The sequence below is a fragment of the Callithrix jacchus genome, chromosome 19, assembly GCF_049354715.1.
Source record: "Callithrix jacchus isolate 240 chromosome 19, calJac240_pri, whole genome shotgun sequence".
NCBI lineage: Eukaryota > Metazoa > Chordata > Mammalia > Primates > Cebidae > Callithrix > Callithrix jacchus.
In genome coordinates, this window is record NC_133520.1 from 3,215,194 (window position 1) to 3,358,783 (window position 143,590).

A 143,590-nucleotide genomic window follows, 5' to 3' on the forward strand; every position below is an offset into this window, starting at 1 on the left:
GAAAACGCATTTTCCCAGCCAAATCCAGGCATTCAAGAAATAGCTGGAAATCTCCGTCTGAAACACAAAAAGAACGTATCTTGCAAACTGCTCTGCTGGGTGTTCGCTCAGCTAAGGGAGTTGAATCCGCCTTCAGAATCAGAGAGTGAGAAGCACGGTTCTTCCAGGAGCTTGGTTTCGTTATACCCGGGTGCATTGGAACAAACGCGGTATTGAGAAATATCTGCTTCTAAAACCAAAACGGAGCTAACTAACAGAACGGTCTTCAATGTGTGCATTCAACTTACGGAGTTAAACTGATGTGTGTTTGCAGGAGTTTGTAAACCCTTTCTGTGAAGAACTGGAAAACGCATTTTCCCAGCCAAATCCAGGCATTCTAGAAATAGCTGGAAATCTCCGTCTAAAACACAAGAAGAACGTATCTTGCAAACTGTTCTGCTGGGTGTTCGCTCAGCTAAGGGAGTTGAATCCGCCTTCAGAATCAGAGAGTGAGAAGCACGGTTCTTCCAGGAGCTGGGTTTCGTAATACCCGGGTGAATTGGAACAAACGCGGTATTGAGAAATATCTGCTTCTAAAACCAAAACGGAGCTACCTAACAGAACGGTCTTCAATGTGTGCCTTCAACTTACGGAGTTAAACTGATGTGTGTTTGCAGGAGTTTCTAAACCCTTTCTGTGAAGAAGTGGAAAACGCATTTTCCCAGCCAAATCCAGGCATTCAAGAAATAGCTGGAAATCTCCGTCTAAAACACAAAAAGAACGTATCTTGCAAACTGCTCTGCTGGGTGTTCGCTCAGCTAAGGGAGTTGAATCCGCCTTCAGAATCAGAGAGTGAGAAGCACGGTTCTTCCAGGAGCTGGGTTTCGTAATACCCGGGTGAATTGGAACAAACGCGGTATTGAGAAATATCTGCTTCTAAAACCAAAACGGAGCTACCTAACAGAACGGTCTTCAATGTGTGCATTCAACTTACGGAGTTAAACTGATGTGTGTTTGCAGGAGTTTCTAAACCCTTTCTGTGAAGAAGTGGAAAACGCATTTTCCCAGCCAAATCCAGGCATTCTAGAAATAGCTGGAAATCTCCGTCTAAAACACAAAAAGAACGTATCTTGCAAACTGCTCTGCTGGCTGTTCGCTCAGCTAAGGGAGTTGAATCCGCCTTCAGAATCAGAGAGTGAGAAGCACGGTTCTTCCAGGAGCTTGGTTTCGTTATACCCGGGTGAATTGGAACAAACGCGGTATTGAGAAATATCTGCTTCTAAAACCAAAACGGAGCTACCTAACAGAACGGTCTTCAATGTGTGCATTCAACTTACGGAGTTAAACTGATGTGTGTTTGCAGGAGTTTCTAAACCCTTTCTGTGAAGAAGTGGAAAACGCATTTTCCCAGCCAAATCCAGGCATTCAAGAAATAGCTGGAAATCTCCGTCTGAAACACAAAAAGAACGTATCTTGCAAACTGCTCTGCTGGGTGTTCGCTCAGCTAAGGGAGTTGAATCCGCCTTCAGAATCAGAGAGTGAGAAGCACGGTTCTTCCAGGAGCTTGGTTTCGTTATACCCGGGTGCATTGGAACAAACGCGGTATTGAGAAATATCTGCTTCTAAAACCAAAACGGAGCTAACTAACAGAACGGTCTTCAATGTGTGCATTCAACTTACGGAGTTAAACTGATGTGTGTTTGCAGGAGTTTCTAAACCCTTTCTGTGAAGAAGTGGAAAACGCATTTTCCCAGCCAAATCAAGGCATTCCAGAAATAGATGGAAATCTCCGTCTAAAACACAAAAAGAACGTATCTTGCAAACTGCTCTGCTGGGTGTTCGCTCAGCTAAGGGAGTTGAATCCGCCTTCAGAATCAGAGAGTGAGAAGCACGGTTCTTCCAAGAGCTGGGTTTCGTTATACCCGGGTGCATTGGAACAAACGCGGTATTGAGAAATATCTTCTTCTAAAACCAAAACGGAGCTACCTAACAGAACGGTCTTCAATGTGTGCATTCAACTTACGGAGTTAAACTGATGTGTGTTTGCAGGAGTTTCTAAACCCTTTCTGTGAAGAAGTGGAAAACGCATTTTCCCAGCCAAATCCAGGCATTCAAGGAATAGCTGGAAATCTCCGTCTAAAACACAAAAAGAACGTATCTTGCAAACTGCTCTGCTGGCTGTTCGCTCAGCTAAGGGAGTTGAATCCGCCTTCAGAATCAGAGAGTGAGAAGCACGGTTCTTCCAGGAGCTTGGTTTCGTTATACCCGGGTGAATTGGAACAAACGCGGTATTGAGAAATATCTGCTTCTAAAACCAAAACGGAGCTACCTAACAGAACGGTCTTCAATGTGTGCATTCAACTTACGGAGTTAAACTGATGTGTGTTTGCAGGAGTTTCTAAACCCTTTCTGTGAAGAAGTGGAAAACGCATTTTCCCAGCCAAATCCAGGCATTCAAGAAATAGCTGGAAATCTCCGTCTGAAACACAAAAAGAACGTATCTTGCAAACTGCTCTGCTGGGTGTTCGCTCAGCTAAGGGAGTTGAATCCGCCTTCAGAATCAGAGAGTGAGAAGCACGGTTCTTCCAGGAGCTTGGTTTCGTTATACCCGGGTGCATTGGAACAAACGCGGTATTGAGAAATATCTGCTTCTAAAACCAAAACGGAGCTAACTAACAGAACGGTCTTCAATGTGTGCATTCAACTTACGGAGTTAAACTGATGTGTGTTTGCAGGAGTTTGTAAACCCTTTCTGTGAAGAACTGGAAAACGCATTTTCCCAGCCAAATCCAGGCATTCTAGAAATAGCTGGAAATCTCCGTCTAAAACACAAAAAGAACGTATCTTGCAAACTGTTCTGCTGGGTGTTCGCTCAGCTAAGGGAGTTGAATCCGCCTTCAGAATCAGAGAGTGAGAAGCACGGTTCTTCCAGGAGCTGGGTTTCGTAATACCCGGGTGAATTGGAACAAACGCGGTATTGAGAAATATCTGCTTCTAAAACCAAAACGGAGCTACCTAACAGAACGGTCTTCAATGTGTGCATTCAACTTACGGAGTTAAACTGATGTGTGTTTGCAGGAGTTTCTAAACCCTTTCTGTGAAGAAGTGGAAAACGCATTTTCCCAGCCAAATCCAGGCATTCAAGAAATAGCTGGAAATCTCCGTCTAAAACACAAAAAGAACGTATCTTGCAAACTGCTCTGCTGGGTGTTCGCTCAGCTAAGGGAGTTGAATCCGCCTTCAGAATCAGAGAGTGAGAAGCACGGTTCTTCCAGGAGCTGGGTTTCGTAATACCCGGGTGAATTGGAACAAACGCGGTATTGAGAAATATCTGCTTCTAAAACCAAAACGGAGCTACCTAACAGAACGGTCTTCAATGTGTGCATTCAACTTACAGAGTTAAACTGATGTGTGTTTGCAGGAGTTTCTAAACCCTTTCTGTGAAGAAGTGGAAAACGCATTTTCCCAGCCAAATCCAGGCATTCTAGAAATAGCTGGAAATCTCCGTCTAAAACACAAAAAGAACGTATCTTGCAAACTGTTCTGCTGGGTGTTCGCTCAGCTAAGGGAGTTGAATCCGCCTTCAGAATCAGAGAGTGAGAAGCACGGTTCTTCCAGGAGCTTGGTTTCGTTATACCCGGGTGAATTGAAACAAACGCGGTATTGAGAAATATCTGCTTCTAAAACCAAAACGGAGCTACCTAACAGAACGGTCTTCAATGTGTGCATTCAACTTACGGAGTTAAACTGATGTGTGTTTGCAGGAGTTTCTAAACCCTTTCTGTGAAGAAGTGCAAAACGCATTTTCCCAGCCAAATCCAGGCATTCAAGAAATAGCTGGAAATCTCCGTCTAAAACACAAAAAGAACGTATCTTGCAAACTGTTCTGCTGGGTGTTCGCTCAGCTAAGGGAGTTGAATCCGCCTTCAGAATCAGAGAGTGAGAAGCACGGTTCTTCCAGGAGCTTGGTTTCGTTATACCCGGGTGAATTGGAACAAACGCGGTATTGAGAAATATCTGCTTCTAAAACCAAAACGGAGCTACCTAACAGAACGGTATTCAATGTGTGCATTCAACTTACGGAGTTAAACTGATGTGTGTTTGCAGGAGTTTCTAAACCCTTTCTGTGAAGAAGTGCAAAACGCATTTTCCCAGCCAAATCCAGGCATTCAAGAAATAGCTGGAAATCTCCGTCTAAAACACAAAAAGAACGTATCTTGCAAACTGCTCTGCTGGCTGTTCGCTCAGCTAAGGGAGTTGAATCCGCCTTCAGAATCAGAGAGTGAGAAGCACGGTTCTTCCAGGAGCTTGGTTTCGTTATACCCGGGTGAATTGGAACAAACGCGGTATTGAGAAATATCTGCTTCTAAAACCAAAACGGAGCTACCTAACAGAACGGTCTTCAATGTGTGCATTCAACTTACGGAGTTAAACTGATGTGTGTTTGCAGGAGTTTCTAAACCCTTTCTGTGAAGAAGTGGAAAACGCATTTTCCCAGCCAAATCCAGGCATTCAAGAAATAGCTGGAAATCTCCGTCTGAAACACAAAAAGAACGTATCTTGCAAACTGCTCTGCTGGGTGTTCGCTCAGCTAAGGGAGTTGAATCCGCCTTCAGAATCAGAGAGTGAGAAGCACGGTTCTTCCAGGAGCTTGGTTTCGTTATACCCGGGTGCATTGGAACAAACGCGGTATTGAGAAATATCTGCTTCTAAAACCAAAACGGAGCTAACTAACAGAACGGTCTTCAATGTGTGCATTCAACTTACGGAGTTAAACTGATGTGTGTTTGCAGGAGTTTCTAAACCCTTTCTGTGAAGAAGTGGAAAACGCATTTTCCCAGCCAAATCAAGGCATTCCAGAAATAGATGGAAATCTCCGTCTAAAACACAAAAAGAACGTATCTTGCAAACTGCTCTGCTGGGTGTTCGCTCAGCTAAGGGAGTTGAATCCGCCTTCAGAATCAGAGAGTGAGAAGCACGGTTCTTCCAAGAGCTGGGTTTCGTTATACCCGGGTGCATTGGAACAAACGCGGTATTGAGAAATATCTTCTTCTAAAACCAAAACGGAGCTACCTAACAGAACGGTCTTCAATGTGTGCATTCAACTTACGGAGTTAAACTGATGTGTGTTTGCAGGAGTTTGTAAACCCTTTCTGTGAAGAACTGGAAAACGCATTTTCCCAGCCAAATCCAGGCATTCTAGAAATAGCTGGAAATCTCCGTCTAAAACACAAGAAGAACGTATCTTGCAAACTGTTCTGCTGAATGTTCGCTCAGCTAAGGGAGTTGAATCCGCCTTCAGAATCAGAGAGTGAGAAGCACGGTTCTTCCAGGAGCTGGGTTTCGTAATACCCGGGTGAATTGGAACAAACGCGGTATTGAGAAATATCTGCTTCTAAAACCAAAACGGAGCTACCTAACAGAACGGTCTTCAATGTGTGCATTCAACTTACGGAGTTAAACTGATGTGTGTTTGCAGGAGTTTCTAAACCCTTTCTGTGAAGAAGTGGAAAACGCATTTTCCCAGCCAAATCCAGGCATTCAAGAAATAGCTGGAAATCTCCGTCTAAAACACAAAAAGAACGTATCTTGCAAACTGCTCTGCTGGGTGTTCGCTCAGCTAAGGGAGTTGAATCCGCCTTCAGAATCAGAGAGTGAGAAGCACGGTTCTTCCAGGAGCTGGGTTTCGTAATACCCGGGTGAATTGGAACAAACGCGGTATTGAGAAATATCTGCTTCTAAAACCAAAACGGAGCTACCTAACAGAACGGTCTTCAATGTGTGCATTCAACTTACGGAGTTAAACTGATGTGTGTTTGCAGGAGTTTCTAAACCCTTTCTGTGAAGAAGTGGAAAACGCATTTTCCCAGCCAAATCCAGGCATTCTAGAAATAGCTGGAAATCTCCGTCTAAAACACAAAAAGAACGTATCTTGCAAACTGCTCTGCTGGCTGTTCGCTCAGCTAAGGGAGTTGAATCCGCCTTCAGAATCAGAGAGTGAGAAGCACGGTTCTTCCAGGAGCTTGGTTTCGTTATACCCGGGTGAATTGGAACAAACGCGGTATTGAGAAATATCTGCTTCTAAAACCAAAACGGAGCTACCTAACAGAACGGTCTTCAATGTGTGCATTCAACTTACGGAGTTAAACTGATGTGTGTTTGCAGGAGTTTCTAAACCCTTTCTGTGAAGAAGTGGAAAACGCATTTTCCCAGCCAAATCCAGGCATTCAAGAAATAGCTGGAAATCTCCGTCTGAAACACAAAAAGAACGTATCTTGCAAACTGCTCTGCTGGGTGTTCGCTCAGCTAAGGGAGTTGAATCCGCCTTCAGAATCAGAGAGTGAGAAGCACGGTTCTTCCAGGAGCTTGGTTTCGTTATACCCGGGTGCATTGGAACAAACGCGGTATTGAGAAATATCTGCTTCTAAAACCAAAACGGAGCTAACTAACAGAACGGTCTTCAATGTGTGCATTCAACTTACGGAGTTAAACTGATGTGTGTTTGCAGGAGTTTCTAAACCCTTTCTGTGAAGAAGTGGAAAACGCATTTTCCCAGCCAAATCAAGGCATTCCAGAAATAGATGGAAATCTCCGTCTAAAACACAAAAAGAACGTATCTTGCAAACTGCTCTGCTGGGTGTTCGCTCAGCTAAGGGAGTTGAATCCGCCTTCAGAATCAGAGAGTGAGAAGCACGGTTCTTCCAAGAGCTGGGTTTCGTTATACCCGGGTGCATTGGAACAAACGCGGTATTGAGAAATATCTTCTTCTAAAACCAAAACGGAGCTACCTAACAGAACGGTCTTCAATGTGTGCATTCAACTTACGGAGTTAAACTGATGTGTGTTTGCAGGAGTTTCTAAACCCTTTCTGTGAAGAAGTGGAAAACGCATTTTCCCAGCCAAATCCAGGCATTCAAGAAATAGCTGGAAATCTCCGTCTAAAACACAAAAAGAACGTATCTTGCAAACTGCTCTGCTGGCTGTTCGCTCAGCTAAGGGAGTTGAATCCGCCTTCAGAATCAGAGAGTGAGAAGCACGGTTCTTCCAGGAGCTTGGTTTCGTTATACCCGGGTGAATTGGAACAAACGCGGTATTGAGAAATATCTGCTTCTAAAACCAAAACGGAGCTACCTAACAGAACGGTCTTCAATGTGTGCATTCAACTTACGGAGTTAAACTGATGTGTGTTTGCAGGAGTTTCTAAACCCTTTCTGTGAAGAAGTGGAAAACGCATTTTCCCAGCCAAATCCAGGCATTCAAGAAATAGCTGGAAATCTCCGTCTGAAACACAAAAAGAACGTATCTTGCAAACTGCTCTGCTGGGTGTTCGCTCAGCTAAGGGAGTTGAATCCGCCTTCAGAATCAGAGAGTGAGAAGCACGGTTCTTCCAGGAGCTTGGTTTCGTTATACCCGGGTGCATTGGAACAAACGCGGTATTGAGAAATATCTGCTTCTAAAACCAAAACGGAGCTAACTAACAGAACGGTCTTCAATGTGTGCATTCAACTTACGGAGTTAAACTGATGTGTGTTTGCAGGAGTTTGTAAACCCTTTCTGTGAAGAACTGGAAAACGCATTTTCCCAGCCAAATCCAGGCATTCTAGAAATAGCTGGAAATCTCCGTCTAAAACACAAAAAGAACGTATCTTGCAAACTGTTCTGCTGGGTGTTCGCTCAGCTAAGGGAGTTGAATCCGCCTTCAGAATCAGAGAGTGAGAAGCACGGTTCTTCCAGGAGCTGGGTTTCGTAATACCCGGGTGAATTGGAACAAACGCGGTATTGAGAAATATCTGCTTCTAAAACCAAAACGGAGCTACCTAACAGAACGGTCTTCAATGTGTGCATTCAACTTACGGAGTTAAACTGATGTGTGTTTGCAGGAGTTTCTAAACCCTTTCTGTGAAGAAGTGGAAAACGCATTTTCCCAGCCAAATCCAGGCATTCTAGAAATAGCTGGAAATCTCCGTCTAAAACACAAAAAGAACGTATCTTGCAAACTGTTCTGCTGGGTGTTCGCTCAGCTAAGGGAGTTGAATCCGCCTTCAGAATCAGAGAGTGAGAAGCACGGTTCTTCCAGGAGCTTGGTTTCGTTATACCCGGGTGAATTGGAACAAACGCGGTATTGAGAAATATTTGCTTCTAAAACCAAAACGGAGCTACCTAACAGAACGGTCTTCAATGTGTGCATTCAACTTACGGAGTTAAACTGATGTGTGTTTGCAGGAGTTTCTAAACCCTTTCTGTGAAGAAGTGGAAAACGCATTTTCCCAGCCAAATCCAGGCATTCAAGAAATAGCTGGAAATCTCCGTCTAAAACACAAAAAGAACGTATCTTGCAAACTGCTCTGCTGGGTGTTCGCTCAGCTAAGGGAGTTGAATCCGCCTTCAGAATCAGAGAGTGAGAAGCACGGTTCTTCCAGGAGCTGGGTTTCGTAATACCCGGGTGAATTGGAACAAACGCGGTATTGAGAAATATCTGCTTCTAAAACCAAAACGGAGCTACCTAACAGAACGGTCTTCAATGTGTGCATTCAACTTACAGAGTTAAACTGATGTGTGTTTGCAGGAGTTTCTAAACCCTTTCTGTGAAGAAGTGGAAAACGCATTTTCCCAGCCAAATCCAGGCATTCTAGAAATAGCTGGAAATCTCCGTCTAAAACACAAAAAGAACGTATCTTGCAAACTGTTCTGCTGGGTGTTCGCTCAGCTAAGGGAGTTGAATCCGCCTTCAGAATCAGAGAGTGAGAAGCACGGTTCTTCCAGGAGCTTGGTTTCGTTATACCCGGGTGAATTGGAACAAACGCGGTATTGAGAAATATCTGCTTCTAAAACCAAAACGGAGCTACCTAACAGAACGGTCTTCAATGTGTGCATTCAACTTACGGAGTTAAACTGATGTGTGTTTGCAGGAGTTTCTAAACCCTTTCTGTGAAGAAGTGCAAAACGCATTTTCCCAGCCAAATCCAGGCATTCAAGAAATAGCTGGAAATCTCCGTCTAAAACACAAAAAGAACGTATCTTGCAAACTGTTCTGCTGGGTGTTCGCTCAGCTAAGGGAGTTGAATCCGCCTTCAGAATCAGAGAGTGAGAAGCACGGTTCTTCCAGGAGCTTGGTTTCGTTATACCCGGGTGAATTGGAACAAACGCGGTATTGAGAAATATCTGCTTCTAAAACCAAAACGGAGCTACCTAACAGAACGGTATTCAATGTGTGCATTCAACTTACGGAGTTAAACTGATGTGTGTTTGCAGGAGTTTCTAAACCCTTTCTGTGAAGAAGTGCAAAACGCATTTTCCCAGCCAAATCCAGGCATTCAAGAAATAGCTGGAAATCTCCGTCTAAAACACAAAAAGAACGTATCTTGCAAACTGCTCTGCTGGCTGTTCGCTCAGCTAAGGGAGTTGAATCCGCCTTCAGAATCAGAGAGTGAGAAGCACGGTTCTTCCAGGAGCTTGGTTTCGTTATACCCGGGTGAATTGGAACAAACGCGGTATTGAGAAATATCTGCTTCTAAAACCAAAACGGAGCTACCTAACAGAACGGTCTTCAATGTGTGCATTCAACTTACGGAGTTAAACTGATGTGTGTTTGCAGGAGTTTCTAAACCCTTTCTGTGAAGAAGTGGAAAACGCATTTTCCCAGCCAAATCCAGGCATTCAAGAAATAGCTGGAAATCTCCGTCTGAAACACAAAAAGAACGTATCTTGCAAACTGCTCTGCTGGGTGTTCGCTCAGCTAAGGGAGTTGAATCCGCCTTCAGAATCAGAGAGTGAGAAGCACGGTTCTTCCAGGAGCTTGGTTTCGTTATACCCGGGTGCATTGGAACAAACGCGGTATTGAGAAATATCTGCTTCTAAAACCAAAACGGAGCTAACTAACAGAACGGTCTTCAATGTGTGCATTCAACTTACGGAGTTAAACTGATGTGTGTTTGCAGGAGTTTCTAAACCCTTTCTGTGAAGAAGTGGAAAACGCATTTTCCCAGCCAAATCAAGGCATTCCAGAAATAGATGGAAATCTCCGTCTAAAACACAAAAAGAACGTATCTTGCAAACTGCTCTGCTGGGTGTTCGCTCAGCTAAGGGAGTTGAATCCGCCTTCAGAATCAGAGAGTGAGAAGCACGGTTCTTCCAAGAGCTGGGTTTCGTTATACCCGGGTGCATTGGAACAAACGCGGTATTGAGAAATATCTTCTTCTAAAACCAAAACGGAGCTACCTAACAGAACGGTCTTCAATGTGTGCATTCAACTTACGGAGTTAAACTGATGTGTGTTTGCAGGAGTTTCTAAACCCTTTCTGTGAAGAAGTGGAAAACGCATTTTCCCAGCCAAATCAAGGCATTCCAGAAATAGATGGAAATCTCCGTCTAAAACACAAAAAGAACGTATCTTGCAAACTGCTCTGCTGGGTGTTCGCTCAGCTAAGGGAGTTGAATCCGCCTTCAGAATCAGAGAGTGAGAAGCACGGTTCTTCCAAGAGCTGGGTTTCGTTATACCCGGGTGCATTGGAACAAACGCGGTATTGAGAAATATCTTCTTCTAAAACCAAAACGGAGCTACCTAACAGAACGGTCTTCAATGTGTGCATTCAACTTACGGAGTTAAACTGATGTGTGTTTGCAGGAGTTTCTAAACCCTTTCTGTGAAGAAGTGGAAAACGCATTTTCCCAGCCAAATCCAGGCATTCTAGAAATTGCTGGAAATCTCCGTCTAAAACACAAAAAGAACGTATCTTGCAAACTGTTCTGCTGGGTGTTCGCTCAGCTAAGGGAGTTGAATCCGCCTTCAGAATCAGAGAGTGAGAAGCACGGTTCTTCCAGGAGCTTGGTTTCGTTATACCCGGGTGAATTGGAACAAACGCGGTATTGAGAAATATTTGCTTCTAAAACCAAAACGGAGCTACCTAACAGAACGGTCTTCAATGTGTGCATTCAACTTACGGAGTTAAACTGATGTGTGTTTGCAGGAGTTTCTAAACCCTTTCTGTGAAGAAGTGGAAAACGCATTTTCCCAGCCAAATCCAGGCATTCTAGAAATAGCTGGAAATCTCCGTCTAAAACACAAAAAGAACGTATCTTGCAAACTGTTCTGCTGGGTGTTCGCTCAGCTAAGGGAGTTGAATCCGCCTTCAGAATCAGAGAGTGAGAAGCACGGTTCTTCCAGGAGCTGGGTTTCGTAATACCCGGGTGAATTGGAACAAACGCGGTATTGAGAAATATCTGCTTCTAAAACCAAAACGGAGCTACCTAACAGAACGGTCTTCAATGTGTGCATTCAGCTTACGGAGATAAACTGATGTGTGTTTGCAGGAGTTTCTAAACCCTTTCTGTGAAGAAGTGGAAAACGCATTTTCCCAGCCAAATCCAGGCATTCAAGAAATAGCTGGAAATCTCCGTCTAAAACACAAAAAGAACGTATCTTGCAAACTGCTCTGCTGGGTGTTCGCTCAGCTAAGGGAGTTGAATCCGCCTTCAGAATCAGAGAGTGAGAAGCACGGTTCTTCCAGGAGCTGGGTTTCGTAATACCCGGGTGAATTGGAACAAACGCGGTATTGAGAAATATCTGCTTCTAAAACCAAAACGGAGCTACCTAACAGAACGGTCTTCAATGTGTGCATTCAACTTACAGAGTTAAACTGATGTGTGTTTGCAGGAGTTTCTAAACCCTTTCTGTGAAGAAGTGGAAAACGCATTTTCCCAGCCAAATCCAGGCATTCTAGAAATAGCTGGAAATCTCCGTCTAAAACACAAAAAGAACGTATCTTGCAAACTGTTCTGCTGGGTGTTCGCTCAGCTAAGGGAGTTGAATCCGCCTTCAGAATCAGAGAGTGAGAAGCACGGTTCTTCCAGGAGCTTGGTTTCGTTATACCCGGGTGAATTGGAACAAACGCGGTATTGAGAAATATCTGCTTCTAAAACCAAAACGGAGCTACCTAACAGAACGGTCTTCAATGTGTGCATTCAACTTACGGAGTTAAACTGATGTGTGTTTGCAGGAGTTTCTAAACCCTTTCTGTGAAGAAGTGGAAAACGCATTTTCCCAGCCAAATCCAGGCATTCAAGAAATAGCTGGAAATCTCCGTCTAAAACACAAAAAGAACGTATCTTGCAAACTGCTCTGCTGGCTGTTCGCTCAGCTAAGGGAGTTGAATCCGCCTTCAGAATCAGAGAGTGAGAAGCACGGTTCTTCCAGGAGCTTGGTTTCGTTATACCCGGGTGAATTGGAACAAACGCGGTATTGAGAAATATCTGCTTCTAAAACCAAAACGGAGCTACCTAACAGAACGGTCTTCAATGTGTGCATTCAACTTACGGAGTTAAACTGATGTGTGTTTGCAGGAGTTTCTAAACCCTTTCTGTGAAGAAGTGGAAAACGCATTTTCCCAGCCAAATCCAGGCATTCAAGAAATAGCTGGAAATCTCCGTCTGAAACACAAAAAGAACGTATCTTGCAAACTGCTCTGCTGGGTGTTCGCTCAGCTAAGGGAGTTGAATCCGCCTTCAGAATCAGAGAGTGAGAAGCACGGTTCTTCCAGGAGCTTGGTTTCGTTATACCCGGGTGCATTGGAACAAACGCGGTATTGAGAAATATCTGCTTCTAAAACCAAAACGGAGCTAACTAACAGAACGGTCTTCAATGTGTGCCTTCAACTTACGGAGTTAAACTGATGTGTGTTTGCAGGAGTTTCTAAACCCTTTCTGTGAAGAAGTGGAAAACGCATTTTCCCAGCCAAATCAAGGCATTCCAGAAATAGATGGAAATCTCCGTCTAAAACACAAAAAGAACGTATCTTGCAAACTGCTCTGCTGGGTGTTCGCTAAGCTAAGGGAGTTGAATCCGCCTTCAGAATCAGAGAGTGAGAAGCACGGTTCTTCCAAGAGCTGGGTTTCGTTATACCCGGGTGCATTGGAACAAACGCGGTATTGAGAAATATCTTCTTCTAAAACCAAAACGGAGCTACCTAACAGAACGGTCTTCAATGTGTGCATTCATCTTACGGAGTTAAACTGATGTGTGTTTGCAGGAGTTTCTAAACCCTTTCTGTGAAGAAGTGGAAAACGCATTTTCCCAGCCAAATCCAGGCATTCAAGAAATAGCTGGAAATCTCCGTCTAAAACACAAAAAGAACGTATCTTGCAAACTGCTCTGCTGGGTGTTCGCTCAGCTAAGGGAGTTGAATCCGCCTTCAGAATCAGAGAGTGAGAAGCACGGTTCTTCCAGGAGCTGGGTTTCGTAATACCCGGGTGAGCTGGAACAAACGCGGTATTGAGAAATATCTGCTTCTAAAACCAAAACGGAGCTACCTAACAGAACGGTCTTCAATGTGTGCATTCAACTTACGGAGTTAAACTGATGTGTGTTTGCAGGAGTTTCTAAACCCTTTCTGTGAAGAAGTGGAAAACGCATTTTCCCAGCCAAATCCAGGCATTCAAGAAATAGCTGGAAATCTCCGTCTAAAACACAAAAAGAACGTATCTTGCAAACTGCTCTGCTGGGTGTTCGCTCAGCTAAGGGAGTTGAATCCGCCTTCAGAATCAGAGAGTGAGAAGCACGGTTCTTCCAGGAGCTGGGTTTCGTAATACCCGGGTGAATTGGAACAAACGCGGTATTGAGAAATATCTGCTTCTAAAACCAAAACGGAGCTACCTAACAGAACGGTCTTCAATGTGTGCATTCAACTTACAGAGTTAAACTGATGTGTGTTTGCAGGAGTTTCTAAACCCTTTCTGTGAAGAAGTGGAAAACGCATTTTCCCAGCCAAATCCAGGCATTCTAGAAATAGCTGGAAATCTCCGTCTAAAACACAAAAAGAACGTATCTTGCAAACTGTTCTGCTGGGTGTTCGCTCAGCTAAGGGAGTTGAATCCGCCTTCAGAATCAGAGAGTGAGAAGCACGGTTCTTCCAGGAGCTTGGTTTCGTTATACCCGGGTGAATTGGAACAAACGCGGTATTGAGAAATATCTGCTTCTAAAACCAAAACGGAGCTACCTAACAGAACGGTCTTCAATGTGTGCATTCAACTTACGGAGTTAAACTGATGTGTGTTTGCAGGAGTTTCTAAACCCTTTCTGTGAAGAAGTGCAAAACGCATTTTCCCAGCCAAATCCAGGCATTCAAGAAATAGCTGGAAATCTCCGTCTAAAACACAAAAAGAACGTATCTTGCAAACTGTTCTGCTGGGTGTTCGCTCAGCTAAGGGAGTTGAATCCGCCTTCAGAATCAGAGAGTGAGAAGCACGGTTCTTCCAGGAGCTTGGTTTCGTTATACCCGGGTGAATTGGAACAAACGCGGTATTGAGAAATATCTGCTTCTAAAACCAAAACGGAGCTACCTAACAGAACGGTCTTCAAAGTGTGCATTCAACTTACGGAGTTAAACTGATGTGTGTTTGCAGGAGTTTCTAAACCCTTTCTGTGAAGAAGTGGAAAACGCATTTTCCCAGCCAAATCCAGGCATTCAAGAAATAGCTGGAAATCTCCGTCTGAAACACAAAAAGAACGTATCTTGCAAACTGCTCTGCTGGGTGTTCGCTCAGCTAAGGGAGTTGAATCCGCCTTCAGAATCAGACAGTGAGAAGCACGGTTCTTCCAGGAGCTTGGTTTCGTTATACCCGGGTGCATTGGAACAAACGCGGTATTGAGAAATATCTGCTTCTAAAACCAAAACGGAGCTAACTAACAGAACGGTCTTCAATGTGTGCATTCAACTTACGGAGTTAAACTGATGTGTGTTTGCAGGAGTTTCTAAACCCTTTCTGTGAAGAAGTGGAAAACGCATTTTCCCAGCCAAATCAAGGCATTCCAGAAATAGATGGAAATCTCCGTCTAAAACACAAAAAGAACGTATCTTGCAAACTGCTCTGCTGGGTGTTCGCTCAGCTAAGGGAGTTGAATCCGCCTTCAGAATCAGAGAGTGAGAAGCACGGTTCTTCCAAGAGCTGGGTTTCGTTATACCCGGGTGCATTGGAACAAACGCGGTATTGAGAAATATCTTCTTCTAAAACCAAAACGGAGCTACCTAACAGAACGGTCTTCAATGTGTGCATTCATCTTACGGAGTTAAACTGATGTGTGTTTGCAGGAGTTTCTAAACCCTTTCTGTGAAGAAGTGGAAAACGCATTTTCCCAGCCAAATCCAGGCATTCAAGAAATAGCTGGAAATCTCCGTCTAAAACACAAAAAGAACGTATCTTGCAAACTGCTCTGCTGGGTGTTCGCTCAGCTAAGGGAGTTGAATCCGCCTTCAGAATCAGAGAGTGAGAAGCACGGTTCTTCCAGGAGCTGGGTTTCGTAATACCCGGGTGAGCTGGAACAAACGCGGTATTGAGAAATATCTGCTTCTAAAACCAAAACGGAGCTACCTAACAGAACGGTCTTCAATGTGTGCATTCAACTTACGGAGTTAAACTGATGTGTGTTTGCAGGAGTTTCTAAACCCTTTCTGTGAAGAAGTGGAAAACGCATTTTCCCAGCCAAATCCAGGCATTCTAGAAATTGCTGGAAATCTCCGTCTAAAACACAAAAAGAACGTATCTTGCAAACTGTTCTGCTGGGTGTTCGCTCAGCTAAGGGAGTTGAATCCGCCTTCAGAATCAGAGAGTGAGAAGCACGGTTCTTCCAGGAGCTTGGTTTCGTTATACCCGGGTGAATTGGAACAAACGCGGTATTGAGAAATATTTGCTTCTAAAACCAAAACGGAGCTACCTAACAGAACGGTCTTCAATGTGTGCATTCAACTTACGGAGTTAAACTGATGTGTGTTTGCAGGAGTTTCTAAACCCTTTCTGTGAAGAAGTGGAAAACGCATTTTCCCAGCCAAATCCAGGCATTCAAGAAATAGCTGGAAATCTCCGTCTAAAACACAAAAAGAACGTATCTTGCAAACTGCTCTGCTGGGTGTTCGCTCAGCTAAGGGAGTTGAATCCGCCTTCAGAATCAGAGAGTGAGAAGCACGGTTCTTCCAGGAGCTGGGTTTCGTAATACCCGGGTGAATTGGAACAAACGCGGTATTGAGAAATATCTGCTTCTAAAACAAAAACGGAGCTACCTAACAGAACGGTCTTCAATGTGTGCATTCAACTTACAGAGTTAAACTGATGTGTGTTTGCAGGAGTTTCTAAACCCTTTCTGTGAAGAAGTGGAAAACGCATTTTCCCAGCCAAATCCAGGCATTCTAGAAATAGCTGGAAATCTCCGTCTAAAACACAAAAAGAACGTATCTTGCAAACTGTTCTGCTGGGTGTTCGCTCAGCTAAGGGAGTTGAATCCGCCTTCAGAATCAGAGAGTGAGAAGCACGGTTCTTCCAGGAGCTTGGTTTCGTTATACCCGGGTGCATTGGAACAAACGCGGTATTGAGAAATATCTGCTTCTAAAACCAAAACGGAGCTACCTAACAGAACGGTCTTCAATGTGTGCATTCAACTTACGGAGTTAAACTGATGTGTGTTTGCAGGAGTTTCTAAACCCTTTCTGTGAAGAAGTGGAAAACGCATTTTCCCAGCCAAATCCAGGCATTCAAGAAATAGCTGGAAATCTCCGTCTAAAACACAAAAAGAACGTATCTTGCAAACTGTTCTGCTGGGTGCTCGCTCAGCTAAGAAAGTTGAATCCGCCTTCAGAATCAGAGAGTGAGAAGCACGGTTCTTCCAGGAGCTTGGTTTCGTTATACCCGGGTGCATTGGAACAAACGCGGTATTGAGAAATATCTGCTTCTAAAACCAAAACGGAGCTAACTAACAGAACGGTCTTCAATGTGTGCATTCAACTTACGGAGTTAAACTGATGTGTGTTTGCAGGAGTTTGTAAACCCTTTCTGTGAAGAACTGGAAAACGCATTTTCCCAGCCAAATCCAGGCATTCTAGAAATAGCTGGAAATCTCCGTCTAAAACACAAAAAGAACGTATCTTGCAAACTGTTCTGCTGGGTGTTCGCTCAGCTAAGGGAGTTGAATCCGCCTTCAGAATCAGAGAGTGAGAAGCACGGTTCTTCCAGGAGCTGGGTTTCGTAATACCCGGGTGAATTGGAACAAACGCGGTATTGAGAAATATCTGCTTCTAAAACCAAAACGGAGCTACCTAACAGAACGGTCTTCAATGTGTGCATTCAACTTACGGAGTTAAACTGATGTGTGTTTGCAGGAGTTTCTAAACCCTTTCTGTGAAGAAGTGGAAAACGCATTTTCCCAGCCAAATCCAGGCATTCAAGAAATAGCTGGAAATCTCCGTCTAAAACACAAAAAGAACGTATCTTGCAAACTGCTCTGCTGGGTGTTCGCTCAGCTAAGGGAGTTGAATCCGCCTTCAGAATCAGAGAGTGAGAAGCACGGTTCTTCCAGGAGCTGGGTTTCGTTATACCTGGGTGAATTGGAACAAACGCGGTATTGAGAAATATCTGCTTCTAAAACCAAAACGGAGCTACCTAACAGAACGGTCTTCAATGTGTGCATTCAACTTACGGAGTTAAACTGATGTGTGTTTGCAGGAGTTTCTAAACCCTTCCTGTGAAGAAGTGGAAAACGCATTTTCCCAGCCAAATCCAGGCATTCAAGAAATAGCTGGAAATCTCCGTCTAAAACACAAAAAGAACGTATCTTGCAAACTGCTCTGCTGGGTGTTCGCTCAGCTAAGGGAGTTGAATCCGCCTTCAGAATCAGAGAGTGAGAAGCACGGTTCTTCCAGGAGCTGGGTTTCGTAATACCCGGGTGAATTGGAACAAACGCGGTATTGAGAAATATCTGCTTCTAAAACCAAAACGGAGCTACCTAACAGAACGGTCTTCAATGTGTGCATTCAACTTACGGAGTTAAACTGATGTGTGTTTGCAGGAGTTTCTAAACCCTTTCTGTGAAGAAGTGGAAAACGCATTTTGCCAGCCAAATCCAGGCATTCAAGAAATAGCTGGAAATCTCGGTCTAAAACACAAAAAGAACGTATCTTGCAAACTGCTCTGCTGGGTGTTCGCTCAGCTAAGGGAGTTGAATCCGCCTTCAGAATCAGAGAGTGAGAAGCACGGTTCTTCCAGGAGCTGGGTTTCGTTATACCCGGGTGCATTGGAACAAACGCGGTATTGAGAAATATCTGCTTCTAAAACCAAAACGGAGCTACCTAACAGAACGGTCTTCAATGTGTGCCTTCAACTTACGGAGCTAAACTGATGTGTGTTTGCAGGAGTTTCTAAACCCTTTCTGTGAAGAAGTGGAAAACGCATTTTCCCAGCCAAATCCAGGCATTCAAGAAATAGCTGGAAATCTCCGTCTAAAACACAAAAAGAACGTATCTTGCAAACTGCTCTGCTGGGTGTTCGCTCAGCTAAGGGAGTTGAATCCGCCTTCAGAATCAGAGAGTGAGAAGCACGGTTCTTCCAGGAGCTGGGTTTCGTAATACCCGGGTGAACTGGAACAAACGCGGTATTGAGAAATATCTGCTTCTAAAACCAAAACGGAGCTACCTAACAGAACGGTCTTCAATGTGTGCATTCAACTTACGGAGTTAAACTGATTAGTGTTGGCAGGAGTTTCTAAACCCTTTCTGTGAAGAACTGGAAAACGCATTTTCCCAGCCAAATCCAGGCATTCAAGAAATAGCTGGAAATCTCCGTCTGAAACACAAAAAGAACGTATCTTGCAAACTGCTCTGCTGGGTGTTCGCTCAGCTAAGGGAGTTGAATCCGCCTTCAGAATCAGAGAGTGAGAAGCACGGTTCTTCCAGGAGCTTGGTTTCGTTATACCCGGGTGCATTGGAACAAACGCGGTATTGAGAAATATCTGCTTCTAAAACCAAAACGGAGCTAACTAACAGAACGGTCTTCAATGTGTGCATTCAACTTACGGAGTTAAACTGATGTGTGTTTGCAGGAGTTTGTAAACCCTTTCTGTGAAGAACTGGAAAACGCATTTTCCCAGCCAAATCCAGGCATTCTAGAAATAGCTGGAAATCTCCGTCTAAAACACAAAAAGAACGTATCTTGCAAACTGTTCTGCTGGGTGTTCGCTCAGCTAAGGGAGTTGAATCCGCCTTCAGAATCAGAGAGTGAGAAGCACGGTTCTTCCAGGAGCTGGGTTTCGTAATACCCGGGTGAATTGGAACAAACGCGGTATTGAGAAATATCTGCTTCTAAAACCAAAACGGAGCTACCTAACAGAACGGTCTTCAATGTGTGCATTCAACTTACGGAGTTAAACTGATGTGTGTTTGCAGGAGTTTCTAAACCCTTTCTGTGAAGAAGTGGAAAACGCATTTTCCCAGCCAAATCCAGGCATTCAAGAAATAGCTGGAAATCTCCGTCTGAAACACAAAAAGAACGTATCTTGCAAACTGCTCTGCTGGGTGTTCGCTCAGCTAAGGGAGTTGAATCCGCCTTCAGAATCAGAGAGTGAGAAGCACGGTTCTTCCAGGAGCTTGGTTTCGTTATACCCGGGTGCATTGGAACAAACGCGGTATTGAGAAATATCTGCTTCTAAAACCAAAACGGAGCTAACTAACAGAACGGTCTTCAATGTGTGCATTCAACTTACGGAGTTAAACTGATGTGTGTTTGCAGGAGTTTGTAAACCCTTTCTGTGAAGAACTGGAAAACGCATTTTCCCAGCCAAATCCAGGCATTCTAGAAATAGCTGGAAATCTCCGTCTAAAACACAAAAAGAACGTATCTTGCAAACTGTTCTGCTGGGTGTTCGCTCAGCTAAGGGAGTTGAATCCGCCTTCAGAATCAGAGAGTGAGAAGCACGGTTCTTCCAGGAGCTGGGTTTCGTAATACCCGGGTGAATTGGAACAAACGCGGTATTGAGAAATATCTGCTTCTAAAACCAAAACGGAGCTACCTAACAGAACGGTCTTCAATGTGTGCATTCAACTTACGGAGTTAAACTGATGTGTGTTTGCAGGAGTTTCTAAACCCTTTCTGTGAAGAAGTGGAAAACGCATTTTCCCAGCCAAATCCAGGCATTCAAGAAATAGCTGGAAATCTCCGTCTAAAACACAAAAAGAACGTATCTTGCAAACTGCTCTGCTGGGTGTTCGCTCAGCTAAGGGAGTTGAATCCGCCTTCAGAATCAGAGAGTGAGAAGCACGGTTCTTCCAGGAGCTGGGTTTCGTAATACCCGGGTGAACTGGAACAAACGCGGTATTGAGAAATATCTGCTTCTAAAACCAAAACGGAGCTACCTAACAGAACGGTCTTCAATGTGTGCCTTCAACATACGGAGTTAAACTGATGTGTGTTTGCAGGAGTTTCTAAACCCTTTCTGTGAAGAAGTGGAAAACGCATTTTCCCAGCCAAATCCAGGCATTCAAGAAATAGCTGGAAATCTCCGTCTAAAACACAAAAAGAACGTATCTTGCAAACTGCTCTGCTGGGTGTTCGCTCAGCTAAGGGAGTTGAATCCGCCTTCAGAATCAGAGAGTGAGAAGCACGGTTCTTCCAGGAGCTGGGTTTCGTAATACCCGGGTGAACTGGAACAAACGCGGTATTGAGAAATATCTGCTTCTAAAACCAAAACGGAGCTACCTAACAGAACGGTCTTCAATGTGTGCATTCAACTTACGGAGTTAAACTGATGTGTGTTTGCAGGAGTTTCTAAACCCTTTCTGTGAAGAAGTGGAAAACGCATTTTCCCAGCCAAATCCAGGCATTCAAGAAATAGCTGGAAATCTCCGTCTGAAACACAAAAAGAACGTATCTTGCAAACTGCTCTGCTGGGTGTTCGCTCAGCTAAGGGAGTTGAATCCGCCTTCAGAATCAGAGAGTGAGAAGCACGGTTCTTCCAGGAGCTTGGTTTCGTTATACCCGGGTGCATTGGAACAAACGCGGTATTGAGAAATATCTGCTTCTAAAACCAAAACGGAGCTAACTAACAGAACGGTCTTCAATGTGTGCATTCAACTTACGGAGTTAAACTGATGTGTGTTTGCAGGAGTTTGTAAACCCTTTCTGTGAAGAACTGGAAAACGCATTTTCCCAGCCAAATCCAGGCATTCTAGAAATAGCTGGAAATCTCCGTCTAAAACACAAAAGGAACGTATCTTGCAAACTGTTCTGCTGGGTGTTCGCTCAGCTAAGGGAGTTGAATCCGCCTTCAGAATCAGAGAGTGAGAAGCACGGTTCTTCCAGGAGCTGGGTTTCGTAATACCCGGGTGAATTGGAACAAACGCGGTATTGAGAAATATCTGCTTCTAAAACCAAAACGGAGCTACCTAAAAGAACAATCTTCAATGTGTGCATTCAACTTACGGAGTTAAACTGATGTGTGTTTGCAGGAGTTTCTAAACCCTTTCTGTGAAGAAGTGGAAAACGCATTTTCCCAGCCAAATCCAGGCATTCAAGAAATAGCTGGAAATCTCCGTCTAAAACACAAAAAGAACGTATCTTGCAAACTGCTCTGCTGGGTGTTCGCTCAGCTAAGGGAGTTGAATCCGCCTTCAGAATCAGAGAGTGAGAAGCACGGTTCTTCCAGGAGCTGGGTTTCGTTATACCTGGGTGAATTGGAACAAACGCGGTATTGAGAAATATCTGCTTCTAAAACCAAAACGGAGCTACCTAACAGAACGGTCTTCAATGTGTGCATTCAACTTACGGAGTTAAACTGATGTGTGTTTGCAGGAGTTTCTAAACCCTTTCTGTGAAGAAGTGGAAAACGCATTTTCCCAGCCAAATCCAGGCATTCAAGAAATAGCTGGAAATCTCCGTCTAAAACACAAAAAGAACGTATCTTGCAAACTGCTCTGCTGGGTGTTCGCTCAGCTAAGGGAGTTGAATCCGCCTTCAGAATCAGAGAGTGAGAAGCACGGTTCTTCCAGGAGCTTGGTTTTGTTATACCCGGGTGCATTGGAACAAACGCGGTATTGAGAAATATCTGCTTCTAAAACCAAAACGGAGCTAACTAACAGAACGGTCTTCAATGTGTGCATTCAACTTACGGAGTTAAACTGATGTGTGTTTGCAGGAGTTTCTAAACCCTTTCTGTGAAGAACTGGAAAACGCATTTTCCCAGCCAAATCCAGGCATTCTAGAAATAGCTGGAAATCTCCGTCTAAAACACAAAAAGAACGTATCTTGCAAACTGTTCTGCTGGGTGTTCGCTCAGCTAAGGGAGTTGAATCCGCCTTCAGAATCAGAGAGTGAGAAGCACGGTTCTTCCAGGAGCTGGGTTTAGTAATACCCGGGTGAACTGGAACAAACGCGGTATTGAGAAATATCTGCTTCTAAAACCAAAACGGAGCTACCTAACAGAACGGTCTTCAATGTGTGCATTCAACTTACGGAGTTAAACTGATGTGTGTTTGCAGGAGTTTCTAAACCCTTTCTGTGAAGAAGTGGAAAACGCATTTTCCCAGCCAAATCCAGGCATTCAAGAAATAGCTGGAAATCTCCGTCTAAAACACAAAAAGAACGTATCTTGCAAACTGCTCTGCTGGGTGTTCGCTCAGCTAAGGGAGTTGAATCCGCCTTCAGAATCAGAGAGTGAGAAGCACGGTTCTTCCAGGAGCTGGGTTTCGTAATACCCGGGTGAATTGGAACAAACGCGGTATTGAGAAATATCTGCTTCTAAAACCAAAACGGAGCTACCTATCAGAACGGTCTTCAATGTGTGCATTCAACTTACAGAGTTAAACTGATGTGTGTTTGCAGGAGTTTCTAAACCCTTTCTGTGAAGAAGTGGAAAACGCATTTTCCCAGCCAAATCCAGGCATTCTAGAAATTGCTGGAAATCTCCGTCTAAAACACAAAAAGAACGTATCTTGCAAACTGTTCTGCTGGGTGTTCGCTCAGCTAAGGGAGTTGAATCCGCCTTCAGAATCAGAGAGTGAGAAGCACGGTTCTTCCAGGAGCTTGGTTTCGTTATACCCGGGTGAATTGGAACAAACGCGGTATTGAGAAATATCTGCTTCTAAAACCAAAACGGAGCTACCTAACAGAACGGTCTTCAATGTGTGCATTCAACTTACGGAGTTAAACTGATGTGTGTTTGCAGGAGTTTCTAAACCCTTTCTGTGAAGAAGTGCAAAACGCATTTTCCCAGCCAAATCCAGGCATTCAAGAAATAGCTGGAAATCTCCGTCTAAAACACAAAAAGAACGTATCTTGCAAACTGTTCTGCTGGGTGTTCGCTCAGCTAAGGGAGTTGAATCCGCCTTCAGAATCAGAGAGTGAGAAGCACGGTTCTTCCAGGAGCTTGGTTTCGTTATACCCGGGTGAATTGGAACAAACGCGGTATTGAGAAATATCTGCTTCTAAAACCAAAACGGAGCTACCTAACAGAACGGTCTTCAATGTGTGCATTCAACTTACGGAGTTAAACTGATGTGTGTTTGCAGGAGTTTCTAAACCCTTTCTGTGAAGAAGTGGAAAACGCATTTTCCCAGCCAAATCCAGGCATTCAAGAAATAGCTGGAAATCTCCGTCTGAAACACAAAAAGAACGTATCTTGCAAACTGCTCTGCTGGGTGTTCGCTCAGCTAAGGGAGTTGAATCCGCCTTCAGAATCAGAGAGTGAGAAGCACGGTTCTTCCAGGAGCTTGGTTTCGTTATACCCGGGTGCATTGGAACAAACGCGGTATTGAGAAATATCTGCTTCTAAAACCAAAACGGAGCTAACTAACAGAACGGTCTTCAATGTGTGCATTCAACTTACGGAGTTAAACTGATGTGTGTTTGCAGGAGTTTCTAAACCCTTTCTGTGAAGAAGTGGAAAACGCATTTTCCCAGCCAAATCAAGGCATTCCAGAAATAGATGGAAATCTCCGTCTAAAACACAAAAAGAACGTATCTTGCAAACTGCTCTGCTGGGTGTTCGCTCAGCTAAGGGAGTTGAATCCGCCTTCAGAATCAGAGAGTGAGAAGCACGGTTCTTCCAAGAGCTGGGTTTCGTTATACCCGGGTGCATTGGAACAAACGCGGTATTGAGAAATATCTTCTTCTAAAACCAAAACGGAGCTACCTAACAGAACGGTCTTCAATGTGTGCATTCATCTTACGGAGTTAAACTGATGTGTGTTTGCAGGAGTTTCTAAACCCTTTCTGTGAAGAAGTGGAAAACGCATTTTCCCAGCCAAATCCAGGCATTCAAGAAATAGCTGGAAATCTCCGTCTAAAACACAAAAAGAACGTATCTTGCAAACTGCTCTGCTGGGTGTTCGCTCAGCTAAGGGAGTTGAATCCGCCTTCAGAATCAGAGAGTGAGAAGCACGGTTCTTCCAGGAGCTGGGTTTCGTAATACCCGGGTGAGCTGGAACAAACGCGGTATTGAGAAATATCTGCTTCTAAAACCAAAACGGAGCTACCTAACAGAACGGTCTTCAATGTGTGCATTCAACTTACGGAGTTAAACTGATGTGTGTTTGCAGGAGTTTCTAAACCCTTTCTGTGAAGAAGTGGAAAACGCATTTTCCCAGCCAAATCCAGGCATTCTAGAAATTGCTGGAAATCTCCGTCTAAAACACAAAAAGAACGTATCTTGCAAACTGTTCTGCTGGGTGTTCGCTCAGCTAAGGGAGTTGAATCCGCCTTCAGAATCAGAGAGTGAGAAGCACGGTTCTTCCAGGAGCTTGGTTTCGTTATACCCGGGTGAATTGGAACAAACGCGGTATTGAGAAATATTTGCTTCTAAAACCAAAACGGAGCTACCTAACAGAACGGTCTTCAATGTGTGCATTCAACTTACGGAGTTAAACTGATGTGTGTTTGCAGGAGTTTCTAAACCCTTTCTGTGAAGAAGTGGAAAACGCATTTTCCCAGCCAAATCCAGGCATTCAAGAAATAGCTGGAAATCTCCGTCTAAAACACAAAAAGAACGTATCTTGCAAACTGCTCTGCTGGGTGTTCGCTCAGCTAAGGGAGTTGAATCCGCCTTCAGAATCAGAGAGTGAGAAGCACGGTTCTTCCAGGAGCTGGGTTTCGTAATACCCGGGTGAATTGGAACAAACGCGGTATTGAGAAATATCTGCTTCTAAAACAAAAACGGAGCTACCTAACAGAACGGTCTTCAATGTGTGCATTCAACTTACAGAGTTAAACTGATGTGTGTTTGCAGGAGTTTCTAAACCCTTTCTGTGAAGAAGTGGAAAACGCATTTTCCCAGCCAAATCCAGGCATTCTAGAAATAGCTGGAAATCTCCGTCTAAAACACAAAAAGAACGTATCTTGCAAACTGTTCTGCTGGGTGTTCGCTCAGCTAAGGGAGTTGAATCCGCCTTCAGAATCAGAGAGTGAGAAGCACGGTTCTTCCAGGAGCTTGGTTTCGTTATACCCGGGTGCATTGGAACAAACGCGGTATTGAGAAATATCTGCTTCTAAAACCAAAACGGAGCTACCTAACAGAACGGTCTTCAATGTGTGCATTCAACTTACGGAGTTAAACTGATGTGTGTTTGCAGGAGTTTCTAAACCCTTTCTGTGAAGAAGTGGAAAACGCATTTTCCCAGCCAAATCCAGGCATTCAAGAAATAGCTGGAAATCTCCGTCTAAAACACAAAAAGAACGTATCTTGCAAACTGTTCTGCTGGGTGCTCGCTCAGCTAAGAAAGTTGAATCCGCCTTCAGAATCAGAGAGTGAGAAGCACGGTTCTTCCAGGAGCTTGGTTTCGTTATACCCGGGTGCATTGGAACAAACGCGGTATTGAGAAATATCTGCTTCTAAAACCAAAACGGAGCTAACTAACAGAACGGTCTTCAATGTGTGCATTCAACTTACGGAGTTAAACTGATGTGTGTTTGCAGGAGTTTGTAAACCCTTTCTGTGAAGAACTGGAAAACGCATTTTCCCAGCCAAATCCAGGCATTCTAGAAATAGCTGGAAATCTCCGTCTAAAACACAAAAAGAACGTATCTTGCAAACTGTTCTGCTGGGTGTTCGCTCAGCTAAGGGAGTTGAATCCGCCTTCAGAATCAGAGAGTGAGAAGCACGGTTCTTCCAGGAGCTGGGTTTCGTAATACCCGGGTGAATTGGAACAAACGCGGTATTGAGAAATATCTGCTTCTAAAACCAAAACGGAGCTACCTAACAGAACGGTCTTCAATGTGTGCATTCAACTTACGGAGTTAAACTGATGTGTGTTTGCAGGAGTTTCTAAACCCTTTCTGTGAAGAAGTGGAAAACGCATTTTCCCAGCCAAATCCAGGCATTCAAGAAATAGCTGGAAATCTCCGTCTAAAACACAAAAAGAACGTATCTTGCAAACTGCTCTGCTGGGTGTTCGCTCAGCTAAGGGAGTTGAATCCGCCTTCAGAATCAGAGAGTGAGAAGCACGGTTCTTCCAGGAGCTGGGTTTCGTTATACCTGGGTGAATTGGAACAAACGCGGTATTGAGAAATATCTGCTTCTAAAACCAAAACGGAGCTACCTAACAGAACGGTCTTCAATGTGTGCATTCAACTTACGGAGTTAAACTGATGTGTGTTTGCAGGAGTTTCTAAACCCTTCCTGTGAAGAAGTGGAAAACGCATTTTCCCAGCCAAATCCAGGCATTCAAGAAATAGCTGGAAATCTCCGTCTAAAACACAAAAAGAACGTATCTTGCAAACTGCTCTGCTGGGTGTTCGCTCAGCTAAGGGAGTTGAATCCGCCTTCAGAATCAGAGAGTGAGAAGCACGGTTCTTCCAGGAGCTGGGTTTCGTAATACCCGGGTGAATTGGAACAAACGCGGTATTGAGAAATATCTGCTTCTAAAACCAAAACGGAGCTACCTAACAGAACGGTCTTCAATGTGTGCATTCAACTTACGGAGTTAAACTGATGTGTGTTTGCAGGAGTTTCTAAACCCTTTCTGTGAAGAAGTGGAAAACGCATTTTGCCAGCCAAATCCAGGCATTCAAGAAATAGCTGGAAATCTCGGTCTAAAACACAAAAAGAACGTATCTTGCAAACTGCTCTGCTGGGTGTTCGCTCAGCTAAGGGAGTTGAATCCGCCTTCAGAATCATAGAGTGAGAAGCACGGTTCTTCCAGGAGCTGGGTTTCGTTATACCCGGGTGCATTGGAACAAACGCGGTATTGAGAAATATCTGCTTCTAAAACCAAAACGGAGCTACCTAACAGAACGGTCTTCAATGTGTGCCTTCAACTTACGGAGCTAAACTGATGTGTGTTTGCAGGAGTTTCTAAACCCTTTCTGTGAAGAAGTGGAAAACGCATTTTCCCAGCCAAATCCAGGCATTCAAGAAATAGCTGGAAATCTCCGTCTAAAACACAAAAAGAACGTATCTTGCAAACTGCTCTGCTGGGTGTTCGCTCAGCTAAGGGAGTTGAATCCGCCTTCAGAATCAGAGAGTGAGAAGCACGGTTCTTCCAGGAGCTGGGTTTCGTAATACCCGGGTGAACTGGAACAAACGCGGTATTGAGAAATATCTGCTTCTAAAACCAAAACGGAGCTACCTAACAGAACGGTCTTCAATGTGTGCATTCAACTTACGGAGTTAAACTGATTAGTGTTGGCAGGAGTTTCTAAACCCTTTCTGTGAAGAACTGGAAAACGCATTTTCCCAGCCAAATCCAGGCATTCAAGAAATAGCTGGAAATCTCCGTCTGAAACACAAAAAGAACGTATCTTGCAAACTGCTCTGCTGGGTGTTCGCTCAGCTAAGGGAGTTGAATCCGCCTTCAGAATCAGAGAGTGAGAAGCACGGTTCTTCCAGGAGCTTGGTTTCGTTATACCCGGGTGCATTGGAACAAACGCGGTATTGAGAAATATCTGCTTCTAAAACCAAAACGGAGCTAACTAACAGAACGGTCTTCAATGTGTGCATTCAACTTACGGAGTTAAACTGATGTGTGTTTGCAGGAGTTTGTAAACCCTTTCTGTGAAGAACTGGAAAACGCATTTTCCCAGCCAAATCCAGGCATTCTAGAAATAGCTGGAAATCTCCGTCTAAAACACAAAAAGAACGTATCTTGCAAACTGTTCTGCTGGGTGTTCGCTCAGCTAAGGGAGTTGAATCCGCCTTCAGAATCAGAGAGTGAGAAGCACGGTTCTTCCAGGAGCTGGGTTTCGTAATACCCGGGTGAATTGGAACAAACGCGGTATTGAGAAATATCTGCTTCTAAAACCAAAACGGAGCTACCTAACAGAACGGTCTTCAATGTGTGCATTCAACTTACGGAGTTAAACTGATGTGTGTTTGCAGGAGTTTCTAAACCCTTTCTGTGAAGAAGTGGAAAACGCATTTTCCCAGCCAAATCCAGGCATTCAAGAAATAGCTGGAAATCTCCGTCTGAAACACAAAAAGAACGTATCTTGCAAACTGCTCTGCTGGGTGTTCGCTCAGCTAAGGGAGTTGAATCCGCCTTCAGAATCAGAGAGTGAGAAGCACGGTTCTTCCAGGAGCTTGGTTTCGTTATACCCGGGTGCATTGGAACAAACGCGGTATTGAGAAATATCTGCTTCTAAAACCAAAACGGAGCTAACTAACAGAACGGTCTTCAATGTGTGCATTCAACTTACGGAGTTAAACTGATGTGTGTTTGCAGGAGTTTGTAAACCCTTTCTGTGAAGAACTGGAAAACGCATTTTCCCAGCCAAATCCAGGCATTCTAGAAATAGCTGGAAATCTCCGTCTAAAACACAAAAAGAACGTATCTTGCAAACTGTTCTGCTGGGTGTTCGCTCAGCTAAGGGAGTTGAATCCGCCTTCAGAATCAGAGAGTGAGAAGCACGGTTCTTCCAGGAGCTGGGTTTCGTAATACCCGGGTGAATTGGAACAAACGCGGTATTGAGAAATATCTGCTTCTAAAACCAAAACGGAGCTACCTAACAGAACGGTCTTCAATGTGTGCATTCAACTTACGGAGTTAAACTGATGTGTGTTTGCAGGAGTTTCTAAACCCTTTCTGTGAAGAAGTGGAAAACGCATTTTCCCAGCCAAATCCAGGCATTCAAGAAATAGCTGGAAATCTCCGTCTAAAACACAAAAAGAACGTATCTTGCAAACTGCTCTGCTGGGTGTTCGCTCAGCTAAGGGAGTTGAATCCGCCTTCAGAATCAGAGAGTGAGAAGCACGGTTCTTCCAGGAGCTGGGTTTCGTAATACCCGGGTGAACTGGAACAAACGCGGTATTGAGAAATATCTGCTTCTAAAACCAAAACGGAGCTACCTAACAGAACGGTCTTCAATGTGTGCCTTCAACATACGGAGTTAAACTGATGTGTGTTTGCAGGAGTTTCTAAACCCTTTCTGTGAAGAAGTGGAAAACGCATTTTCCCAGCCAAATCCAGGCATTCAAGAAATAGCTGGAAATCTCCGTCTAAAACACAAAAAGAACGTATCTTGCAAACTGCTCTGCTGGGTGTTCGCTCAGCTAAGGGAGTTGAATCCGCCTTCAGAATCAGAGAGTGAGAAGCACGGTTCTTCCAGGAGCTGGGTTTCGTAATACCCGGGTGAACTGGAACAAACGCGGTATTGAGAAATATCTGCTTCTAAAACCAAAACGGAGCTACCTAACAGAACGGTCTTCAATGTGTGCATTCAACTTACGGAGTTAAACTGATGTGTGTTTGCAGGAGTTTCTAAACCCTTTCTGTGAAGAAGTGGAAAACGCATTTTCCCAGCCAAATCCAGGCATTCAAGAAATAGCTGGAAATCTCCGTCTGAAACACAAAAAGAACGTATCTTGCAAACTGCTCTGCTGGGTGTTCGCTCAGCTAAGGGAGTTGAATCCGCCTTCAGAATCAGAGAGTGAGAAGCACGGTTCTTCCAGGAGCTTGGTTTCGTTATACCCGGGTGCATTGGAACAAACGCGGTATTGAGAAATATCTGCTTCTAAAACCAAAACGGAGCTAACTAACAGAACGGTCTTCAATGTGTGCATTCAACTTACGGAGTTAAACTGATGTGTGTTTGCAGGAGTTTGTAAACCCTTTCTGTGAAGAACTGGAAAACGCATTTTCCCAGCCAAATCCAGGCATTCTAGAAATAGCTGGAAATCTCCGTCTAAAACACAAAAGGAACGTATCTTGCAAACTGTTCTGCTGGGTGTTCGCTCAGCTAAGGGAGTTGAATCCGCCTTCAGAATCAGAGAGTGAGAAGCACGGTTCTTCCAGGAGCTGGGTTTCGTAATACCCGGGTGAATTGGAACAAACGCGGTATTGAGAAATATCTGCTTCTAAAACCAAAACGGAGCTACCTAAAAGAACAATCTTCAATGTGTGCATTCAACTTACGGAGTTAAACTGATGTGTGTTTGCAGGAGTTTCTAAACCCTTTCTGTGAAGAAGTGGAAAACGCATTTTCCCAGCCAAATCCAGGCATTCAAGAAATAGCTGGAAATCTCCGTCTAAAACACAAAAAGAACGTATCTTGCAAACTGCTCTGCTGGGTGTTCGCTCAGCTAAGGGAGTTGAATCCGCCTTCAGAATCAGAGAGTGAGAAGCACGGTTCTTCCAGGAGCTGGGTTTCGTTATACCTGGGTGAATTGGAACAAACGCGGTATTGAGAAATATCTGCTTCTAAAACCAAAACGGAGCTACCTAACAGAACGGTCTTCAATGTGTGCATTCAACTTACGGAGTTAAACTGATGTGTGTTTGCAGGAGTTTCTAAACCCTTTCTGTGAAGAAGTGGAAAACGCATTTTCCCAGCCAAATCCAGGCATTCAAGAAATAGCTGGAAATCTCCGTCTAAAACACAAAAAGAACGTATCTTGCAAACTGCTCTGCTGGGTGTTCGCTCAGCTAAGGGAGTTGAATCCGCCTTCAGAATCAGAGAGTGAGAAGCACGGTTCTTCCAGGAGCTTGGTTTTGTTATACCCGGGTGCATTGGAACAAACGCGGTATTGAGAAATATCTGCTTCTAAAACCAAAACGGAGCTAACTAACAGAACGGTCTTCAATGTGTGCATTCAACTTACGGAGTTAAACTGATGTGTGTTTGCAGGAGTTTCTAAACCCTTTCTGTGAAGAACTGGAAAACGCATTTTCCCAGCCAAATCCAGGCATTCTAGAAATAGCTGGAAATCTCCGTCTAAAACACAAAAAGAACGTATCTTGCAAACTGTTCTGCTGGGTGTTCGCTCAGCTAAGGGAGTTGAATCCGCCTTCAGAATCAGAGAGTGAGAAGCACGGTTCTTCCAGGAGCTGGGTTTCGTAATACCCGGGTGAACTGGAACAAACGCGGTATTGAGAAATATCTGCTTCTAAAACCAAAACGGAGCTACCTAACAGAACGGTCTTCAATGTGTGCATTCAACTTACGGAGTTAAACTGATGTGTGTTTGCAGGAGTTTCTAAACCCTTTCTGTGAAGAAGTGGAAAACGCATTTTCCCAGCCAAATCCAGGCATTCAAGAAATAGCTGGAAATCTCCGTCTGAAACACAAAAAGAACGTATCTTGCAAACTGCTCTGCTGGGTGTTCGCTCAGCTAAGGGAGTTGAATCCGCCTTCAGAATCAGAGAGTGAGAAGCACGGTTCTTCCAGGAGCTTGGTTTCGTTATACCCGGGTGCATTGGAACAAACGCGGTATTGAGAAATATCTGCTTCTAAAACCAAAACGGAGCTAACTAACAGAACGGTCTTCAATGTGTGCATTCAACTTACGGAGTTAAACTGATGTGTGTTTGCAGGAGTTTGTAAACCCTTTCTGTGAAGAAGTGGAAAACGCATTTTCCCAGCCAAATCCAGGCATTCTAGAAATAGCTGGAAATCTCCGTCTAAAACACAAAAAGAACGTATCTTGCAAACTGTTCTGCTGGGTGTTCGCTCAGCTAAGGGAGTTGAATCCGCCTTCAGAATCAGAGAGTGAGAAGCACGGTTCTTCCAGGAGCTGGGTTTCGTAATACCCGGGTGAATTGGAACAAACGCGGTATTGAGAAATATCTGCTTCTAAAACCAAAACGGAGCTACCTAACAGAACGGTCTTCAATGTGTGCATTCAACTTACGGAGTTAAACTGATGTGTGTTTGCAGGAGTTTCTAAACCCTTTCTGTGAAGAAGTGGAAAACGCATTTTCCCAGCCAAATCCAGGCATTCAAGAAATAGCTGGAAATCTCCGTCTAAAACACAAAAAGAACGTATCTTGCAAACTGCTCTGCTGGGTGTTCGCTCAGCTAAGGGAGTTGAATCCGCCTTCAGAATCAGAGAGTGAGAAGCACGGTTCTTCCAGGAGCTGGATTTCGTAATACCCGGGTGAATTGGAACAAACGCGGTATTGAGAAATACCTGCTTCTAAAACCAACACGGAGCTACCTAACAGAACGGTCTTCAATGTGTGCATTCAACTTACGGAGTTAAACTGATGTGTGTTTGCAGGAGTTTCTAAACCCTTTCTGTGAAGAAGTGGAAAACGCATTTTCCCAGCCAAATCCAGGCATTCAAGAAATAGCTGGAAATCTCCGTCTGAAACACAAAAAGAACGTATCTTGCAAACTGCTCTGCTGGGTGTTCGCTCAGCTAAGGGAGTTGAATCCGCCTTCAGAATCAGAGAGTGAGAAGCACGGTTCTTCCAGGAGCTTGGTTTCGTTATACTCGGGTGCATTGGAACAAACGCGGTATTGAGAAATATCTGCTTCTAAAACCAAAACGGAACTAACTAACAGAACGGTCTTCAATGTGTGCATTCAACTTACGGAGTTAAACTGATGTGTGTTTGCAGGAGTTTGTAAACCCTTTCTGTGAAGAACTGGAAAACGCATTTTCCCAGCCAAATCCAGGCATTCTAGAAATAGCTGGAAATCTCCGTCTAAAACACAAAAAGAACGTATCTTGCAAACTGTTCTGCTGGGTGTTCGCTCAGCTAAGGGAGTTGAATCCGCCTTCAGAATCAGAGAGTGAGAAGCACGGTTCTTCCAGGAGCTGGGTTTCGTAATACCCGGGTGAATTGGAACAAACGCGGTATTGAGAAATATCTGCTTCTAAAACCAAAACGGAGCTACCTAACAGAACAATCTTCAATGTGTGCATTCAACTTACGGAGTTAAACTGATGTGTGTTTGCAGGAGTTTCTAAACCCTTTCTGTGAAGAAGTGGAAAACGCATTTTCCCAGCCAAATCCAGGCATTCAAGAAATAGCTGGAAATCTCCGTCTAAAACACAAAAAGAACGTATCTTGCAAACTGCTCTGCTGGGTGTTCGCTCAGCTAAGGGAGTTGAATCCGCCTTCAGAATCAGAGAGTGAGAAGCACGGTTCTTCCAGGAGCTGGGTTTCGTTATACCTGGGTGAATTGGAACAAACGCGGTATTGAGAAATATCTGCTTCTAAAACCAAAACGGAGCTACCTAACAGAACGGTCTTCAATGTGTGCATTCAACTTACGGAGTTAAACTGATGTGTGTTTGCAGGAGTTTCTAAACCCTTTCTGTGAAGAAGTGGAAAACGCATTTTCCCAGCCAAATCCAGGCATTCAAGAAATAGCTGGAAATCTCCGTCTAAAACACAAAAAGAACGTATCTTGCAAACTGCTCTGCTGGGTGTTCGCTCAGCTAAGGGAGTTGAATCCGCCTTCAGAATCAGAGAGTGAGAAGCACGGTTCTTCCAGGAGCTTGGTTTTGTTATACCCGGGTGCATTGGAACAAACGCGGTATTGAGAAATATCTGCTTCTAAAACCAAAACGGAGCTAACTAACAGAACGGTCTTCAATGTGTGCATTCAACTTACGGAGTTAAACTGATGTGTGTTTGCAGGAGTTTCTAAACCCTTTCTGTGAAGAACTGGAAAACGCATTTTCCCAGCCAAATCCAGGCATTCTAGAAATAGCTGGAAATCTCCGTCTAAAACACAAAAAGAACGTATCTTGCAAACTGTTCTGCTGGGTGTTCGCTCAGCTAAGGGAGTTGAATCCGCCTTCAGAATCAGAGAGTGAGAAGCACGGTTCTTCCAGGAGCTGGGTTTCGTAATACCCGGGTGAACTGGAACAAACGCGGTATTGAGAAATATCTGCTTCTAAAACCAAAACGGAGCTACCTAACAGAACGGTCTTCAATGTGTGCATTCAACTTACGGAGTTAAACTGATGTGTGTTTGCAGGAGTTTCTAAACCCTTTCTGTGAAGAACTGGAAAACGCATTTTCCCAGCCAAATCCAGGCATTCAAGAAATAGCTGGAAATCTCCGTCTGAAACACAAAAAGAACGTATCTTGCAAACTGCTCTGCTGGGTGTTCGCTCAGCTAAGGGAGTTGAATCCGCCTTCAGAATCAGAGAGTGAGAAGCACGGTTCTTCCAGGAGCTTGGTTTCGTTATACCCGTGTGCATTGGAACAAACGCGGTATTGAGAAATATCTGCTTCTAAAACCAAAACGGAGCTAACTAACAGAACGGTCTTCAATGTGTGCATTCAACTTACGGAGTTAAACTGATGTGTGTTTGCAGGAGTTTGTAAACCCTTTCTGTGAAGAACTGGAAAACGCATTTTCCCAGCCAAATCCAGGCATTCTAGAAATAGCTGGAAATCTCCGTCTAAAACACAAAAAGAACGTATCTTGCAAACTGTTCTGCTGGGTGTTCGCTCAGCTAAGGGAGTTGAATCCGCCTTCAGAATCAGAGAGTGAGAAGCACGGTTCTTCCAGGAGCTGGGTTTCGTAATACCCGGGTGAATTGGAACAAACGCGGTATTGAGAAATATCTGCTTCTAAAACCAAAACGGAGCTACCTAACAGAACGGTCTTCAATGTGTGCATTCAACTTACGGAGTTAAACTGATGTGTGTTTGCAGGAGTTTCTAAACCCTTTCTGTGAAGAAGTGGAAAACGCAATTTCCCAGCCAAATCCAGGCATTCAAGAAATAGCTGGAAATCTCCGTCTGAAACACAAAAAGAACGTATCTTGCAAACTGCTCTGCTGGGTGTTCGCTCAGCTAAGGGAGTTGAATCCGCCTTCAGAATCAGAGAGTGAGAAGCACGGTTCTTCCAGGAGCTTGGTTTCGTTATACCCGGGTGCATTGGAACAAACGCGGTATTGAGAAATATCTGCTTCTAAAACCAAAACGGAGCTAACTAACAGAACGGTCTTCAATGTGTGCATTCAACTTACGGAGTTAAACTGATGTGTGTTTGCAGGAGTTTCTAAACCCTTTCTGTGAAGAAGTGGAAAACGCATTTTCCCAGCCAAATCCAGGCATTCAAGAAATAGCTGGAAATCTCCGTCTGAACACAAAAAGAACGTATCTTGCAAACTGCTCTGCTGGGTGTTCGCTCAGCTAAGGGAGTTGAATCCGCCTTCAGAATCAGAGAGTGAGAAGCACGGTTCTTCCAGGAGCTTGGTTTCGTTATACCCGGGTGCATTGGAACAAACGCGGTATTGAGAAATATCTGCTTCTAAAACCAAAACGGAGCTAACTAACAGAACGGTCTTCAATGTGTGCATTCAACTTACGGAGTTAAACTGATGTGTGTTTGCAGGAGTTTCTAAACCCTTTCTGTGAAGAACTGGAAAACGCATTTTCCCAGCCAAATCCAGGCATTCTAGAAATAGCTGGAAATCTCCGTCTAAAACACAAAAAGAACGTATCTTGCAAACTGCTCTGCTGGGTGTTCGCTCAGCTAAGGGAGTTGAATCCGCCTTCAGAATCAGAGAGTGAGAAGCACGGTTCTTCCAGGAGCTGGGTTTCGTAATACCCGGGTGAATTGGAACAAACGCGGTATTGAGAAATATCTGCTTCTAAAACCAAAACGGAGCTACCTAACAGAACGGTCTTCAATGTGTGCCTTCAACTTACGGAGTTAAACTGATGTGTGTTTGCAGGAGTTTCTAAACCCTTTCTGTGAAGAAGTGGAAAACGCATTTTCCCAGCCAAATTCAGGCATTCAAGAAATAGCTGGAAATCTCCGTCTAAAACACAAAAAGAACGTATCTTGCAAACTGCTCTGCTGGCTGTTCGCTCAGCTAAGGGAGTTGAATCCGCCTTCAGAATCAGAGAGTGAGAAGCACGGTTCTTCCAGGAGCTTGGTTTCGTTATACCCGGGTGAATTGGAACAAACGCGGTATTGAGAAATATCTGCTTCTAAAACCAAAACGGAGCTACCTAACAGAACGGTCTTCAATGTGTGCATTCAACTTACGGAGTTAAACTGATGTGTGTTTGCAGGAGTTTCTAAACCCTTTCTGTGAAGAAGTGGAAAACGCATTTTCCCAGCCAAATCCAGGCATTCAAGAAATAGCTGGAAATCTCCGTCTAAAACACAAAAAGAACGTATCTTGCAAACTGCTCTGCTGGGTGTTCGCTCAGCTAAGGGAGTTGAATCCGCCTTCAGAATCAGAGAGTGAGAAGCACGGTTCTTCCAGGAGCTGGGTTTCGTAATACCCGGGTGAGCTGGAACAAACGCGGTATTGAGAAATATCTGCTTCTAAAACCAAAACGGAGCTACCTAACAGAACGGTCTTCAATGTGTGCATTCAACTTACGGAGTTAAACTGATGTGTGTTTGCAGGAGTTTCTAAACCCTTTCTGTGAAGAAGTGGAAAACGCATTTTCCCAGCCAAATCCAGGCATTCTAGAAATTGCTGGAAATCTCCGTCTAAAACACAAAAAGAACGTATCTTGCAAACTGTTCTGCTGGGTGTTCGCTCAGCTAAGGGAGTTGAATCCGCCTTCAGAATCAGAGAGTGAGAAGCACGGTTCTTCCAGGAGCTTGGTTTCGTTATACCCGGGTGAATTGGAACAAACGCGGTATTGAGAAATATTTGCTTCTAAAACCAAAACGGAGCTACCTAACAGAACGGTCTTCAATGTGTGCATTCAACTTACGGAGTTAAACTGATGTGTGTTTGCAGGAGTTTCTAAACCCTTTCTGTGAAGAAGTGGAAAACGCATTTTCCCAGCCAAATCCAGGCATTCTAGAAATAGCTGGAAATCTCCGTCTAAAACACAAAAAGAACGTATCTTGCAAACTGCTCTGCTGGGTGTTCGCTCAGCTAAGGGAGTTGAATCCGCCTTCAGAATCAGAGAGTGAGAAGCACGGTTCTTCCAGGAGCTGGGTTTCGTTATACCTGGGTGAATTGGAACAAACGCGGTATTGAGAAATATCTGCTTCTAAAACCAAAACGGAGCTACCTAACAGAACGGTCTTCAATGTGTGCATTCAACTTACGGAGTTAAACTGATGTGTGTTTGCAGGAGTTTCTAAACCCTTTCTGTGAAGAAGTGGAAAACGCATTTTCCCAGCCAAATCCAGGCATTCAAGAAATAGCTGGTAATCTCCGTCTAAAACACAAAAAGAACGTATCTTGCAAACTGCTCTGCTGGGTGTTCGCTCAGCTAAGGGAGTTGAATCCGCCTTCAGAATCAGAGAGTGAGAAGCACGGTTCTTCCAGGAGCTGGGTTTCGTTATACCTGGGTGAATTGGAACAAACGCGGTATTGAGAAATATCTGCTTCTAAAACCAAAACGGAGCTACCTAACAGAACGGTCTTCAATGTGTGCATTCAACTTACGGAGTTAAACTGATGTGTGTTTGCAGGAGTTTCTAAACCCTTTCTGTGAAGAAGTGGAAAACGCATTTTCCCAGCCAAATCCAGGCATTCAAGAAATAGCTGGTAATCTCCGTCTAAAACACAAAAAGAACGTATCTTGCAAACTGCTCTGCTGGGTGTTCGCTCAGCTAAGGGAGTTGAATCCGCCTTCAGAATCAGAGAGTGAGAAGCACGGTTCTTCCAGGAGCTTGGTTTCGTTATACCCGGGTGAATTGGAACAAACGCGGTATTGAGAAATATCTGCTTCTAAAACCAAAACGGAGCTACCTAACAGAACGGTCTTCAATGTGTGCATTCAACTTACGGAGTTAAACTGATGTGTGTTTGCAGGAGTTTCTAAACCCTTTCTGTGAAAAAGTTGAAAACGCATTTTCCCAGCCAAATCCAGGCATTCAAGAAATAGCTGGAAATCTCCGTCTAAAACACAAAAAGAACGTATCTTGCAAACTGCTCTGCTGGGTGTTCGCTCAGCTAAGGGAGTTGAATCCGCCTTCAGAATCAGAGAGTGAGAAGCACGGTTCTTCCAGGAGCTGGGTTTCGTTATACCTGGGTGAATCGGAACAAACGCGGTATTGAGAAATATCTGCTTCTAAAACCAAAACGGAGCTACCTAACAGAACGGTCTTCAATGTGTGCATTCAACTTACGGAGTTAAACTGATGTGTGTTTGCAGGAGTTTCTAAACCCTTTCTGTGAAGAAGTGGAAAACGCATTTTCCCAGCCAAATCCAGGCATTCAAGAAATAGCTGGAAATCTCCGTCTGAACACAAAAAGAACGTATCTTGCAAACTGCTCTGCTGGGTGTTCGCTCAGCTAAGGGAGTTGAATCCGCCTTCAGAATCAGAGAGTGAGAAGCACGGTTCTTCCAGGAGCTTGGTTTCGTTATACCCGTGTGCATTGGAACAAACGCGGTATTGAGAAATATCTGCTTCTAAAACCAAAACGGAGCTAACTAACAGAACGGTCTTCAATGTGTGCATTCAACTTACGGAGTTAAACTGATGTGTGTTTGCAGGAGTTTCTAAACCCTTTCTGTGAAGAACTGGAAAACGCATTTTCCCAGCCAAATCCAGGCATTCTAGAAATAGCTGGAAATCTCCGTCTAAAACACAAAAAGAACGTATCTTGCAAACTGCTCTGCTGGGTGTTCGCTCAGCTAAGGGAGTTGAATCCGCCTTCAGAATCAGAGAGTGAGAAGCACGGTTCTTCCAGGAGCTGGGTTTCGTAATACCCGGGTGAATTGGAACAAACGCGGTATTGAGAAATATCTGCTTCTAAAACCAAAACGGAGCTACCTAACAGAACGGTCTTCAATGTGTGCCTTCAACTTACGGAGTTAAACTGATGTGTGTTTGCAGGAGTTTCTAAACCCTTTCTGTGAAAAAGTTGAAAACGCATTTTCCCAGCCAAATCCAGGCATTCAAGAAATAGCTGGAAATCTCCGTCTAAAACACAAAAAGAACGTATCTTGCAAACTGCTCTGCTGGGTGTTCGCTCAGCTAAGGGAGTTGAATCCGCCTTCAGAATCAGAGAGTGAGAAGCACGGTTCTTCCAGGAGCTGGGTTTCGTTATACCTGGGTGAATCGGAACAAACGCGGTATTGAGAAATATCTGCTTCTAAAACCAAAACGGAGCTACCTAACAGAACGGTCTTCAATGTGTGCATTCAACTTACGGAGTTAAACTGATGTGTGTTTGCAGGAGTTTCTAAACCCTTTCTGTGAAGAAGTGGAAAACGCATTTTCCCAGCCAAATCCAGGCATTCAAGAAATAGCTGGAAATCTCCGTCTGAACACAAAAAGAACGTATCTTGCAAACTGCTCTGCTGGGTGTTCGCTCAGCTAAGGGAGTTGAATCCGCCTTCAGAATCAGAGAGTGAGAAGCACGGTTCTTCCAGGAGCTGGGTTTCGTTATACCTGGGTGAATTGGAACAAACGCGGTATTGAGAAATATCTGCTTCTAAAACCAAAACGGAGCTACCTAACAGAACGGTCTTCAATGTGTGCATTCAACTTACGGAGTTAAACTGATGTGTGTTTGCAGGAGTTTCTAAACCCTTTCTGTGAAGAAGTGGAAAACGCATTTTCCCAGCCAAATCCAGGCATTCAAGAAATAGCTGGTAATCTCCGTCTAAAACACAAAAAGAACGTATCTTGCAAACTGCTCTGCTGGGTGTTCGCTCAGCTAAGGGAGTTGAATCCGCCTTCAGAATCAGAGAGTGAGAAGCACGGTTCTTCCAGGAGCTTGGTTTCGTTATACCCGGGTGAATTGGAACAAACGCGGTATTGAGAAATATCTGCTTCTAAAACCAAAACGGAGCTACCTAACAGAACGGTCTTCAATGTGTGCATTCAACTTACGGAGTTAAACTGATGTGTGTTTGCAGGAGTTTCTAAACCCTTTCTGTGAAAAAGTTGAAAACGCATTTTCCCAGCCAAATCCAGGCATTCAAGAAATAGCTGGAAATCTCCGTCTAAAACACAAAAAGAACGTATCTTGCAAACTGCTCTGCTGGGTGTTCGCTCAGCTAAGGGAGTTGAATCCGCCTTCAGAATCAGAGAGTGAGAAGCACGGTTCTTCCAGGAGCTGGGTTTCGTTATACCTGGGTGAATCGGAACAAACGCGGTATTGAGAAATATCTGCTTCTAAAACCAAAACGGAGCTACCTAACAGAACGGTCTTCAATGTGTGCATTCAACTTACGGAGTTAAACTGATGTGTGTTTGCAGGAGTTTCTAAACCCTTTCTGTGAAGAAGTGGAAAACGCATTTTCCCAGCCAAATCCAGGCATTCAAGAAATAGCTGGAAATCTCCGTCTGAACACAAAAAGAACGTATCTTGCAAACTGCTCTGCTGGGTGTTCGCTCAGCTAAGGGAGTTGAATCCGCCTTCAGAATCAGAGAGTGAGAAGCACGGTTCTTCCAGGAGCTTGGTTTCGTTATACCCGGGTGCATTGGAACAAACGCGGTATTGAGAAATATCTGCTTCTAAAACCAAAACGGAGCTAACTAACAGAACGGTCTTCAATGTGTGCATTCAACTTACGGAGTTAAACTGATGTGTGTTTGCAGGAGTTTCTAAACCCTTTCTGTGAAGAACTGGAAAACGCATTTTCCCAGCCAAATCCAGGCATTCTAGAAATAGCTGGAAATCTCCGTCTAAAACACAAAAAGAACGTATCTTGCAAACTGCTCTGCTGGGTGTTCGCTCAGCTAAGGGAGTTGAATCCGCCTTCAGAATCAGAGAGTGAGAAGCACGGTTCTTCCAGGAGCTGGGTTTCGTAATACCCGGGTGAATTGGAACAAACGCGGTATTGAGAAATATCTGCTTCTAAAACCAAAACGGAGCTACCTAACAGAACGGTCTTCAATGTGTGCCTTCAACTTACGGAGTTAAACTGATGTGTGTTTGCAGGAGTTTCTAAACCCTTTCTGTGAAAAAGTTGAAAACGCATTTTCCCAGCCAAATCCAGGCATTCAAGAAATAGCTGGAAATCTCCGTCTAAAACACAAAAAGAACGTATCTTGCAAACTGCTCTGCTGGGTGTTCGCTCAGCTAAGGGAGTTGAATCCGCCTTCAGAATCAGAGAGTGAGAAGCACGGTTCTTCCAGGAGCTGGGTTTCGTTATACCTGGGTGAATCGGAACAAACGCGGTATTGAGAAATATCTGCTTCTAAAACCAAAACGGAGCTACCTAACAGAACGGTCTTCAATGTGTGCATTCAACTTACGGAGTTAAACTGATGTGTGTTTGCAGGAGTTTCTAAACCCTTTCTGTGAAGAAGTGGAAAACGCATTTTCCCAGCCAAATCCAGGCATTCAAGAAATAGCTGGAAATCTCCGTCTGAACACAAAAAGAACGTATCTTGCAAACTGCTCTGCTGGGTGTTCGCTCAGCTAAGGGAGTTGAATCCGCCTTCAGAATCAGAGAGTGAGAAGCACGGTTCTTCCAGGAGCTTGGTTTCGTTATACCCGGGTGCATTGGAACAAACGCGGTATTGAGAAATATCTGCTTCTAAAACCAAAACGGAGCTAACTAACAAAACGGTCTTCAATGTGTGCATTCAACTTACGGAGTTAAACTGATGTGTGTTTGCAGGAGTTTCTAAACCCTTTCTGTGAAGAACTGGAAAACGCATTTTCCCAGCCAAATCCAGGCATTCTAGAAATAGCTGGAAATCTCCGTCTAAAACACAAAAAGAACGTATCTTGCAAACTGCTCTGCTGGCTGTTCGCTCAGCTAAGGGAGTTGAATCCGCCTTCAGAATCAGAGAGTGAGAAGCACGGTTCTTCCAGGAGCTTGGTTTCGTTATACCCGGGTGAATTGGAACAAACGCGGTATTGAGAAATATCTGCTTCTAAAACCAAAACGGAGCTACCTAACAGAACGGTCTTCAATGTGTGCATTCAACTTACGGAGTTAAACTTATGTGTGTTTGCAGGAGTTTCTAAACCCTTTCTGTGAAGAAGTGGAAAACGCATTTTCCCAGCCAAATCCAGGCATTCAAGAAATGGCTGGAAATCTCGGTGTAAAACACAAAAAGAACGTATCTTGCAAACTGCTCTGCTGGCTGTTCGCTCAGCTAAGGGAGTTGAATCCGCCTTCAGAATCAGAGAGTGAGAAGCACGGTTGTTCCAGAAGCTTGGTTTCGTTATACCCGGGTGAATTGGAACAAACGCGGTATTGAGAAATATCTGCTTCTAAAACCAAAACGGAGCTACCTAACAGAACGGTCTTCAATGTGTGCATTCAACTTACGGAGTTAAACTGATGTGTGTTTGCAGGAGTTTCTAAACCCTTTCTGTGAAGAAGTGGAAAACGCATTTTCCCAGCCAAATCCAGGCATTCAAGAAATAGCTGGAAATCTCCGTCTAAAACACAAAACGAACGTATCTTGCAAACTGCTCTGCTGGGTGTTCGCTCAGCTAAGGGAGTTGAATCCGCCTTCAGAATCAGAGAGTGAGAAGCACGGTTCTTCCAGGAGCTGGGTTTCGTTATACCCGGGTGAATTGGAACAAACGCGGTATTGAGAAATATCTGCTTCTTAAACCAAAACGGAGCTACCTAACAGAATGGTCTTCAATGTGTGCATTCAACTTACGGAGTTAAACTGATGTGTGTTTGCAGGAGTTTCTAAACCCTTTCTGTGAAGAAGTGGAAAACGCATTTTCCCAGCCAAATCCAGGCATTCAAGAAATGGCTGGAAATCTCGGTCTAAAACACAAAAAGAACGTATCTTGCAAACTGCACTGCTGGCTGTTCGCTCAGCTAAGGGAGTTGAATCCGCCTTCAGAATCAGAGAGTGAGAAGCACGGTTCTTCCAGAAGCTTGGTTTCGTTATACCCGGGTGAATTGGAACAAACGCGGTATTGAGAAATATCTGCTTCTAAAACCAAAACGGAGCTACCTAACAGAACGGTCTTCAATGTGTGCATTCTACTTACGGAGGTAAACTGATGTGTGTTTGCAGGAGTTTCTAAACCCTTTCTGTGAAGAAGTGGAAAACGCATTTTCCCAGCCAAATTCAGGCATTCAAGAAATAGCTGGAAATCTCCGTCTAAAACACAAAAAGAACGTATCTTGCAAACTGCTCTGCTGGCTGTTCGCTCAGCTAAGGGAGTTGAATCCGCCTTCTGAATCAGAGAGTGAGAAGCACGGTTCTTCCAGGAGCTTGGTTTCGTTATACCCGGGTGAATTGGAACAAACGCGGTATTGAGAAATATCTGCTTCTAAAACCAAAACGGAGCTACCTAACAGAACGGTCTTCAATGTGTGCATTCAACTTACGGAGTTAAACTGATGTGTGTTTGCAGGAGTTTCTAAACCCTTTCTGTGAAGAAGTGGAAAACGCATTTTCCCAGCCAAATCCAGGCATTCAAGAAATGGCTGGAAATCTCGGTCTAAAACACAAAAAGAACGTATCTTGCAAACTGCTCTGCTGGCTGTTCGCTCAGCTAAGGGAGTTGAATCCGCCTTCAGAATCAGAGAGTGAGAAGCACGGTTCTTCCAGAAGCTTGGTTTCGTTATACCCGGGTGAATTGGAACAAACGCGGTATTGAGAAATATCTGCTTCTAAAACCAAAACGGAGCTACCTAACAGAACGGTCTTCAATGTGTGCATTCAACTTACGGAGTTAAACTGATGTGTGTTTGCAGGAGTTTCTAAACCCTTTCTGTGAAGAAGTGGAAAACGCATTTTCCCAGCCAAATCCAGGCATTCAAGAAATAGCTGGAAATCTCCGTCTAAAACACAAAAAGAACGTATCTTGCAAACTGCTCTGCTGGGTGTTCGCTCAGCTAAGGGAGTTGAATCCGCCTTCAGAATCAGAGAGTGAGAAGCACGGTTCTTCCAGGAGCTGGGTTTCGTTATACCCGGGTGAATTGGAACAAACGCGGTATTGAGAAATATCTGCTTCTTAAACCAAAACGGAGCTACCTAACAGAACGGTCTTCAATGTGTGCATTCAACGTACGGAGTTAAACTGATGTGTGTTTGCAGGAGTTTCTAAACCCTTTCTGTGAAGAAGTGGAAAACGCATTTTCCCAGCCAAATCCAGGCATTCAAGAAATAGCTGGAAATCTCCGTCTAAAACACAAAAAGAACGTATCTTGCAAACTGCTCTGCTGGGTGTTCGCTCAGCTAAGGGAGTTGAATCCGCCTTCAGAATCAGAGAGTGAGAAGCACGGTTCTTCCAGGAGCTGGGTTTCGTTATACCAGGGTGAATTGGAACAAACGCGGTATTGAGAAATATCTGCTTCTTAAACCAAAACGGAGCTACCTAACAGAACGGTCTTCAATGTGTGCATTCAACTTACGGAGTTAAACTGATGTGTGTTTGCAGGAGTTTCTAAACCCTTTCTGTGAAGAAGTGGAAAACGCATTTTCCCAGCCAAATCCAGGCATTCAAGAAATAGCTGGAAATCTCCGTCTAAAACACAAAAAGAACGTATCTTGCAAACTGTTCTGCTGGGTGCTCGCTCAGCTAAGGGAGTTGAATCCGCCTTCAGAATCAGAGAGTGAGAAGCACGGTTCTTCCAGGAGCTGGGTTTCATTATACCCGGGTGAATTGGAACAAACGCGGTATTGAGAAATATCTGCTTCTTAAACCAAAACGGAGCTACCTAACAGAACGGTCTTCAATGTGTGCATTCAGCTTACGGAGTTAAACTGATGTGTGTTTGCAGGAGTTTCTAAACCCTTTCTGTGAAGAAGTGGAAAACGCATTTTCCCAGCCAAATCCAGGCATTCAAGAAATAGCTGGAAATCTCCGTCTAAAACACAAAAAGAACGTATCTTGCAAACTGCTCTGCTGGGTGTTCGCTCAGCTAAGGGAGTTGAATCCGCCTTCAGAATCAGAGAGTGAGAAGCACGGTTCTTCCAGCAGCTGGGTTTCGTTATACCCGGGTGAATTGGAACAAACGCGGTATTGAGAAATATCTGCTTCTAAAACCAAAACGGAGCTACCTAACAGAACGGTCTTCAATGTGTGCATTCAACTTACGGAGTTAAACTGATGTGTGTTTGCAGGAGTTTCTAAACCCTTTCTGTGAAGAAGTGGAAAACGCATTTTCCCAGCCAAATCCAGGCATTCAAGAAATAGCTGGAAATCTCCGTCTAAAACACAAAATGAACGTATCTTGCAAACTGTTCTGCTGGGTGCTCGCTCAGCTAAGGGAGTTGAATCCGCCTTCAGAATCAGAGAGTGAGAAGCACGGTTCTTCCAGGAGCTGGGTTTCATTATACCCGGGTGAATTGGAACAAACGAGGTATTGAGAAATATCTGCTTCTTAAACCAAAACGGAGCTACCTAACAGAACGGTCTTCAATGTGTGCATTCAGCTTACGGAGTTAAACTGATGTGTGTTTGCAGGAGTTTCTAAACCCTTTCTGTGAAGAAGTGGAAAACGCATTTTCCCAGCCAAATCCAGGCATTCAAGAAATAGCTGGAAATCTCCGTCTAAAACACAAAAAGAACGTATCTTGCAAACTGCTCTGCTGGGTGTTCGCTCAGCTAAGGGAGTTGAATCCGCCTTCAGAATCAGAGAGTGAGAAGCACGGTTCTTCCAGCAGCTGGGTTTCGTTATACCCGGGTGAATTGGAACAAACGCGGTATTGAGAAATATCTGCTTCTAAAACCAAAACGGAGCTACCTAACAGAACGGTCTTCAATGTGTGCATTCAACTTACGGAGTTAAACTGATGTGTGTTTGCAGGAGTTTCTAAACCCTTTCTGTGAAGAAGTGGAAAACGCATTTTCCCAGCCAAATCCAGGCATTCAAGAAATAGCTGGAAATCTCCGTCTAAAACACAAAAAGAACGTATCTTGCAAACTGTTCTGCTGGGTGCTCGCTCAGCTAAGAAAGTTGAATCCGCCTTCAGAATCAGAGAGTGAGAAGCACGGTTCTTCCAGGAGCTGGGTTTCGTTATACCCGGGTGAATTGGAACAAACGCGGTATTGAGAAATATCTGCTTCTTAAACCAAAACGGAGCTACCTAACAGAACGGTCTTCAATGTGTGCATTCAACTTACGGAGTTAAACTGATGTGTGTTTGCAGGAGTTTCTAAACCCTTTCTGTGAAGAAGTGGAAAACGCATTTTCCCAGCCAAATCCAGGCATTCAAGAAATAGCTGGAAATCTCCGTCTAAAACACAAAAAGAACGTATCTTGCAAACTGCTCTGCTGGGTGTTCGCTCAGCTAAGGGAGTTGAATCCGCCTTCAGAATCAGAGAGTGAGAAGCACGGTTCTTCCAGGAGCTGGGTTTCGTTATACCCGGGTGAATTGGAACAAACGCGGTATTGAGAAATATCTGCTTCTTAAACCAAAACGGAGCTACCTAACAGAACGGTCTTCAATGTGTGCATTCAACTTACGGAGTTAAACTGATGTGTGTTTGCAGGAGTTTCTAAACCCTTTCTGTGAAGAAGTGGAAAACGCATTTTCCCAGCCAAATCCAGGCATTCAAGAAATAGCTGGAAATCTCCGTCTAAAACACAAAAAGAACGTATCTTGCAAACTGCTCTGCTGGGTGTTCGCTCAGCTAAGGGAGTTGAATCCGCCTTCAGAATCAGAGAGTGAGAAGCACGGTTCTTCCAGGAGCTGGGTTTCGTTATACCCGGGTGAATTGGAACAAACGCGGTATTGAGAAATATCTGCTTCTTAAACCAAAACGGAGCTACCTAACAGAACGGTCTTCAATGTGTGCATTCAACTTACGGAGTTAAACTGATGTGTGTTTGCAGGAGTTTCTAAACCCTTTCTGTGAAGAAGTGGAAAACGCATTTTCCCAGCCAAATCCAGGCATTCAAGAAATAGCTGGAAATCTCCGTCTAAAACACAAAAAGAACGTATCTTGCAAACTGCTCTGCTGGGTGTTCGCTCAGCTAAGGGAGTTGAATCCGCCTTCAGAATCAGAGAGTGAGAAGCACGGTTCTTCCAGGAGCTGGGTTTCGTTATACCAGGGTGAATTGGAACAAACGCGGTATTGAGAAATATCTGCTTCTTAAACCAAAACGGAGCTACCTAACAGAACGGTCTTCAATGTGTGCATTCAACTTACGGAGTTAAACTGATGTGTGTTTGCAGGAGTTTCTAAACCCTTTCTGTGAAGAAGTGGAAAACGCATTTTCCCAGCCAAATCCAGGCATTCAAGAAATAGCTGGAAATCTCCGTCTAAAACACAAAAAGAACGTATCTTGCAAACTGTTCTGCTGGGTGCTCGCTCAGCTAAGGGAGTTGAATCCGCCTTCAGAATCAGAGAGTGAGAAGCACGGTTCTTCCAGGAGCTGGGTTTCATTATACCCGTGTGAATTGGAACAAACGCGGTATTGAGAAATATCTTCTTCTTAAACCAAAACGGAGCTACCTAACAGAACGGTCTTCAATGTGTGCATTCAGCTTACGGAGTTAAACTGATGTGTGTTTGCAGGAGTTTCTAAACCCTTTCTGTGAAGAAGTGGAAAACGCATTTTCCCAGCCAAATCCAGGCATTCAAGAAATAGCTGGAAATCTCCGTCTAAAACACAAAAAGAACGTATCTTGCAAACTGCTCTGCTGGGTGTTCGCTCAGCTAAGGGAGTTGAATCCGCCTTCAGAATCAGAGAGTGAGAAGCACGGTTCTTCCAGCAGCTGGGTTTCGTTATACCCGGGTGAATTGGAACAAACGCGGTATTGAGAAATATCTGCTTCTAAAACCAAAACGGAGCTACCTAACAGAACGGTCTTCAATGTGTGCATTCAACTTACGGAGTTAAACTGATGTGTGTTTGCAGGAGTTTCTAAACCCTTTCTGTGAAGAAGTGGAAAACGCATTTTCCCAGCCAAATCCAGGCATTCAAGAAATAGCTGGAAATCTCCGTCTAAAACACAAAAAGAACGTATCTTGCAAACTGCTCTGCTGGGTGTTCGCTCAGCTAAGGGAGTTGAATCCGCCTTCAGAATCAGAGAGTGAGAAGCACGGTTCTTCCAGGAGCTGGGTTTCGTTATACCAGGGTGAATTGGAACAAACGCGGTATTGAGAAATATCTGCTTCTTAAACCAAAACGGAGCTACCTAACAGAACGGTCTTCAATGTGTGCATTCAACTTACGGAGTTAAACTGATGTGTGTTTGCAGGAGTTTCTAAACCCTTTCTGTGAAGAAGTGGAAAACGCATTTTCCCAGCCAAATCCAGGCATTCAAGAAATAGCTGGAAATCTCCGTCTAAAACACAAAAAGAACGTATCTTGCAAACTGTTCTGCTGGGTGCTCGCTCAGCTAAGGGAGTTGAATCCGCCTTCAGAATCAGAGAGTGAGAAGCACGGTTCTTCCAGGAGCTGGGTTTCATTATACCCGGGTGAATTGGAACAAACGCGGTATTGAGAAATATCTGCTTCTTAAACCAAAACGGAGCTACCTAACAGAACGGTCTTCAATGTGTGCATTCAGCTTACAAAGTTAAACTGATGTGTGTTTGCAGGAGTTTCTAAACCCTTTCTGTGAAGAAGTGGAAAACGCATTTTCCCAGCCAAATCCAGGCATTCAAGAAATAGCTGGAAATCTCCGTCTAAAACACAAAAAGAACGTATCTTGCAAACTGCTCTGCTGGCTGTTCGCTCAGCTAAGGGAGTTGAATCCGCCTTCAGAATCAGAGAGTGAGAAGCACGGTTCTTCCAGCAGCTGGGTTTCGTTATACCCGGGTGAATTGGAACAAACGCGGTATTGAGAAATATCTGCTTCTAAAACCAAAACGGAGCTACCTAACAGAACGGTCTTCAATGTGTGCATTCAACTTACGGAGTTAAACTGATGTGTGTTTGCAGGAGTTTCTAAACCCTTTCTGTGAAGAAGTGGAAAACGCATTTTCCCAGCCAAATCCAGGCATTCAAGAAATAGCTGGAAATCTCCGTCTAAAACACAAAAAGAACGTATCTTGCAAACTGCTCTGCTGGGTGTTCGCTCAGCTAAGGGAGTTGAATCCGCCTTCAGAATCAGAGAGTGAGAAGCACGGTTCTTCCAGGAGCTGGGTTTCGTTATACCAGGGTGAATTGAAACAAACGCGGTATTGAGAAATATCTGCTTCTTAAACCAAAACGGAGCTACCTAACAGAACGGTCTTCAATGTGTGCATTCAACTTACGGAGATAAACTGATGTGTGTTTGCAGCAGTTTCTAAACCCTTTCTGTGAAGAAGTGGAAAACGCATTTTCCCAGCCAAATCCAGGCATTCAAGAAATAGCTGGAAATCTCCGTCTAAAACACAAAAAGAACGTATCTTGCAAACTGTTCTGCTGGGTGCTCGCTCAGCTAAGGGAGTTGAATCCGCCTTCAGAATCAGAGAGTGAGAAGCACGGTTCTTCCAGGAGCTGGGTTTCGTTATACCCGGGTGAATTGGAACAAACGCGGTATTGAGAAATATCTGCTTCTAAAACCAAAACGGAGCTACCTAACAGAACGGTCTTCAATGTGTGCATTCAACTTACGGAGTTAAACTGATGTGTGTTTGCAGGAGTTTCTAAACCCTTTCTGTGAAAAGTGGAAAACGCATTTTCCCAGCCAAATCCAGGCATTCAAGAAATAGCTGGAAATCTCCGTCTAAAACACAAAAAGAACGTATCTTGCAAACTGCTCTGCTGGGTGTTCGCTCAGCTAAGGGAGTTGAATCCGCCTTCAGAATCAGAGAGTGAGAAGCACGGTTCTTCCAGGAGCTGGGTTTCGTTATACCAGGGTGAATTGGAACAAACGCGGTATTGAGAAATATCTGCTTCTTAAACCAAAACGGAGCTACCTAACAGAACGGTCTTCAATGTGTGCATTCAACTTACGGAGTTAAACTGATGTGTGTTTGCAGGAGTTTCTAAACCCTTTCTGTGAAGAAGTGGAAAACGCATTTTCCCAGCCAAATCCAGGCATTCAAGAAATAGCTGGAAATCTCCGTCTAAAACACAAAAAGAACGTATCTTGCAAACTGCTCTGCTGGGTGTTCGCTCAGCTAAGGGAGTTGAATCCGCCTTCAGAATCAGAGAGTGAGAAGCACGGTTCTTCCAGGAGCTGGGTTTCGTTTTACCCGGGTGAATTGGAACGAACGCTGTATTGAGAAATATCTGCTTCTAAAACCAAAACGGAGCTACCTAACGGAACGGTCTTCAATGTGTGCATTCAACTTACGGAGTTAAACTGATGTGTGTTTGCAGGAGTTTCTAAACCCTTTCTGTGAAGAAGTGGAAAACGCATTTTCCCAGCCAAACCCAGGCATTCAAGAAATAGCTAAACATCTCCGTCTAAAACACAAAAAGAACGTATCTTGCAAACTGCTCTGCTGGGTGTTCGCTCAGCTAAGGGAGTTGAATCCGCCTTCAGAATCAGAGAGTGAGAAGCACGGTTCTTCCAGGAGCTGGGTTTCGTTATACCCGGGTGAATTGGAACAAACGCGGTATTGAGAAATATCTGCTTCTTAAACCAAAACGGAGCTACCTAACAGAACGGTCTTCAATGTGTGCATTCAACTTACGGAGTTAAACTGATGTGTGTTTGCAGGAGTTTCTAAACCCTTTCTGTGAAGAAGTGGAAAACGCATTTTCCCAGCCAAATCCAGGCATTCAAGAAATAGCTGGAAATCTCCGTCTAAAACACAAAAAGAACGTATCTTGCAAACTGCTCTGCTGGGTGTTCGCTCAGCTAAGGGAGTTGAATCCGCCTTCAGAATCAGAGAGTGAGAAGCACGGTTCTTCCAGGAGCTGGGTTTCGTTATACCCGGGTGAATTGGAACAAACGCGGTATTGAGAAATATCTGCTTCTTAAACCAAAACGGAGCTACCTAACAGAACGGTCTTCAATGTGTGCATTCAACTTACGGAGTTAAACTGATGTGTGTTTGCAGGAGTTTCTAAACCCTTTCTGTGAAGAAGTGGAAAACGCATTTTCCCAGCCAAATCCAGGCATTCAAGAAATAGCTGGAAATCTCCGTCTAAAACACAAAAAGAACGTATCTTGCAAACTGCTCTGCTGGGTGTTCGCTCAGCTAAGGGAGTTGAATCCGCCTTCAGAATCAGAGAGTGAGAAGCACGGTTCTTCCAGGAGCTGGGTTTCGTTATACCAGGGTGAATTGGAACAAACGCGGTATTGAGAAATATCTGCTTCTTAAACCAAAACGGAGCTACCTAACAGAACGGTCTTCAATGTGTGCATTCAACTTACGGAGTTAAACTGATGTGTGTTTGCAGGAGTTTCTAAACCCTTTCTGTGAAGAAGTGGAAAACGCATTTTCCCAGCCAAATCCAGGCATTCAAGAAATAGCTGGAAATCTCCGTCTAAAACACAAAAAGAACGTATCTTGCAAACTGTTCTGCTGGGTGCTCGCTCAGCTAAGGGAGTTGAATCCGCCTTCAGAATCAGAGAGTGAGAAGCACGGTTCTTCCAGGAGCTGGGTTTCATTATACCCGGGTGAATTGGAACAAACGCGGTATTGAGAAATATCTGCTTCTTAAACCAAAACGGAGCTACCTAACAGAACGGTCTTCAATGTGTGCATTCAGCTTACGGAGTTAAACTGATGTGTGTTTGCAGGAGTTTCTAAACCCTTTCTGTGAAGAAGTGGAAAACGCATTTTCCCAGCCAAATCCAGGCATTCAAGAAATAGCTGGAAATCTCCGTCTAAAACACAAAAAGAACGTATCTTGCAAACTGCTCTGCTGGGTGTTCGCTCAGCTAAGGGAGTTGAATCCGCCTTCAGAATCAGAGAGTGAGAAGCACGGTTCTTCCAGCAGCTGGGTTTCGTTATACCCGGGTGAATTGGAACAAACGCGGTATTGAGAAATATCTGCTTCTAAAACCAAAACGGAGCTACCTAACAGAACGGTCTTCAATGTGTGCATTCAACTTACGGAGTTAAACTGATGTGTGTTTGCAGGAGTTTCTAAACCCTTTCTGTGAAGAAGTGGAAAACGCATTTTCCCAGCCAAACCCAGGCATTCAAGAAATAGCTAAAAATCTCCGTCTAAAACACAAAAAGAACGTATCTTGCAAACTGCTCTGCTGGGTGTTCGCTCAGCTAAGGGAGTTGAATCCGCCTTCAGAATCAGAGAGTGAGAAGCACGGTTCTTCCAGGAGCTGGGTTTCGTTATACCAGGGTGAATTGAAACAAACGCGGTATTGAGAAATATCTGCTTCTTAAACCAAAACGGAGCTACCTAACAGAACGGTCTTCAATGTGTGCATTCAACTTACGGAGTTAAACTGATGTGTGTTTGCAGGAGTTTCTAAACCCTTTCTGTGAAGAAGTGGAAAACGCATTTTCCCAGCCAAATCCAGGCATTCAAGAAATAGCTGGAAATCTCCGTCTAAAACACAAAAAGAACGTATCTTGCAAACTGTTCTGCTGGGTGCTCGCTCAGCTAAGAAAGTTGAATCCGCCTTCAGAATCAGAGAGTGAGAAGCACGGTTCTTCCAGGAGCTGGGTTTCGTTATACCCGGGTGAATTGGAACAAACGCGGTATTGAGAAATATCTGCTTCTTAAACCAAAACGGAGCTACCTAACAGAACGGTCTTCAATGTGTGCATTCAACTTACGGAGTTAAACTGATGTGTGTTTGCAGGAGTTTCTAAACCCTTTCTGTGAAGAAGTGGAAAACGCATTTTCCCAGCCAAATCCAGGCATTCAAGAAATAGCTGGAAATCTCCGTCTAAAACACAAAAAGAACGTATCTTGCAAACTGCTCTGCTGGGTGTTCGCTCAGCTAAGGGAGTTGAATCCGCCTTCAGAATCAGAGAGTGAGAAGCACGGTTCTTCCAGGAGCTGGGTTTCGTTATACCCGGGTGAATTGGAACAAACGCGGTATTGAGAAATATCTGCTTCTTAAACCAAAACGGAGCTACCTAACAGAACGGTCTTCAATGTGTGCATTCAACTTACGGAGTTAAACTGATGTGTGTTTGCAGGAGTTTCTAAACCCTTTCTGTGAAGAAGTGGAAAACGCATTTTCCCAGCCAAATCCAGGCATTCAAGAAATAGCTGGAAATCTCCGTCTAAAACACAAAAAGAACGTATCTTGCAAACTGCTCTGCTGGGTGTTCGCTCAGCTAAGGGAGTTGAATCCGCCTTCAGAATCAGAGAGTGAGAAGCACGGTTCTTCCAGGAGCTGGGTTTCGTTATACCCGGGTGAATTGGAACAAACGCGGTATTGAGAAATATCTGCTTCTAAAACCAAAACGGAGCTACCTAACAGAACGGTCTTCAATGTGTGCATTCAACTTACGGAGTTAAACTGATGTGTGTTTGCAGGAGTTTCTAAACCCTTTCTGTGAAGAAGTGGAAAACGCATTTTCCCAGCCAAATCCAGGCATTCAAGAAATAGCTGGAAATCTCCGTCTAAAACACAAAAAGAACGTATCTTGCAAACTGTTCTGCTGGGTGCTCGCTCAGCTAAGGGAGTTGAATCCGCCTTCAGAATCAGAGAGTGAGAAGCACGGTTCTTCCAGGAGCTGGGTTTCGTTATACCCGGGTGAATTGGAACAAACGCGGTATTGAGAAATATCTGCTTCTAAAACCAAAACGGAGCTACCTAACAGAACGGTCTTCAATGTGTGCATTCAACTTACGGAGTTAAACTGATGTGTGTTTGCAGGAGTTTCTAAACCCTTTCTGTGAAAAGTGGAAAACGCATTTTCCCAGCCAAATCCAGGCATTCAAGAAATAGCTGGAAATCTCCGTCTAAAACACAAAAAGAACGTATCTTGCAAACTGCTCTGCTGGGTGTTCGCTCAGCTAAGGGAGTTGAATCAGCCTTCAGAATCAGAGAGTGAGAAGCACGGTTCTTCCAGGAGCTGGGTTTCGTTATACCCGGGTGAATTGGAACAAATGCGGTATTGAGAAATATCTGCTTCTAAAACCAAAACGGAGCTACCTAACAGAACGGTCTTCAATGTGTGCATTCAACTTACGGAGGTAAACTGATGTGTGTTTGCAGGAGTTTCTAAACCCTTTCTGTGAAGAAGTGGAAAACGCATTTTCCCAGCCAAATCCAGGCATTCAAGAAATAGCTGGAAATCTCCGTCTAAAACACAAAAAGAACGTATCTTGCAACCTGCTCTGCTGGGTGTTCGCTCAGCTAAGGGAGTTGAATCCGCCTTCAGAATCAGAGAGTGAGAAGCACGGTTCTTCCAGGAGTTGGGTTTCGTTTTACCCGGGTGAATTGGAACGAACGCGGTATTGAGAAATATCTGCTTCTAAAACCAAAACGGAGCTACCTAACGGAACGGTCTTCAATGTGTGCATTCAACTTACGGAGTTAAACTGATGTGTGTTTGCAGGAGTTTCTAAACCCTTTCTGTGAAGAAGTGGAAAACGCATTTTCCCAGCCAAACCCAGGCATTCAAGAAATAGCTAAAAATCTCCGTCTAAAACACAAAAAGAACGTATCTTGCAAACTGCTCTGCTGGGTGTTCGCTCAGCTAAGGGAGTTGAATCCGCCTTCAGAATCAGAGAGTGAGAAGCACGGTTCTTCCAGGAGCTGGGTTTCGTTATACCAGGGTGAATTGAAACAAACGCGGTATTGAGAAATATCTGCTTCTTAAACCAAAACGGAGCTACCTAACAGAACGGTCTTCAATGTGTGCATTCAACTTACGGAGTTAAACTGATGTGTGTTTTCAGGAGTTTCTAAACCCTTTCTGTGAAGAAGTGGAAAACGCATTTTCCCAGCCAAATCCAGGCATTCAAGAAATAGCTGGAAATCTCCGTCTAAAACACAAAAAGAACGTATCTTGCAAACTGTTCTGCTGGGTGCTCGCTCAGCTAAGAAAGTTGAATCCGCCTTCAGAATCAGAGAGTGAGAAGCACGGTTCTTCCAGGAGCTGGGTTTCGTTATACCCGGGTGAATTGGAACAAACGCGGTATTGAGAAATATCTGCTTCTTAAACCAAAACGGAGCTACCTAACAGAACGGTCTTCAATGTGTGCATTCAACTTACGGAGTTAAACTGATGTGTGTTTGCAGGAGTTTCTAAACCCTTTCTGTGAAGAAGTGGAAAACGCATTTTCCCAGCCAAATCCAGGCATTCAAGAAATAGCTGGAAATCTCCGTCTAAAACACAAAAAGAACGTATCTTGCAAACTGTTCTGCTGGGTGCTCGCTCAGCTAAGGGAGTTGAATCCGCCTTCAGAATCAGAGAGTGAGAAGCACGGTTCTTCCAGGAGCTGGGTTTCGTTATACCCGGGTGAATTGGAACAAACGCGGTATTGAGAAATATCTGCTTCTAAAACCAAAACGGAGCTACCTAACAGAACGGTCTTCAATGTGTGCATTCAACTTACGGAGTTAAACTGATGTGTGTTTGCAGGAGTTTCTAAACCCTTTCTGTGAAAAGTGGAAAACGCATTTTCCCAGCCAAATCCAGGCATTCAAGAAATAGCTGGAAATCTCCGTCTAAAACACAAAAAGAACGTATCTTGCAAACTGCTCTGCTGGGTGTTCGCTCAGCTAAGGGAGTTGAATCAGCCTTCAGAATCAGAGAGTGAGAAGCACGGTTCTTCCAGGAGCTGGGTTTCGTTATACCCGGGTGAATTGGAACAAATGCGGTATTGAGAAATATCTGCTTCTAAAACCAAAACGGAGCTACCTAACAGAACGGTCTTCAATGTGTGCATTCAACTTACGGAGGTTAACTGATGTGTGTTTGCAGGAGTTTCTAAACCCTTTCTGTGAAGAAGTGGAAAACGCATTTTCCCAGCCAAATCCAGGCATTCAAGAAATAGCTGGAAATCTCCGTCTAAAACACAAAAAGAACGTATCTTGCAACCTGCTCTGCTGGGTGTTCGCTCAGCTAAGGGAGTTGAATCCGCCTTCAAAATCAGAGAGTGAGAAGCACGGTTCTTCCAGGAGTTGGGTTTCGTTTTACCCGGGTGAATTGGAACGAACGCGGTATTGAGAAATATCTGCTTCTAAAACCAAAACGGACCTACCTAACGGAACGGTCTTCAATGTGTGCATTCAACTTACGGAGTTAAACTGATGTGTGTTTGCAGGAGTTTCTAAACCCTTTCTGTGAAGAAGTGGAAAACGCATTTTCCCAGCCAAACCCAGGCATTCAAGAAATAGCTAAAAATCTCCGTCTAAAACACAAAAAGAACGTATCTTGCAAACTGCTCTGCTGGGTGTTCGCTCAGCTAAGGGAGTTGAATCCGCCTTCAGAATCAGAGAGTGAGAAGCACGGTTCTTCCAGGAGCTGGGTTTCGTTATACCCGGGTGAATTGGAACAAACGCGGTATTGAGAAATATCTGCTTCTTAAACCAAAACGGAGCTACCTAACAGAACGGTCTTCAATGTGTGCATTCAACTTACGGAGTTAAACTGATGTGTGTTTGCAGGAGTTTCTAAACCCTTTCTGTGAAGAAGTGGAAAACGCATTTTCCCAGCCAAATCCAGGCATTCAAGAAATAGCTGGAAATCTCCGTCTAAAACACAAAAAGAAAGTATCTTGCAAACTGCTCTGCTGGGTGCTCGCTCAGCTAAGGGAGTTGAATCCGCCTTCAGAATCAGAGAGTGAGAAGCACGGTTCTTCCAGGAGCTGGGTTTCGTTATACCCGGGTGAATTGGAACAAACGCGGTATTGAGAAATATCTGCTTCTTAAACCAAAACGGAGCTACCTAACAGAACGGTCTTCAATGTGTGCATTCAACTTACGGAGTTAAACTGAAGTGTGTTTGCAGGAGTTTCTAAACCCTTTCTGTGAAGAAGTGGAAAACGCATTTTCCCAGCCAAATCCAGGCATTCGAGAAATAGCTGGAAATCTCCGTCTAAAACACAAAAAGAACGTATCTTGCAAACTGTTCTGCTGGGTGCTCGCTCAGCTAAGGGAGTTGAATCCGCCTTCAGAATCAGAGAGTGAGAAGCACGGTTCTTCCAGCAGCTGGGTTTCGTTATACCCGGGTGAATTGGAACAAACGCGGTATTGAGAAATATCTGCTTCTAAAACCAAAACGGAGCTACCTAACAGAACGGTCTTCAATGTGTGCATTCAACTTACGGAGTTAAACTGATGTGTGTTTGCAGGAGTTTCTAAACCCTTTCTGTGAAGAAGTGGAAAACGCATTTTCCCAGCCAAATCCAGGCATTCAAGAAATAGCTGGAAATCTCCGTCTAAAACACAAAAAGAACGTATCTTGCAAACTGCTCTGCTGGGTGTTCGCTCAGCTAAGGGAGTTGAATCCGCCTTCAGAATCAGAGAGTGAGAAGCACGGTTCTTCCAGGAGCTGGGTTTCGTTATACCAGGGTGAATTGGAACAAACGCGGTATTGAGAAATATCTGCTTCTTAAACCAAAACGGAGCTACCTAACAGAACGGTCTTCAATGTGTGCATTCAACTTACGGAGTTAAACTGATGTGTGTTTGCAGGAGTTTCTAAACCCTTTCTGTGAAGAAGTGGAAAACGCATTTTCCCAGCCAAATCCAGGCATTCAAGAAATAGCTGGAAATCTCCGTCTAAAACACAAAAAGAACGTATCTTGCAAACTGCTCTGCTGGGTGTTCGCTCAGCTAAGGGAGTTGAATCCGCCTTCAGAATCAGAGAGTGAGAAGCACGGTTCTTCCAGGAGCTGGGTTTCGTTATACCAGGGTGAATTGGAACAAACGCGGTATTGAGAAATATCTGCTTCTTAAACCAAAACGGAGCTACCTAACAGAACGGTCTTCAATGTGTGCATTCAACTTACGGAGTTAAACTGATGTGTGTTTGCAGGAGTTTCTAAACCCTTTCTGTGAAGAAGTGGAAAACGCATTTTCCCAGCCAAATCCAGGCATTCAAGAAATAGCTGGAAATCTCCGTCTAAAACACAAAAAGAACGTATCTTGCAAACTGCTCTGCTGGGTGTTCGCTCAGCTAAGGGAGTTGAATCCGCCTTCAGAATCAGAGAGTGAGAAGCACGGTTCTTCCAGGAGCTGGGTTTCGTTATACCAGGGTGAATTGGAACAAACGCGGTATTGAGAAATATCTGCTTCTTAAACCAAAACGGAGCTACCTAACAGAACGGTCTTCAATGTGTGCATTCAACTTACGGAGTTAAACTGATGTGTGTTTGCAGGAGTTTCTAAACCCTTTCTGTGAAGAAGTGGAAAACGCATTTTCCCAGCCAAATCCAGGCATTCAAGAAATAGCTGGAAATCTCCGTCTAAAACACAAAAAGAAAGTATCTTGCAAACTGCTCTGCTGGGTGCTCGCTCAGCTAAGGGAGTTGAATCCGCCTTCAGAATCAGAGAGTGAGAAGCACGGTTCTTCCAGGAGCTGGGTTTCGTTATACCCGGGTGAATTGGAACAAACGCGGTATTGAGAAATATCTGCTTCTTAAACCAAAACGGAGCTACCTAACAGAACGGTCTTCAATGTGTGCATTCAACTTACGGAGTTAAACTGAAGTGTGTTTGCAGGAGTTTCTAAACCCTTTCTGTGAAGAAGTGGAAAACGCATTTTCCCAGCCAAATCCAGGCATTCGAGAAATAGCTGGAAATCTCCGTCTAAAACACAAAAAGAACGTATCTTGCAAACTGTTCTGCTGGGTGCTCGCTCAGCTAAGGGAGTTGAATCCGCCTTCAGAATCAGAGAGTGAGAAGCACGGTTCTTCCAGCAGCTGGGTTTCGTTATACCCGGGTGAATTGGAACAAACGCGGTATTGAGAAATATCTGCTTCTAAAACCAAAACGGAGCTACCTAACAGAACGGTCTTCAATGTGTGCATTCAACTTACGGAGTTAAACTGATGTGTGTTTGCAGGAGTTTCTAAACCCTTTCTGTGAAGAAGTGGAAAACGCATTTTCCCAGCCAAATCCAGGCATTCAAGAAATAGCTGGAAATCTCCGTCTAAAACACAAAAAGAACGTATCTTGCAAACTGCTCTGCTGGGTGTTCGCTCAGCTAAGGGAGTTGAATCCGCCTTCAGAATCAGAGAGTGAGAAGCACGGTTCTTCCAGGAGCTGGGTTTCGTTATACCAGGGTGAATTGGAACAAACGCGGTATTGAGAAATATCTGCTTCTTAAACCAAAACGGAGCTACCTAACAGAACGGTCTTCAATGTGTGCATTCAACTTACGGAGTTAAACTGATGTGTGTTTGCAGGAGTTTCTAAACCCTTTCTGTGAAGAAGTGGAAAACGCATTTTCCCAGCCAAATCCAGGCATTCAAGAAATAGCTGGAAATCTCCGTCTAAAACACAAAAAGAACGTATCTTGCAAACTGCTCTGCTGGGTGTTCGCTCAGCTAAGGGAGTTGAATCCGCCTTCAGAATCAGAGAGTGAGAAGCACGGTTCTTCCAGGAGCTGGGTTTCGTTATACCAGGGTGAATTGGAACAAACGCGGTATTGAGAAATATCTGCTTCTTAAACCAAAACGGAGCTACCTAACAGAACGGTCTTCAATGTGTGCATTCAACTTACGGAGTTAAACTGATGTGTGTTTGCAGGAGTTTCTAAATTCTTTCTGTGAAGAAGTGGAAAACGCATTTTCCCAGCCAAATCCAGGCATTCAAGAAATAGCTGGAAATCTCCGTCTAAAACACAAAAAGAACGTATCTTGCAAACTGCTCTGCTGGGTGTTCGCTCAGCTAAGGGAGTTGAATCCGCCTTCAGAATCAGAGAGTGAGAAGCACGGTTCTTCCAGGAGCTGGGTTTCGTTATACCAGGGTGAATTGGAACAAACGCGGTATTGAGAAATATCTGCTTCTTAAACCAAAACGGAGCTACCTAACAGAACGGTCTTCAATGTGTGCATTCAACTTACGGAGTTAAACTGATGTGTGTTTGCAGGAGTTTCTAAACCCTTTCTGTGAAGAAGTGGAAAACGCATTTTCCCAGCCAAATCCAGGCATTCAAGAAATAGCTGGAAATCTCCGTCTAAAACACAAAAAGAACGTATCTTGCAAACTGTTCTGCTGGGTGCTCGCTCAGCTAAGGGAGTTGAATCCGCCTTCAGGATCAGAGAGTGAGAAGCACGGTTCTTCCAGGAGCTGGGTTTCGTTATACCCGGGTGAATTGGAACAAACGCGGTATTGAGAAATATCTGCTTCTAAAACCAAAACGGAGCTACCTAACAGAACGGTCTTCAATGTGTGCATTCAACTTACGGAGTTAAACTGATGTGTGTTTGCAGGAGTTTCTAAACCCTTTCTGTGAAGAAGTGGAAAACGCATTTTCCCAGCCAAATCCAGGCATTCAAGAAATAGCTGGAAATCTCCGTCAAAAACACAAAAAGAACGTATCTTGCAAACTGTTCTGCTGGGTGCTCGCTCAGCTAAGGGAGTTGAATCCGCCTTCAGAATCAGAGAGTGAGAAGCACGGTTCTTCCAGGAGCTGGGTTTCGTTATACCCGGGTGAATTGGAACAAACGCGGTATTGAGAAATATCTGCTTCTTAAACCAAAACGGAGCTACCTAACAGAACGGTCTTCAATGTGTGCATTCACCTTACGGAGTTAAACTGATGTGTGTTTGCAGGAGTTTCTAAACCCTTTCTGTGAAGAAGTGGAAAACGCATTTTCCCAGCCAAATCCAGGCATTCAAGAAATAGCTGGAAATCTCCGTCTAAAACACAAACAGAACGTATCTTGCAAACTGTTCTGCTGGGTGCTCGCTCAGCTAAGGGAGTTGAATCCGCCTTCAGAATCAGAGAGTGAGAAGCACGGTTCTTCCAGGAGCTGGGTTTCGTTATACCCGGGTGAATTGGAACAAACGCGGTATTGAGAAATATCTGCTTCTAAAACCAAAACGGAGCTACCTAACAGAACGGTCTTCAATGTGTGCATTCAACTTACGGAGTTAAACTGATGTGTGTTTGCAGGAGTTTCTAAACCCTTTCTGTGAAGAAGTGGAAAACGCATTTTCCCAGCCAAATCCAGGCATTCAAGAAATAGCTGGAAATCTCCGTCTAAAACACAAAAAGAACGTATCTTGCAAACTGCTCTGCTGGGTGTTCGCTCAGCTAAGGGAGTTGAATCCGCCTTCAGAATCAGAGAGTGAGAAGCACGGTTCTTCCAGGAGCTGGGTTTCGTTATACCAGGGTGAATTGGAACAAACGCGGTATTGAGAAATATCTGCTTCTTAAACCAAAACGGAGCTACCTAACAGAACGGTCTTCAATGTGTGCATTCAACTTACGGAGTTAAACTGATGTGTGTTTGCAGGAGTTTCTAAACCCTTTCTGTGAAGAAGTGGAAAACGCATTTTCCCAGCCAAACCAAGGCATTCAAGAAATAGCTAACCATCTCCGTCTAAAACACAAAAAGAACGTATCTTGCAAACTGCTCTGCTGGGTGTTCGCTCAGCTAAGGGAGTTGAATCCGCCTTCAGAATCAGAGAGTGAGAAGCACGGTTCTTCCAGGAGCTTGGTTTCGTTATACCCGGGTGAATTGGAACAAACGCGGTATTGAGAAATATCTGCTTCTAAAACCAAAACGGAGCTACCTAACAGAACGGTCTTCAATGTGTGCATTCAACTTACGGAGTTAAACTGATGTGTGTTTGCAGGAGTTTCTAAACCCTTTCTGTGAAGAAGTGGAAAACGCATTTTCCCAGCCAAATCCAGGCATTCAAGAAATAGCTGGAAATCTCCGTCTAAAACACAAAAAGAACGTATCTTGCAAACTGTTCTGCTGGGTGCTCGCTCAGCTAAGAAAGTTGAATCCGCCTTCAGAATCAGAGAGTGAGAAGCACGGTTCTTCCAGGAGCTGGGTTTCGTTATACCCGGGTGAATTGGAACAAACGCGGTATTGAGAAATATCTGCTTCTTAAACCAAAACGGAGCTACCTAACAGAACGGTCTTCAATGTGTGCATTCAACTTACGGAGTTAAACTGATGTGTGTTTGCAGGAGTTTCTAAACCCTTTCTGTGAAGAAGTGGAAAACGCATTTTCCCAGCCAAATCCAGGCATTCAAGAAATAGCTGGAAATCTCCGTCTAAAACACAAAAAGAACGTATCTTGCAAACTGCTCTGCTGGGTGCTCGCTCAGCTAAGGGAGTTGAATCCGCCTTCAGAATCAGAGAGTGAGAAGCACGGTTCTTCCAGGAGCTGGGTTTCGTTATACCCGGGTGAATTGGAACAAACGCGGTATTGAGAAATATCTGCTTCTTAAACCAAAACGGAGCTACCTAACAGAACGGTCTTCAATGTGTGCATTCAACTTACGGAGTTAAACTGATGTGTGTTTGCAGGAGTTTCTAAACCCTTTCTGTGAAGAAGTGGAAAACGCATTTTCCCAGCCAAATCCAGGCATTCAAGAAATAGCTGGAAATCTCCGTCTAAAACACAAAAAGAACGTATCTTGCAAACTGCTCTGCTGGGTGCTCGCTCAGCTAAGGGAGTTGAATCCGCCTTCAGAATCAGAGAGTGAGAAGCACGGTTCTTCCAGGAGCTGGGTTTCGTTATACCCGGGTGAATTGGAACAAACGCGGTATTGAGAAATATCTGCTTCTTAAACCAAAACGGAGCTACCTAACAGAACGGTCTTCAATGTGTGCATTCAACTTACGGAGTTAAACTGATGTGTGTTTGCAGGAGTTTCTAAACCCTTTCTGTGAAGAAGTGGAAAACGCATTTTCCCAGCCAAATCCAGGCATTCAAGAAATAGCTGGAAATCTCCGTCTAAAACACAAAAAGAACGTATCTTGCAAACTGCTCTGCTGGGTGCTCGCTCAGCTAAGGGAGTTGAATCCGCCTTCAGAATCAGAGAGTGAGAAGCACGGTTCTTCCAGGAGCTGGGTTTCGTTATACCCGGGTGAATTGGAACAAACGCGGTATTGAGAAATATCTGCTTCTTAAACCAAAACGGAGCTACCTAACAGAACGGTCTTCAATGTGTGCATTCAACTTACGGAGTTAAACTGATGTGTGTTTGCAGGAGTTTCTAAACCCTTTCTGTGAAGAAGTGGAAAACGCATTTTCCCAGCCAAATCCAGGCATTCAAGAAATAGCTGGAAATCTCCGTCTAAAACACAAAAAGAACGTATCTTGCAAACTGCTCTGCTGGGTGCTCGCTCAGCTAAGGGAGTTGAATCCGCCTTCAGAATCAGAGAGTGAGAAGCACGGTTCTTCCAGGAGCTGGGTTTCGTTATACCCGGGTGAATTGGAACAAACGCGGTATTGAGAAATATCTGCTTCTTAAACCAAAACGGAGCTACCTAACAGAACGGTCTTCAATGTGTGCATTCAACTTACGGAGTTAAACTGATGTGTGTTTGCAGGAGTTTCTAAACCCTTTCTGTGAAGAAGTGGAAAACGCATTTTCCCAGCCAAATCCAGGCATTCAAGAAATAGCTGGAAATCTCCGTCTAAAACACAAAAAGAACGTATCTTGCAAACTGCTCTGCTGGGTGCTCGCTCAGCTAAGGGAGTTGAATCCGCCTTCAGAATCAGAGAGTGAGAAGCACGGTTCTTCCAGGAGCTGGGTTTCGTTATACCCGGGTGAATTGGAACAAACGCGGTATTGAGAAATATCTGCTTCTTAAACCAAAACGGAGCTACCTAACAGAACGGTCTTCAATGTGTGCATTCAACTTACGGAGTTAAACTGATGTGTGTTTGCAGGAGTTTCTAAACCCTTTCTGTGAAGAAGTGGAAAACGCATTTTCCCAGCCAAATCCAGGCATTCAAGAAATAGCTGGAAATCTCCGTCTAAAACACAAAAAGAACGTATCTTGCAAACTGCTCTGCTGGGTGTTCGCTCAGCTAAGGGAGTTGAATCCGCCTTCAGAATCAGAGAGTGAGAAGCACGGTTCTTCCAGGAGCTGGGTTTCGTTATACCAGGGTGAATTGGAACAAACGCGGTATTGAGAAATATCTGCTTCTTAAACCAAAACGGAGCTACCTAACAGAACGGTCTTCAATGTGTGCATTCAACTTACGGAGTTAAACTGATGTGTGTTTGCAGGAGTTTCTAAACCCTTTCTGTGAAGAAGTGGAAAACGCATTTTCCCAGCCAAATCCAGGCATTCAAGAAATAGCTGGAAATCTCCGTCTAAAACACAAAAAGAACGTATCTTGCAAACTGCTCTGCTGGGTGTTCGCTCAGCTAAGGGAGTTGAATCCGCCTTCAGAATCAGAGAGTGAGAAGCACGGTTCTTCCAGGAGCTGGGTTTCGTTTTACCCGGGTGAATTGGAACGAACGCGGTATTGAGAAATATCTGCTTCTAAAACCAAAACGGAGCTACCTAACGGAACGGTCTTCAATGTGTGCATTCAACTTACGGAGTTAAACTGATGTGTGTTTGCAGGAGTTTCTAAACCCTTTCTGTGAAGAAGTGGAAAACGCATTTTCCCAGCCAAACCCAGGCATTCAAGAAATAGCTGGAAATCTCCGTCTAAAACACAAAAAGAACGTATCTTGCAAACTGTTCTGCTGGGTGCTCGCTCAGCTAAGAAAGTTGAATCCGCCTTCAGAATCAGAGAGTGAGAAGCACGGTTCTTCCAGGAGCTGGGTTTCGTTATACCCGGGTGAATTGGAACAAACGCGGTATTGAGAAATATCTGCTTCTTAAACCAAAACGGAGCTACCTAACAGAACGGTCTTCAATGTGTGCATTCAACTTACGGAGTTAAACTGATGTGTGTTTGCAGGAGTTTCTAAACCCTTTCTGTGAAGAAGTGGAAAACGCATTTTCCCAGCCAAATCCAGGCATTCAAGAAATAGCTGGAAATCTCCGTCTAAAACACAAAAAGAACGTATCTTGCAAACTGTTCTGCTGGGTGCTCGCTCAGCTAAGGGAGTTGAATCCGCCTTCAGAATCAGAGAGTGAGAAGCACGGTTCTTCCAGGAGCTGGGTTTCGTTATACCCGGGTGAATTGGAACAAACGCGGTATTGAGAAATATCTGCTTCTTAAACCAAAACGGAGCTACCTAACAGAACGGTCTTCAATGTGTGCATTCAACTTACGGAGTTAAACTGATGTGTGTTTGCAGGAGTTTCTAAACCCTTTCTGTGAAGAAGTGGAAAACGCATTTTCCCAGCCAAATCCAGGCATTCAAGAAATAGCTGGAAATCTCCGTCTAAAACACAAAAAGAACGTATCTTGCAAACTGCTCTGCTGGGTGTTCGCTCAGCTAAGGGAGTTGAATCCGCCTTCAGAATCAGAGAGTGAGAAGCACGGTTCTTCCAGGAGCTGGGTTTCGTTATACCCGGGTGAATTGGAACAAACGCGGTATTGAGAAATATCTGCTTCTTAAACCAAAACGGAGCTACCTAACAGAACGGTTTTCAATGTGTGCATTCAACTTACGGAGTTAAACTGATGTGTGTTTGCAGGAGTTTCTAAACCCTTTCTGTGAAGAAGTGGAAAACGCATTTTCCCAGCCAAATCCAGGCATTCAAGAAATAGCTGGAAATCTCCGTCTAAAACACAAAAAGAACGTATCTTGCAAACTGCTCTGCTGGGTGCTCGCTCAGCTAAGGGAGTTGAATCCGCCTTCAGAATCAGAGACTGAGAAGCACGGTTCTTCCAGGAGCTGGGTTTCGTTATACCCGGGTGAATTGGAACAAACGCGGTATTGAGAAATATCTGCTTCTTAAACCAAAACGGAGCTACCTAACAGAACGGTCTTCAATGTGTGCATTCAACTTACGGAGTTAAACTGATGTGTGTTTGCAGGAGTTTCTAAACCCTTTCTGTGAAGAAGTGGAAAACGCATTTTCCCAGCCAAATCCAGGCATTCAAGAAATAGCTGGAAATCTCCGTCTAAAACACAAAAAGAACGTATCTTGCAAACTGTTCTGCTGGGTGCTCGCTCAGCTAAGGGAGTTGAATCAGCCTTCAGAATCAGAGAGTGAGAAGCACGGTTCTTCCAGGAGCTGGGTTTCGTTATACCCGGGTGAATTGGAACAAACGCGGTATTGAGAAATATCTGCTTCTTAAACCAAAACGGAGCTACCTAACAGAACGGTCTTCAATGTGTGCATTCAACTTACGGAGTTAAACTGATGTGTGTTTGCAGGAGTTTCTAAACCCTTTCTGTGAAGAAGTGGAAAACGCATTTTCCCAGCCAAATCCAGGCATTCAAGAAATAGCTGGAAATCTCCGTCTAAAACACAAAAAGAACGTATCTTGCAAACTGCTCTGCTGGGTGTTTGCTCAGCTAAGGGAGTTGAATCCGCCTTCAGAATCAGAGAGTGAGAAGCACGGTTCTTCCAGGAGCTGGGTTTCGTTATACCAGGGTGAATTGGAACAAACGCGGTATTGAGAAATATCTGCTTCTTAAATTAAAACGGAGCTACCTAACAGAACGGTCTTCAATGTGTGCATTCAACTTACGGAGTTAAACTGATGTGTGTTTGCAGGAGTTTCTAAACCCTTTCTGTGAAGAAGTGGAAAACGCATTTTCCCAGCCAAACCCAGGCATTCAAGAAATAGCTAAACATCTCCGTCTAAAACACAAAAAGAACGTATCTTGCAAACTGCTCTGCTGGGTGTTCGCTCAGCTAAGGGAGTTGAATCCGCCTTCAGAATCAGAGAGTGAGAAGCACGGTTCTTCCAGGAGCTGGGTTTCGTTATACCCGGGTGAATTGGAACAAACGCGGTATTGAGAAATATCTGCTTCTTAAACCAAAACGGAGCTACCTAACAGAACGGTCTTCAATGTGTGCATTCAACTTACGGAGTTAAACTGATGTGTGTTTGCAGGAGTTTCTAAACCCTTTCTGTGAAGAAGTGGAAAACGCATTTTCCCAGCCAAATCCAGGCATTCAAGAAATAGCTGGAAATCTCCGTCTAAAACACAAAAAGAACGTATCTTGCAAACTGCTCTGCTGGGTGCTCGCTCAGCTAAGGGAGTTGAATCCGCCTTCAGAATCAGAGTGAGAAGCACGGTTCTTCCAGGAGCTGGGTTTCGTTATACCCGGGTGAATTGGAACAAACGCGGTATTGAGAAATATCTGCTTCTTAAACCAAAACGGAGCTACCTAACAGAACGGTCTTCAATGTGTGCATTCAACTTACGGAGTTAAACTGATGTGTGTTTGCAGGAGTTTCTAAACCCTTTCTGTGAAGAAGTGGAAAACGCATTTTCCCAGCCAAATCCAGGCATTCAAGAAATAGCTGGAAATCTCCGTCTAAAACACAAAAAGAACGTATCTTGCAAACTGCTCTGCTGGGTGTTCGCTCAGCTAAGGGAGTTGAATCCGCCTTCAGAATCAGAGAGTGAGAAGCACGGTTCTTCCAGGAGCTGGGTTTCGTTATACCAGGGTGAATTGGAACAAACGCGGTATTGAGAAATATCTGCTTCTTAAACCAAAACGGAGCTACCTAACAGAACGGTCTTCAATGTGTGCATTCAACTTACGGAGTTAAACTGATGTGTGTTTGCAGGAGTTTCTAAACCCTTTCTGTGAAGAAGTGGAAAACGCATTTTCCCAGCCAAATCCAGGCATTCAAGAAATAGCTGGAAATCTCCGTCTAAAACACAAAAAGAACGTATCTTGCAACCTGCTCTGCTGGGTGTTCGCTCAGCTAAGGGAGTTGAATCCGCCTTCAGAATCAGAGAGTGAGAAGCACGGTTCTTCCAGGAGTTGGGTTTCGTTTTACCCGGGTGAATTGGAACGAACGCGGTATTGAGAAATATCTGCTTCTAAAACCAAAACGGAGCTACCTAACGGAACGGTCTTCAATGTGTGCATTCACCTTACGGAGTTAAACTGATGTGTGTTTGCAGGAGTTTCTAAACCCTTTCTGTGAAGAAGTGGAAAACGCATTTTCCCAGCCAAACCCAGGCATTCAAGAAATAGCTAAAAATCTCCGTCTAAAACACAAAAAGAACGTATCTTGCAAACTGCTCTGCTGGGTGTTCGCTCAGCTAAGGGAGTTGAATCCGCCTTCAGAATCAGAGAGTGAGAAGCACGGTTCTTCCAGGAGCTGGGTTTCGTTATACCAGGGTGAATTGAAACAAACGCGGTATTGAGAAATATCTGCTTCTTAAACCAAAACGGAGCTACCTAACAGAACGGTCTTCAATGTGTGCATTCAACTTACGGAGTTAAACTGATGTGTGTTTGCAGGAGTTTCTAAACCCTTTCTGTGAAGAAGTGGAAAACGCATTTTCCCAGCCAAATCCAGGCATTCAAGAAATAGCTGGAAATCTCCGTCTAAAACACAAAAAGAACGTATCTTGCAAACTGTTCTGCTGGGTGCTCGCTCAGCTAAGAAAGTTGAATCCGCCTTCAGAATCAGAGTGAGAAGCACGGTCCTTCCAGGAGCTGGGTTTCGTTATACCCGGGTGAATTGGAACAAACGCGGTATTGAGAAATATCTGCTTCTTAAACCAAAACGGAGCTACCTAACAGAACGGTCTTCAATGTGTGCATTCAACTTACGGAGTTAAACTGATGTGTGTTTGCAGGAGTTTCTAAACCCTTTCTGTGAAGAAGTGGAAAACGCATTTTCCCAGCCAAATCCAGGCATTCAAGAAATAGCTGGAAATCTCCGTCTAAAACACAAAAAGAACGTATCTTGCAAACTGCTCTGCTGGGTGTTCGCTCAGCTAAGGGAGTTGAATCCGCCTTCAGAATCAGAGAGTGAGAAGCACGGTTCTTCCAGGAGCTGGGTTTCGTTATACCCGGGTGAATTGGAACAAACGCGGTATTGAGAAATATCTGCTTCTTAAACCAAAACGGAGCTACCTAACAGAACGGTCTTCAATGTGTGCATTCAACTTACGGAGTTAAACTGATGTGTGTTTGCAGGAGTTTCTAAACCCTTTCTGTGAAGAAGTGGAAAACGCATTTTCCCAGCCAAATCCAGGCATTCAAGAAATAGCTGGAAATCTCCGTCTAAAACACAAAAAGAACGTATCTTGCAAACTGTTCTGCTGGGTGCTCGCTCAGCTAAGAAAGTTGAGTCCGCCTTCAGAATCAGAGAGTGAGAAGCACGGTTCTTCCAGGAGCTGGGTTTCGTTATACCCGGGTGAATTGGAACAAACGCGGTATTGAGAAATATCTGCTTCTTAAACCAAAACGGAGCTACCTAACAGAACGGTCTTCAATGTGTGCATTCAACTTACGGAGTTAAACTGATGTGTGTTTGCAGGAGTTTCTAAACCCTTTCTGTGAAGAAGTGGAAAACGCATTTTCCCAGCCAAATCCAGGCATTCAAGAAATAGCTGGAAATCTCCGTCTAAAACACAAAAAGAACGTATCTTGCAAACTGCTCTGCTGGGTGTTCGCTCAGCTAAGGGAGTTGAATCCGCCTTCAGAATCAGAGAGTGAGAAGCACGGTTCTTCCAGGATCTGGGTTTCGTTATACCAGGGTGAATTGGAACAAACGCGGTATTGAGAAATATCTGCTTCTTAAACCAAAACGGAGCTACCTAACAGAACGGTCTTCAATGTGTGCATTCAACTTACGGAGTTAAACTGATGTGTGTTTGCAGGAGTTTCTAAACCCTTTCTGTGAAGAAGTGGAAAACGCATTTTCCCAGCCAAATCCAGGCATTCAAGAAATAGCTGGAAATCTCCGTCTAAAACACAAAAAGAACGTATCTTGCAACCTGCTCTGCTGGGTGTTCGCTCAGCTAAGGGAGTTGAATCCGCCTTCAGAATCAGAGAGTGAGAAGCACGGTTCTTCCAGGAGTTGGGTTTCGTTTTACCCGGGTGAATTGGAACGAACGCGGTATTGAGAAATATCTGCTTCTAAAACCAAAACGGAGCTACCTAACGGAACGGTCTTCAATGTGTGCATTCAACTTACGGAGTTAAACTGATGTGTGTTTGCAGGAGTTTCTAAACCCTTTCTGTGAAGAACTGGAAAACGCATTTTCCCAGCCAAACCCAGGCATTCAAGAAATAGCTAAAAATCTCCGTCTAAAACACAAAAAGAACGTATCTTGCAAACTGCTCTGCTGGGTGTTCGCTCAGCTAAGGGAGTTGAATCCGCCTTCAGAATCAGAGAGTGAGAAGCACGGTTCTTCCAGGAGCTGGGTTTCGTTATACCAGGGTGAATTGAAACAAACGCGGTATTGAGAAATATCTGCTTCTTAAACCAAAACGGAGCTACCTAACAGAACGGTCTTCAATGTGTGCATTCAACTTACGGAGTTAAACTGATGTGTGTTTGCAGGAGTTTCTAAACCCTTTCTGTGAAGAAGTGGAAAACGCATTTTCCCAGCCAAATCCAGGCATTCAAGAAATAGCTGGAAATCTCCGTCTAAAACACAAAAAGAACGTATCTTGCAAACTGTTCTGCTGGGTGCTCGCTCAGCTAAGAAAGTTGAATCCGCCTTCAGAATCAGAGAGTGAGAAGCACGGTTCTTCCAGGAGCTGGGTTTCGTTATACCCGGGTGAATTGGAACAAACGCGGTATTGAGAAATATCTGCTTCTTAAACCAAAACGGAGCTACCTAACAGAACGGTCTTCAATGTGTGCATTCAACTTACGGAGTTAAACTGATGTGTGTTTGCAGGAGTTTCTAAACCCTTTCTGTGAAGAAGTGGAAAACGCATTTTCCCAGCCAAATCCAGGCATTCAAGAAATAGCTGGAAATCTCCGTCTAAAACACAAAACGAACGTATCTTGCAAACTGCTCTGCTGGGTGTTCGCTCAGCTAAGGGAGTTGAATCCGCCTTCAGAATCAGAGAGTGAGAAGCACGGTTCTTCCAGGAGCTGGGTTTCGTTATACCCGGGTGAATTGGAACAAACGCGGTATTGAGAAATATCTGCTTCTTAAACCAAAACGGAGCTACCTAACAGAACGGTCTTCAATGTGTGCATTCAACTTACGGAGTTAAACTGATGTGTGTTTGCAGGAGTTTCTAAACCCTTTCTGTGAAGAAGTGGAAAACGCATTTTCCCAGCCAAATCCAGGCATTCAAGAAATAGCTGGAAATCTCCGTCTAAAACACAAAAAGAACGTATCTTGCAAACTGCTCTGCTGGGTGTTCGCTCAGCTAAGGGAGTTGAATCCGCCTTCAGAATCAGAGAGTGAGAAGCACGGTTCTTCCAGGAGCTGGGTTTCGTTATACCAGGGTGAATTGGAACAAACGCGGTATTGAGAAATATCTGCTTCTTAAACCAAAACGGAGCTACCTAACAGAACGGTCTTCAATGTGTGCATTCAACTTACGGAGTTAAACTGATGTGTGTTTGCAGGAGTTTCTAAACCCTTTCTGTGAAGAAGTGGAAAACGCATTTTCCCAGCCAAATCCAGGCATTCAAGAAATAGCTGGAAATCTCCGTCTAAAACACAAAAAGAACGTATCTTGCAAACTGCTCTGCTGGGTGCTCGCTCAGCTAAGGGAGTTGAATCCGCCTTCAGAATCAGAGACTGAGAAGCACGGTTCTTCCAGGAGCTGGGTTTCTTTATACCCGGGTGAATTGGAACAAACGCGGTATTGAGAAATATCTGCTTCTTAAACCAAAACGGAGCTACCTAACAGAACGGTCTTCAATGTGTGCATTCAACTTACGGAGTTAAACTGATGTGTGTTTGCAGGAGTTTCTAAACCCTTTCTGTGAAGAAGTGGAAAACGCATTTTCCCAGCCAAATCCAGGCATTCAAGAAATAGCTGGAAATCTCCGTCTAAAACACAAAAAGAACGTATCTTGCAAACTGTTCTGCTGGGTGCTCGCTCAGCTAAGGGAGTTGAATCAGCCTTCAGAATCAGAGAGTGAGAAGCACGGTTCTTCCAGGAGCTGGGTTTCGTTATACCCGGGTGAATTGGAACAAACGCGGTATTGAGAAATATCTGCTTCTTAAACCAAAACGGAGCTACCTAACAGAACGGTCTTCAATGTGTGCATTCAACTTACGGAGTTAAACTGATGTGTGTTTGCAGGAGTTTCTAAACCCTTTCTGTTAAGAAGTGGAAAACGCATTTTCCCAGCCAAATCCAGGCATTCAAGAAATAGCTGGAAATCTCCGTCTAAAACACAAAAAGAACGTATCGTGCAAACTGCTCTGCTGGGTGTTCGCTCAGCTAAGGGAGTTGAATCCGCCTTCAGAATCAAAGAGTGAGAAGCACGGTTCTTCCAGGAGCTGGGTTTCGTTATACCAGGGTGAATTGAAACAAACGCGGTATTGAGAAATATCTGCTTCTAAAACCAAAACGGAGCTACCTAACAGAACGCTCTTCAATGTGTGCATTCAACTTACGGAGTTAAACTGATGTGTGTTTGCAGGAGTTTCTAAACCCTTTCTGTGAAGAAGTGGAAAACGCATTTTCCCAGCCAAATCCAGGCATTCAAGAAATAGCTGGAAATCTCCGTCTAAAACACAAAAAGAACGTATCTTGCAAACTGCTCTGCTGGGTGTTCGCTCAGCTAAGGGAGTTGAATCCGCCTTCAGAATCAGAGAGTGAGAAGCACGGTTCTTCCAGGAGCTGGGTTTCGTTATACCAGGGTGAATTGAAACAAACGCGGTATTGAGAAATATCTGCTTCTTAAACCAAAACGGAGCTACCTAACAGAACGGTCTTCAATGTGTGCATTCAACTTACGGAGATAAACTGATGTGTGTTTGCAGGAGTTTCTAAACCCTTTCTGTGAAGAAGTGGAAAACGCATTTTCCCAGCCAAATCCAGGCATTCAAGAAATAGCTGGAAATCTCCGTCTAAAACACAAAAAGAACGTATCTTGCAAACTGCTCTGCTGGGTGTTCGCTCAGCTAAGGGAGTTGAATCCGCCTTCAGAATCAGAGAGTGAGAAGCACGGTTCTTCCAGGAGCTGGGTTTCGTTATACCCGGGTGAATTGGAACAAACGCGGTATTGAGAAATATCTGCTTCTTAAACCAAAACGGAGCTACCTAACAGAACGGTCTTCAATGTGTGCATTCAACTTACGGAGTTAAACTGATGTGTGTTTGCAGGAGTTTCTAAACCCTTTCTGTGAAGAAGTGGAAAACGCATTTTCCCAGCCAAATCCAGGCATTCAAGAAATAGCTGGAAATCTCCGTCTAAAACACAAAAAGAACGTATCTTGCAAACTGCTCTGCTGGGTGTTCGCTCAGCTAAGGGAGTTGAATCCGCCTTCAGAATCAGAGAGTGAGAAGCACGGTTCTTCCAAGAGCTGGGTTTCGTTATACCCGGGTGCATTGGAACAAACGCGGTATTGAGAAATATCTGCTTCTAAAACCAAAACGGAGCTACCTAACAGAACGGTCTTCAATGTGTGCATTCAACTTACGGAGTTAAACTGATGTGTGTTTGCAGGAGTTTCTAAACCCTTTCTGTGAAGAAGTGGAAAACGCATTTTCCCAGCCAAATCCAGGCATTCAAGAAATAGCTGGAAATCTCCGTCTAAAACACAAAAAGAACGTATCTTGCAAACTGCTCTGCTGGGTGTTCGCTCAGCTAAGGGAGTTGAATCCGCCTTCAGAATCAGAGAGTGAGAAGCACGGTTCTTCCAGGAGCTGGGTTTCGTAATACCCGGGTGAGCTGGAACAAACGCGGTATTGAGAATTATCTGCTTCTAAAACCAAAACGGAGCTACCTAACAGAACGGTCTTCAATGTGTGCATTCAACTTACGGAGTTAAACTGATGTGTGTTTGCAGGAGTTTCTAAACCCTTTCTGTGAAGAAGTTGAAAACGCATTTTCCCAGCCAAATCCAGGCATTCAAGAAATAGCTGGAAATCTCCGTCTAAAACACAAAAAGAACGTATCTTGCAAACTGCTCTGCTGGGTGTTCGCTCAGCTAAGGGAGTTGAATCCGCCTTCAGAATCAGAGAGTGAGAAGCACGGTTCTTCCAGGAGCTGGGTTTCGTTATACCCGGGTGAATTGGAACAAACGCGGTATTGAGAAATATCTGCTTCTAAAACCAAAACGGAGCTACCTAACAGAACGGTCTTCAATGTGTGCATTCAACTTACGGAGTTAAACTGATGTGTGTTTGCAGGAGTTTCTAAACCCTTTCTGTGAAGAAGTGGAAAACGCATTTTCCCAGCCAAATCCAGGCATTCAAGAAATAGCTGGAAATCTCCGTCTAAAACACAAAAAGAACGTATCTTGCAAACTGCTCTGCTGGGTGTTCGCTCAGCTAAGGGAGTTGAATCCGCCTTCAGAATCAGAGAGTGAGAAGCACGGTTCTTCCAGGAGCTGGGTTTCGTTATACCTGGGTGAATTGGAACAAACGCGGTATTGAGAAATATCTGCTTCTAAAACCAAAACGGAGCTACCTAACAGAACGGTCTTCAATGTGTGCATTCAACTTACGGAGTTAAACTGATGTGTGTTTGCAGGAGTTTCTAAACCCTTTCTGTGAAGAAGTGGAAAACGCATTTTCCCAGCCAAATCCAGGCATTCAAGAAATAGCTAAAAATCTCGGTCTAAAACACAAAAAGAACGTATCTTGCAAACTGCTCTGCTGGCTGTTCGCTCAGCTCAGGGAGTTGAATCCGCCTTCAGAATCAGAGAGTGAGAAGCACGGTTCTTCCAGGAGCTTGGTTTCGTTATACCCGGGTGAATTGGAACAAACGCGGTATTGAGAAATATCTGCTTCTAAAACCAAAACGGAGCTACCTAACAGAACGGTCTTCAATGTGTGCATTCAACTTACGGAGTTAAACTGATGTGTGTTTGCAGGAGTTTCTAAACCCTTTCTGTGAAGAAGTGGAAAACGCATTTTCCCAGCCAAATCCAGGCATTCAAGAAATGGCTGGAAATCTCGGTCTAAAACACAAAAAGAACGTATCTTGCAAACTGCTCTGCTGGCTGTTCGCTCAGCTAAAAGAGTTGAATCCGCCTTCAGAATCAGAGAGTGAGAAGCACGGTTCTTCCAGAAGCTTGGTTTCGTTATACCCGGGTGAATTGGAACAAACGCGGTATTGAGAAATATCTGCTTCTAAAACCAAAACGGAGCTACCTAACAGAACGGTCTTCAATGTGTGCATTCAACTTACGGAGTTAAACTGATGTGTGTTTGCAGGAGTTTCTAAACCCTTTCTGTGAAGAAGTGGAAAACGCATTTTCCCAGCCAAATCCAGGCATTCAAGAAATAGCTGGAAATCTCCGTCTAAAACACAAAAAGAACGTATCTTGCAAACTGCTCTGCTGGGTGTTCGCTCAGCTAAGGGAGTTGAATCCGCCTTCAGAATCAGAGAGTGAGAAGCACGGTTCTTCCAGGAGCTGGATTTCGTAATACCCGGGTGAATTGGAACAAACGCGGTATTGAGAAATATCTGCTTCTAAAACCAAAACGGAGCTACCTAACAGAACTGTCTTCAATGTGTGCATTCAACTTACGGAGTTAAACTGATGTGTGTTTGCAGGAGTTTCTAAACCCTTTCTGTGAAGAAGTTGAAAACGCATTTTCCCAGCCAAATCCAGGCATTCAAGAAATAGCTGGAAATCTCCGTCTAAAACACAAAAAGAACGTATCTTGCAAACTGCTCTGCTGGGTGTTCGCTCAGCTAAGGGAGTTGAATCCGCCTCCAGAATCAGAGAGTGAGAAGCACGGTTCTTCCAGGAGCTGGGTTTCGTTATACCTGGGTGAATCGGAACAAACGCGGTATTGAGAAATATCTGCTTCTAAAACCAAAACGGAGCTACCTAACAGAACGGTCTTCAATGTGTGCATTCAACTTACGGAGTTAAACTGATGTGTGTTTGCAGGAGTTTCTAAACCCTTTCTGTGAAGAAGTGGAAAACGCATTTTCCCAGCCAAATCCAGGCATTCAAAAAATAGCTGGAAATCTCCGTCTGAAACACAAAAAGAACGTATCTTGCAAACTGCTCTGCTGGGTGTTCGCTCAGCTAAGAAAGTTGAATCCGCCTTCAGAATCAGAGAGTGAGAAGCACGGTTCTTCCAAGAGCTGGGTTTCGTTATACCCGGGTGCATTGGAACAAACGCGGTATTGAGAAATATCTGCTTCTAAAACCAAAACGGAGCTACCTAACAGAACGGTCTTCAATGTGTGCATTCAACTTACGGAGTTAAACTGATGTGTGTTTGCAGGAGTTTCTAAACCCTTTCTGTGAAGAAGTGGAAAACGCATTTTCCCAGCCAAATCCAGGCATTCAAGAAATAGCTGGAAATCTCCGTCTAAAACACAAAAAGAACGTATCTTGCAAACTGCTCTGCTGGGTGTTCGCTCAGCTAAGGGAGTTGAATCCGCCTTCAGAATCAGAGAGTGAGAAGCACGGTTCTTCCAAGAGCTGGGTTTCGTTATACCCGGGTGCATTGGAACAAACGCGGTATTGAGAAATATCTGCTTCTAAAACCAAAACGGAGCTACCTAACAGAACGGTCTTCAATGTGTGCATTCAACTTACGGAGTTAAACTGATGTGTGTTTGCAGGAGTTTCTAAACCCTTTCTGTGAAGAAGTGGAAAACGCATTTTCCCAGCCAAATCCAGGCATTCAAGAAATAGCTGGAAATCTCCGTCTAAAACACAAAAAGAACGTATCTTGCAAACTGCTCTGCTGGGTGTTCGCTCAGCTAAGGGAGTTGAATCCGCCTTCAGAATCAGAGAGTGAGAAGCACGGTTCTTCCAGGAGCTTGGTTTCGTTATACCCGGGTGAATTGGAACAAACGCGGTATTGAGAAATATCTGCTTCTAAAACCAAAACGGAGCTACCTAACAGAACGGTCTTCAATGTGTGCATTCAGCTTACGGAGTTAAACTGATGTGTGTTTGCAGGAGTTTCTAAACCCTTTCTGTGAAGAAGCGGAAAACGCATTTTCCCAGCAAAATCCAGGCATTCAAGAAATAGCTGGAAATCTCCGTCTAAAACACAAAAAGAACGTATCTTGCAAACTGCTCTGCTGGCTGTTCGCTCAGCTAAGGGAGTTGAATCCGCCTTCAGAATCAGAGAGTGAGAAGCACGGTTCTGCCAAAAGCTGGGTTTCGTTATACCCGGGTGAATTGGAACAAACGCGGTATTGAGAAATATCTGCTTCTAAAACCAAAACGGAGCTACCTAACAGAACGGTCTTCAATGTGTGCATTCAACTTACGGAGTTAAACTGATGTGTGTTTGCAGGAGTTTCTAAACCCTTTCTGTGAAGAAGTGGAAAACGCATCTTCCCAGCCAAATCCAGGCATTCAAGAAATAGCTGGAAATCTCCGTCTAAAACACAAAAAGAACGTATCTTGCAAACTGCTCTGCTGGGTGTTCGCTCAGCTAAGGGAGTTGAATCCGCCTTCAGAATCAGAGAGTGAGAAGCACGGTTCTTCCAGGAGCTGGGTTTCGTAATACCCGGGTGAATTGGAACAAACGCGGTATTGAGAAATATCTGCTTCTAAAACCAAAACGGAGCTACCTAACAGAACGGTCTTCAATGTGTGCATTCAACTTACGGAGTTAAACTGATGTGTGTTTGCAGGAGTTTCTAAACCCTTTCTGTGAAGAACTGGAAAACGCATTTTCCCAGCCAAATCCAGGCATTCTAGTAATAGCTGGAAATCTCCGTCTAAAACACAAAAAGAACGTATCTTGCAAACTGTTCTGCTGGGTGTTCGCTCAGCTAAGGGAGTTGAATCCGCCTTCAGAATCAGAGAGTGAGAAGCACGGTTCTTCCAGGAGCTGGGTTTCGTAATACCCGGGTGAATTGGAACAAACGCGGTATTGAGAAATATCTTCTTCTAAAACCAAAACGGAGCTACCTAACAGAACGGTCTTCAATGTGTGCATTCAACTTACGGAGTTAAACTGATGTGTGTTTGCAGGAGTTTCTAAACCCTTTCTGTGAAGAAGTGGAAAACGCATTTTCCCAGCCAAATCCAGGCATTCAAGAAATAGCTGGAAATCTCCGTCTAAAACACAAAAAGAACGTATCTTGCAAACTGCTCTGCTGGGTGTTCGCTCAGCTAAGGGAGTTGAATCCGCCTTCAGAATCAGAGAGTGAGAAGCACGGTTCTTCCAGGAGCTGGGTTTCGTAATACCCGGGTGAATTGGAACAAACGCGGTATTGAGAAATATCTGCTTCTAAAACCAAAACGGAGCTACCTAACAGAACGGTCTTCAATGTGTGCATTCAACTTACGGAGTTAAACTGATGTGTGTTTGCAGGAGTTTCTAAACCCTTTCTGTGAAGAACTGGAAAACGCATTTTCCCAGCCAAATCCAGGCATTCTAGAAATAGCCGGAAATCTCCGTCTAAAACACAAAAAGAACGTATCTTGCAAACTGTTCTGCTGGGTGTTCGCTCAGCTAAGGGAGTTGAATCCGCCTTCAGAATCAGAGAGTGAGAAGCACGGTTCTTCCAGGAGCTGGGTTTCGTAATACCCGGGTGAATTGGAACAAACGCGGTATTGAGAAATATCTGCTTCTAAAACCAAAACGGAGCTACCTAACAGAACGGTCTTCAATGTGTGCATTCAACTTACGGAGTTAAACTGATGTGTGTTTGCAGGAGTTTCTAAACCCTTTCTGTGAAGAAGTGGAAAACGCATTTTCCCAGCCAAATCCAGGCATTCAAGACATAGCTGGAAATCTCCGTCTAAAACACAAAAAGAACGTATCTTGCAAACTGCTCTGCTGGGTGTTCGCTCAGCTAAGGGAGTTGAATCCGCCTTCAGAATCAGAGAGTGAGAAGCACGGTTCTTCCAGGAGCTGATTTTCGTAATACCCGGGTGAATTGCAACAAACGCGGTATTGAGAAATATCTGCTTCTAAAACCAAAACGGAGCTACCTAACAGAACGGTCTTCAATGTGTGCATTCAACTTATGGAGTTAAACTGATGTGTGTTTGCAGGAGTTTCTAAACCCTTTCTGTGAAGAAGTGGAAAACGCATTTTCCCAGCCAAATCCAGGCATTCAAGAAATAGCTGGAAATCTCCGTCTAAAACACAAAAAGAACGTATCTTGCAAACTGCTCTGCTGGGTGTTCGCTCAGCTAAGGGAGTTGAATCCGCCTTCAGAATCAGAGAGTGAGAAGCACGGTTCTTCCAGGAGCTGGGTTTTGTAATACCCGGGTGAATTGGAACAAACGCGGTATAGAGAAATATCTGCTTCTAAAACCAAAACGGAGCTACCTAACAGAACGGTCTTCAATGTGTGCATTCAACTTACGGAGTTAAACTGATGTGTGTTTGCAGGAGTTTCTAAACCCTTTCTGTGAAGAAGTGGAAAACGCATTTTCCCAGCCAAATCCAGGCATTCAAGAAATAGCTGGAAATCTCCGTCTAAAACACAAAAAGAACGTATCTTGCAAACTGCTCTGCTGGGTGTTCGCTCAGCTAAGGGAGTTGAATCCGCCTTCAGAATCAGAGAGTGAGAAGCACGGTTCTTCCAGGAGCTGGGTTTCGTAATACCCGGGTGAGCTGGAACAAACGCGGTATTGAGAATTATCTGCTTCTAAAACCAAAACGGAGCTACCTAACAGAACGGTCTTCAATGTGTGCATTCAACTTACGGAGTTAAACTGATGTGTGTTTGCAGGAGTTTCTAAACCCTTTCTGTGAAGAAGTGGAAAACGCATTTTCCCAGCCAAATCCAGGCATTCTAGAAATAGCTGGAAATCTCCGTCTAAAACACAAAAAGAACGTATCTTGCAAACTGTTCTGCTGGCTGTTCGCTCAGCTAAGGGAGTTGAATCCGCCTTCAGAATCAGAGAGTGAGAAGCACGGTTCTTCCAGGAGCTGGGTTTCGTAATACCCGGGTGAATTGGAACAAACGCGGTATTGAGAAATATCTGCTTCTAAAACCAAAACGGAGCTACCTAACAGAACGGTCTTCAATGTGTGCCTTCAACTTACGGAGTTAAACTGATGTGTGTTTGCAGGAGTTTCTAAACCCTTTCTGTGAAGAAGTGGAAAACGCATTTTCCCAGCCAAATCCAGGCATTCAAGAAATAGCTGGAAATCTCCGTCTAAAACACAAAAAGAACGTATCTTGCAAACTGCTCTGCTGGGTGTTCGCTCAGCTAAGGGAGTTGAATCCGCCTTCAGAATCAGAGAGTGAGAAGCACGGTTCTTCCAGGAGCTGGGTTTCGTAATACCCGGGTGAATTGGAACAAACGCGGTATTGAGAAATATCTGCTTCTAAAACCAAAACGGAGCTACCTAACAGAACGGTCTTCAATGTGTGCATTCAACTTACGGAGTTAAACTGATGTGTGTTTGCAGGAGTTTCTAAACCCTTTCTGTGAAGAACTGGAAAACGCATTTTCCCAGCCAAATCCAGGCATTCTAGAAATAGCTGGAAATCTCCGTCTAAAACACAAAAAGAACGTATCTTGGAAACTGTTCTGCTGGGTGTTCGCTCAGCTAAGGGAGTTGAATCCGCCTTCAGAATCAGAGAGTGAGAAGCACGGTTCTTTCAGGAGCTGGGTTTCGTAATACCCGGGTGAATTGGAACAAACGCGGTATTGAGAAATATCTGCTTCTAAAACCAAAACGGAGCTACCTAACAGAACGGTCTTCAATGTGTGCATTCAACTTACGGAGTTAAACTGATGTGTGTTTGCAGGAGTTTCTAAACCCTTTCTGTGAAGAAGTGGAAAACGCATTTTCCCAGCCAAATCCAGGCATTCAAGAAATAGCTGGAAATCTCCGTCTAAAACACAAAAAGAACGTATCTTGCAAACTGCTCTGCTGGGTGTTCGCTCAGCTAAGGGAGTTGAATCCGCCTTCAGAATCAGAGAGTGAGAAGCACGGTTCTTCCAGGAGCTGGGTTTCGTAATACCCGGGTGAGCTGGAACAAACGCGGTATTGAGAATTATCTGCTTCTAAAACCAAAACGGAGCTACCTAACAGAACGGTCTTCAATGTGTGCATTCAACTTACGGAGTTAAACTGATGTGTGTTTGCAGGAGTTTCTAAACCCTTTCTGTGAAGAAGTGGAAAACGCATTTTCCCAGCCAAATCCAGGCATTCTAGAAATAGCTGGAAATCTCCGTCTAAAACACAAAAAGAACGTATCTTGCAAACTGTTCTGCTGGCTGTTCGCTCAGCTAAGGGAGTTGAATCCGCCTTCAGAATCAGAGAGTGAGAAGCACGGTTCTTCCAGGAGCTGGGTTTCGTAATACCCGGGTGAATTGGAACAAACGCGGTATTGAGAAATATCTGCTTCTAAAACCAAAACGGAGCTACCTAACAGAACGGTCTTCAATGTGTGCCTTCAACTTACGGAGTTAAACTGATGTGTGTTTGCAGGAGTTTCTAAACCCTTTCTGTGAAGAAGTGGAAAACGCATTTTCCCAGCCAAATCCAGGCATTCAAGAAATAGCTGGAAATCTCCGTCTAAAACACAAAAAGAACGTATCTTGCAAACTGCTCTGCTGGGTGTTCGCTCAGCTAAGGGAGTTGAATCCGCCTTCAGAATCAGAGAGTGAGAAGCACGGTTCTTCCAGGAGCTGGGTTTCGTAATACCCGGGTGAATTGGAACAAACGCGGTATTGAGAAATATCTGCTTCTAAAACCAAAACGGAGCTACCTAACAGAACGGTCTTCAATGTGTGCATTCAACTTACGGAGTTAAACTGATGTGTGTTTGCAGGAGTTTCTAAACCCTTTCTGTGAAGAAGTGGAAAACGCATTTTCCCAGCCAAATCCAGGCATTCAAGAAATAGCTGGAAATCTCCGTCTAAAACACAAAAAGAACGTATCTTGCAAACTGCTCTGCTGGGTGTTCGCTCAGCTAAGGGAGTTGAATCCGCCTTCAGAATCAGAGAGTGAGAAGCACGGTTCTTCCAGGAGCTGGGTTTCGTAATACCCGGGTGAATTGGAACAAACGCGGTATTGAGAAATATCTGCTTCTAAAACCAAAACGGAGCTACCTAACAGAACGGTCTTCAATGTGTGCATTCAACTTACGGAGTTAAACTGATGTGTGTTTGCAGGAGTTTATAAACCCTTTCTGTGAAGAAGTGGAAAACGCATTTTCCCAGCCAAATCCAGGCATTCAAGAAATAGCTGGAAATCTCCGTCTAAAACACAAAAAGAACGTATCTTGCAAACTGCTCTGCTGGGGGTTCGCTCAGCTAAGGGAGTTGAATCCGCCTTCAGAATCAGAGAGTGAGAAGCACGGTTCTTCCAGGAGCTGGGTTTCGTAATACCCGGGTGAATTGGAACAAACGCGGTATTGAGAAATATCTGCTTCTAAAACCAAAACGGAGCTACCTAACAGAACGGTCTTCAATGTGTGCATTCAACTTACGGAGTTAAACTGATGTGTGTTTGCAGGAGTTTCTAAACCCTTTCTGTGAAGAACTGGAAAACGCATTTTCCCAGCCAAATCCAGGCATTCTAGAAATAGCTGGAAATCTCCGTCTAAAACACAAAAAGAACGTATCTTGGAAACTGTTCTGCTGGGTGTTCGCTCAGCTAAGGGAGTTGAATCCGCCTTCAGAATCAGAGAGTGAGAAGCACGGTTCTTCCAGGAGCTGGGTTTCGTAATACCCGGGTGAATTGGAACAAACGCGGTATTGAGAAATATCTGCTTCTAAAACCAAAACGGAGCTACCTAACAGAACGGTCTTCAATGTGTGCATTCAACTTACGGAGTTAAACTGATGTGTGTTTGCAGGAGTTTCTAAACCCTTTCTGTGAAGAACTGGAAAACGCATTTTCCCAGCCAAATCCAGGCATTCTAGAAATAGCTGGAAATCTCCGTCTAAAACACAAAAAGAACGTATCTTGGAAACTGTTCTGCTGGGTGTTCGCTCAGCTAAGGGAGTTGAATCCGCCTTCAGAATCAGAGAGTGAGAAGCACGGTTCTTCCAGGAGCTGGGCTTCGTAATACCCGGGTGAGCTGGAACAAACGCGGTATTGAGAATTATCTGTTTCTAAAACCAAAACGGAGCTACCTAACAGAACGGTCTTCAATGTGTGCATTCAACTTACGGAGTTAAACTGATGTGTGTTTGCAGGAGTTTCTAAACCCTTTCTGTGAAGAAGTGGAAAACGCATTTTCCCAGCCAAATCCAGGCATTCTAGAAATAGCTGGAAATCTCCGTCTAAAACACAAAAAGAACGTATCTTGCAAACTGCTCTGCTGGGTGTTCGCTCAGCTAAGGGAGTTGAATCCGCCTTCAGAATAAGAGAGTGAGAAGCACGGTTCTTCCAGGAGCTTGGTTTCGTTATACCCGGGTGAATTGGAACAAATGCGGTATTGAGAAATATCTGCTTCTAAAACCAAAACGGAGCTACCTAACAGAACGGTCTTCAATGTGTGCATTCAGCTTACGGAGTTAAACTGATGTGTGTTTGCAGGAGTTTCTAAACCCTTTCTGTGAAGAAGCGGAAAACGCATTTTCCCAGCCAAATCCAGGCATTCAAGAAATAGCTGGAAATCTCCGTCTAAAACACAAAAAGAACGTATTTTGCAAACTGCTCTGCTGGCTGTTCGCTCAGCTAAGGGAGTTGAATCCGCCTTCAGAATCAGAGAGTGAGAAGCACGGTTCTTCCAAAAGCTGGGTTTCGTTATACCCGGGTGAATTGGAACAAACGCGGTATTGAGAAATATCTGCATCTAAAACCAAAACGGAGCTACCTAACAGAACGGTCTTCAATGTGTGCATTCAACTTACGGAGTTAAACTGATGTGTGTTTGCAGGAGTTTCTAAACCCTTTCTGTGAAGAAGTGGAAAACGCATTTTCCCAGCCAAATCCAGGCATTCAAGAAATAGCTGGAAATCTCCGTCTAAAACACAAAAAGAACGTATCTTGCAAACTGCTCTGCTGGGTGTTCGCTCAGCTAAGGGAGTTGAATCCGCCTTCAGAATCAGAGAGTGAGAAGCACGGTTCTTCCAGGAGCTGGGTTTCGTAATACCCGGGTGAGCTGGAACAAACGCGGTATTGAGAATTATCTGCTTCTAAAACCAAAACGGAGCTACCTAACAGAACGGTCTTCAATGTGTGCATTCAACTTACGGAGTTAAACTGATGTGTGTTTGCAGGAGTTTCTAAACCCTTTCTGTGAAGAAGTGGAAAACGCATTTTCCCAGCCAAATCCAGGCATTCTAGAAATAGCTGGAAATCTCCGTCTAAAACACAAAAAGAACGTATCTTGCAAACTGTTCTGCTGGCTGTTCGCTCAGCTAAGGGAGTTGAATCCGCCTTCAGAATCAGAGAGTGAGAAGCACGGTTCTTCCAGGAGCTTGGTTTCGTTATACCCGGGTGAATTGGAACAAACGCGGTATTGAGAAATATCTGCTTCTAAAACCAAAACGGAGCTACCTAACAGAACGGTCTTCAATGTGTGCATTCAACTTACGGAGTTAAACTGATGTGTGTTTGCAGGAGTTTCTAAACCCTTTCTGTGAAGAAGTGGAAAACGCATTTTCCCAGCCAAATCCAGGCATTCAAAAAATAGCTGGAAATCTCCGTCTGAAACACAAAACGAACGTATCTTGCAAACTGCTCTGCTGGGTGTTCGCTCAGCTAAGGGAGTTGAATCCGCCTTCAGAATCAGAGAGTGAGAAGCACGGTTCTTCCAAGAGCTGGGTTTCGTTATACCCAAGTGCATTGGAACAAACGCGGTATTGAGAAATATCTGCTTCTAAAACCAAAACGGAGCTACCTAACAGAACGGTCTTCAATGTGTGCATTCAACTTACGGAGTTAAACTGATGTGTGTTTGCAGGAGTTTCTAAACCCTTTCTGTGAAGAAGTGGAAAACGCATTTTCCCAGCCAAATTCAGGCATTCAAGAAATAGCTGGAAATCTCCGTCTAAAACACAAAAAGAACGTATCTTGCAAACTGCTCTGCTGGGTGTTCGCTCAGCTAAGGGAGTTGAATCCGCCTTCAGAATCAGAGAGTGAGAAGCACGGTTCTTCCAGGAGCTGGGCTTCGTAATACCCGGGTGAGCTGGAACAAACGCGGTATTTAGAATTATCTGTTTCTAAAACCAAAACGGAGCTACCTAACAGAACGGTCTTCAATGTGTGCATTCAACTTACGGAGTTAAACTGATGTGTGTTTGCAGGAGTTTCTAAACCCTTTCTGTGAAGAAGTGGAAAACGCATTTTCCCAGCCAAATCCAGGCATTCTAGAAATAGCTGGAAATCTCCGTCTAAAACACAAAAAGAACGTATCTTGCAAACTGCTCTGCTGGGTGTTCGCTCAGCTAAGGGAGTTGAATCCGCCTTCAGAATAAGAGAGTGAGAAGCACGGTTCTTCCAGGAGCTTGGTTTCGTTATACCCGGGTGAATTGGAACAAATGCGGTATTGAGAAATATCTGCTTCTAAAACCAAAACGGAGCTACCTAACAGAACGGTCTTCAATGTGTGCATTCAGCTTACGGAGTTAAACTGATGTGTGTTTGCAGGAGTTTCTAAACCCTTTCTGTGAAGAAGCGGAAAACGCATTTTCCCAGCCAAATCCAGGCATTCAAGAAATAGCTGGAAATCTCCGTCTAAAACACAAAAAGAACGTATTTTGCAAACTGCTCTGCTGGCTGTTCGCTCAGCTAAGGGAGTTGAATCCGCCTTCAGAATCAGAGAGTGAGAAGCACGGTTCTTCCAAAAGCTGGGTTTCGTTATACCCGGGTGAATTGGAACAAACGCGGTATTGAGAAATATCTGCTTCTAAAACCAAAACGGAGCTACCTAACAGAACGGTCTTCAATGTGTGCATTCAACTTACGGAGTTAAACTGATGTGTGTTTGCAGGAGTTTCTAAACCCTTTCTGTGAAGAAGTGGAAAACGCATCTTCCCAGCCAAATCCAGGCATTCAAGAAATAGCTGGAAATCTCCGTCTAAAACACAAAAAGAACGTATCTTGCAAACTGCTCTGCTGGGTGTTCGCTCAGCTACGGGAGTTGAATCCGCCTTCAGAATCAGAGAGTGAGAAGCACGGTTATTCCAGGAGCTGGGTTTCGTAATACCCGGGTGAATTGGAACAAACGCGGTATTGAGAAATATCTGCTTCTAAAACCAAAACGGAGCTACCTAACAGAACGGTCTTCAATGTGTGCATTCAACTTACGGAGTTAAACTGATGTGTGTTTGCAGGAGTTTCTAAACCCTTTCTGTGAAGAACTGGAAAACGCATTTTCCCAGCCAAATCCAGGCATTCTAGAAATAGCTGGAAATCTCCGTCTAAAACACAAAAAGAACGTATCTTGCAAACTGTTCTGCTGGGTGTTCGCTCAGCTAAGGGAGTTGAATCCGCCTTCAGAATCAGAGAGTGAGAAGCACGGTTCTTCCAGGAGCTGGGTTTCGTAATACCCGGGTGAATTGGAACAAACGCGGTATTGAGAAATATCTGCTTCTAAAACCAAAACGGAGCTACCTAACAGAACGGTCTTCAATGTGTGCCTTCAACTTACGGAGTTAAACTGATGTGTGTTTGCAGGAGTTTCTAAACCCTTTCTGTGAAGAAGTGGAAAACGCATTTTCCCAGCCAAATCCAGGCATTCAAGAAATAGCTGGAAATCTCCGTCTAAAACACAAAAAGAACGTATCTTGCAAACTGCTCTGCTGGGTGTTCGCTCAGCTAAGGGAGTTGAATCCGCCTTCAGAATCAGAGAGTGAGAAGCACGGTTCTTCCAGGAGCTGGGTTTCGTAATACCCGGGTGAATTGGAACAAACGCGGTATTGAGAAATATCTGCTTCTAAAACCAAAACGGAGCTACCTAACAGAACGGTCTTCAATGTGTGCATTCAACTTACGGAGTTAAACTGATGTGTGTTTGCAGGAGTTTCTAAACCCTTTCTGTGAAGAACTGGAAAACGCATTTTCCCAGCCAAATCCAGGCATTCTAGAAATAGCTGGAAATCTCCGTCTAAAACACAAAAAGAACGTATCTTGCAAACTGTTCTGCTGGGTGTTCGCTCAGCTAAGGGAGTTGAATCCGCCTTCAGAATCAGAGAGTGAGAAGCACGGTTCTTCCAGGAGCTGGGTTTCGTAATACCCGGGTGAATTGGAACAAACGCGGTATTGAGAAATATCTGCTTCTAAAACCAAAACGGAGCTACCTAACAGAACGGTCTTCAATGTGTGCATTCAACTTACGGAGTTAAACTGATGTGTGTTTGCAGGAGTTTCTAAACCCTTTCTGTGAAGAAGTGGAAAACGCATTTTCCCAGCCAAATCCAGGCATTCAAGAAATAGCTGGAAATCTCCGTCTAAAACACAAAAAGAACGTATTTTGCAAACTGCTCTGCTGGCTGTTCGCTCAGCTAAGGGAGTTGAATCCGCCTTCAGAATCAGAGAGTGAGAAGCACGGTTCTTCCAAAAGCTGGGTTTCGTTATACCCGGGTGAATTGGAACAAACGCGGTATTGAGAAATATCTGCTTCTAAAACCAAAACGGAGCTACCTAACAGAACGGTCTTCAATGTGTGCATTCAACTTACGGAGTTAAACTGATGTGTGTTTGCAGGAGTTTCTAAACCCTTTCTGTGAAGAAGTGGAAAACGCATCTTCCCAGCCAAATCCAGGCATTCAAGAAATAGCTGGAAATCTCCGTCTAAAACACAAAAAGAACGTATCTTGCAAACTGCTCTGCTGGGTGTTCGCTCAGCTACGGGAGTTGAATCCGCCTTCAGAATCAGAGAGTGAGAAGCACGGTTATTCCAGGAGCTGGGTTTCGTAATACCCGGGTGAATTGGAACAAACGCGGTATTGAGAAATATCTGCTTCTAAAACCAAAACGGAGCTACCTAACAGAACGGTCTTCAATGTGTGCATTCAACTTACGGAGTTAAACTGATGTGTGTTTGCAGGAGTTTCTAAACCCTTTCTGTGAAGAACTGGAAAACGCATTTTCCCAGCCAAATCCAGGCATTCTAGAAATAGCTGGAAATCTCCGTCTAAAACACAAAAAGAACGTATCTTGCAAACTGTTCTGCTGGGTGTTCGCTCAGCTAAGGGAGTTGAATCCGCCTTCAGAATCAGAGAGTGAGAAGCACGGTTCTTCCAGGAGCTGGGTTTCGTAATACCCGGGTGAATTGGAACAAACGCGGTATTGAGAAATATCTGCTTCTAAAACCAAAACGGAGCTACCTAACAGAACGGTCTTCAATGTGTGCCTTCAACTTACGGAGTTAAACTGATGTGTGTTTGCAGGAGTTTCTAAACCCTTTCTGTGAAGAAGTGGAAAACGCATTTTCCCAGCCAAATCCAGGCATTCAAGAAATAGCTGGAAATCTCCGTCTAAAACACAAAAAGAACGTATCTTGCAAACTGCTCTGCTGGGTGTTCGCTCAGCTAAGGGAGTTGAATCCGCCTTCAGAATCAGAGAGTGAGAAGCACGGTTCTTCCAGGAGCTGGGTTTCGTAATACCCGGGTGAATTGGAACAAACGCGGTATTGAGAAATATCTGCTTCTAAAACCAAAACGGAGCTACCTAACAGAACGGTCTTCAATGTGTGCATTCAACTTACGGAGTTAAACTGATGTGTGTTTGCAGGAGTTTCTAAACCCTTTCTGTGAAGAACTGGAAAACGCATTTTCCCAGCCAAATCCAGGCATTCTAGAAATAGCTGGAAATCTCCGTCTAAAACACAAAAAGAACGTATCTTGCAAACTGTTCTGCTGGGTGTTCGCTCAGCTAAGGGAGTTGAATCCGCCTTCAGAATCAGAGAGTGAGAAGCACGGTTCTTCCAGGAGCTGGGTTTCGTAATACCCGGGTGAATTGGAACAAACGCGGTATTGAGAAATATCTGCTTCTAAAACCAAAACGGAGCTACCTAACAGAACGGTCTTCAATGTGTGCATTCAACTTACGGAGTTAAACTGATGTGTGTTTGCAGGAGTTTCTAAACCCTTTCTGTGAAGAAGTGGAAAACGCATTTTCCCAGCCAAATCCAGGCATTCAAGAAATAGCTGGAAATCTCCGTCTAAAACACAAAAAGAACGTATCTTGCAAACTGCTCTGCTGGGTGTTCGCTCAGCTAAGGGAGTTGAATCCGCCTTCAGAATCAGAGAGTGAGAAGCACGGTTCTTCCAGGAGCTGGGTTTCGTAATACCCGGGTGAATTGGAACAAACGCGGTATTGAGAAATATCTGCTTCTAAAACCAAAACGGAGCTACCTAACAGAACGGTCTTCAATGTGTGCCTTCAACTTACGGAGTTAAACTGATGTGTGTTTGCAGGAGTTTCTAAACCCTTTCTGTGAAGAAGTGGAAAACGCATTTTCCCAGCCAAATCCAGGCATTCAAGAAATAGCTGGAAATCTCCGTCTAAAACACAAAAAGAACGTATCTTGCAAACTGCTCTGCTGGGTGTTCGCTCAGCTAAGGGAGTTGAATCCGCCTTCAGAATCAGAGAGTGAGAAGCACGGTTCTTCCAGGAGCTGGGTTTCGTAATACCCGGGTGAATTGGAACAAACGCGGTATTGAGAAATATCTGCTTCTAAAACCAAAACGGAGCTACCTAACAGAACGGTCTTCAATGTGTGCATTCAACTTACGGAGTTAAACTGATGTGTGTTTGCAGGAGTTTCTAAACCCTTTCTGTGAAGAACTGGAAAACGCATTTTCCCAGCCAAATCCAGGCATTCTAGAAATAGCTGGAAATCTCCGTCTAAAACACAAAAAGAACGTATCTTGGAAACTGTTCTGCTGGGTGTTCGCTCAGCTAAGGGAGTTGAATCCGCCTTCAGAATCAGAGAGTGAGAAGCACGGTTCTTTCAGGAGCTGGGTTTCGTAATACCCGGGTGAATTGGAACAAACGCGGTATTGAGAAATATCTGCTTCTAAAACCAAAACGGAGCTACCTAACAGAACGGTCTTCAATGTGTGCATTCAACTTACGGAGTTAAACTGATGTGTGTTTGCAGGAGTTTCTAAACCCTTTCTGTGAAGAAGTGGAAAACGCATTTTCCCAGCCAAATCCAGGCATTCAAGAAATAGCTGGAAATCTCCGTCTAAAACACAAAAAGAACGTATCTTGCAAACTGCTCTGCTGGGTGTTCGCTCAGCTAAGGGAGTTGAATCCGCCTTCAGAATCAGAGAGTGAGAAGCACGGTTCTTCCAGGAGCTGGCTTTCGTAATACCCGGGTGAATTGGAACAAACGCGGTATTGAGAAATATCTGCTTCTAAAACCAAAACGGAGCTACCTAACAGAACGGTCTTCAATGTGTGCATTCAACTTACGGAGTTAAACTGATGTGTGTTTGCAGGAGTTTCTAAACCCTTTCTGTGAAGAAGTGGAAAACGCATTTTCCCAGCCAAATCCAGGCATTCAAGAAATAGCTGGAAATCTCCGTCTAAAACACAAAAAGAACGTATCTTGCAAACTGCTCTGCTGGGTGTTCGCTCAGCTAAGGGAGTTGAATCCGCCTTCAGAATCAGAGAGTGAGAAGCACGGTTCTTCCAGGAGCTGGGTTTCGTAATACCCGGGTGAATTGGAACAAACGCGGTATTGAGAAATATCTGCTTCTAAAACCAAAACGGAGCTACCTAACAGAACGGTCTTCAATGTGTGCCTTCAACTTACGGAGTTAAACTGATGTGTGTTTGCAGGAGTTTCTAAACCCTTTCTGTGAAGAAGTGGAAAACGCATTTTCCCAGCCAAATCCAGGCATTCAAGAAATAGCTGGAAATCTCCGTCTAAAACACAAAAAGAACGTATCTTGCAAACTGCTCTGCTGGGGGTTCGCTCAGCTAAGGGAGTTGAATCCGCCTTCAGAATCAGAGAGTGAGAAGCACGGTTCTTCCAGGAGCTGGGTTTCGTAATACCCGGGTGAATTGGAACAAACGCGGTATTGAGAAATATCTGCTTCTAAAACCAAAACGGAGCTACCTAACAGAACGGTCTTCAATGTGTGCATTCAACTTACGGAGTTAAACTGATGTGTGTTTGCAGGAGTTTCTAAACCCTTTCTGTGAAGAACTGGAAAACGCATTTTCCCAGCCAAATCCAGGCATTCTAGAAATAGCTGGAAATCTCCGTCTAAAACACAAAAAGAACGTATCTTGGAAACTGTTCTGCTGGGTGTTCGCTCAGCTAAGGGAGTTGAATCCGCCTTCAGAATCAGAGAGTGAGAAGCACGGTTCTTCCAGGAGCTGGGTTTCGTAATACCCGGGTGAATTGGAACAAACGCGGTATTGAGAAATATCTGCTTCTAAAACCAAAACGGAGCTACCTAACAGAACGGTCTTCAATGTGTGCATTCAACTTACGGAGTTAAACTGATGTGTGTTTGCAGGAGTTTCTAAACCCTTTCTGTGAAGAAGTGGAAAACGCATTTTCCCAGCCAAATTCAGGCATTCAAGAAATAGCTGGAAATCTCCGTCTAAAACACAAAAAGAACGTATCTTGCAAACTGCTCTGCTGGGTGTTCGCTCAGCTAAGGGAGTTGAATCCGCCTTCAGAATCAGAGAGTGAGAAGCACGGTTCTTCCAGGAGCTGGGCTTCGTAATACCCGGGTGAGCTGGAACAAACGCGGTATTGAGAATTATCTGTTTCTAAAACCAAAACGGAGCTACCTAACAGAACGGTCTTCAATGTGTGCATTCAACTTACGGAGTTAAACTGATGTGTGTTTGCAGGAGTTTCTAAACCCTTTCTGTGAAGAAGTGGAAAACGCATTTTCCCAGCCAAATCCAGGCATTCTAGAAATAGCTGGAAATCTCCGTCTAAAACACAAAAAGAACGTATCTTGCAAACTGCTCTGCTGGGTGTTCGCTCAGCTAAGGGAGTTGAATCCGCCTTCAGGATAAGAGAGTGAGAAGCACGGTTCTTCCAGGAGCTTGGTTTCGTTATACCCGGGTGAATTGGAACAAATGCGGTATTGAGAAATATCTGCTTCTAAAACCAAAACGGAGCTACCTAACAGAACGGTCTTCAATGTGTGCATTCAGCTTACGGAGTTAAACTGATGTGTGTTTGCAGGAGTTTCTAAACCCTTTCTGTGAAGAAGCGGAAAACGCATTTTCCCAGCCAAATCCAGGCATTCAAGAAATAGCTGGAAATCTCCGTCTAAAACACAAAAAGAACGTATTTTGCAAACTGCTCTGCTGGCTGTTCGCTCAGCTAAGGGAGTTGAATCCGCCTTCAGAATCAGAGAGTGAGAAGCACGGTTCTTCCAAAAGCTGGGTTTCGTTATACCCGGGTGAATTGGAACAAACGCGGTATTGAGAAATATCTGCTTCTAAAACCAAAACGGAGCTACCTAACAGAACGGTCTTCAATGTGTGCATTCAACTTACGGAGTTAAACTGATGTGTGTTTGCAGGAGTTTCTAAACCCTTTCTGTGAAGAAGTGGAAAACGCATCTTCCCAGCCAAATCCAGGCATTCAAGAAATAGCTGGAAATCTCCGTCTAAAACACAAAAAGAACGTATCTTGCAAACTGCTCTGCTGGGTGTTCGCTCAGCTAAGGGAGTTGAATCCGCCTTCAGAATCAGAGAGTGAGAAGCACGGTTCTTCCAGGAGCTGGGTTTCGTAATACCCGGGTGAATTGGAACAAACGCGGTATTGAGAAATATCTGCTTCTAAAACCAAAACGGAGCTACCTAACAGAACGGTCTTCAATGTGTGCATTCAACTTACGGAGTTAAACTGATGTGTGTTTGCAGGAGTTTCTAAACCCTTTCTGTGAAGAACTGGAAAACGCATTTTCCCAGCCAAATCCAGGCATTCTAGAAATAGCTGGAAATCTCCGTCTAAAACACAAAAAGAACGTATCTTGCAAACTGTTCTGCTGGGTGTTCGCTCAGCTAAGGGAGTTGAATCCGCCTTCAGAATCAGAGAGTGAGAAGCACGGTTCTTCCAGGAGCTGGGTTTCGTAATACCCGGGTGAATTGGAACAAACGCGGTATTGAGAAATATCTGCTTCTAAAACCAAAACGGAGCTACCTAACAGAACGGTCTTCAATGTGTGCCTTCAACTTACGGAGTTAAACTGATGTGTGTTTGCAGGAGTTTCTAAACCCTTTCTGTGAAGAAGTGGAAAACGCATTTTCCCAGCCAAATCCAGGCATTCAAGAAATAGCTGGAAATCTCCGTCTAAAACACAAAAAGAACGTATCTTGCAAACTGCTCTGCTGGGTGTTCGCTCAGCTAAGGGAGTTGAATCCGCCTTCAGAATCAGAGAGTGAGAAGCACGGTTCTTCCAGGAGCTGGGTTTCGTAATACCCGGGTGAATTGGAACAAACGCGGTATTGAGAAATATCTGCTTCTAAAACCAAAACGGAGCTACCTAACAGAACGGTCTTCAATGTGTGCATTCAACTTACGGAGTTAAACTGATGTGTGTTTGCAGGAGTTTCTAAACCCTTTCTGTGAAGAACTGGAAAACGCATTTTCCCAGCCAAATCCAGGCATTCTAGAAATAGCTGGAAATCTCCGTCTAAAACACAAAAAGAACGTATCTTGCAAACTGTTCTGCTGGGTGTTCGCTCAGCTAAGGGAGTTGAATCCGCCTTCAGAATCAGAGAGTGAGAAGCACGGTTCTTCCAGGAGCTGGGTTTCGTAATACCCGGGTGAATTGGAACAAACGCGGTATTGAGAAATATCTGCTTCTAAAACCAAAACGGAGCTACCTAACAGAACGGTCTTCAATGTGTGCCTTCAACTTACGGAGTTAAACTGATGTGTGTTTGCAGGAGTTTCTAAACCCTTTCTGTGAAGAAGTGGAAAACGCATTTTCCCAGCCAAATCCAGGCATTCAAGAAATAGCTGGAAATCTCCGTCTAAAACACAAAAAGAACGTATCTTGCAAACTGCTCTGCTGGGTGTTCGCTCAGCTAAGGGAGTTGAATCCGCCTTCAGAATCAGAGAGTGAGAAGCACGGTTCTTCCAGGAGCTGGGTTTCGTAATACCCGGGTGAATTGGAACAAACGCGGTATTGAGAAATATCTGCTTCTAAAACCAAAACGGAGCTACCTAACAGAACGGTCTTCAATGTGTGCATTCAACTTACGGAGTTAAACTGATGTGTGTTTGCAGGAGTTTCTAAACCCTTTCTGTGAAGAACTGGAAAACGCATTTTCCCAGCCAAATCCAGGCATTCTAGAAATAGCTGGAAATCTCCGTCTAAAACACAAAAAGAACGTATCTTGGAAACTGTTCTGCTGGGTGTTCGCTCAGCTAAGGGAGTTGAATCCGCCTTCAGAATCAGAGAGTGAGAAGCACGGTTCTTTCAGGAGCTGGGTTTCGTAATACCCGGGTGAATTGGAACAAACGCGGTATTGAGAAATATCTGCTTCTAAAACCAAAACGGAGCTACCTAACAGAACGGTCTTCAATGTGTGCATTCAACTTACGGAGTTAAACTGATGTGTGTTTGCAGGAGTTTCTAAACCCTTTCTGTGAAGAAGTGGAAAACGCATTTTCCCAGCCAAATCCAGGCATTCAAGAAATAGCTGGAAATCTCCGTCTAAAACACAAAAAGAACGTATCTTGCAAACTGCTCTGCTGGGTGTTCGCTCAGCTAAGGGAGTTGAATCCGCCTTCAGAATCAGAGAGTGAGAAGCACGGTTCTTCCAGGAGCTGGCTTTCGTAATACCCGGGTGAATTGGAACAAACGCGGTATTGAGAAATATCTGCTTCTAAAACCAAAACGGAGCTACCTAACAGAACGGTCTTCAATGTGTGCATTCAACTTACGGAGTTAAACTGATGTGTGTTTGCAGGAGTTTCTAAACCCTTTCTGTGAAGAAGTGGAAAACGCATTTTCCCAGCCAAATCCAGGCATTCAAGAAATAGCTGGAAATCTCCGTCTAAAACACAAAAAGAACGTATCTTGCAAACTGCTCTGCTGGGTGTTCGCTCAGCTAAGGGAGTTGAATCCGCCTTCAGAATCAGAGAGTGAGAAGCACGGTTCTTCCAGGAGCTGGGTTTCGTAATACCCGGGTGAATTGGAACAAACGCGGTATTGAGAAATATCTGCTTCTAAAACCAAAACGGAGCTACCTAACAGAACGGTCTTCAATGTGTGCCTTCAACTTACGGAGTTAAACTGATGTGTGTTTGCAGGAGTTTCTAAACCCTTTCTGTGAAGAAGTGGAAAACGCATTTTCCCAGCCAAATCCAGGCATTCAAGAAATAGCTGGAAATCTCCGTCTAAAACACAAAAAGAACGTATCTTGCAAACTGCTCTGCTGGGTGTTCGCTCAGCTAAGGGAGTTGAATCCGCCTTCAGAATCAGAGAGTGAGAAGCACGGTTCTTCCAGGAGCTGGGTTTCGTAATACCCGGGTGAATTGGAACAAACGCGGTATTGAGAAATATCTGCTTCTAAAACCAAAACGGAGCTACCTAACAGAACGGTCTTCAATGTGTGCCTTCAACTTACGGAGTTAAACTGATGTGTGTTTGCAGGAGTTTCTAAACCCTTTCTGTGAAGAAGTGGAAAACGCATTTTCCCAGCCAAATCCAGGCATTCAAGAAATAGCTGGAAATCTCCGTCTAAAACACAAAAAGAACGTATCTTGCAAACTGCTCTGCTGGCTGTTCGCTCAGCTAAGGGAGTTGAATCCGCCTTCAGAATCAGAGAGTGAGAAGCACGGTTCTTCCAGGAGCTGGGTTTCGTAATACCCGGGTGAATTGGAACAAACGCGGTATTGAGAAATATCTGCTTCTAAAACCAAAACGGAGCTACCTAACAGAACGGTCTTCAATGTGTGCATTCAACTTACGGAGTTAAACTGATGTGTGTTTGCAGGAGTTTCTAAACCCTTTCTGTGAAGAACTGGAAAACGCATTTTCCCAGCCAAATCCAGGCATTCTAGAAATAGCTGGAAATCTCCGTCTAAAACACAAAAAGAACGTATCTTGGAAACTGTTCTGCTGGGTGTTCGCTCAGCTAAGGGAGTTGAATCCGCCTTCAGAATCAGAGAGTGAGAAGCACGGTTCTTCCAGGAGCTGGGTTTCGTAATACCCGGGTGAATTGGAACAAACGCGGTATTGAGAAATATCTGCTTCTAAAACCAAAACGGAGCTACCTAACAGAACGGTCTTCAATGTGTGCATTCAACTTACGGAGTTAAACTGATGTGTGTTTGCAGGAGTTTCTAAACCCTTTCTGTGAAGAAGTGGAAAACGCATTTTCCCAGCCAAATCCAGGCATTCAAGAAATAGCTGGAAATCTCCGTCTAAAACACAAAAAGAACGTATCTTGCAAACTGCTCTGCTGGGTGTTCGCTCAGCTAAGGGAGTTGAATCCGCCTTCAGAATCAGAGAGTGAGAAGCACGGTTCTTCCAGGAGCTGGGTTTCGTAATACCCGGGTGAATTGGAACAAACGCGGTATTGAGAAATATCTGCTTCTAAAACCAAAACGGAGCTACCTAACAGAACGGTCTTCAATGTGTGCATTCAACTTACGGAGTTAAACTGATGTGTGTTTGCAGGAGTTTCTAAACCCTTTCTGTGAAGAACTGGAAAACGCATTTTCCCAGCCAAATCCAGGCATTCTAGAAATAGCTGGAAATCTCCGTCTAAAACACAAAAAGAACGTATCTTGCAAACTGTTCTGCTGGGTGTTCCCTCAGCTAAGGGAGTTGAATCCGCCTTCAGAATCAGAGAGTGAGAAGCACGGTTCTTCCAGGAGCTGGGTTTCGTAATACCCGGGTGAATTGGAACAAACGCGGTATTGAGAAATATCTGCTTCTAAAACCAAAACGGAGCTACCTAACAGAACGGTCTTCAATGTGTGCATTCAACTTACGGAGTTAAACTGATGTGTGTTTGCAGGAGTTTCTAAACCCTTTCTGTGAAGAAGTGGAAAACGCATTTTCCCAGCCAAATCCAGGCATTCAAGAAATAGCTGGAAATCTCCGTCTAAAACACAAAAAGAACGTATCTTGCAAACTGCTCTGCTGGGTGTTCGCTCAGCTAAGGGAGTTGAATCCGCCTTCAGAATCAGAGAGTGAGAAGCACGGTTCTTCCAGGAGCTGGGTTTCGTAATACCCGGGTGAATTGGAACAAACGCGGTATTGAGAAATATCTGCTTCTAAAACCAAAACGGAGCTACCTAACAGAACGGTCTTCAATGTGTGCCTTCAACTTACGGAGTTAAACTGATGTGTGTTTGCAGGAGTTTCTAAACCCTTTCTGTGAAGAAGTGGAAAACGCATTTTCCCAGCCAAATCCAGGCATTCAAGAAATAGCTGGAAATCTCCGTCTAAAACACAAAAAGAACGTATCTTGCAAACTGCTCTGCTGGGTGTTCGCTCAGCTAAGGGAGTTGAATCCGCCTTCAGAATCAGAGAGTGAGAAGCACGGTTCTTCCAGGAGCTGGGTTTCGTAATACCCGGGTGAATTGGAACAAACGCGGTATTGAGAAATATCTGCTTCTAAAACCAAAACGGAGCTACCTGACAGAACGGTCTTCAATGTGTGCATTGAACTTACGGAGTTAAACTGATGTGTGTTTGCAGGAGTTTCTAAACCCTTTCTGTGAAGAACTGGAAAACGCATTTTCCCAGCCAAATCCAGGCATTCTAGAAATAGCTGGAAATCTCCGTCTAAAACACAAAAAGAACGTATCTTGCAAACTGTTCTGCTGGGTGTTCGCTCAGCTAAGGGAGTTGAATCCGCCTTCAGAATCAGAGAGTGAGAAGCACGGTTCTTCCAGGAGCTGGGTTTCGTAATACCCGGGTGAATTGGAACAAACGCGGTATTGAGAAATATCTGCTTCTAAAACCAAAACGGAGCTACCTAACAGAACGGTCTTCAATGTGTGCATTCAACTTACGGAGTTAAACTGATGTGTGTTTGCAGGAGTTTCTAAACCCTTTCTGTGAAGAAGTGGAAAACGCATTTTCCCAGCCAAATCCAGGCATTCAAGAAATAGCTGGAAATCTCCGTCTAAAACACAAAAAGAACGTATCTTGCAAACTGCTCTGCTGGGTGTTCGCTCAGCTAAGGGAGTTGAATCCGCCTTCAGAATCAGAGAGTGAGAAGCACGGTTCTTCAAGGAGCTGGGTTTCGTAATACCCGGGTGAGCTGGAACAAACGCGGTATTGAGAATTATCTGCTTCTAAAACCAAAACGGAGCTACCTAACAGAACGGTCTTCAATGTGTGCATTCAACTTACGGAGTTAAACTGATGTGTGTTTGCAGGAGTTTCTAAACCCTTTCTGTGAAGAAGTGGAAAACGCATTTTCCCAGCCAAATCCAGGCATTCTAGAAATAGCTGGAAATCTCCGTCTAAAACACAAAAAGAACGTATCTTGCAAACTGTTCTGCTGGGTGTTCGCTCAGCTAAGGGAGTTGAATCCGCCTTCAGAATCAGAGAGTGAGAAGCACGGTTCTTCCAGGAGCTTGGTTTCGTTATACCCGGGTGAATTGGAACAAACGCGGTATTGAGAAATATCTGCTTCTAAAACCAAAACGGAGCTACCTAACAGAACGGTCTTCAATGTGTGCATTCAACTTACGGAGTTAAACTGATGTGTGTTTGCAGGAGTTTCTAAACCCTTTCTGTGAAGAAGTGGAAAACGCATTTTCCCAGCCAAATCCAGGCATTCAAGAAATAGCTGGAAATCTCGGTCTAAAACACAAAAAGAACGTATCTTGCAAACTGCTCTGCTGGCTGTTCGCTCAGCTAAGGGAGTTGAATCCGCCTTCAGAATCAGAGAGTGAGAAGCACGGTTCTTCCAGGAGCTTGGTTTCGTTATACCCGGGTGAATTGGAACAAACGCGGTATTGACAAATATCTGCTTCTAAAACCAAAACGGAGCTAACTAACAGAACGGTCTTCAATGTGTGCATTCAACTTACGGAGTTAAACTGATGTGTGTTTGCAGGAGTTTCTAAACCCTTTCTGTGAAGAACTGGAAAACGCATTTTCCCAGCCAAATCCAGGCATTCTAGAAATAGCTGGAAATCTCCGTCTAAAACACAAAAAGAACGTATCTTGCAAACTGCTCTGCTGGGTGTTCGCTCAGCTAAGGGAGTTGAATCCGCCTTCAGAATCAGAGAGTGAGAAGCACGGTTCTTCCAGGAGCTGGGTTTCGTAATACCCGGGTGAATTGGAACAAACGCGGTATTGAGAAATATCTGCTTCTAAAACCAAAACGGAGCTACCTAACAGAACGGTCTTCAATGTGTGCATTCAACTTACGGAGTTAAACTGATGTGTGTTTGCAGGAGTTTCTAAACCCTTTCTGTGAAGAAGTGGAAAACGCATTTTCCCAGCCAAATCCAGGCATTCAAGAAATAGCTGGAAATCTCCTTCTAAAACACAAAAAGAACGTATCTTGCAAACTGCTCTGCTGGGTGTTCGCTCAGCTAAGGGAGTTGAATCCGCCTTCAGAATCAGAGAGTGAGAAGCACGGTTCTTCCAGGAGCTGGGTTTCGTTATACCCGGGTGCTTTGGAACAAACGCGGTATTGAGAAATATCTGCTTCTAAAACCAAAACGGAGCTACCTAACAGAACGGTCTTCAATGTGTGCCTTCAACTTACGGAGTTAAACTGATGTGTGTTTGCAGGAGTTTCTAAACCCTTTCTGTGAAGAAGTGGAAAACGCAGTTTCCCAGCCAAATCCAGGCATTCAAGAAATAGCTGGAAATCTCCGTCTAAAACACAAAAAGAACGTATCTTGCAAACTGCTCTGCTGGGTGTTCGCTCAGCTAAGGGAGTTGAATCCGCCTTCAGAATCAGAGAGTGAGAAGCACGGTTCTTCCAGGAGCTGGATTTCGTAATACCCGGGTGAATTGGAACAAACGCGGTATTGAGAAATATCTGCTTCTAAAACCAAAACGGAGCTACCTAACAGAACGGTCTTCAATGTGTGCATTCAACTTACGGAGTTAAACTGATGTGTGTTTGCAGGAGTTTCTAAACCCTTTCTGTGAAGAAGTGGAAAACGCATTTTCCCAGCCAAATCCAGGCATTCAAGAAATAGCTGGAAATCTCCGTCTAAAACACAAAAAGAACGTATCTTGCAAACTGCTCTGCTGGGTGTTCGCTCAGCTAAGGGAGTTGAATCCGCCTTCAGAATCAGGGAGTGAGAAGCACGGTTCTTCCAGGAGCTGGGTTTCGTTATACCCGGGTGAATTGGAACAAACGCGGTATTGAGAAATATCTGCTTCTAAAACCAAAACGGAGCTACCTAACAGAACGGTCTTCAATGTGTGCATTCAACTTACGGAGTTAAACTGATGTGTGTTTGCAGGAGTTTCTAAACCCTTTCTGTGAAGAAGTGGAAAACGCATTTTCCCAGCCAAATCCAGGCATTCAAGAAATAGCTGGAAATCTCCGTCTAAAACACAAAAAGAACGTATCTTGCAAACTGCTCTGCTGGGTGTTCGCTCAGCTAAGGGAGTTGAATCCGCCTTCAGAATCAGAGAGTGAGAAGCACGGTTCTTCCAGGAGCTTGGTTTCGTTATACCCGGGTGCATTGGAACAAACGCGGTATTGAGAAATATCTGCTTCTAAAACCAAAACGGAGCTAACTAACAGAACGGTCTTAAATGTGTGCATTCAGCTTACGGAGTTAAACTGATGTGTGTTTGCAGGAGTTTCTAAACCCTTTCTGTGAAGAAGTGGAAAACGCATTTTCCCAGCCAAATCCAGGCATTCAAGAAATAGCTGGAAATCTCCGTCTAAAACACAAAAAGAACGTATCTTGCAAACTGCTCTGCTGGGTGTTCGCTCAGCTAAGGGAGTTGAATCCGCCTTCAGAATCAGAGAGTGAGAAGCACGGTTCTTCCAGGAGCTGGGTTTCGTAATACCCGGGTGAATTGGAACAAACGCGGTATTGAGAAATATCTGCTTCTAAAATTAAAACGGAGCTACCTAACAGAACGGTCTTCAATGTGTGCATTCAACTTACAGAGTTAAACTGATGTGTGTTTGCAGGAGTTTCTAAACCCTTTCTGTGAAGAAGTGGAAAACGCATTTTCCCAGCCAAATCCAGGCATTCTAGAAATAGCTGGAAATCTCCGTCTAAAACACAAAAAGAACGTATCTTGCAAACTGTTCTGCTGGGTGTTCGCTCAGCTAAGGGAGTTGAATCCGCCTTCAGAATCAGAGAGTGAGAAGCACGGTTCTTCCAGGAGCTTGGTTTCGTTATACCCGGGTGAATTGGAACAAACGCGGTATTGAGAAATATCTGCTTCTAAAACCAAAACGGAGCTACCTAACAGAACGGTCTTCAATGTGTGCATTCAACTTACAGAGTTAAACTGATGTGTGTTTGCAGGAGTTTCTAAACCCTTTCTGTGAAGAAGTGGAAAACGCATTTTCCCAGCCAAATCCAGGCATTCAAGAAATAGCTGGAAATCTCCGTCTAAAACACAAAAAGAACGTATCTTGCAAACTGCTCTGCTGGCTGTTCGCTCAGCTAAGGGAGTTGAATCCGCCTTCAGAATCAGAGAGTGAGAAGCACGGTTCTTCCAGGAGCTTGGTTTCGTTATACCCGGGTGAATTGGAACAAACGCGGTATTGAGAAATATCTGCTTCTAAAACCAAAACGGAGCTACCTAACAGAACGGTCTTCAATGTGTGCATTCAACTTACGGAGTTAAACTGATGTGTGTTTGCAGGAGTTTCTAAACCCTTTCTGTGAAGAAGTGGAAAACGCATTTTCCCAGCCAAATCCAGGCATTCAAGAAATAGCTGGAAATCTCGGTCTAAAACACAAAAAGAACGTATCTTGCAAACTGCTCTGCTGGCTGTTCGCTCAGCTAAGGGAGTTGAATCCGCCTTCAGAATCAGAGAGTGAGAAGCACGGTTCTTCCAGAAGCTTGGTTTCGTTATACCCGGGTGAATTGGAACAAACGCGGTATTGAGAAATATCTGCTTCTAAAACCAAAACGGAGCTACCTAACAGAACGGTCTTCAATGTGTGCATTCAACTTAGGGAGTTAAACTGATGTGTGTTTGCAGGAGTTTCTAAACCCTTTCTGTGAAGAAGTGGAAAACGCATTTTCCCAGCCAAATCCAGGCATTCAAGAAATAGCTGGAAATCTCCCTCTAAAACACAATAAGAACGTATCTTGCAAACTGCTCTGCTGGCTGTTCGCTCAGCTAAGGGAGTTGAATCCGCCTTCAGAATCAGAGAGTGAGAAGCACGGTTCTTCCAGGAGCTGGATTTCGTAATAGCCGGGTGAATTGGAACAAACGCGGTATTGAGAAATATCTGCTTCTAAAACCAAAACGGAGCTACCTAACAGAACGGTCTTCAATGTGTGCATTCAACTTACGGAGTTAAACTGATGTGTGTTTGCAGGAGTTTCTAAACCCTTTCTGTGAAGAAGTTGAAAACGCATTTTCCCAGCCAAATCCAGGCATTCAAGAAATAGCTGGAAATCTCCGTCTAAAACACAAAAAGAACGTATCTTGCAAACTGCTCTGCTGGGTGTTCGCTCAGCTAAGGGAGTTGAATCCGCCTTCAGAATCAGAGAGTGAGAAGCACGGTTCTTCCAGGAGCTGGGTTTCGTTATACCTGGGTGAATTGGAACAAACGCGGTATTGAGAAATATCTGCTTCTAAAACCAAAACGGAGCTACCTAACAGAACGGTCTTTAATATGTGCATTCAATTTACGGAGTTAAACTGATGTGTGTTTGCAGGAGTTTCTAAACCCTTTCTGTGAAGAAGTGGAAAACGCATTTTCCCAGCCAAATCCAGGCATTCAAGAAATAGCTGGAAATCTCCGTCTGAAACACAAAAAGAACGTATCTTGCAAACTGCTCTACTGGGTGTTCGCTCAGCTAAGGGAGTTGAATCCGCCTTCAGAATCAGAGAGTGAGAAGCACGGTTCTTCCAGGAGCTTGGTTTCGTTATACCCGGGTGCATTGGAACAAACGCGGTATTGAGAAATATCTGCTTCTAAAACCAAAACGGAGCTACCTAACAGAACGGTCTTCAATGTGTGCATTCAACTTACGGAGTTAAACTGATGTGTGTTTGCAGGAGTTTCTAAACCCTTTCTGTGAAGAAGTGGAAAACGCATTTTCCCAGCCAAATCCAGGCATTCAAGAAATAGCTGGAAATCTCCTTCTAAAACACAAAAAGAACGTATCTTGGAAACTGCTCTGCTGGGTGTTCGCTCAGCTAAGGGAGTTGAATCCGCCTTCAGAATCAGAGAGTGAGAAGCACGGTTCTTCCAGGAGCTGGGTTTCGTTATACCCGGGTGCTTTGGAACAAACGCGGTATTGAGAAATATCTGCTTCTAAAACCAAAACGGAGCTACCTAACAGAACGGTCTTCAATGTGTGCCTTCAACTTACGGAGTTAAACTGATGTGTGTTTGCAGGAGTTTCTAAACCCTTTCTGTGAAGAAGTGGAAAACGCATTTTTCCAGCCAAATCCAGGCATTCAAGAAATAGCTGGAAATCTCCGTCTAAAACACAAAAAGAACGTATCTTGCAAACTGCTCTGCTGGGTGTTCGCTCAGCTAAGGGAGTTGAATCCGCCTTCAGAATCAGAGAGTGAGAAGCACGGTTCTTCCAGGAGCTGGATTTCGTAATACCCGGGTGAATTGGAACAAACGCGGTATTGAGAAATATCTGCTTCTAAAACCAAAACGGAGCTACCTAACAGAACGGTCTTCAATGTGTGCATTCAACTTACGGAGTTAAACTGATGTGTGTTTGCAGGAGTTTCTAAACCCTTTCTGTGAAGAAGTGGAAAACGCATTTTCCCAGCCAAATCCAGGCATTCAAGAAATAGCTGGAAATCTCCGTCTAAAACACAAAAAGAACGTATCTTGCAAACTGCTCTGCTGGGTGTTCGCTCAGCTAAGGGAGTTGAATCCGCCTTCAGAATCAGGGAGTGAGAAGCACGGTTCTTCCAGGAGCTGGGTTTCGTTATAACCGGGTGAATTGGAACAAACGCGGTATTGAGAAATATCTGCTTCTAAAACCAAAACGGAGCTAACTAACAGAACGGTCTTCAATGTGTGCATTCAACTTACGGAGTTAAACTGATGTGTGTTTGCAGGAGTTTCTAAACCCTTTCTGTGAAGAACTGGAAAACGCATTTTCCCAGCCAAATCCAGGCATTCTAGAAATAGCTGGAAATCTCCGTCTAAAACACAAGAAGAACGTATCTTGCAAACTGTTCTGCTGGGTGTTCGCTTAGCTAAGGGAGTTGAATCCGCCTTCAGAATCAGAGAGTGAGAAGCACGGTTCTTCCAGGAGCTGGGTTTCGTAATACCCGGGTGAATTGGAACAAACGCGGTATTGAGAAATATCTGCTTCTAAAACCAAAACGGAGCTACCTAACAGAACGGTCTTCAATGTGTGCATTCAACTTACGGAGTTAAACTGATGTGTGTTTGCAGGAGTTTCTAAACCCTTTCTGTGAAGAAGTGGAAAACGCATTTTCCCAGCCAAATCCAGGCATTCTAGAAATAGCTGGAAATCTCCGTCTAAAACACAAAAAGAACGTATCTTGCAAACTGTTCTGCTGGGTGTTCGCTCAGCTAAGGGAGTTGAATCCGCCTTCAGAATCAGAGAGTGAGAAGCACGGTTCTTCAAGGAGCTTGGTTTCGTTATACCCGGGTGAATTGGAACAAACGCGGTATTGAGAAATATCTGCTTCTAAAACCAAAACGGAGCTACCTAACAGAACGGTCTTCAATGTGTGCCTTCAACTTACGGAGTTAAACTGATGTGTGTTTGCAGGAGTTTCTAAACCCTTTCTGTGAAGAAGTGGAAAACGCATTTTCCCAGCCAAATCCAGGCATTCAAGAAATAGCTGGAAATCTCGGTCTAAAACACAAAAAGAACGTATCTTGCAAACTGCTCTGCTGGGTGTTCGCTCAGCTAAGGGAGTTGAATCCGCCTTCAGAATCAGAGAGTGAGAAGCACGGTTCTTCCAGGAGCTTGGTTTCGTTATACCCGGGTGAATTGGAACAAACGCGGTATTGAGAAATATCTGCTTCTAAAACCAAAACGGAGCTACCTAACAGAACGGTCTTCAATGTGTGCATTCAACTTACGGAGTTAAACTGATGTGTGTTTGCAGGAGTTTCTAAACCCTTTCTGTGAAGAAGTGGAAAACGCATTTTCCCAGCCAAATCCAGGCATTCAAGAAATAGCTGGAAATCTCCGTCTAAAACACAAAAAGAACGTATCTTGCAAACTGCTCTGCTGGGTGTTCGCTCAGCTAAGGGAGTTGAATCCGCCTTCAGAATCAGAGAGTGAGAAGCACGGTTCTTCCAGGAGCTGGGTTTCGTTATACCTGGGTGAATTGGAACAAACGCGGTATTGAGAAATATCTGCTTCTAAAACCAAAACGGAGCTAACTAACAGAACGGTCTTCAATGTGTGCATTCAGCTTACGGAGTTAAACTGATGTGTGTTTGCAGGAGTTTCTAAACCCTTTCTGTGAAGAAGTGGAAAACGCATTTTCCCAGCCAAATCCAGGCATTCAAGAAATAGCTGGAAATCTCCGTCTAAAACACAAAAAGAACGTATCTTGCAAACTGCTCTGCTGGGTGTTCGCTCAGCTAAGGGAGTTGAATCCGCCTTCAGAATCAGAGAGTGAGAAGCACGGTTCTTCCAGGAGCTGGGTTTCGTAATACCCGGGTGAATTGGAACAAACGCGGTATTGAGAAATATCTGCTTCTAAAATTAAAACGGAGCTACCTAACAGAACGGTCTTCAATGTGTGCATTCAACTTACGGAGTTAAACTGATGTGTGTTTGCAGGAGTTTCTAAACCCTTTCTGTGAAGAAGTGGAAAACGCATTTTCCCAGCCAAATCCAGGCATTCAAGAAATAGCTGGAAATCTCCGTCTAAAACACAAAAAGAACGTATCTTGCAAACTGCTCTGCTGGGTGTTCGCTCAGCTAAGGGAGTTGAATCCGCCTTCAGAATCAGAGAGTGAGAAGCACGGTTCTTTCAGGAGCTGGGTTTCGTTATACCTGGGTGAATTGGAACAAACGCGGTATTGAGAAATATCTGCTTCTAAAACCAAAACGGAGCTAACTAACAGAACGGTCTTCAATGTGTGCATTCAGCTTACGGAGTTAAACTGATGTGTGTTTGCAGGAGTTTCTAAACCCTTTCTGTGAAGAAGTGGAAAACGCATTTTCCCAGCCAAATCCAGGCATTCAAGAAATAGCTGGAAATCTCCTTCTAAAACACAAAAAGAACGTATCTTGCAAACTGCTCTGCTGGGTGTTCGCTCAGCTAAGGGAGTTGAATCCGCCTTCAGAATCAGAGAGTGAGAAGCACGGTTCTTCCAGGAGCTGGGTTTCGTTATACCCGGGTGCTATGGAACAAACGCGGTATTGAGAAATATCTGCTTCTAAAACCAAAACGGAGCTACCTAACAGAACGGTCTTCAATGTGTGCCTTCAACTTACGGAGTTAAACTGATGTGTGTTTGCAGGAGTTTCTAAACCCTTTCTGTGAAGAAGTGGAAAACGCAGTTTCCCAGCCAAATCCAGGCATTCAAGAAATAGCTGGAAATCTCCGTCTAAAACACAAAAAGAACGTATCTTGCAAACTGCTCTGCTGGGTGTTCGCTCAGCTAAGGGAGTTGAATCCGCCTTCAGAATCAGAGAGTGAGAAGCACGGTTCTTCCAGGAGCTGGATTTCGTAATACCCGGGTGAATTGGAACAAACGCGGTATTGAGAAATATCTGCTTCTAAAACCAAAACGGAGCTACCTAACAGAACGGTCTTCAATGTGTGCATTCAACTTACGGAGTTAAACTGATGTGTGTTTGCAGGAGTTTCTAAACCCTTTCTGTGAAGAAGTGGAAAACGCATTTTCCCAGCCAAATCCAGGCATTCAAGAAATAGCTGGAAATCTCCGTCTAAAACACAAAAAGAACGTATCTTGCAAACTGCTCTGCTGGGTGTTCGCTCAGCTAAGGGAGTTGAATCCGCCTTCAGAATCAGGGAGTGAGAAGCACGGTTCTTCCAGGAGCTGGGTTTCGTTATACCCGGGTGAATTGGAACAAACGCGGTATTGAGAAATATCTGCTTCTAAAACCAAAACGGAGCTACCTAACAGAACGGTCTTCAATGTGTGCATTCAACTTACGGAGTTAAACTGATGTGTGTTTGCAGGAGTTTCTAAACCCTTTCTGTGAAGAAGTGGAAAACGCATTTTCCCAGCCAAATCCAGGCATTCAAGAAATAGCTGGAAATCTCCGTCTAAAATACAAAAAGAACGTATCTTGCAAACTGCTCTGCTGGGTGTTCGCTCAGCTAAGGGAGTTGAATCCGCCTTCAGAATCAGAGAGTGAGAAGCACGGTTCTTCCAGGAGCTGGGTTTCGTTATACCTGGGTGAATTGGAACAAACGCGGTATTGAGAAATATCTGCTTCTCAAACCAAAGCGGAGCTACCTAACAGAACGGTCTTCAATGTGTGCATTCAACTTACGGAGTTAAACTGATGTGTGTTTGCAGGAGTTTCTAAACCCTTTCTGTGAAGAAGTGGAAAACGCATTTTCCCATCCAAATCCAGGCATTCAAGAAATAGCTGGAAATCTCCGTCTGAAACACAAAAAGAACGTATCTTGCAAACTGCTCTGCTGGGTGTTCGCTCAGCTAAGGGAGTTGAATCCGCCTTCAGAATCAGAGAGTGAGAAGCACGGTTCTTCCAGGAGCTTGGTTTCGTTATACCCGGGTGCATTGGAACAAACGCGGTATTGAGAAATATCTGCTTCTAAAACCAAAACGGAGCTAACTAACAGAACGGTCTTCAATGTGTGCATTCAGCTTACGGAGTTAAACTGATGTGTGTTTGCAGGAGTTTCTAAACCCTTTCTGTGAAGAAGTGGAAAACGCATTTTCCCAGCCAAATCCAGGCATTCAAGAAATAGCTGGAAATCTCCGTCTAAAACACAAAAAGAACGTATCTTGCAAACTGCTCTGCTGGGTGTTCGCTCAGCTAAGGGAGTTGAATCCGCCTTCAGAATCAGAGAGTGAGAAGCACGGTTCTTCCAGGAGCTGGGTTTCGTAATACCCGGGTGAATTGGAACAAACGCGGTATTGAGAAATATCTGCTTCTAAAATTAAAACGGAGCTACCTAACAGAACGATCTTCAATGTTTGCATTCAACTTACAGAGTTAAACTGATGTGTGTTTGCAGGAGTTTCTAAACCCTTTCTGTGAAGAAGTGGAAAACGCATTTTCCCAGCCAAATCCAGGCATTCTAGAAATAGCTGGAAATCTCCGTCTAAAACACAAAAAGAACGTATCTTGCAAACTGCTCTGCTGGCTGTTCGCTCAGCTAAGGGAGTTGAATCCGCCTTCAGAATCAGAGAGTGAGAAGCACGGTTCTTCCAGGAGCTTGGTTTCGTTATACCCGGGTGAATTGGAACAAACGCGGTATTGAGAAATATCTGCTTCTAAAACCAAAACGGAGCTACCTAACAGAACGGTCTTCAATGTGTGCATTCAACTTACGGAGTTAAACTGATGTGTGTTTGCAGGAGTTTCTAAACCCTTTCTGTGAAGAAGTGGAAAACGCATTTTCCCAGCCAAATCCAGGCATTCAAGAAATAGCTGGAAATCTCGGTCTAAAACACAAAAAGAACGTATCTTGCAAACTGCTCTGCTGGCTGTTCGCTCAGCTAAGGGAGTTGAATCCGCCTTCAGAATCAGAGAGTGAGAAGCACGGTTCTTCCAGAAGCTTGGTTTCGTTATACCCGGGTGAATTGGAACAAACGCGGTATTGAGAAATATCTGCTTCTAAAACCAAAACGGAGCTACCTAACAGAACGGTCTTCAATGTGTGCATTCAACTTACGGAGTTAAACTGATGTGTGTTTGCAGGAGTTTCTAAACCCTTTCTGTGAAGAAGTGGAAAACGCATTTTCCCAGCCAAATCCAGGCATTCAAGAAATAGCTGGAAATCTCCCTCTAAAACACAAAAAGAACGTATCTTGCAAACTGCTCTGCTGGCTGTTCGCTCAGCTAAGGGAGTTGAATCCGCCTTCAGAATCAGAGAGTGAGAAGCACGGTTCTTCCAGGAGCTGGATTTCGTAATAGCCGGGTGAATTGGAACAAACGCGGTATTGAGAAATATCTGCTTCTAAAACCAAAACGGAGCTACCTAACAGAACGGTCTTCAATGTGTGCCTTCAACTTACGGAGTTAAACTGATGTGTGTTTGCAGGAGTTTCTAAACCCTTTCTGTGAAGAAGTGGAAAACGCATTTTCCCAGCCAAATCCAGGCATTCAAGAAATAGCTGGAAATCTCGGTCTAAAACACAAAAAGAACGTATCTTGCAAACTGCTCTGCTGGGTGTTCGCTCAGCTAAGGGAGTTGAATCCGCCTTCAGAATCAGAGAGTGAGAAGCACGGTTCTTCCAGGAGCTTGGTTTCGTTATACCCGGGTGAATTGGAACAAACGCGGTATTGAGAAATATCTGCTTCTAAAACCAAAACGGAGCTACCTAACAGAACGGTCTTCAATGTGTGCATTCAACTTACGGAGTTAAACTGATGTGTGTTTGCAGGAGTTTCTAAACCCTTTCTGTGAAGAAGTGGAAAACGCATTTTCCCAGCCAAATCCAGGCATTCAAGAAATAGCTGGAAATCTCCGTCTAAAACACAAAAAGAACGTATCTTGCAAACTGCTCTGCTGGGTGTTCGCTCAGCTAAGGGAGTTGAATCCGCCTTCAGAATCAGAGAGTGAGAAGCACGGTTCTTCCAGGAGCTGGGTTTCGTTATACCTGGGTGAATTGGAACAAACGCGGTATTGAGAAATATCTGCTTCTAAAACCAAAACGGAGCTAACTAACAGAACGGTCTTCAATGTGTGCATTCAGCTTACGGAGTTAAACTGATGTGTGTTTGCAGGAGTTTCTAAACCCTTTCTGTGAAGAAGTGGAAAACGCATTTTCCCAGCCAAATCCAGGCATTCAAGAAATAGCTGGAAATCTCCGTCTAAAACACAAAAAGAACGTATCTTGCAAACTGCTCTGCTGGGTGTTCGCTCAGCTAAGGGAGTTGAATCCGCCTTCAGAATCAGAGAGTGAGAAGCACGGTTCTTCCAGGAGCTGGATTTCGTAATAGCCGGGTGAATTGGAACAAACGCGGTATTGAGAAATATCTGCTTCTAAAACCAAAACGGAGCTACCTAACAGAACGGTCTTCAATGTGTGCCTTCAACTTACGGAGTTAAACTGATGTGTGTTTGCAGGAGTTTCTAAACCCTTTCTGTGAAGAAGTGGAAAACGCATTTTCCCAGCCAAATCCAGGCATTCAAGAAATAGCTGGAAATCTCGGTCTAAAACACAAAAAGAACGTATCTTGCAAACTGCTCTGCTGGGTGTTCGCTCAGCTAAGGGAGTTGAATCCGCCTTCAGAATCAGAGAGTGAGAAGCACGGTTCTTCCAGGAGCTTGGTTTCGTTATACCCGGGTGAATTGGAACAAACGCGGTATTGAGAAATATCTGCTTCTAAAACCAAAACGGAGCTACCTAACAGAACGGTCTTCAATGTGTGCATTCAACTTACGGAGTTAAACTGATGTGTGTTTGCAGGAGTTTCTAAACCCTTTCTGTGAAGAAGTGGAAAACGCATTTTCCCAGCCAAATCCAGGCATTCAAGAAATAGCTGGAAATCTCCGTCTAAAACACAAAAAGAACGTATCTTGCAAACTGCTCTGCTGGGTGTTCGCTCAGCTAAGGGAGTTGAATCCGCCTTCAGAATCAGAGAGTGAGAAGCACGGTTCTTCCAGGAGCTGGGTTTCGTTATACCTGGGTGAATTGGAACAAACGCGGTATTGAGAAATATCTGCTTCTAAAACCAAAACGGAGCTAACTAACAGAACGGTCTTCAATGTGTGCATTCAGCTTACGGAGTTAAACTGATGTGTGTTTGCAGGAGTTTCTAAACCCTTTCTGTGAAGAAGTGGAAAACGCATTTTCCCAGCCAAATCCAGGCATTCAAGAAATAGCTGGAAATCTCCGTCTAAAACACAAAAAGAACGTATCTTGCAAACTGCTCTGCTGGGTGTTCGCTCAGCTAAGGGAGTTGAATCCGCCTTCAGAATCAGAGAGTGAGAAGCACGGTTCTTCCAGGAGCTGGGTTTCGTAATACCCGGGTGAATTGGAACAAACGCGGTATTGAGAAATATCTGCTTCTAAAATTAAAACGGAGCTACCTAACAGAACGGTCTTCAATGTGTGCATTCAACTTACGGAGTTAAACTGATGTGTGTTTGCAGGAGTTTCTAAACCCTTTCTGTGAAGAAGTGGAAAACGCATTTTCCCAGCCAAATCCAGGCATTCAAGAAATAGCTGGAAATCTCCGTCTAAAACACAAAAAGAACGTATCTTGCAAACTGCTCTGCTGGGTGTTCGCTCAGCTAAGGGAGTTGAATCCGCCTTCAGAATCAGAGAGTGAGAAGCACGGTTCTTCCAGGAGCTGGGTTTCGTTATACCTGGGTGAATTGGAACAAACGCGGTATTGAGAAATATCTGCTTCTAAAACCAAAACGGAGCTAACTAACAGAACGGTCTTCAATGTGTGCATTCAGCTTACGGAGTTAAACTGATGTGTGTTTGCAGGAGTTTCTAAACCCTTTCTGTGAAGAAGTGGAAAACGCATTTTCCCAGCCAAATCCAGGCATTCAAGAAATAGCTGGAAATCTCCTTCTAAAACACAAAAAGAACGTATCTTGCAAACTGCTCTGCTGGGTGTTCGCTCAGCTAAGGGAGTTGAATCCGCCTTCAGAATCAGAGAGTGAGAAGCACGGTTCTTCCAGGAGCTGGGTTTCGTTATACCCGGGTGCTATGGAACAAACGCGGTATTGAGAAATATCTGCTTCTAAAACCAAAACGGAGCTACCTAACAGAACGGTCTTCAATGTGTGCCTTCAACTTACGGAGTTAAACTGATGTGTGTTTGCAGGAGTTTCTAAACCCTTTCTGTGAAGAAGTGGAAAACGCAGTTTCCCAGCCAAATCCAGGCATTCAAGAAATAGCTGGAAATCTCCGTCTAAAACACAAAAAGAACGTATCTTGCAAACTGCTCTGCTGGGTGTTCGCTCAGCTAAGGGAGTTGAATCCGCCTTCAGAATCAGAGAGTGAGAAGCACGGTTCTTCCAGGAGCTGGATTTCGTAATACCCGGGTGAATTGGAACAAACGCGGTATTGAGAAATATCTGCTTCTAAAACCAAAACGGAGCTACCTAACAGAACGGTCTTCAATGTGTGCATTCAACTTACGGAGTTAAACTGATGTGTGTTTGCAGGAGTTTCTAAACCCTTTCTGTGAAGAAGTGGAAAACGCATTTTCCCAGCCAAATCCAGGCATTCAAGAAATAGCTGGAAATCTCCGTCTAAAACACAAAAAGAACGTATCTTGCAAACTGCTCTGCTGGGTGTTCGCTCAGCTAAGGGAGTTGAATCCGCCTTCAGAATCAGGGAGTGAGAAGCACGGTTCTTCCAGGAGCTGGGTTTCGTTATACCCGGGTGAATTGGAACAAACGCGGTATTGAGAAATATCTGCTTCTAAAACCAAAACGGAGCTACCTAACAGAACGGTCTTCAATGTGTGCATTCAACTTACGGAGTTAAACTGATGTGTGTTTGCAGGAGTTTCTAAACCCTTTCTGTGAAGAAGTGGAAAACGCATTTTCCCAGCCAAATCCAGGCATTCAAGAAATAGCTGGAAATCTCCGTCTAAAACACAAAAAGAACGTATCTTGCAAACTGCTCTGCTGGGTGTTCGCTCAGCTAAGGGAGTTGAATCCGCCTTCAGAATCAGAGAGTGAGAAGCACGGTTCTTCCAGGAGCTGGGTTTCGTTATACCTGGGTGAATTGGAACAAACGCGGTATTGAGAAATATCTGCTTCTCAAACCAAAGCGGAGCTACCTAACAGAACGGTCTTCAATGTGTGCATTCAACTTACGGAGTTAAACTGATGTGTGTTTGCAGGAGTTTCTAAACCCTTTCTGTGAAGAAGTGGAAAACGCATTTTCCCATCCAAATCCAGGCATTCAAGAAATAGCTGGAAATCTCCGTCTGAAACACAAAAAGAACGTATCTTGCAAACTGCTCTGCTGGGTGTTCGCTCAGCTAAGGGAGTTGAATCCGCCTTCAGAATCAGAGAGTGAGAAGCACGGTTCTTCCAGGAGCTTGGTTTCGTTATACCCGGGTGCATTGGAACAAACGCGGTATTGAGAAATATCTGCTTCTAAAACCAAAACGGAGCTAACTAACAGAACGGTCTTCAATGTGTGCATTCAGCTTACGGAGTTAAACTGATGTGTGTTTGCAGGAGTTTCTAAACCCTTTCTGTGAAGAAGTGGAAAACGCATTTTCCCAGCCAAATCCAGGCATTCAAGAAATAGCTGGAAATCTCCGTCTAAAACACAAAAAGAACGTATCTTGCAAACTGCTCTGCTGGGTGTTCGCTCAGCTAAGGGAGTTGAATCCGCCTTCAGAATCAGAGAGTGAGAAGCACGGTTCTTCCAGGAGCTGGGTTTCGTAATACCCGGGTGAATTGGAACAAACGCGGTATTGAGAAATATCTGCTTCTAAAATTAAAACGGAGCTACCTAACAGAACGATCTTCAATGTGTGCATTCAACTTACAGAGTTAAACTGATGTGTGTTTGCAGGAGTTTCTAAACCCTTTCTGTGAAGAAGTGGAAAACGCATTTTCCCAGCCAAATCCAGGCATTCTAGAAATAGCTGGAAATCTCCGTCTAAAACACAAAAAGAACGTATCTTGCAAACTGCTCTGCTGGCTGTTCGCTCAGCTAAGGGAGTTGAATCCGCCTTCAGAATCAGAGAGTGAGAAGCACGGTTCTTCCAGGAGCTTGGTTTCGTTATACCCGGGTGAATTGGAACAAACGCGGTATTGAGAAATATCTGCTTCTAAAACCAAAACGGAGCTACCTAACAGAACGGTCTTCAATGTGTGCATTCAACTTACGGAGTTAAACTGATGTGTGTTTGCAGGAGTTTCTAAACCCTTTCTGTGAAGAAGTGGAAAACGCATTTTCCCAGCCAAATCCAGGCATTCAAGAAATAGCTGGAAATCTCGGTCTAAAACACAAAAAGAACGTATCTTGCAAACTGCTCTGCTGGCTGTTCGCTCAGCTAAGGGAGTTGAATCCGCCTTCAGAATCAGAGAGTGAGAAGCACGGTTCTTCCAGAAGCTTGGTTTCGTTATACCCGGGTGAATTGGAACAAACGCGGTATTGAGAAATATCTGCTTCTAAAACCAAAACGGAGCTACCTAACAGAACGGTCTTCAATGTGTGCATTCAACTTACGGAGTTAAACTGATGTGTGTTTGCAGGAGTTTCTAAACCCTTTCTGTGAAGAAGTGGAAAACGCATTTTCCCAGCCAAATCCAGGCATTCAAGAAATAGCTGGAAATCTCCCTCTAAAACACAAAAAGAACGTATCTTGCAAACTGCTCTGCTGGCTGTTCGCTCAGCTAAGGGAGTTGAATCCGCCTTCAGAATCAGAGAGTGAGAAGCACGGTTCTTCCAGGAGCTGGATTTCGTAATAGCCGGGTGAATTGGAACAAACGCGGTATTGAGAAATATCTGCTTCTAAAACCAAAACGGAGCTACCTAACAGAACGGTCTTCAATGTGTGCATTCAACTTACGGAGTTAAACTGATGTGTGTTTGCAGGAGTTTCTAAACCCTTTCTGTGAAGAAGTGGAAAACGCATTTTCCCAGCCAAATCCAGGCATTCAAGAAATAGCTGGAAATCTCCGTCTAAAACACAAAAAGAACGTATCTTGCAAACTGCTCTGCTGGGTGTTCGCTCAGCTAAGGGAGTTGAATCCGCCTTCAGAATCAGAGAGTGAGAAGCACGGTTCTTCCAGGAGCTGGGTTTCGTTATACCTGGGTGAATTGGAACAAACGCGGTATTGAGAAATATCTGCTTCTAAAACCAAAACGGAGCTACCTAACAGAACGGTCTTTAATATGTGCATTCAATTTACGGAGTTAAACTGATGTGTGTTTGCAGGAGTTTCTAAACCCTTTCTGTGAAGAAGTGGAAAACGCATTTTCCCAGCCAAATCCAGGCATTCAAGAAATAGCTGGAAATCTCCGTCTGAAACACAAAAAGAACGTATCTTGCAAACTGCTCTACTGGGTGTTCGCTCAGCTAAGGGAGTTGAATCCGCCTTCAGAATCAGAGAGTGAGAAGCACGGTTCTTCCAGGAGCTTGGTTTCGTTATACCCGGGTGCATTGGAACAAACGCGGTATTGAGAAATATCTGCTTCTAAAACCAAAACGGAGCTAACTAACAGAACGGTCTTCAATGTGTGCATTCAACTTACGGAGTTAAACTGATGTGTGTTTGCAGGAGTTTCTAAACCCTTTCTGTGAAGAACTGGAAAACGCATTTTCCCAGCCAAATCCAGGCATTCTAGAAATAGCTGGAAATCTCCGTCTAAAACACAGAAAGAACGTATCTTGCAAACTGCTCTCCTGGGTGTTCGCTCAGCTAAGGGAGTTGAATCCGCCTTCAGAATCAGAGAGTGAGAAGCACGGTTCTTCCAGGAGCTGGGTTTCGTAATACCCGGGTGAATTGGAACAAACGCGGTATTGAGAAATATCTGCTTCTAAAACCAAAACGGAGCTACCTAACAGAACGGTCTTCAATGTGTGCATTCAACTTACGGAGTTAAACTGATGTGTGTTTGCAGGAGTTTCTAAACCCTTTCTGTGAAGAAGTGGAAAACGCATTTTCCCAGCCAAATCCAGGCATTCAAGAAATAGCTGGAAATCTCCTTCTAAAACACAAAAAGAACGTATCTTGCAAACTGCTCTGCTGGGTGTTCGCTCAGCTAAGGGAGTTGAATCCGCCTTCAGAATCAGAGAGTGAGAAGCACGGTTCTTCCAGGAGCTGGGTTTCGTTATACCCGGGTGCTTTGGAACAAACGCGGTATTGAGAAATATCTGCTTCTAAAACCAAAACGGAGCTACCTAACAGAACGGTCTTCAATGTGTGCCTTCAACTTACGGAGTTAAACTGATGTGTGTTTGCAGGAGTTTCTAAACCCTTTCTGTGAAGAAGTGGAAAACGCATTTTTCCAGCCAAATCCAGGCATTCAAGAAATAGCTGGAAATCTCCGTCTAAAACACAAAAAGAACGTATCTTGCAAACTGCTCTGCTGGGTGTTCGCTCAGCTAAGGGAGTTGAATCCGCCTTCAGAATCAGAGAGTGAGAAGCACGGTTCTTCCAGGAGCTGGATTTCGTAATACCCGGGTGAATTGGAACAAACGCGGTATTGAGAAATATCTGCTTCTAAAACCAAAACGGAGCTACCTAACAGAACGGTCTTCAATGTGTGCATTCAACTTACGGAGTTAAACTGATGTGTGTTTGCAGGAGTTTCTAAACCCTTTCTGTGAAGAAGTGGAAAACGCATTTTCCCAGCCAAATCCAGGCATTCAAGAAATAGCTGGAAATCTCCGTCTAAAACACAAAAAGAACGTATCTTGCAAACTGCTCTGCTGGGTGTTCGCTCAGCTAAGGGAGTTGAATCCGCCTTCAGAATCAGAGAGTGAGAAGCACGGTTCTTCCAGGAGCTGGGTTTCGTAATACCCGGGTGAATTGGAACAAACGCGGTATTGAGAAATATCTGCTTCTAAAACCAAAACGGAGCTACCTAACAGAACGGTCTTCAATGTGTGCATTCAACTTACGGAGTTAAACTGATGTGTGTTTGCAGGAGTTTCTAAACCCTTTCTGTGAAGAAGTGGAAAACGCATTTTCCCAGCCAAATCCAGGCATTCTAGAAATAGCTGGAAATCTCCGTCTAAAACACAAAAAGAACGTATCTTGCAAACTGTTCTGCTGGGTGTTCGCTCAGCTAAGGGAGTTGAATCCGCCTTCAGAATCAGAGAGTGAGAAGCACGGTTCTTCCAGGAGCTTGGTTTCGTTATACCCGGGTGAATTGGAACAAACGCGGTATTGAGAAATATCTGCTTCTAAAACCAAAACGGAGCTACCTAACAGAACGGTCTTCAATGTGTGCATTCAACTTACGGAGTTAAACTGATGTGTGTTTGCAGGAGTTTCTAAACCCTTTCTGTGAAGAAGTGGAAAACGCATTTTCCCAGCCAAATCCAGGCATTCAAGAAATAGCTGGAAATCTCGGTCTAAAACACAAAAAGAACGTATCTTGCAAACTGCTCTGCTGGGTGTTCGCTCAGCTAAGGGAGTTGAATCCGCCTTCAGAATCAGAGAGTGAGAAGCACGGTTCTTCCAGGAGCTTGGTTTCGTTATACCCGGGTGAATTGGAACAAACGCGGTATTGAGAAATATCTGCTTCTAAAACCAAAACGGAGCTACCTAACAGAACGGTCTTCAATGTGTGCATTCAACTTACGGAGTTAAACTGATGTGTGTTTGCAGGAGTTTCTAAACCCTTTCTGTGAAGAAGTGGAAAACGCATTTTCCCAGCCAAATCCAGGCATTCAAGAAATAGCTGGAAATCTCCGTCTAAAACACAAAAAGAACGTATCTTGCAAACTGCTCTGCTGGGTGTTCGCTCAGCTAAGGGAGTTGAATCCGCCTTCAGAATCAGAGAGTGAGAAGCACGGTTCTTCCAGGAGCTGGGTTTCGTTATACCTGGGTGAATTGGAACAAACGCGGTATTGAGAAATATCTGCTTCTAAAACCAAAACGGAGCTAACTAACAGAACGGTCTTCAATGTGTGCATTCAGCTTACGGAGTTAAACTGATGTGTGTTTGCAGGAGTTTCTAAACCCTTTCTGTGAAGAAGTGGAAAACGCATTTTCCCAGCCAAATCCAGGCATTCAAGAAATAGCTGGAAATCTCCGTCTAAAACACAAAAAGAACGTATCTTGCAAACTGCTCTGCTGGGTGTTCGCTCAGCTAAGGGAGTTGAATCCGCCTTCAGAATCAGAGAGTGAGAAGCACGGTTCTTCCAGGAGCTGGGTTTCGTAATACCCGGGTGAATTGGAACAAACGCGGTATTGAGAAATATCTGCTTCTAAAATTAAAACGGAGCTACCTAACAGAACGGTCTTCAATGTGTGCATTCAACTTACAGAGTTAAACTGATGTGTGTTTGCAGGAGTTTCTAAACCCTTTCTGTGAAGAAGTGGAAAACGCATTTTCCCAGCCAAATCCAGGCATTCAAGAAATAGCTGGAAATCTCCGTCTAAAACACAAAAAGAACGTATCTTGCAAACTGCTCTGCTGGGTGTTCGCTCAGCTAAGGGAGTTGAATCCGCCTTCAGAATCAGAGAGTGAGAAGCACGGTTCTTCCAGGAGCTGGGTTTCGTTATACCTGGGTGAATTGGAACAAACGCGGTATTGAGAAATATCTGCTTCTAAAACCAAAACGGAGCTAACTAACAGAACGGTCTTCAATGTGTGCATTCAGCTTACGGAGTTAAACTGATGTGTGTTTGCAGGAGTTTCTAAACCCTTTCTGTGAAGAAGTGGAAAACGCATTTTCCCAGCCAAATCCAGGCATTCAAGAAATAGCTGGAAATCTCCGTCTAAAACACAAAAAGAACGTATCTTGCAAACTGCTCTGCTGGGTGTTCGCTCAGCTAAGGGAGTTGAATCCGCCTTCAGAATCAGAGAGTGAGAAGCACGGTTCTTCCAGGAGCTGGGTTTCGTAATACCCGGGTGAATTGGAACAAACGCGGTATTGAGAAATATCTGCTTCTAAAATTAAAACGGAGCTACCTAACAGAACGGTCTTCAATGTGTGCATTCAACTTACAGAGTTAAACTGATGTGTGTTTGCAGGAGTTTCTAAACCCTTTCTGTGAAGAAGTGGAAAACGCATTTTCCCAGCCAAATCCAGGCATTCTAGAAATAGCTGGAAATCTCCGTCTAAAACACAAAAAGAACGTATCTTGCAAACTGTTCTGCTGGGTGTTCGCTCAGCTAAGGGAGTTGAATCCGCCTTCAGAATCAGAGAGTGAGAAGCACGGTTCTTCCAGGAGCTTGGTTTCGTTATACCCGGGTGAATTGGAACAAACGCGGTATTGAGAAATATCTGCTTCTAAAACCAAAACGGAGCTACCTAACAGAACGGTCTTCAATGTGTGCATTCAACTTACGGAGTTAAACTGATGTGTGTTTGCAGGAGTTTCTAAACCCTTTCTGTGAAGAACTGGAAAACGCATTTTCCCAGCCAAATCCAGGCATTCAAGAAATAGCTGGAAATCTCCGTCTAAAACACAAAAAGAACGTATCTTGCAAACTGCTCTGCTGGCTGTTCGCTCAGCTAAGGGAGTTGAATCCGCCTTCAGAATCAGAGAGTGAGAAGCACGGTTCTTCCAGGAGCTTGGTTTCGTTATACCCGGGTGAATTGGAACAAACGCGGTATTGAGAAATATCTGCTTCTAAAACCAAAACGGAGCTACCTAACAGAACGGTCTTCAATGTGTGCATTCAACTTACGGAGTTAAACTGATGTGTGTTTGCAGGAGTTTCTAAACCCTTTCTGTGAAGAAGTGGAAAACGCATTTTCCCAGCCAAATCCAGGCATTCAAGAAATAGCTGGAAATCTCCGTCTAAAACACAAAAAGAACGTATCTTGCAAACTGCTCTGCTGGGTGTTCGCTCAGCTAAGGGAGTTGAATCCGCCTTCAGAATCAGAGAGTGAGAAGCACGCTTCTTCCAGGAGCTGGGTTTCGTTATACCTGGGTGAATTGGAACAAACGCGGTATTGAGAAATATCTGCTTCTAAAACCAAAACGCAGCTACCTAACAGAACGGTCTTCAATGTGTGCATTCAACTTACGGAGTTAAACTGATGTGTGTTTGCAGGAGTTTCTAAACCCTTTCTGTGAAGAAGTGGAAAACGCATTTTCCCAGCCAAATCCAGGCATTCAAGAAATAGCTGGAAATCTCCGTCTGAAACACAAAAAGAACGTATCTTGCAAACTGCTCTGCTGGGTGTTCGCTCAGCTAAGGGAGTTGAATCCGCCTTCAGAATCAGAGAGTGAGAAGCACGGTTCTTCCAGGAGCTTGGTTTCGTTATACCCGGGTGCATTGGAACAAACGCGGTATTGAGAAATATCTGCTTCTAAAACCAAAACGGAGCTAACTAACAGAACGGTCTTCAATGTGTGCATTCAACTTACGGAGTTAAACTGATGTGTGTTTGCAGGAGTTTGTAAACCCTTTCTGTGAAGAACTGGAAAACGCATTTTCCCAGCCAAATCCAGGCATTCTAGAAATAGCTGGAAATCTCCGTCTAAAACACAAAAAGAACGTATCTTGCAAACTGTTCTGCTGGGTGTTCGCTCAGCTAAGGGAGTTGAATCCGCCTTCAGAATCAGAGAGTGAGAAGCACGGTTCTTCCAGGAGCTGGGTTTCGTAATACCCGGGTGAATTGGAACAAACGCGGTATTGAGAAATATCTGCTTCTAAAACCAAAACGGAGCTACCTAACAGAACGGTCTTCAATGTGTGCATTCAACTTACGGAGTTAAACTGATGTGTGTTTGCAGGAGTTTCTAAACCCTTTCTGTGAAGAAGTGGAAAACGCATTTTCCCAGCCAAATCCAGGCATTCAAGAAATAGCTGGAAATCTCCGTCTAAAACACAAAAAGAACGTATCTTGCAAACTGCTCTGCTGGGTGTTCGCTCAGCTAAGGGAGTTGAATCCGCCTTCAGAATCAGAGAGTGAGAAGCACGGTTCTTCCAGGAGCTGGGTTTCGTTATACCTGGGAGAATTGGAACAAACGCGGTATTGAGAAATATCTGCTTCTAAAACCAAAACGGAGCTACCTAACAGAACGGTCTTCAATGTGTGCATTCAACTTACGGAGTTAAACTGATGTGTGTTTGCAGGAGTTTCTAAACCCTTTCTGTGAAGAAGTGGAAAACGCATTTTCCCAGCCAAATCCAGGCATTCAAGAAATAGCTGGAAATCTCCGTCTAAAACACAAAAAGAACGTATCTTGCAAACTGCTCTGCTGGGTGTTCGCTCAGCTAAGGGAGTTGAATCCGCCTTCAGAATCAGAGAGTGAGAAGCACGGTTCTTCCAGGAGCTGGGTTTCGTAATACCCGGGTGAATTGGAACAAACGCGGTATTGAGAAATATCTGCTTCTAAAACCAAAACGGAGCTACCTAACAGAACGGTCTTCAATGTGTGCATTCAACTTACGGAGTTAAACTGATGTGTGTTTGCAGGAGTTTCTAAACCCTTTCTGTGAAGAAGTGGAAAACGCATTTTCCCAGCCAAATCCAGGCATTCAAGAAATAGCTGGAAATCTCCGTCTAAAACACAAAAAGAACGTATCTTGCAAACTGCTCTGCTGGGTGTTCGCTCAGCTAAGGGAGTTGAATCCGCCTTCAGAATCAGAGAGTGAGAAGCACAGTTCTTCCAGGAGCTTGGTTTTGTTATACCCGGGTGCATTGGAACAAACGCGGTATTGAGAAATATCTGCTTCTAAAACCAAAACGGAGCTAACTAACAGAACGGTCTTCAATGTGTGCATTCAACTTACGGAGTTAAACTGATGTGTGTTTGCAGGAGTTTCTAAACCCTTTCTGTGAAGAACTGGAAAACGCATTTTCCCAGCCAAATCCAGGCATTCTAGAAATAGCTGGAAATCTCCGTCTAAAACACAAAAAGAACGTATCTTCCAAACTGTTCTGCTGGGTGTTCGCTCAGCTAAGGGAGTTGAATCCGCCTTCAGAATCAGAGAGTGAGGAGCACGGTTCTTCCAGGAGCTGGGTTTCGTTATACCCGGGTGCATTGGAACAAACGCGGTATTGAGAAATATCTGCTTCTAAAACCAAAACGGAGCTACCTAACAGAACGGTCTTCAATGTGTGCCTTCAACTTACGGAGTTAAACTGATGTGTGTTTGCAGGAGTTTCTAAACCCTTTCTGTGAATAAGTGGAAAACGCATTTTCCCAGCCAAATCCAGGCATTCAAGAAACAGCTGGAAATCTCCGTCTAAAACACAAAAAGAACGTATCTTGCAAACTGTTCTGCTGGGTGTTCGCTCAGCTAAGGGAGTTGAATCCGCCTTCAGAATCAGAGAGTGAGAAGCACGGTTCTTCCAGGAGCTTGGTTTCGTTATACCCGGGTGAATTGGAACAAACGCGGTATTGAGAAATATCTGCTTCTAAAACCAAAACGGAGCTAACTAACAGAACGGTCTTCAATGTGTGCATTCAACTTACGGAGTTAAACTGATGTGTGTTTGCAGGAGTTTCTAAACCCTTTCTGTGAAGAACTGGAAAACGCATTTTCCCAGCCAAATCCAGGCATTCTAGAAATAGCTGGAAATCTCCGTCTAAAACACAAGAAGAACGTATCGGGCAAACTGTTCTGCTGGGTGTTCGCTCAGCTAAGGGAGTTGAATCCGCCTTCAGAATCAGAGAGTGAGAAGCACGGTTCTTCCAGGAGCTGGGTTTCGTAATACCCGGGTGAACTGGAACAAACGCGGTATTGAGAAATATCTGCTTCTAAAACCAAAACAAAGCTACCTAACAGAACGGTCTTCAATGTGTGCATTCAACTTACGGAGTTAAACTGATGTGTGTTTGCAGGAGTTTCTAAACCCTTTCTGTGAAGAAGTGGAAAACGCATTTTCCCAGCCAAATCCAGGCATTCTAGAAATAGCTGGAAATCTCCGTCTAAAACACAAGAAGAACGTATCGTGCAAACTGTTCTGCTGGGTGTTCGCTCAGCTAAGGGAGTTGAATCCGCCTTCAGAATCAGAGAGTGAGAAGCACGGTTCTTCCAGGAGCTGGGTTTCGTAATACCCGGGTGAACTGGAACAAACGCGGTATTGAGAAATATCTGCTTCTAAAACCAAAACGGAGCTACCTAACAGAACGGTCTTCAATGTGTGCATTCAACTTACGGAGTTAAACTGATGTGTGTTTGCAGGAGTTTCTAAACCCTTTCTGTGAAGAAGTGGAAAACGCATTTTCCCAGCCAAATCCAGGCATTCTAGAAATTGCTGGAAATCTCCGTCTAAAACACAAAAAGAACGTATCTTGCAAACTGTTCTGCTGGGTGTTCGCTCAGCTAAGGGAGTTGAATCCGCCTTCAGAATCAGAGAGTGAGAAGCACGGTTCTTCCAGGAGCTTGGTTTCGTTATACCCGGGTGAATTGGAACAAACGCGGTATTGAGAAATATCTGCTTCTAAAACCAAAACGGAGCTAACTAACAGAACGGTCTTCAATGTGTGCATTCAACTTACGGAGTTAAACTGATGTGTGTTTGCAGGAGTTTCTAAACCCTTTCTGTGAAGAACTGGAAAACGCATTTTCCCAGCCAAATCCAGGCATTCTAGAAATAGCTGGAAATCTCCGTCTAAAACACAAGAAGAACGTATCGTGCAAACTGTTCTGCTGGGTGTTCGCTCAGCTAAGGGAGTTGAATCCGCCTTCAGAATCAGAGAGTGAGAAGCACGGTTCTTCCAGGAGCTGGGTTTCGTAATACCCGGGTGAACTGGAACAAACGCGGTATTGAGAAATATCTGCTTCTAAAACCAAAACGGAGCTACCTAACAGAACGGTCTTCAATGTGTGCATTCAACTTACGGAGTTAAACTGATGTGTGTTTGCAGGAGTTTCTAAACCCTTTCTGTGAAGAAGTGGAAAACGCATTTTCCCAGCCAAATCCAGGCATTCTAGAAATTGCTGGAAATCTCCGTCTAAAACACAAAAAGAACGTATCTTGCAAACTGTTCTGCTGGGTGTTCGCTCAGCTAAGGGAGTTGAATCCGCCTTCAGAATCAGAGAGTGAGAAGCACGGTTCTTCCAGGAGCTTGGTTTCGTTATACCCGGGTGAATTGGAACAAACGCGGTATTGAGAAATATCTGCTTCTAAAACCAAAACGGAGCTAACTAACAGAACGGTCTTCAATGTGTGCATTCAACTTACGGAGTTAAACTGATGTGTGTTTGCAGGAGTTTCTAAACCCTTTCTGTGAAGAACTGGAAAACGCATTTTCCCAGCCAAATCCAGGCATTCTAGAAATAGCTGGAAATCTCCGTCTAAAACACAAGAAGAACGTATCGTGCAAACTGTTCTGCTGGGTGTTCGCTCAGCTAAGGGAGTTGAATCCGCCTTCAGAATCAGAGAGTGAGAAGCACGGTTCTTCCAGGAGCTGGGTTTCGTAATACCCGGGTGAACTGGAACAAACGCGGTATTGAGAAATATCTGCTTCTAAAACCAAAACGGAGCTACCTAACAGAACGGTCTTCAATGTGTGCATTCAACTTACGGAGTTAAACTGATGTGTGTTTGCAGGAGTTTCTAAACCCTTTCTGTGAAGAAGTGGAAAACGCATTTTCCCAGCCAAATCCAGGCATTCTAGAAATAGCTGGAAATCTCCGTCTAAAACACAAGAAGAACGTATCGTGCAAACTGTTCTGCTGGGTGTTCGCTCAGCTAAGGGAGTTGAATCCGCCTTCAGAATCAGAGAGTGAGAAGCACGGTTCTTCCAGGAGCTGGGTTTCGTAATACCCGGGTGAACTGGAACAAACGCGGTATTGAGAAATATCTGCTTCTAAAACCAAAACGGAGCTACCTAACAGAACGGTCTTCAATGTGTGCATTCAACTTACGGAGTTAAACTGATGTGTGTTTGCAGGAGTTTCTAAACCCTTTCTGTGAAGAAGTGGAAAACGCATTTTCCCAGCCAAATCCAGGCATTCTAGAAATTGCTGGAAATCTCCGTCTAAAACACAAAAAGAACGTATCTTGCAAACTGTTCTGCTGGGTGTTCGCTCAGCTAAGGGAGTTGAATCCGCCTTCAGAATCAGAGAGTGAGAAGCACGGTTCTTCCAGGAGCTTGGTTTCGTTATACCCGGGTGAATTGGAACAAACGCGGTATTGAGAAATATCTGCTTCTAAAACCAAAACGGAGCTAACTAACAGAACGGTCTTCAATGTGTGCATTCAACTTACGGAGTTAAACTGATGTGTGTTTGCAGGAGTTTCTAAACCCTTTCTGTGAAGAACTGGAAAACGCATTTTCCCAGCCAAATCCAGGCATTCTAGAAATAGCTGGAAATCTCCGTCTAAAACACAAGAAGAACGTATCGTGCAAACTGTTCTGCTGGGTGTTCGCTCAGCTAAGGGAGTTGAATCCGCCTTCAGAATCAGAGAGTGAGAAGCACGGTTCTTCCAGGAGCTGGGTTTCGTAATACCCGGGTGAACTGGAACAAACGCGGTATTGAGAAATATCTGCTTCTAAAACCAAAACGGAGCTACCTAACAGAACGGTCTTCAATGTGTGCATTCAACTTACGGAGTTAAACTGATGTGTGTTTGCAGGAGTTTCTAAACCCTTTCTGTGAAGAAGTGGAAAACGCATTTTCCCAGCCAAATCCAGGCATTCTAGAAATAGCTGGAAATCTCCGTCTAAAACACAAGAAGAACGTATCGTGCAAACTGTTCTGCTGGGTGTTCGCTCAGCTAAGGGAGTTGAATCCGCCTTCAGAATCAGAGAGTGAGAAGCACGGTTCTTCCAGGAGCTGGGTTTCGTAATACCCGGGTGAACTGGAACAAACGCGGTATTGAGAAATATCTGCTTCTAAAACCAAAACGGAGCTACCTAACAGAACGGTCTTCAATGTGTGCATTCAACTTACGGAGTTAAACTGATGTGTGTTTGCAGGAGTTTCTAAACCCTTTCTGTGAAGAAGTGGAAAACGCATTTTCCCAGCCAAATCCAGGCATTCTAGAAATAGCTGGAAATCTCCGTCTAAAACACAAGAAGAACGTATCGTGCAAACTGTTCTGCTGGGTGTTCGCTCAGCTAAGGGAGTTGAATCCGCCTTCAGAATCAGAGAGTGAGAAGCACGGTTCTTCCAGGAGCTGGGTTTCGTAATACCCGGGTGAACTGGAACAAACGCGGTATTGAGAAATATCTGCTTCTAAAACCAAAACGGAGCTACCTAACAGAACGGTCTTCAATGTGTGCATTCAACTTACGGAGTTAAACTGATGTGTGTTTGCAGGAGTTTCTAAACCCTTTCTGTGAAGAAGTGGAAAACGCATTTTCCCAGCCAAATCCAGGCATTCTAGAAATTGCTGGAAATCTCCGTCTAAAACACAAAAAGAACGTATCTTGCAAACTGTTCTGCTGGGTGTTCGCTCAGCTAAGGGAGTTGAATCCGCCTTCAGAATCAGAGAGTGAGAAGCACGGTTCTTCCAGGAGCTTGGTTTCGTTATACCCGGGTGAATTGGAACAAACGCGGTATTGAGAAATATCTGCTTCTAAAACCAAAACGGAGCTAACTAACAGAACGGTCTTCAATGTGTGCATTCAACTTACGGAGTTAAACTGATGTGTGTTTGCAGGAGTTTCTAAACCCTTTCTGTGAAGAACTGGAAAACGCATTTTCCCAGCCAAATCCAGGCATTCTAGAAATAGCTGGAAATCTCCGTCTAAAACACAAAAAGAACGTATCTTGCAAACTGCTCTCCTGGGTGTTCGCTCAGCTAAGGGAGTTGAATCCGCCTTCAGAATCAGAGAGTGAGAAGCACGGTTCTTCCAGGAGCTGGGTTTCGTAATACCCGGGTGAATTGGAACAAACGCGGTATTGAGAAATATCTGCTTCTAAAACCAAAACGGAGCTACCTAACAGAACGGTCTTCAATGTGTGCATTCAACTTACGGAGTTAAACTGATGTGTGTTTGCAGGAGTTTCTAAACCCTTTCTGTGAAGAAGTGGAAAACGCATTTTCCCAGCCAAATCCAGGCATTCAAGAAATAGCTGGAAATCTCCTTCTAAAACACAAAAAGAACGTATCTTGCAAACTGCTCTGCTGGGTGTTCGCTCAGCTAAGGGAGTTGAATCCGCCTTCAGAATCAGAGAGTGAGAAGCACGGTTCTTCCAGGAGCTGGGTTTCGTTATACCCGGGTGCTTTGGAACAAACGCGGTATTGAGAAATATCTGCTTCTAAAACCAAAACGGAGCTACCTAACAGAACGGTCTTCAATGTGTGCATTCAACTTACGGAGTTAAACTGATGTGTGTTTGCAGGAGTTTCTAAACCCTTTCTGTGAAGAAGTGGAAAACGCATTTTCCCAGCCAAATCCAGGCATTCAAGAAATAGCTGGAAATCTCCGTCTAAAACACAAAAAGAACGTATCTTGCAAACTGCTCTGCTGGGTGTTCGCTCAGCTAAGGGAGTTGAATCCGCCTTCAGAATCAGAGAGTGAGAAGCACGGTTCTTCCAGGACCTGGATTTCGTAATACACGGGTGAATTGGAACAAACGCGGTATTGAGAAATATCTGCTTCTAAAACCAAAACGGAGCTACCTAACAGAACGGTCTTCAATGTGTCCATTCAACTTACGGAGTTAAACTGATGTGTGTTTGCAGGAGTTTCTAAACCCTTTCTGTGAAGAAGTGGAAAACGCATTTTCCCAGCCAAATCCAGGCATTCAAGAAATAGCTGGAAATCTCCGTCTAAAACACAAAAAGAACGTATCTTGCAAACTGCTCTGCTGGGTGTTCGCTCAGCTAAGGGAGTTGAATCCGCCTTCAGAATCAGAGAGTGAGAAGCACGGTTCTTCCAGGAGCTGGGTTTCGTAATACCCGGGTGAACTGGAACAAACGCGGTATTGAGAAATATCTGCTTCTAAAACCAAAACGGAGCTACCTAACAGAACGGTCTTCAATGTGTGCATTCAACTTACGGAGTTAAACTGATGTGTGTTTGCAGGAGTTTCTAAACCCTTTCTGTGAAGAAGTGGAAAACGCATTTTCCCAGCCAAATCCAGGCATTCAAGAAATAGCTGGAAATCTCCGTCTAAAACACAAAAAGAACGTATCTTGCAAACTGCTCTTCTGGGTGTTCGCTCATCAAAGGGAGTTGAATCCGCCTTCAGAATCAGAGAGTGAGAAGCACGGTTCTTCCAGGAGCTGGGTTTCGTTATACCTGGGTGAATTGGAACAAACGCGGTATTGAGAAATATCTGCTTCTAAAACCAAAACGGAGCTACCTAACAGAACGGTCTTCAATGTGTGCATTCAACTTACGGAGTTAAACTGATGTGTGTTTGCAGGAGTTTCTAAACCCTTTCTGTGAAGAAGTGGAAAACGCATTTTCCCAGCCAAATCCAGGCATTCAAGAAATAGCTGGAAATCTCCGTCTGAAACACAAAAAGAACGTATCTTGCAAACTGCTCTACTGGGTGTTCGCTCAGCTAAGGGAGTTGAATCCGCCTTCAGAATCAGAGAGTGAGAAGCACGGTTCTTCCAGGAGCTTGGTTTCGTTATACCCGGGTGCATTGGAACAAACGCGGTATTGAGAAATATCTGCTTCTAAAACCAAAACGGAGCTAACTAACAGAACGGTCTTCAATGTGTGCATTCAACTTACGGAGTTAAACTGATGTGTGTTTGCAGGAGTTTCTAAACCCTTTCTGTGAAGAACTGGAAAACGCATTTTCCCAGCCAAATCCAGGCATTCTAGAAATAGCTGGAAATCTCCGTCTAAAACACAAAAAGAACGTATCTTGCAAACTGCTCTCCTGGGTGTTCGCTCAGCTAAGGGAGTTGAATCCGCCTTCAGAATCAGAGAGTGAGAAGCACGGTTCTTCCAGGAGCTGGGTTTCGTAATACCCGGGTGAATTGGAACAAACGCGGTATTGAGAAATATCTGCTTCTAAAACCAAAACGGAGCTACCTAACAGAACGGTCTTCAATGTGTGCATTCAACTTACGGAGTTAAACTGATGTGTGTTTGCAGGAGTTTCTAAACCCTTTCTGTGAAGAAGTGGAAAACGCATTTTCCCAGCCAAATCCAGGCATTCAAGAAATAGCTGGAAATCTCCTTCTAAAACACAAAAAGAACGTATCTTGCAAACTGCTCTGCTGGGTGTTCGCTCAGCTAAGGGAGTTGAATCCGCCTTCAGAATCAGAGAGTGAGAAGCACGGTTCTTCCAGGAGCTGGGTTTCGTTATACCCGGGTGCTTTGGAACAAACGCGGTATTGAGAAATATCTGCTTCTAAAACCAAAACGGAGCTACCTAACTAAACGGTCTTCAATGTGTGCCTTCAACTTACGGAGTTAAACTGATGTGTGTTTGCAGGAGTTTCTAAACCCTTTCTGTGAAGAAGTGGAAAACGCATTTTCCCAGCCAAATCCAGGCATTCAAGAAATAGCTGGAAATCTCCGTCTAAAACACAAAAAGAACGTATCTTGCAAACTGCTCTGCTGGGTGTTCGCTCAGCTAAGGGAGTTGAATCCGCCTTCAGAATCAGAGAGTGAGAAGCACGGTTCTTCCAGGAGCTGGATTTCGTTATACCCGGGTGCATTGGAACAAACGCGGTATTGAGAAATATCTGCTTCTAAAACCAAAACGGAGCTACCTAACAGAACGGTCTTCAATGTGTGCCTTCAACTTACGGAGTTAAACTGATGTGTGTTTGCAGGAGTTTCTAAACCCTTTCTGTGAAGAAGTGGAAAACGCATTTTCCCAGCCAAATCCAGGCATTCAAGAAATAGCTGGAAATCTCCGTCTAAAACACAAAAAGAACGTATCTTGCAAACTGCTCTGCTGGGTGTTCGCTCAGCTAAGGGAGTTGAATCCGCCTTCAGAATCAGAGAGTGAGAAGCACGGTTCTTCCAGGAGCTGGATTTCGTAATACCCGGGTGAATTGGAACAAACGCGGTATTGAGAAATATCTGCTTCTAAAACCAAAACGGAGCTACCTAACAGAACGGTCTTCAATGTGTGCATTCAACTTACGGAGTTAAACTGATGTGTGTTTGCAGGAGTTTCTAAACCCTTTCTGTGAAGAAGTGGAAAACGCATTTTCCCAGCCAAATCCAGGCATTCAAGAAATAGCTGGAAATCTCCGTCTAAAACACAAAAAGAACGTATCTTGCAAACTGCTCTGCTGGGTGTTCGCTCAGCTAAGGGAGTTGAATCCGCCTTCAGAATCAGGGAGTGAGAAGCACGGTTCTTCCAGGAGCTGGGTTTCGTTATACCCGGGTGAATTGGAACAAACGCGGTATTGATAAATATCTGCTTCTAAAACCAAAACGGAGCTAACTAACAGAACGGTCTTCAATGTGTGCATTCAACTTACGGAGTTAAACTGATGTGTGTTTGCAGGAGTTTCTAAACCCTTTCTGTGAAGAACTGGAAAACGCATTTTCCCAGCCAAATCCAGGCATTCTAGAAATAGCTGGAAATCTCCGTCTAAAACACAAGAAGAACGTATCGTGCAAACTGTTCTGCTGGGTGTTCGCTCAGCTAAGGGAGTTGAATCCGCCTTCAGAATCAGAGAGTGAGAAGCACGGTTCTTCCAGGAGCTGGGTTTCGTAATACCCGGGTGAATTGGAACAAACGCGGTATTGAGAAATATCTGCTTCTAAAACCAAAACGGAGCTACCTAACAGAACGGTCTTCAATGTGTGCATTCAACTTACGGAGTTAAACTGATGTGTGTTTGCAGGAGTTTCTAAACCCTTTCTGTGAAGAAGTGGAAAACGCATTTTCCCAGCCAAATCCAGGCATTCAAGAAATAGCTGGAAATCTCCGTCTAAAACACAAAAAGAACGTATCTTGCAAACTGCTCTGCTGGGTGTTCGCTCAGCTAAGGGAGTTGAATCCGCCTTCAGAATCAGAGAGTGAGAAGCACGGTTCTTCCAGGAGCTGGGTTTCGTAATACCCGGGTGAATTGGAACAAACGCGGTATTGAGAAATATCTGCTTCTAAAACCAAAACGGAGCTACCTAACAGAACGGTCTTCAATGTGTGCATTCAACTTACGGAGTTAAACTGATGTGTGTTTGCAGGAGTTTCTAAACCCTTTCTGTGAAGAAGTGGAAAACGCATTTTCCCAGCCAAATCCAGGCATTCAAGAAATAGCTGGAAATCTCCGTCTGAAACACAAAAAGAACGTATCTTGCAAACTGCTCTGCTGGGTGTTCGCTCAGCTAAGGGAGTTGAATCCGCCTTCAGAATCAGAGAGTGAGAAGCACGGTTCTTCCAGGAGCTGGATTTCGTAATACCCGGGTGAATTGGAACAAACGCGGTATTGAGAAATATCTGCTTCTAAAACCAAAACGGAGCTACCTAACAGAACGGTCTTCAATGTGTGCATTCAACTTACGGAGTTAAACTGATGTGTGTTTGCAGGAGTTTCTAAACCCTTTCTGTGAAGAAGTGGAAAACGCATTTTCCCAGCCAAATCCAGGCATTCAAGATATAGCTGGAAATCTCCGTCTAAAACACAAGAAGAACGTATCCTGCAAACTGCTCTGCTGGGTGTTCGCTCAGCTAAGGGAGTTGAATCCGCCTTCAGAATCAGAGAGTGAGAAGCACGGTTCTTCCAGGAGCTGGGTATCGTTATACCTGGGTGAATTGGAACAAACGCGGTATTGAGAAATATCTGCTTCTAAAACCAAAACGGAGCTACCTAACAGAACGGTCTTCAATGTGTGCATTCAACTTACGGAGTTAAACTGATGTGTGTTTGCAGGAGTTTCTAAACCCTTTCTGTGAAGAAGTGGAAAACGCATTTTCCCAGCCAAATCCAGGCATTCAAGAAATAGCTGGAAATCTCCGTCTAAAACACAAAAAGAACGTATCTTGCAAACTGCTCTGCTGGGTGTTCGCTCAGCTAAGGGAGTTGAATCCGCCTTCAGAATCAGAGAGTGAGAAGCACGGTTCTTCCAGGAGCTGGGTTTCGTTATACCTGGGTGAATTGGAACAAACGCGGTATTGAGAAATATCTGCTTCTAAAACCAAAACGGAGCTACCTAACAGAACGGTCTTCAATGTGTGCATTCAACTTACGGAGTTAAACTGATGTGTGTTTGCAGGAGTTTCTAAACCCTTTCTGTGAAGAAGTGGAAAACGCATTTTCCCAGCCAAATCCAGGCATTCAAGAAATAGCTGGAAATCTCCGTCTGAAACACAAAAAGAACGTATCTTGCAAACTGCTCTACTGGGTGTTCGCTCAGCTAAGGGAGTTGAATCCGCCTTCAGAATCAGAGAGTGAGAAGCACGGTTCTTCCAGGAGCTTGGTTTCGTTATACCCGGGTGCATTGGAACAAACGCGGTATTGAGAAATATCTGCTTCTAAAACCAAAACGGAGCTAACTAACAGAACGGTCTTCAATGTGTGCATTCAACTTACGGAGTTAAACTGATGTGTGTTTGCAGGAGTTTCTAAACCCTTTCTGTGAAGAACTGGAAAACGCATTTTCCCAGCCAAATCCAGGCATTCTAGAAATAGCTGGAAATCTCCGTCTAAAACACAAAAAGAACGTATCTTGCAAACTGCTCTCCTGGGTGTTCGCTCAGCTAAGGGAGTTGAATCCGCCTTCAGAATCAGAGAGTGAGAAGCACGGTTCTTCCAGGAGCTGGGTTTCGTAATACCCGGGTGAATTGGAACAAACGCGGTATTGAGAAATATCTGCTTCTAAAACCAAAACGGAGCTACCTAACAGAACGGTCTTCAATGTGTGCATTCAACTTACGGAGTTAAACTGATGTGTGTTTGCAGGAGTTTCTAAACCCTTTCTGTGAAGAAGTGGAAAACGCATTTTCCCAGCCAAATCCAGGCATTCAAGAAATAGCTGGAAATCTCCTTCTAAAACACAAAAAGAACGTATCTTGCAAACTGCTCTGCTGGGTGTTCGCTCAGCTAAGGGAGTTGAATCCGCCTTCAGAATCAGAGAGTGAGAAGCACGGTTCTTCCAGGAGCTGGGTTTCGTTATACCCGGGTGCTTTGGAACAAACGCGGTATTGAGAAATATCTGCTTCTAAAACCAAAACGGAGCTACCTAACTAAACGGTCTTCAATGTGTGCCTTCAACTTACGGAGTTAAACTGATGTGTGTTTGCAGGAGTTTCTAAACCCTTTCTGTGAAGAAGTGGAAAACGCATTTTCCCAGCCAAATCCAGGCATTCAAGAAATAGCTGGAAATCTCCGTCTAAAACACAAAAAGAACGTATCTTGCAAACTGCTCTGCTGGGTGTTCGCTCAGCTAAGGGAGTTGAATCCGCCTTCAGAATCAGAGAGTGAGAAGCACGGTTCTTCCAGGAGCTGGGTTTCGTAATACCCGGGTGAACTGGAACAAACGCGGTATTGAGAAATATCTGCTTCTAAAACCAAAACGGAGCTACCTAACAGAACGGTCTTCAATGTGTGCATTCAACTTACGGAGTTAAACTGATGTGTGTTTGCAGGAGTTTCTAAACCCTTTCTGTGAAGAAGTGGAAAACGCATTTTCCCAGCCAAATCCAGGCATTCAAGAAATAGCTGGAAATCTCCGTCTAAAACACAAAAAGAACGTATCTTGCAAACTGCTCTGCTGGGTGTTCGCTCAGCTAAGGGAGTTGAATCCGCCTTCAGAATCAGGGAGTGAGAAGCACGGTTCTTCCAGGAGCTGGGTTTCGTTATACCCGGGTGAATTGGAACAAACGCGGTATTGAGAAATATCTGCTTCTAAAACCAAAACGGAGCTAACTAACAGAACGGTCTTCAATGTGTGCATTCAACATACGGAGTTAAACTGATGTGTGTTTGCAGGAGTTTGTAAACCCTTTCTGTGAAGAACTGGAAAACGCATTTTCCCAGCCAAATCCAGGCATTCTAGAAATAGCTGGAAATCTCCGTCTAAAACACAAGAAGAACGTATCTTGCAAACTGTTCTGCTGGGTGTTCGCTCAGCTAAGGGAGTTGAATCCGCCTTCAGAATCAGAGAGTGAGAAGCACGGTTCTTCCAGGAGCTGGGTTTCGTAATACCCGGGTGAATTGGAACAAACGCGGTATTGAGAAATATCTGCTTCTAAAACCAAAACGGAGCTACCTAACAGAACGGTCTTCAATGTGTGCCTTCAACTTACGGAGTTAAACTGATGTGTGTTTGCAGGAGTTTCTAAACCCTTTCTGTGAAGAAGTGGAAAACGCATTTTCCCAGCCAAATCCAGGCATTCAAGAAATAGCTGGAAATCTCCGTCTAAAACACAAAAAGAACGTATCTTGCAAACTGCTCTGCTGGGTGTTCGCTCAGCTAAGGGAGTTGAATCCGCCTTCAGAATCAGAGAGTGAGAAGCACGGTTCTTCCAGGAGCTGGGTTTCGTAATACCCGGGTGAATTGGAACAAACGCGGTATTGAGAAATATCTGCTTCTAAAACCAAAACGGAGCTACCTAACAGAACGGTCTTCAATGTGTGCATTCAACTTACGGAGTTAAACTGATGTGTATTTGCAGGAGTTTCTAAACCCTTTCTGTGAAGAAGTGGAAAACGCATTTTCCCAGCCAAATCCAGGCATTCTAGAAATAGCTGGAAATCTCCGTCTAAAACACAAAAAGAACGTATCTTGCAAACTGCTCTGCTGGCTGTTCGCTCAGCTAAGGGAGTTGAATCCGCCTTCAGAATCAGAGAGTGAGAAGCACGGTTCTTCCAGGAGCTTGGTTTCGTTATACCCGGGTGAATTGGAACAAACGCGGTATTGAGAAATATCTGCTTCTAAAACCAAAACGGAGCTACCTAACAGAACGGTCTTCAATGTGTGCATTCAACTTACGGAGTTAAACTGATGTGTGTTTGCAGGAGTTTCTAAACCCTTTCTGTGAAGAAGTGGAAAACGCATTTTCCCAGCCAAATCCAGGCATTCAAGAAATAGCTGGAAATCTCCGTCTGAAACACAAAAAGAACGTATCTTGCAAACTGCTCTGCTGGGTGTTCGCTCAGCTAAGGGAGTTGAATCCGCCTTCAGAATCAGAGAGTGAGAAGCACGGTTCTTCCAGGAGCTTGGTTTCGTTATACCCGGGTGCATTGGAACAAACGCGGTATTGAGAAATATCTGCTTCTAAAACCAAAACGGAGCTAACTAACAGAACGGTCTTCAATGTGTGCATTCAACTTACGGAGTTAAACTGATGTGTGTTTGCAGGAGTTTCTAAACCCTTTCTGTGAAGAAGTGGAAAACGCATTTTCCCAGCCAAATCAAGGCATTCCAGAAATAGATGGAAATCTCCGTCTAAAACACAAAAAGAACGTATCTTGCAAACTGCTCTGCTGGGTGTTCGCTCAGCTAAGGGAGTTGAATCCGCCTTCAGAATCAGAGAGTGAGAAGCACGGTTCTTCCAAGAGCTGGGTTTCGTTATACCCGGGTGCATTGGAACAAACGCGGTATTGAGAAATATCTTCTTCTAAAACCAAAACGGAGCTACCTAACAGAACGGTCTTCAATGTGTGCATTCAACTTACGGAGTTAAACTGATGTGTGTTTGCAGGAGTTTCTAAACCCTTTCTGTGAAGAAGTGGAAAACGCATTTTCCCAGCCAAATCCAGGCATTCAAGAAATAGCTGGAAATCTCCGTCTAAAACACAAAAAGAACGTATCTTGCAAACTGCTCTGCTGGCTGTTCGCTCAGCTAAGGGAGTTGAATCCGCCTTCAGAATCAGAGAGTGAGAAGCACGGTTCTTCCAGGAGCTTGGTTTCGTTATACCCGGGTGAATTGGAACAAACGCGGTATTGAGAAATATCTGCTTCTAAAACCAAAACGGAGCTACCTAACAGAACGGTCTTCAATGTGTGCATTCAACTTACGGAGTTAAACTGATGTGTGTTTGCAGGAGTTTCTAAACCCTTTCTGTGAAGAAGTGGAAAACGCATTTTCCCAGCCAAATCCAGGCATTCAAGAAATAGCTGGAAATCTCCGTCTGAAACACAAAAAGAACGTATCTTGCAAACTGCTCTGCTGGGTGTTCGCTCAGCTAAGGGAGTTGAATCCGCCTTCAGAATCAGAGAGTGAGAAGCACGGTTCTTCCAGGAGCTTGGTTTCGTTATACCCGGGTGCATTGGAACAAACGCGGTATTGAGAAATATCTGCTTCTAAAACGAAAACGGAGCTAACTAACAGAACGGTCTTCAATGTGTGCATTCAACGTACGGAGTTAAACTGATGTGTGTTTGCAGGAGTTTGTAAACCCTTTCTGTGAAGAACTGGAAAACGCATTTTCCCAGCCAAATCCAGGCATTCTAGAAATAGCTGGAAATCTCCGTCTAAAACACAAAAAGAACGTATCTTGCAAACTGTTCTGCTGGGTGTTCGCTCAGCTAAGGGAGTTGAATCCGCCTTCAGAATCAGAGAGTGAGAAGCACGGTTCTTCCAGGAGCTGGGTTTCGTAATACCCGGGTGAATTGGAACAAACGCGGTATTGAGAAATATCTGCTTCTAAAACCAAAACGGAGCTACCTAACAGAACGGTCTTCAATGTGTGCATTCAACTTACGGAGTTAAACTGATGTGTGTTTGCAGGAGTTTCTAAACCCTTTCTGTGAAGAAGTGCAAAACGCATTTTCCCAGCCAAATCCAGGCATTCAAGAAATAGCTGGAAATCTCCGTCTAAAACACAAAAAGAACGTATCTTGCAAACTGCTCTGCTGGGTGTTCGCTCAGCTAAGGGAGTTGAATCCGCCTTCAGAATCAGAGAGTGAGAAGCACGGTTCTTCCAGGAGCTGGATTTCGTTATACCCGGGTGCATTGGAACAAACGCGGTATTGAGAAATATCTGCTTCTAAAACCAAAACGGAGCTACCTAACAGAACGGTCTTCAATGTGTGCCTTCAACTTACGGAGTTAAACTGATGTGTGTTTGCAGGAGTTTCTAAACCCTTTCTGTGAAGAAGTGGAAAACGCATTTTCCCAGCCAAATCCAGGCATTCAAGAAATAGCTGGAAATCTCCGTCTAAAACACAAAAAGAACGTATCTTGCAAACTGCTCTGCTGGGTGTTCGCTCAGCTAAGGGAGTTGAATCCGCCTTCAGAATCAGAGAGTGAGAAGCACGGTTCTTCCAGGAGCTGGATTTCGTAATACCCGGGTGAATTGGAACAAACGCGGTATTGAGAAATATCTGCTTCTAAAACCAAAACGGAGCTACCTAACAGAACGGTCTTCAATGTGTGCATTCAACTTACGGAGTTAAACTGATGTGTGTTTGCAGGAGTTTCTAAACCCTTTCTGTGAAGAAGTGGAAAACGCATTTTCCCAGCCAAATCCAGGCATTCAAGAAATAGCTGGAAATCTCCGTCTAAAACACAAAAAGAACGTATCTTGCAAACTGCTCTGCTGGGTGTTCGCTCAGCTAAGGGAGTTGAATCCGCCTTCAGAATCAGGGAGTGAGAAGCACGGTTCTTCCAGGAGCTGGGTTTCGTTATACCCGGGTGAATTGGAACAAACGCGGTATTGATAAATATCTGCTTCTAAAACCAAAACGGAGCTAACTAACAGAACGGTCTTCAATGTGTGCATTCAACTTACGGAGTTAAACTGATGTGTGTTTGCAGGAGTTTCTAAACCCTTTCTGTGAAGAACTGGAAAACGCATTTTCCCAGCCAAATCCAGGCATTCTAGAAATAGCTGGAAATCTCCGTCTAAAACACAAGAAGAACGTATCGTGCAAACTGTTCTGCTGGGTGTTCGCTCAGCTAAGGGAGTTGAATCCGCCTTCAGAATCAGAGAGTGAGAAGCACGGTTCTTCCAGGAGCTGGGTTTCGTAATACCCGGGTGAATTGGAACAAACGCGGTATTGAGAAATATCTGCTTCTAAAACCAAAACGGAGCTACCTAACAGAACGGTCTTCAATGTGTGCATTCAACTTACGGAGTTAAACTGATGTGTGTTTGCAGGAGTTTCTAAACCCTTTCTGTGAAGAAGTGGAAAACGCATTTTCCCAGCCAAATCCAGGCATTCAAGAAATAGCTGGAAATCTCCGTCTAAAACACAAAAAGAACGTATCTTGCAAACTGCTCTGCTGGGTGTTCGCTCAGCTAAGGGAGTTGAATCCGCCTTCAGAATCAGAGAGTGAGAAGCACGGTTCTTCCAGGAGCTGGGTTTCGTAATACCCGGGTGAATTGGAACAAACGCGGTATTGAGAAATATCTGCTTCTAAAACCAAAACGGAGCTACCTAACAGAACGGTCTTCAATGTGTGCATTCAACTTACGGAGTTAAACTGATGTGTGTTTGCAGGAGTTTCTAAACCCTTTCTGTGAAGAAGTGGAAAACGCATTTTCCCAGCCAAATCCAGGCATTCAAGAAATAGCTGGAAATCTCCGTCTGAAACACAAAAAGAACGTATCTTGCAAACTGCTCTGCTGGGTGTTCGCTCAGCTAAGGGAGTTGAATCCGCCTTCAGAATCAGAGAGTGAGAAGCACGGTTCTTCCAGGAGCTTGGTTTCGTTATACCCGGGTGCATTGGAACAAACGCGGTATTGAGAAATATCTGCTTCTAAAACCAAAACGGAGCTAACTAACAGAACGGTCTTCAATGTGTGCATTCAACGTACGGAGTTAAACTGATGTGTGTTTGCAGGAGTTTGTAAACCCTTTCTGTGAAGAACTGGAAAACGCATTTTCCCAGCCAAATCCAGGCATTCTAGAAATAGCTGGAAATCTCCGTCTAAAACACAAAAAGAACGTATCTTGCAAACTGTTCTGCTGGGTGTTCGCTCAGCTAAGGGAGTTGAATCCGCCTTCAGAATCAGAGAGTGAGAAGCACGGTTCTTCCAGGAGCTGGGTTTCGTAATACCCGGGTGAATTGGAACAAACGCGGTATTGAGAAATATCTGCTTCTAAAACCAAAACGGAGCTACCTAACAGAACGGTCTTCAATGTGTGCATTCAACTTACGGAGTTAAACTGATGTGTGTTTGCAGGAGTTTCTAAACCCTTTCTGTGAAGAAGTGGAAAACGCATTTTCCCAGCCAAATCCAGGCATTCAAGAAATAGCTGGAAATCTCCGTCTAAAACACAAAAAGAACGTATCTTGCAAACTGCTCTGCTGGGTGTTCGCTCAGCTAAGGGAGTTGAATCCGCCTTCAGAATCAGAGAGTGAGAAGCACGGTTCTTCCAGGAGCTGGGTTTCGTAATACCCGGGTGAATTGGAACAAACGCGGTATTGAGAAATATCTGCTTCTAAAACCAAAACGGAGCTACCTAACAGAACGGTCTTCAATGTGTGCATTCAACTTACGGAGTTAAACTGATGTGTGTTTGCAGGAGTTTCTAAACCCTTTCTGTGAAGAAGTGGAAAACGCATTTTCCCAGCCAAATCCAGGCATTCAAGAAATAGCTGGAAATCTCCGTCTGAAACACAAAAAGAACGTATCTTGCAAACTGCTCTGCTGGGTGTTCGCTCAGCTAAGGGAGTTGAATCCGCCTTCAGAATCAGAGAGTGAGAAGCACGGTTCTTCCAGGAGCTTGGTTTCGTTATACCCGGGTGCATTGGAACAAACGCGGTATTGAGAAATATCTGCTTCTAAAACCAAAACGGAGCTAACTAACAGAACGGTCTTCAATGTGTGCATTCAACGTACGGAGTTAAACTGATGTGTGTTTGCAGGAGTTTGTAAACCCTTTCTGTGAAGAACTGGAAAACGCATTTTCCCAGCCAAATCCAGGCATTCTAGAAATAGCTGGAAATCTCCGTCTAAAACACAAAAAGAACGTATCTTGCAAACTGTTCTGCTGGGTGTTCGCTCAGCTAAGGGAGTTGAATCCGCCTTCAGAATCAGAGAGTGAGAAGCACGGTTCTTCCAGGAGCTGGGTTTCGTAATACCCGGGTGAATTGGAACAAACGCGGTATTGAGAAATATCTGCTTCTAAAACCAAAACGGAGCTACCTAACAGAACGGTCTTCAATGTGTGCATTCAACTTACGGAGTTAAACTGATGTGTGTTTGCAGGAGTTTCTAAACCCTTTCTGTGAAGAAGTGGAAAACGCATTTTCCCAGCCAAATCCAGGCATTCAAGAAATAGCTGGAAATCTCCGTCTAAAACACAAAAAGAACGTATCTTGCAAACTGCTCTGCTGGGTGTTCGCTCAGCTAAGGGAGTTGAATTCGCCTTCAGAATCAGAGAGTGAGAAGCACGGTTCTTCCAGGAGCTGGGTTTCGTAATACCCGGGTGAATTGGAACAAACGCGGTATTGAGAAATATCTGCTTCTAAAACCAAAACGGAGCTACCTAACAGAACGGTCTTCAATGTGTGCATTCAACTTACGGAGTTAAACTGATGTGTGTTTGCAGGAGTTTCTAAACCCTTTCTGTGAAGAAGTGGAAAACGCATTTTCCCAGCCAAATCCAGGCATTCAAGAAATAGCTGGAAATCTCCGTCTAAAACACAAAAAGAACGTATCTTGCAAACTGCTCTGCTGGGTGTTCGCTCAGCTAAGGGAGTTGAATCCGCCTTCAGAATCAGAGAGTGAGAAGCACGGTTCTTCCAGGAGCTGGGTTTCGTAATACCCGGGTGAATTGGAACAAACGCGGTATTGAGAAATATCTGCTTCTAAAACCAAAACGGAGCTACCTAACAGAACGGTCTTCAATGTGTGCATTCAACTTACGGAGTTAAACTGATGTGTGTTTGCAGGAGTTTCTAAACCCTTTCTGTGAAGAAGTGGAAAACGCATTTTCCCAGCCAAATCCAGGCATTCAAGAAATAGCTGGAAATCTCCGTCTGAAACACAAAAAGAACGTATCTTGCAAACTGCTCTGCTGGGTGTTCGCTCAGCTAAGGGAGTTGAATCCGCCTTCAGAATCAGAGAGTGAGAAGCACGGTTCTTCCAGGAGCTGGGTTTCGTAATACCCGGGTGAATTGGAACAAACGCGGTATTGAGAAATATCTGCTTCTAAAACCAAAACGGAGCTACCTAACAGAACGGTCTTCAATGTGTGCATTCAACTTACGGAGTTAAACTGATGTGTATTTGCAGGAGTTTCTAAACCCTTTCTGTGAAGAAGTGGAAAACGCATTTTCCCAGCCAAATCCAGGCATTCTAGAAATAGCTGGAAATCTCCGTCTAAAACACAAAAAGAACGTATCTTGCAAACTGCTCTGCTGGCTGTTCGCTCAGCTAAGGGAGTTGAATCCGCCTTCAGAATCAGAGAGTGAGAAGCACGGTTCTTCCAGGAGCTTGGTTTCGTTATACCCGGGTGAATTGGAACAAACGCGGTATTGAGAAATATCTGCTTCTAAAACCAAAACGGAGCTACCTAACAGAACGGTCTTCAATGTGTGCATTCAACTTACGGAGTTAAACTGATGTGTGTTTGCAGGAGTTTCTAAACCCTTTCTGTGAAGAAGTGGAAAACGCATTTTCCCAGCCAAATCCAGGCATTCAAGAAATAGCTGGAAATCTCCGTCTGAAACACAAAAAGAACGTATCTTGCAAACTGCTCTGCTGGGTGTTCGCTCAGCTAAGGGAGTTGAATCCGCCTTCAGAATCAGAGAGTGAGAAGCACGGTTCTTCCAGGAGCTTGGTTTCGTTATACCCGGGTGCATTGGAACAAACGCGGTATTGAGAAATATCTGCTTCTAAAACCAAAACGGAGCTAACTAACAGAACGGTCTTCAATGTGTGCATTCAACTTACGGAGTTAAACTGATGTGTGTTTGCAGGAGTTTCTAAACCCTTTCTGTGAAGAAGTGGAAAACGCATTTTCCCAGCCAAATCAAGGCATTCCAGAAATAGATGGAAATCTCCGTCTAAAACACAAAAAGAACGTATCTTGCAAACTGCTCTGCTGGGTGTTCGCTCAGCTAAGGGAGTTGAATCCGCCTTCAGAATCAGAGAGTGAGAAGCACGGTTCTTCCAAGAGCTGGGTTTCGTTATACCCGGGTGCATTGGAACAAACGCGGTATTGAGAAATATCTTCTTCTAAAACCAAAACGGAGCTACCTAACAGAACGGTCTTCAATGTGTGCATTCAACTTACGGAGTTAAACTGATGTGTGTTTGCAGGAGTTTCTAAACCCTTTCTGTGAAGAAGTGGAAAACGCATTTTCCCAGCCAAATCCAGGCATTCAAGAAATAGCTGGAAATCTCCGTCTAAAACACAAAAAGAACGTATCTTGCAAACTGCTCTGCTGGCTGTTCGCTCAGCTAAGGGAGTTGAATCCGCCTTCAGAATCAGAGAGTGAGAAGCACGGTTCTTCCAGGAGCTTGGTTTCGTTATACCCGGGTGAATTGGAACAAACGCGGTATTGAGAAATATCTGCTTCTAAAACCAAAACGGAGCTACCTAACAGAACGGTCTTCAATGTGTGCATTCAACTTACGGAGTTAAACTGATGTGTGTTTGCAGGAGTTTCTAAACCCTTTCTGTGAAGAAGTGGAAAACGCATTTTCCCAGCCAAATCCAGGCATTCAAGAAATAGCTGGAAATCTCCGTCTGAAACACAAAAAGAACGTATCTTGCAAACTGCTCTGCTGGGTGTTCGCTCAGCTAAGGGAGTTGAATCCGCCTTCAGAATCAGAGAGTGAGAAGCACGGTTCTTCCAGGAGCTTGGTTTCGTTATACCCGGGTGCATTGGAACAAACGCGGTATTGAGAAATATCTGCTTCTAAAACGAAAACGGAGCTAACTAACAGAACGGTCTTCAATGTGTGCATTCAACGTACGGAGTTAAACTGATGTGTGTTTGCAGGAGTTTGTAAACCCTTTCTGTGAAGAACTGGAAAACGCATTTTCCCAGCCAAATCCAGGCATTCTAGAAATAGCTGGAAATCTCCGTCTAAAACACAAAAAGAACGTATCTTGCAAACTGTTCTGCTGGGTGTTCGCTCAGCTAAGGGAGTTGAATCCGCCTTCAGAATCAGAGAGTGAGAAGCACGGTTCTTCCAGGAGCTGGGTTTCGTAATACCCGGGTGAATTGGAACAAACGCGGTATTGAGAAATATCTGCTTCTAAAACCAAAACGGAGCTACCTAACAGAACGGTCTTCAATGTGTGCATTCAACTTACGGAGTTAAACTGATGTGTGTTTGCAGGAGTTTCTAAACCCTTTCTGTGAAGAAGTGCAAAACGCATTTTCCCAGCCAAATCCAGGCATTCAAGAAATAGCTGGAAATCTCCGTCTAAAACACAAAAAGAACGTATCTTGCAAACTGCTCTGCTGGGTGTTCGCTCAGCTAAGGGAGTTGAATCCGCCTTCAGAATCAGAGAGTGAGAAGCACGGTTCTTCCAGGAGCTGGATTTCGTTATACCCGGGTGCATTGGAACAAACGCGGTATTGAGAAATATCTGCTTCTAAAACCAAAACGGAGCTACCTAACAGAACGGTCTTCAATGTGTGCCTTCAACTTACGGAGTTAAACTGATGTGTGTTTGCAGGAGTTTCTAAACCCTTTCTGTGAAGAAGTGGAAAACGCATTTTCCCAGCCAAATCCAGGCATTCAAGAAATAGCTGGAAATCTCCGTCTAAAACACAAAAAGAACGTATCTTGCAAACTGCTCTGCTGGGTGTTCGCTCAGCTAAGGGAGTTGAATCCGCCTTCAGAATCAGAGAGTGAGAAGCACGGTCCTTCCAGGAGCTGGATTTCGTAATACCCGGGTGAATTGGAACAAACGCGGTATTGAGAAATATCTGCTTCTAAAACCAAAACGGAGCTACCTAACAGAACGGTCTTCAATGTGTGCATTCAACTTACGGAGTTAAACTGATGTGTGTTTGCAGGAGTTTCTAAACCCTTTCTGTGAAGAAGTGGAAAACGCATTTTCCCAGCCAAATCCAGGCATTCAAGAAATAGCTGGAAATCTCCGTCTAAAACACAAAAAGAACGTATCTTGCAAACTGCTCTGCTGGGTGTTCGCTCAGCTAAGGGAGTTGAATCCGCCTTCAGAATCAGGGAGTGAGAAGCACGGTTCTTCCAGGAGCTGGGTTTCGTTATACCCGGGTGAATTGGAACAAACGCGGTATTGATAAATATCTGCTTCTAAAACCAAAACGGAGCTAACTAACAGAACGGTCTTCAATGTGTGCATTCAACTTACGGAGTTAAACTGATGTGTGTTTGCAGGAGTTTCTAAACCCTTTCTGTGAAGAACTGGAAAACGCATTTTCCCAGCCAAATCCAGGCATTCTAGAAATAGCTGGAAATCTCCGTCTAAAACACAAGAAGAACGTATCGTGCAAACTGTTCTGCTGGGTGTTCGCTCAGCTAAGGGAGTTGAATCCGCCTTCAGAATCAGAGAGTGAGAAGCACGGTTCTTCCAGGAGCTGGGTTTCGTAATACCCGGGTGAATTGGAACAAACGCGGTATTGAGAAATATCTGCT